Here is a 144,179-nt window from a genome sequence, read left to right as displayed (position 1 = left end):
AAGAAGGAGCATCAATAGTTCATGGTTAGTAAAACCACTAAGTTTCAAGAAAGGCAAGGTCTGGAAGGGATACTTCGTGAAACGGCAAAACAGTTGTTGCGCTAATGAAGAGACCCAAGATTAAACCCAAACCCAAGACTAAGTGCTTCTGTTATGAGGGGAACGGTCACTGAGGCGGAGCTACCCTAGATGCCTGGTAGATAAGAAGGTTGGCAAAGTCAAAAGTAGTATATTTGATATACATGATGTTGATGTGTACTTTACCAGTACTCCTAGTAGCACGAGGGTATTGGATACCGGTTCGGTTGCTAAGTGATTAGTAACACGAAATGAAAGCTACGGAATAAATGGATACTAGCTAAAGGCGAGGTGACAATACGTGTTGGAAGTGTTTCCAAGGTTTATACGATCAAACGTCGCACGCTCCCTCTACCATCAGGATTGGTGTTAAACCTAAATAATTGTTATTTGGTGCTTCCGTTAAGCATGAACATGATTGGATCGTGTTTATTGCAATACGATTATTCATTTAAAGAGAATAATGGTTACTATATTTGCTTGAATAATCACCTTCAATGGTTTATTGAATATCGATCGTAGTGTTACACATGTTCATGATATTGGTGCCAAAAGATACAAGGTAATGATGATAGTACTACTTACTTGTGGCACTGCCGCTTGAGTCATGTTGGTATAAATTGCATGAAGAGACTACATGCTGATGGATCTTTATACTCACTTGATTTTGAATCACTGGTGACATGCAAATCATACCACATGAGCAAGGCCTTGTTTTCATTGAGATGAAACAAGATAGTAACTTGTTGGAAGTAATACATTTTGATGTATGCAGTCCAATGGGTGCTGAGGCACACAGTGGATATCATTATGTTCTTACTTCAATGACGATTTGAGTAGATACAGGAGTATTTACTTAATGAATCACAAGTCTGAAATATTGAGAAGATTCAATTCTGTTTCAGAGTGAAGTTCGTCGTAACAAGAGGATAAATTGTCTACGATATGATCATAGAGATGAATATCTGAGTTGCGAGTTTTGGTACATAGTTAAGACAATGTGGAAGTTGTTTCGCAATTCATGCCACCAAGAACACCTTGGTGTGATGGTGTGTCCGAACGTCATAGACGCGACCTTTTTGATATGGTGCGTACTATGATGTCTCTTATCGAATTACCACTATCATTTATGGCTTATGCATTAGAGACAACCACATTCACTTTAAATAGGTCACCGCGTAAGTCCGTTGAGATGACATAGTACAGAATGAGGTTTAGAGAAATCTAAGATGTCGTTTCTTGAAAGTTTGGGGCAGCGATGCTTATGTGAAAAGGTTTCAGTCTGATAAGCTCGAACCCAAAGCGGATAAGTGTATCTTCATAGGATATCCAAAACAGTTGGATATATCTCCTATCTCAGATCCGAAAGCAAAGTGTTTGTTTCTAGAAACGGATCCTTTCTCGAGGAAAGGTTTCTCTCGAAAGAATTGAGTGGGAGAGTGGTGGAACTTGATGAGGTTATTGAATCGTCACTTCAACCAGTGTGTAGCAGCGCGCAGGAAGTTGTTCCTGTGGCGCCTACACCAATTGAAGTGGAAGCTGATGATAGTGATCATTAGAGCTTCGGATCAAGTTACTACAAACCTCGTAGGTCGACAAAGGTCGCGTACTACTACAGAGTGGTGCGGTAACCCTGTCTTGGAGGTCATGTTGTTGAGCAACAATGAACCTACGAGTTATGGAGAAGCAATGGTGGGCCCGGATTCTAACAAATGGCTGGAGGCCATGAAATCCGAGAGATAATCCATGTGTCAGAACAAAGTATAGACTTTGGAAGAACTGCTTGATGGTCGTAGGACTACTGAGTAAAGATGGATCTTTATAAGCAAGACAGACGATGATCGTGAATCGTCACTATTAAGAAAAGCTCGACTTGTCGCAAAGATGTTTCCGACAAGATCAAACAGTTGACTATGATGAGACTTTGTCACTCGTAGCGATGCTAAAAGTCTGTTGGAATTATGTTAGTAGTTGCTGCATTATTTGTGAAATATTGCACATGGGATGTCAAAACATTGTTTCCTCGACGGTTTCCTTGAGGAAAGGTTGTATGTAATACAAACTAGAAGGTTTTGTCGAACCTAAGGATACTAACAAGTATGCAAGCTCCAGCGATACTTCTATGGACTGGTGCAACATCTCGGAGTTGGAATATGTGCTTTGATGAGTTGATCAAAGCTTTTGGCTTTGTGCAAGGTTTATGAGAAACTTGTATTTCCAAAGAAGTGATTGGGAGCACTATAGAATTTCTGATAAGTATATGTGGTGGACATATTGTTGATCGGAAGTAATGTAGAATTTCTGTAATGCATAATGGTTGTTTGAAAGGGGTTTTCAAGGGAAGACCTGGATAGAGCTACTTAAACATTGAGCATATACATCTATGGAGATAGATAAAAAATGCTAAACAGAACTTTCAAATAAAATGCATGCCTTGACAAGTTTTTGAAGGAGTTCAAAATAGATCAGCAAAGAAGGAGTTCTTGGTTGTGTTGTAAGGTGTGAATTTGAGTAAGACTCAAAACCCGACCCCGACAGAATAAAGAGAATAGACGAAGGTCGTCTTCTATGCCTTGGCCGTAGAATCTGAAGTATGCCATGTTGAGTACCGCACCTGATGTGTGCCTTGCCTCAAAGTCTGTTGAGAGGTACAGAGAGTGATCCATGATTGAGTCACTAGCAGTGGTCAAAGTTATCCTTGGTTATGGAGGTGGTTAAAGAGTTCATCGTAAAGGGTTACGTCGATGCAAGCTTTGACACTAATCTGAATAACTATGAGTAGTGAAACGGATTCGTATAATAGAATAGATATTTGGAGTATTTCTGAATAGCACGTAGTAGCAGCATCTATAAAGATGACATAAAGATTTGTAAAGGACACACGGATCTGAAAGTTTCAGAACAGTTGACTAAAACCTCTCTCACGAGCAAGATGTGATCAAAACCCCAGAACTATATGGGTGTTGGATTCGCTGAAATCACATGGTGATGTGAACTAGATTATTGACTCTAGTGCAAGTGGAATACTGTTGGAAATATGCCCTAGAGGCAATAATAAATTAGTTATTATTATATTTCCTTGTTCATGATAATCGTTTATTATCCATGCTATAATTGTATTGATTGGAAACACAATACTTGTGTGGATACATAGACAAAACACTGTCCCTAGTAAGCCTCTAGTTGACTAGCTCGTTGATCAAAGATGGTCAAGGTTTCCTGACCATAGGCAAGTGTTGTCACTTGATAACGGGATCACATCATTAGGAGAATCATGTGATGGACTAGACCCAAACTAATGAACGTATCATGTTGATCGTGTCATTTTGTTGCTACTGTTTTCTGCGTGTCAAGTATTTATTCCTATGACCATGAGATCATATAACTCACTAACACTGGAGGAATGATTTGTGTGTATCAAACGTCGCAACGTAACTGGGTCACTATAAAGATGCTCTACAGGTATCTCCGAAGGTGTCCGTTGAGTTAGTATGGATGACTGGGATTTGTCACTCCATCTGACGGAGAGGTATCTCGGGGCCCACTTGGTAATACAACATCACACACAAGCCTTGCAAGCAATGTGACTTAGTGAAAGTTACGGGATCTTGTATTACGGAACGAGTAAAGAGACTTGCGGGTAAACGAGATTGAAATAGGTATGCGGATACTGATGATCGAACGATAAGATCTTCGTAGAATATGTAGGATCCAATATGGGCATCCAGGTCCCGCTATTGGATATTGACCGAGGAGTGTCTCGGGTCATGTCTACATAGTTCTCGAACCCGTAGGGTTTGCACACTTAAGGTTTGGTGACGTTTCGGTATAGTTGAGTTATAGGTGTTGGTAACCGAAAGTTGTTCGGAGTCCTAGATGAGATCCAGGACGTCACGAGGAGCTCCGGAATGGTCCGGAGGTAAAGATTGATATATAGGAAGTCCTGTTTTGATCACCAGAAAAGTTTCGGGCTCATCGGTAGTGTATCGGGAGTGCCGGGAGGGGTGCCGGGGACCATCGGGAGGGGTGTCACGCCCCAAGGGGTCTCATGGGCTATGTAAAGATATAAACCAGCCCCTAGTGGGCTGGAATAAGTTCCCACTAAGGCCCATAAGGTTTGAGAAAGAAAAAACACAAGGTGGAAAGAGTTTCCAAGTGGGAAGGTGGAATCCTACTCCAAGTAGGATTGGAGTAGGACTCCTCCACCTCCAATTTCGGCCAAACCTTGGGGTTTTGAGGCTGACTCCTCCCCTCCCTCCCTCCTATATATACTAGAGGTATTGGGGGTTTTTGAGACACAACTTTGCCACGGCAGCCTGACCACATACCTCCACGGTTTTTCCTCTAGATTGCGTTTCTGCGGAGCTCGGGCGGAGCCGTGCTGAGATAGATCACCACCAACCTCCGGAGCGTCGTCACGCTACCGGAGAACTCATCTACCTCTCCGTCTCTCTTGCTGAATCAAGAAGGCCGAGATCATCGTCGAGCTGTACGTGTGCTGAACGCGGAGGTGTCGTCCGTTCGGCACTAGATCGGAGCGGATCGTGGGACGGATCGCGGGACGGTTCGTGCGACGGTTCGTGGGGCGGATCGAGGGACGCGAGGATGTTCCACTACATCAACCGCGTTTCTTAAACGCTTCCTGCTATGCGATCTACAAGGGTACGTAGATCGGAAATCCCCTCTCGTAGATGGACATCACCATGATAGGTCTTCATGCATGTAGGAAATTTTTTGTTTCCCATGCGACGTTTCCCTTCAATATCGTGAGAATAACTCACCTAGCATGGAAGATACTGACAGCCCCTATTCGCTATATTGAGCGATTCGGGCATACAGAACATAATATTATTTGAAGGATTACAGTTTGGCACATGAAAATTTACTTGGAACGGCAGGTAAATACCGCATATAGGTAGGTATGGTGGACTCATATGGAAAAACTTTGGGTTTAAGGGTGTTTGGATGCACAAGTAGTATTTCTACTTGGTGTGGAAGTTTTCGCTAGTATGAGGTGGAAGCAAGCACCACATGTTGGAGGATCCATAACAATATAACTTCTATACAAATATACCAAAGCATAACTCGTTACGTTCTCTTCCTTGTCCAACTTCAACTAATTTGATCAAGTTTTAAAATAATTAATAGGTATTCACAATCATATAAGATTTACAAGATAGTATATTTATATGTGAAACCTCTCTTCCTTCAATAATCTTTCATGAATTGTTCAAGTGACCAATGCGTGCTTGCGAACTTTCAATAAATTTTACCACCTATACGTATTATATGTGAAGTCATTACTCCCCATGGGAAAAGCATATAAAACATATATAATCAGAGATTTATGATATTCAATTCATTCAACCATTTACTCATAGGATATAAGTGAAGCACGAAAGTAAATGACAAAACTACTCCAAAACATATAAGTGAAGATCAATGAGTAGTCAAACAATCAAGTAGCTATGTGAGAACTTTCTATCTCTCTCTAAATAAAGATTTTCAGATCTAAGTATTTTATTTAAACAGCAAGCAAAATAAAAATAGCACTCCAAGAATAGGACGCATCATGTGAACGAATAAAAATTTAGGCTCAACATAGGCTAACTGATAGTTGACGAAGAGAGGTGGGATGCGTAGCATCCCCAAGCTTAGATGCTTGAGAGTTCTTGAAATATTTACCTGTGACGCCTAGGGCATACCCAAGCTTGAGATTTTGTGTCTTGTTCAATCTTCTCGTATCCCGGTTTCACCTATTCTCAAAAACTTCATCCACCCAAAACTTGAAAAGAACTCGTGAGATATGTTAGTGCACCTAATAATAAATCAACTCTTTATGTACTGAGACAAGTTTTATAGTAATTGCAAACATCAAATATTGTTTACTATCATTTCCACAATTTATATCGATCAATATAGGCTCTGGAAACTATAGGATAAGTAGATAACAAAACTATGACAACAATTTGTCCAAACAGAATAGTCTGTAGCAATTTAAGAAAATAGTAGACTTTTGTTACTCAAAAAATTATTAAAATTTAGGACATACTATAAACTTTATATGACAACACTGTGTAAAAATTGCAGAAATTTCTCACGTTCTAGTAAAATATGGAAATTCAAACACTACAACACCAGTTTCTGTTTTTACACAACACCAATCAAAGCATGCAATGCAAGCATCCTAATGCAATTCTTGGAACTTTTTATTGAAAAACAAGATTATAAATAACACCTAACAAAGAAAAACAAAATAAGATGATGCTCCAAGCAAAACTCATATTATGTGACGTATAAAAATATAGATGCAAGTAAGATATACCGATAATGTTGAAGACGAAAGAGGGGATGCCTTCCGGGGCATCCACAAGCTTAGGTGCTTGAGTATTCCTTGGATATTGCCCTGGGTGTGCCTTGGGCATCCCCAAGCTTAGTTTCTTGTCGCTCCTTATTCTCCTCATATCGGTATCTCACCCAAAACTTGAAAAGTTCAATCACGCAAAACTTAACGGAACTTCGTGAGATGGATTAGTATAATAAATAATGATCATTCACTTTGGTACAGTCAATACAAGATTCATAATTGTTACCACATGATACCTACTGTATTATACTATTCCCATAATTTATATCACTGAATATAAGCTATGGGAACACTAAAACAAGCAAACTATGCATGCAAAATAGAATCTGTCAAAAACAGAACAGTCTGTGAAGATCTGTAGTGTAACCATACTTCCCTGTCTCTAAAAATTCTGAAAAATTAGGAGAATCCAGGAAATTTGTATATCAATCATGTGTAAATCATTCAGATCAAACGCAGGTTCCAGTGAATTTACAAAATTCCTGGACTGAGAGCAAATGTTTTTGTTTTTGCACATAATCAAGTCAACTATCATCCACACTATCCCAAAGGTTTTACTTGGCACTTTATTGAAATAAAAGGCATAAAACATGATTACTACAGTAGCTTAATCATGTGAACACCAAAAAATAGAAAGTAAAAGTGTTGGGTTGTCTCCCAACAAGCGCTTTTCTTTAAAGCCTTTTAGCTAGGCATGAAGATTACAATGATGCTCATATAAGAATAATAATTGAAACATGCAAAAGAGCATCATGAATATCATGACAAGCACATTTAAGTCTAACCACTTCCTATGCATAGGGATTTTGTGAGCAAACAATTCAAGAATCAACTAGCATAGGAAGGCAAAATAAGCACAACTTCAAAATTTTGAACACATAGGGAGGAAACTTGATATTATTGCAATTCCTACAAGCGTATGTTCCTCCCTCATAATAATTTTCAGTAGCATCATGAAGGAATTCAACAATATAACTATCACATACAACATTCTTGTCATGATCTACAAGCATAGAAAATTTATCACTCTCCACATAAGCAAACTTCTTATCATTCATAATAGTGGGAGCAAACTCAACGAAATAACTATGATGAGATACTTGATTGACATAACCACTTTGAATATTAAAATCATGATAACAAGTTTCATGGTTACTATTACTATTTGTAGCATACATGTCATCGCAATAATAATCATATGTAGGAGGCATGCTAGCATCATAATAGTTTTTCTCATCCAAACTTGGGGGACTAAAAATATCATATTCATCAAGCGTAGCTTTCCCAAGCTTGTGGCTTTGCATATCATTAGCATCATGAATATTCAGAGAATTCATACTAACAATATTTCTATCATTCTCATCACTCAAATATTAGTGCCAAACATTTTAATAACTTCTTCTTCTAACACTTGAGCACAATTTTCCCTTCCATCATTTTCACGAAAGATATTAAAAAGATGAAGCATATGAGGCAACCTCAATTCCATTTTGTGTAGTTTTATATTACAAAACCAAACTAGTGAAAAACAAGAAACTAAAATATTTGATTGCAATATCTAAAGATATACCTTCAAGCACTCACCTCCCCGGCAACGACGCCAGAAAAGATCTTGATGTCTACTACGCAACCTTTCTCTTGTAGACTCGTGTTGGGCCTCCAAGCGTAGAGTTTTGTAGGACAATAGCAAGTTTCCCTCAATTGGATGACTGAAGGTTTATCAATCCGTGGGAGGCATAGGATTAAGATGGTCTCTCTCAAGCAACCGTGCAATCAAATAACAAAGAGTCTCTTGTGTCCCCAACACACCCAATACAATGGTTAATTGTATAGGTGCACTAGTTTGGCGAAGAGATGGTGATACAAGTGTAATATGGATGGTAGATATAGGTTTTTTTAATATGAAAATATTAAAAGAGCAAGGTAAAAAATAGTAAACAAAAATAAAAATGTTGTATAAATGCTTGGAAACAAGGCCTAGGGTCCATACTTTCACTAGTGCAAGTTCTCCCAATAATACTAACATAGTTGAATCATATATAAATCCCTCAAGTTCGACAAAGAGTTAACTCCAAAGTCACAAATAGCGGAGAACAAACGAATAAATTATTGTAGGGTACGAAACCGCATCAAATGTATCCCTATAAGTGTCACGAAAAACCCTAGAGTTCGTACTAAAATAAAACCTTAATATACACGTCAACCAAAACCCTAATGTCACCTAGATACTCCATTGTCACCACAAGTACCCATGTGCTTTATTATACGATATGCCTCACACAATTTCAGATTCGGCTTGTTCAATCCAACACAAATAACTTCAAAGAGTGCCCCAAAGTTTCTACCGAAGAGTCAAGACGACAATATGTGCCAACCCCTATGCATAGATTCCCAAGGTCACAGAACCCCCAAGTTGACCACCAAAACATACATCAAGTGGATCAAAAGAACACCCCATTGTCACCACGGATATCCCACCGCAAGACATACATCAAGTGTTCTCAAATCCTTAAAGACTCAATTCGATAAGAAAACTTGAAAGGGAAAACTAAATTCATCACAAGATGATAGAGATGGGAAAACTCCATATGATTCATCTATATTAATAAAGCGCGTTACATCAAGATTGTGTCATATCAAGAACATGAGAGAGAGAGAGAGATCAAACACATAGCTAATGTTACATACCGTCAGCCCCGAGTGTGAACTACTCACTCCTCATCATGGAGACCTCCAAGATGATGAAGATGGCCTCCGGTGATGGTTTCTCCCTCCGGCAGAGTGCCGGAACGAGCACACGATTAGTTTTTCGTGGCTCTGGAGGCTTGCAGCGGTGGAACTCCCGATCGAGGTTTATTTTCGGGGGTTTCTGTATTTATAAGAATGTTTGGTGTTGGAATTACGTTGGGGGAGTGCTCGAGGTGCCCACAAGCCACGGGGTGCGCCCTAGGGGCGCCCTAGTGGCTTGTGGCTGCCTCGGGGCTCCTCTCCGGTATCTTTTTGCTCCATTATTTTTCATATTTTCCCAAAATATACTCCATAAATTTTCAGCCCATTTAGAGAACTTTTATTTCTGCAAAAACAACACTACAGTAGCTCTGCTGAAAACAGCGTTAGTTCGGGTTAGTTCTAATAAAATCATACCAAAATCATATAGAAATATTGTAAACATGGCATGAATACTTCATAAATTATAGATGCGTTGGAGACGTATCAGTATCTCATGAATAATTTCTTGATATAAGGTAAAAGGGATAGCACTAACACTAGCACCCATATCACATAAACCATGATATCAATGATCTCCTATTTTTACTGAAATGACACGCATGCCGAAAACACGTCTATTCTCGTCTTTAGTATCAGGTTTGGAAATTCTGGCAGCTACATTACAGAAATAAATAGCATGCCAAGTAATATTGTCTACCAAGAGATCTTTAACCATAGCAATACTAGGTTCTACCTTGATGTGCTCAGAGGGTTTGGTTGTTCTAACATAACTTTCATTAACAATAGTTGAAGCTTTAGCATGTTCCTTTATCCTAACAGGGAAATGTGGTTTCTCAATATAAGCAGTAGGCACAACTGGGTCAACAACAACAAAGTCTTTGGTCCCAAAAAAGTTGGGGTAGGCTAGAGGAGAAACCCATAAGATCTCGCGACCAACTCATGGTTATGGCACATGGATAGCAAGCTTCCACGCACCCCCCTGTCCATGGCTAGTTCTTTGGTGATGCTTCAATCCTTTAGATCTCTCTTTACGGACTCTTCCCATGTCAAGTTTGGTCTACCCCGACCTCTCTTGACATTATCAGCATGCTTTAGGCGCCCGCTAAGCATTGGGGCTTCTGGAGGCCTGCGTTGAATACGCCCAAACTATCTCACACGATGTTGGACAAGCTTCTCTTCAATTGGCACTAGCCCAACTCTATCTCGTATATCATCATTCCGGATTCGGTCCTTCCTTGTGTGGCATACATTCATCTCAACATGCGCATCTCCGCCACAATTACGTGTTGCACATGTCGCCTTTTAGTCGGCCAACTGTAAGTGCCATACAATATTGCGGGTCAAACCATCGTCCGATAGAACTTGCCTTTTAGCTTTTGTGGCACCCACTTGTCACAGAAAATGCCAGAAGCTTGGCGCCACTTCATTCATCCAGCTTTAATTCGGTGGTTCACATCTTCATCGATATCCCCATCCTTCTACAATATTGACCCCAAATAACGAAAGGTGTCCTTCTAAGGTACCACCTGCCCATCAAGGCTAATATCCCCCTCCTTCTCGTGCTTACTAGTACTGAAAGCGCACCTCATGTACTTGGTCTTAGTCCTACTAAATGTAAAACCTGTCGATTCCAAGGTTTGCCTCCATAACTCCAACTTCCCATTGACCCCCGTCCGACTAGCATCGACTAGCACCACATCATCCGTAAAGAGCATACACCATGGGATATCTTCTTGTATATCCCTTGTGATCTCATCCATCACCAAGGAAAAAAGATAAGGGCTCAAAGCTAATGCTTGATGTAGTCCTATCTTAATCGGGAAGTCATCAGTGTCTCCATCTCTTGTTCGAACACTTGCCACAACATTATCGTACATGTCCTTGAGGGTAATGTACTTTGCTGGGACTTTGTGTTTCTCCAAGGACCACCACATAACATTCCACGATATCTTATCATAGGCCTTCTCTAAGTCAATGAACACCATATGTAAGTCCTTCTTTTGCTCCCTATATCTCTCCATAAGTTGTCATACCAAGAAAATGGCTTGCATGGTCGACCGCCCAGGCATGAAACCAAACTGATTTTTGGTCACGCTTGTCATTCTTCTTAAGCGGTGCTTGCTGCCTCTTGAGCTTGCATTGGTTTTTCCCTTGAAGAGGAAAGGGTGATGTAGCATAGGAGCAATAAGTATTTCCCTCAGTTTGAGAACCAAGGTATCAATCCAGTAAAAGAATTGCGTCAAGTCCAGAGTACCTGCGCAAACACAAAAGAACTTTCACCCAACGCTATAAAGGGGTTGTCAATCCCTTCAAGATTGATTGCAAAGTGAGATCTGAAGGCAGAAAGTGCAACGAAGTAAAAGAGTAAGGCTGAAAATATGGTTTGAAGTAGACCCGGGGGCCATAGTGTTCACTAGAGGCTTCTCTCAAAATATCAAATATTACGGTGGGTGAACAAATAACTGTCGAGCAATTGATAGAACGGCGCAACATCATGACGATATCTAAGGCAATGATCATACATATAGGCATCACGTCCAAGACAAGTAGACCGATACTTTCTGCATCTACTACTATTACTCCACACATCGACCGCTATCCAGCATGCATCTAGTGTATTAAGTTCATGACAAATAGAGTAACGCTTTAAGGAAGATGACATGATGTAGAGGGATAAACTCAAACCAATGATGAGAACCCCATCTTTTTACCCTTGATGGCAACAACATGATGCGTGCCTCGCTACCCCTTCTGCCACTCGGTGAGGTCACCGCATGGTATGAACCCAAAACCAAGTACTTCTCCCATTGCAAGAATCATAGATCAAGCTGGCCAAACAAAACCCACAACTCGATGGGAATTACAAGTATATGAAATCATGCATAAGAGAGATCAGAAGAAACTCAAATAAAATTCATAGATAATCTGATAATAAATCCACAATTCATCGGATCTCGACAAACACACTGCACAGAAGATTACATCAGATAGATCGCCATGAAGATCATGGAGAACTTTGTATTGAAGATCCAAGAGAGAGAAGAAGCCATCTAGCTACTAGCTATGGACCCGAAGGTCTATGGTGAACTACTCACGCATCATCGGAGAGGTCATGGTGTTTATGAAGAAGCCCTCCGTTTCCGAATCCCCCCTCCGACAGGGCACCAAAACGTTCCCCTGATGGGATCTTGCGGAGACAGAAGCTTGCGGCGGCAGAAAACTATTTTCGTGGATCTCTCTCACAGTTTTGGAATTTTTCTGGATTTATAGGCAGAAGAGGTAGGGCAGACGTGCCATAGGGGGCCCACAAGCCTGCTAGGCGCCGGCCCACCTGGCCGCGCCTAGGGGGCTTGTGGGGTCCGCTGCTGACCCGTGCCTTGGTTCTCAAGTCTGGTGCGTATCTTCTGTTCCGGAAAAAATCTTTTCTCGGAAGTTTTATTTCGTTTGGACACCATTTAAAATCCTCCTATGAACAGGGTCAAAAACACGGAAAAAATAGGAACTGGCACTTGGCACTGAGTTAATAAGTTAGTCCCAAAAAAGATATAAAAGGCATACAAAACATCCAAAGTTTGACAAGATAATAGCATGGAACCATAAAAAATTATAGATACGTTGGAGACGTATTAAGCATCCCCAAGCTTAACTCCTGCTCGTCCTCGAGTAGGGAAGTGATAAAGACTGAATTTTTGATGTGGAATGCTACCTAGCATAGTTGTCCTTTGTAACTTCTTTCATGTGACATGAATGTTCAGATCCGTAAGATTCAAAACAATAGTTTGCTATTGACATGAAAACAATAATACTTCAAGCAAACTAGCAAGGTAATCATGAAATTTCGAAATAACAAGGCCAAAGAAAATTATCCCGACAAAATCATATTGTCTGGCTATGCTCCATCATCCCCACACAACTAATTTAAATCATGCACAACCCCGGTATTGGCCAAGTAATTGTTTTTGCACTCTTACTTTCTCAAACCTTTTACAACTATCACGGAATACATGAGCGTGAGCCATGGATATAGCACTATAGGTGGAATAGAGTGTGGTGATGGTTGTGAGACAAAAAAGGAGGAGATGGTCACATTGACTCGGCGTATCAAAGGGCTATGGAGATGCCCATTAATAGATATCAATGTGAATGAGTAGGGATTTCCATACAAAGGATGCACTAGAGCTATAAGTATGTGAAAGCTCAAAAGGAGAACTAGTGGGTGTGCATCCAACTTGCTTGCTCACGAAGACCTAGGGCAATTTGAGGAAGCCCATCATTGGAATATACTAGCCAAGTTATATAATAAATATTACCACTAGTATATGGTGGTGACAAAGCAAGAGGCTCTCAATCATGAAGAACATGGTGCTATTATGAAGCACAAGTGTGGAAAAAGATAGTAGCATTGTCCCTTCTCTTGGGCCTCTTTTTTTCTCTCTTTTATTTCTTGTGTGGGCAACTTTGGCCTCTTTTTTTTCTTTCCTCACATGGGACAATGCTCTAATAATGATTATCATCACACTTTTATTTACTCACAGCTCAAAGCTTAGAACGATGGTGACTCTATAGGAAATGCCTCCGGCAATGTACCGAGATGTGCAACGATCTAGCTTGGCGTATGACGTTGAAACATCTCGCTAGCTATCTTAGGATCATGCAATGGCAATATGAGAGTGACGACACAAGTCATGAGACGGAACGATGGAGTTGCATGGCAATATATCTCTGAATGGCTATGAAAATGCCATAGTATCTAGGTATGGTGGCTGTTTTGAGAAAGGCATATGGTGGGTTTGTGCACCGACAAAAATTGCGCGGTACTAGAGAGGCTAGCAAAGGTGGAAGGTGAAAGTGCATCTATACCATGGACTCACGTTAGTCATGAAGAACTCACATACTTGTTGCGAAAGTTTTTATTAGTAATCGAAACAAAGTGCTAAACGCATACTCCTAGGGGAAGGGTTGGTAGGTGTTAACCATCGCGCGATCCCGACCGCAACACAAAGGATGACAATCAATAGATCAATTATGCTCCGACTTTCTAACATAGCGGTTCACCATACGTGCATGTTATGGGAATCACTAACTTCAACACAAGTATTTCTAGATTCACAACACCCTACTAACATAACTCTTAATATTACCAAATCCACGTCTCAAAACTAATTGAGAGGAATCAAACTTCTCTTTCTACTCAACGCAAATGAAGATGGAAGTTTTTGTATCCTCTTTGCCTACCTATCACCTTTGGGACTACTTTCATAACACAAACCAACTACCAAGTCATGCACCGCCGTGCTCTAAAAGATCTAAGTGAAGCACATAGAGCAAAATTATCTAGCTCAAAAGATATAAGTGAAGCACGATGAGTATTCTAGAAAATTCACGATGAGTGCATGTCTCTCTCAAAAGGTGTGCAGCAAGGATGATTGTGACACAACAAAAAGAAAAGACTCCTACGATACAAGACGCTCCAAGCAAACCACATATCATGTGGTGAATAAGAATATAGCTCAAAGTAATGTTACCGATGGATTGAAGATGAAAGAGGGGATGCCTTCCCGGGGCATCCCCAAGCTTAGGCTTTTTGGTGTCCTAGCATTTGGCTTGGGTTGTCTTGGGCATCCCCAAGCTTGAGCTCTTTCCACTCTTTATTCCTTTGTCCATGAGAACATCACCCAAAACTTGAAAACTTCACAACACAAAACTTAAACAGAAACTCATGATATCATTAGCACAAGAAAACAAACTACCACCTCTTTAGGTACTGTAGCAATCTTGATTTCTATTTATATTGGTGTTAGATTACTGTATTCTCACTTCTCCATGGCTAGCACCCCCCGATACTATCCATAGTTTCATAAAAACAAGCAACCAACTCAACAAAAACAAAATCTGTCAAAAACAGACTAGTCTGTAGAAATCTGTATACTTCGTATACTTCTGGTACTTCAATAATTTTGAAAACTTCCGACAGCCTGGGAAAAAGGCATATCAACCAGCATCAAAAAGAATCAACGCAAAACCTCTTTCTGAATAAAAATGAAAAATAATTTCGTGAGCAAAAAGTTTCTGTCTTTTCCAGCAGGATCAAACAACCATCACCGAACTAGTCATAAAGGTTTTGCTTGGCTCAAACACAAAAATAAACACACAAAAAACACAATCATAACAGAATTATGATGGTGTGGACACAACAAAACAGAAAGAAAAAGCTAAATTCATTGGGTTGCCTCCCAACAAGCGCTATTGTTTAACGCCCTTAGCTAGGCATTGATAATTCAATGATGCTCACACAAAAGACAAGAATTGAGGCACAACGAGAGCATCATAAAGCATGTTAAAATCACATCTAAGTCTAACATACTTCCTATGCATAGGCATTTTATAGGAATTTTTTTGGCAAGACAACCAATAGTTACCAAGTACAAGGAAGAAGAAAGAGACAATAGCAATCTCAACATAACGAGAGGTAATTCGGTAACATGAAAGTTTCTACCATAGTAATTTCCTCTCTCATAGCAATTACATGTGGGATCATAATCAAATTCAACAATATAGCTATCACATAGGATATTCTTTTCATGATCCACATGCATGCAAAGTTGACGCGCTTCAAAAATAGTGGGATTATCATCAACTAAAGTCATGGCTTCTCCAAACCCACTTTCAATAATATTGCAAATATCATATTCGTCATGAGGCTTAAATTTTTTTTCAAGATCATAAGAAAAATCATTACCCCAATCTTGATCATTGCAACAAGTAGTGGACATAGCAAAACTAGCATCCCCAAGCTTAGGGTTTTGCATATTTTTAGCATGATTGACACTAATAGGATTTATAGTCAAACCATTACAATCATGCTTTTCATTCAGGGAGCCCTCGTGAATCACTTCATAAATTTCTTCATCACGATTTTCAGATTCACGCATCTCAAGAAAAACTCCATAAAGATAGTCAAGTGCACTCAACTCACTAGCAATTGGATCAACATAATTGGATCTGTTAAAGAGATTAGCAAGTGGATGAGGATCCATATCACTAGATTTTCAGCAATCGAAGATGCAAGCATATTGAAGGCACATAGCACACAAGCAAAGGAAAGGAAAACGAAAAAGGCAAATATTTTTGTAAATTTTTGTTTTTCAGAAGTGGGGGAGAGGAAAACGAGAGGCAAAAAACTAAATGCAAGATATGAGTTCGCCACACATACTTGGATGAGTTCTTGACTTGATCCTCCCCGGCAACGGCGCTAGAAATCCTGCTGCTGCCTCTTGAGCTTGCGTTGGTTTTTCCCTTGAAGAGGAAAGGGTGATGCAGCACAGGAGCAGTAAGTATTTCCCTCAGTTTGAGAACCAAGGTATCAATCCAGTAGGAGAATCGCGTCAAGTCGAGAGTACCTGCTCAAACACAAAAGAGCTTGCACCCAACGCTATAAAGGGGTTGTCAATCCCTTCAAGATTGATTGCAAAGTGAGATCTGAAGGCGGAAAGTGCAACGAAGTAAAAGAGTAAGGCTGGAAATATGGTGTGAAGTAGACCCGGGGGCCATAGTGTTCACTAGAGGCTTCTCTCAAAATAGCAAATATTACTGTGGGTGAACAAATTACCGTCGAGCAATTGATAGAACCGCGCAAAGTCATGACGATATCTAAGCCAATGATCATACATATAGGCATCACGTCCGAGACAAGTAGACCGATATTTTCTGCATCTACTACTATTACTCCACACATCGACCGCTATCCACCATGCATCTAGTGTATTGAGTTCATGACAAACAGAGTAACACTTTAAGCAAGATGACATGATGTAGAGGGATAAACTCAAACCAATGATGAAAACCCCATCTTTTTACCCTTGATGGCAACAACACGATGCGTGCCTCGCTACCCCTTCTGTCACTGGGTGAGGTCACCGCACGGATGAACCCCCCTTCTTCTTCCCCAGGTGAGCCTAGCTCCTCCTCCCTTCCCCCCCGGTAGACGTGCAGTAGAGATCGAGGCCGGCCTCTCTGATCGGAGATGAGCAGGGCAGTTCCTGTGTTGTGTGTGTGTTCGTGTTGTGGTGTGCACGGGCATGTGCAGAGTAGCAGCACAGTAGTGGTATGGCAGTTGATCCCGCGGCGCAGCAGCAGTAGGAGGAGACGCTCCGGTGAACGTCTCTGCCGTCGACGCTGTGCAGTAGCAGAGCAGGTCGTCCTCGTGTGTTGACCTAGTTGGATGCCTCTGTTCTGTCAAGTCTCCGTAGAGTAGCATAGTGCTGCAGACTGTTGTTGAGGCTCAGCTGATCGTGGGTTTGAGTCCCAGTGTTGCCACCCCCCTTTTTAATTTCCTTTGTTTCGCATAGTAGCTGCAGGTAGAAACCTTACCTTGCAAGATCCTCTCTGTTCTGTCGAACTAATGGTAGTAGTAGAGTGGTATGAGTTGCGGGTGGTGTTCAGGGGCTTTGGGGTTCGATCCCTCCCCTGTCCTTTTTTGTGCATTTCTTCCGTGTTTTGTTTTGTTTGCTTGCTATATTGTGCTGCAACATTCTTGTGGAGCAAGTTTTGGTTGTTGGATTTATTCTAGCAGGTTCCTAGTATTTTTCTAGATAGGTAACTATGCATGTGTAGTGATATGTATGTATGTATGTGTGTGTGAGCTAGCCTATGTATGTGTGTGAGTTAGTATGTGTGTGTATAGCTTGTGGTTTTGCACTAGGCTAGAGTGGCGATGTGTGTGGTGTGTATCCATGTGCATGATGATGAACTCATGCACCATGTTGTGATAGTGTGGTGTATGTGTGTGGGTTTTCCCCCACATACCTTGTGGGTCTGTATATGTAGTTGCTCTTGTGTTGTTGTGTGTGATGGTGTGTGTGTGTCCCACACATGCTCAAGGCATGGAGAGCCTTGATGAGCACATGAGCATGTTTATATGTGTAGGTGTTTATATTTTGTTGTGCTTGATGCTTATGTGAGTGAGTGGTGGTGTGCTAAGACACATGAGCATGAGGTCTACCCCTCATGTGCACCATGTATATGTGAGAGTGTGCAAGTGCATGTGAAGTGATGAGCTAGTGGAAGCACATGTGATGATGCACTATTCATTTCTATGTGATTCCATGTAATTCTTCTTCTTAGTTTTGTGCCCAATTATTCTATGCAAGTGCCTATGTATTATATATGTTTTGGGGTAGAAACATCCCAGGAATCCATTGGTTGGTTCAGATTCCTCTTTGGAACACTTTCTGGGAATGTCATATTTCAGTTTTGTTCCAGGTTTAGAGCTTGGTTCCATGTGATGTGATGAACCCAAGAGGTTGATTCTCGGTTGTGGCAGTAGAGGGTGAACCCCTCTACCACATGTTGGTTTCATTTTATGGTTAGGAGTTCATATGTGCAAGTTGTGCCTAGTCAAAGTAGGCATGTGGCTGAAATTCCAGTTTAGTGAAAATCTGTGATTTTCACTAAGTCTGAGAATCTGCTTATATTTTCTTCTCCTCTTGTTGTGCTTGTAGAGGTCCATGTGTTTGGAATCAGCCTTTGCTATCAACTGGAAAGTTGTAGCTTTTGTATTTGTCTAGCTCTCTGTCAATTTTCATTCCATTTGGTTCCCTCAAGATATTGTTTTGGGTGCTGTCAAAATGCTTCACAGCATAAACTGCTAATGAGAATCTGGAATTTTCATTAAGTCCCTGAAAACTGATATTTTTGGCCAAGTTAGCAGCTGTGTAACTTTCTGTGTGTAACTCCTTTGTATTATATTTTTGCTTGTGCTTGTAGTGATTTTGAATAGCTTCTGCCACACATCTTATTTGGCCTATTTGGGTGGGTGTAGGTGCTTTGCATGTAGCTCTCAAACTGCTATGATGTTGTTTACGGCAGATTGTGTAGTTTTGATGTTTTGATGCTTGTGAGTGCATAGATGATGTTGTGGTGATATTTCTTTGCACCACCCCATCCATTCTTGTTTGTTTTGTGATATGGAAACCTGGGAATACAAGAAGTATGCCATTGGAGTTTGTGGTGATGATTTTGATACGTAGGACTTCATTTCTTGTTTCGTTGTTTCTCGTTGATCCATAGCTCCGATCGTTATGGTCTTTATATGTTTTTGCATCGTTTTCACGTGACGCATCTGTTCATGACATCCTCGTGCATGTCAAGATAGATTAGAGTGCAGTTCTGTCCAGTAGCTTGTATTTTCTTCTCATGTTTGTGCTAGTGCCTAGAATAAAGATGCATGTTCATTTTCATCTCATGGATCATGTGCTTGTTGCATCTTGTTGTGATGTTGTTCATTGGATGCTATTCTTATGTTGGTCACGCCGGGATCGAAGAACGAGTACGTGGATCCGAGAGAGTACGTGCAGGACGAACAACAACAGTTCCAAGCTGAGGACATCACAGGCAAGATGATATGACCTTGATTTGTTATGCTAGATTCACGTTTCCTTCGTCATATGCTCGCTGCCTACTGATACGTCCATTTTGCATCATGCTTTCATGTTGATATTTATCGCTTTATGGGCTGTTATATTACTTTGTGGTACCATATTTATGCCTTTTCTCTCTTATTTTGCAAGGTTTATTTGAAGAGGGAGAATTCAGGCAGCTGGAATTCTGGACTAAAAAAAGAGCAAATCTGAGTCCTCTATTCTGCACAACTCCAAATGCCCTGAAAATTTACGGGGAATTTTTTGGGAATATATAAAAAATACTGGGGGAAAGAAGTACCAGAGGGGAGCTACCAGGGCCCCACAAGCCTGGTAGCCGCCACCCCCCGGGTGGCGGCTACAGGGCTTGTGGGCTCCCTGACGGCCCACTGCCCCCCTCTTTTGCTATATGAAGGGTTTCGTTCCAGAAAAAATCAAGAGGGAGCTTTTTCCTGGTTTCGCCGCCGCCACGAGGCGGAACTTGAGCAGATCCAGTCTAGAGCTCCGGTAGGACGATCCTGCTCGGGAAACTTCCCTCCCGGAGGGGGAAATTGTCGCCATCGTCATCACCAACACTCCTCTCGTCGGAGGGGAGGCATCTTCATCAACATATTCATCAGCACCATCTCCTCTCCAATCCCTAGTTCATCTCTTGTAACCAATCTCCGTCTCACGACTCCGATTGGTACTTGTAAGGTTGCTAGTAGTGTTGATTACTCTTTGTAGTTGATGCTAGTTGGATTACTTGGTGGAAGAGTTTATGTTCGGATCCTTGATGCTATTCATTACACCTCTGACCATGATTATTATTATGCTTTGTGAGTAGTTACTTTTGTTCCTGAGGACATGGGATAAGTCATATTAATAATAGTCATGTGAATTTGGTATTCGTTCGGTATTTTGATATGTTGTATGTTGTCTTTTCCTCTACTGGTGTTATGTGAACGTTGACTACATAACACTTCACCATACTCGGGCCTAGAGGAAGGCATTGGGGAGTAGTAAGTAGATGATGGGTTGCTGGAGTGACAGAAGCTTAAACCCCAGTCTATGCGATGCTTCGTAAGGGGCTGATTTGGATCCACTAGTTTAATGCTATGGTTAGACGTTGTCCTAATTATTCTTTCGTAGTTGCGGATGCTTGCGAGGGGGGTTAATCATAAGTGGGATGCTTGTCCAATTAAGGGCAGTACCCAAGCGCCAGTCCACCCACATATCAAACTATCAAAGTAACGAACGCGAATCACATGAACATGATGAAACTAGCATGACAGAAATTCCCGTGTGTCCTCGGGAGCGTTTTTCCTCCTATAAGACTTTGTTCAGGCTTGTCCCTTTCTACAAAAGGGATTGGGCCACTTGCTGCACCATTTCTACTACTTGTTACTTGTTACTTTTCACTTGCTATGTTTCACCTCGCTACATCATCACTTGTTATCGCTACTTTCAGTGCTTGCAGTTATTACCTTGCTGAAAACCGTTTATCACAGCCTTCCGCTCCTCGTTGGGTTCGACACTCTTACTTATTGAAAGGACTACGATTGATCCCCTATACTTTTGGGTCATCAAGCCTATTTTCTGGTGCCGTTGCCGGGGAATGAAGCGCCTTTGGTAAGTGGAATTTGGTAAGGAAACAGTTATATACTGTGCTGAAATTTATTGTCACTTGTTACTATGGAAACTGTTCCTTTGAGGAGTTTGTTCGGGGTATGTTCACCACGAACGGAAGCACGAGGGGTTGTTCCTCAACCTGAGGTACCTACTGAAAATATCTTTTATGAAATTCCTTCGGGTATGCTTGAGAAACTGCTGGCTAATCCTTTTACAGGAGATGGATCTTCACATCCAGACTTGCATCTGATCTATGTAGATGAAGTTTGTAGTTTATTTAAGCTTGCAGGTTTGCCCGAGGATGAGGTAAAGAAGAAAGTCTTTCCTTTATCTTTGAAGGAATAGGCGTTGACATGGTATAGGCTATGTGATGATACTGGATCATGGGACTACAATCGGTTGAAATTGGAATTTCATCAAAAGTTCTATCCTATGCATTTAGTACATCGTGATCGGAACTTTATTTATAACTTTTTCCCTCGTGACAGGGAAAGCATAGCTCAAGCTTGGGGGAGGCTTAAATCAATGCTATATTCATGCCCCAATCATGAGCTCGCGAGAGAAATCATCACTCAAAACTTTTATGCTCGGCTTTCTCATGAAGATCGTACCATGCTTTACACTTCTTGCACCGGTTTTTTATGAAGAAGGATATTGACCACAAGTGGAATTTATTGGAAAGAATCAAACGTAACTCCGAAGATTGGGAGCTGGAGGGAGGTAAGGACTCAGGTATGAATTTCCAGTTTGATTGCGTAAAATCTTTTGTTGAGACAAACACTTCTAGAGATTTGAGCGCTAAGTATGGACTTGACTCTGAGATAGTAGCTTCTCTATGTGAATCTTTTGCTGCTCATGTTGATCTTCCCAAAGAGAAATGGTTTAAATATCATCCTCCTGTAGAAAGCAACATAGCCAAAACCAATCTAGTTGAGGAGAAAATCATAGCTTTTAGTGATCCTGTTGTTCCTTGTGCCTACGCTGGGAAACCACCATACCCTGCTAGGAAAAAGGATTATTCTAAAGCTCCAAATGTGATACGTTGGGGTTACATTAGACCACTTGCACCCCCTGAGGAGATTTGAGTTGAACCTAGTGTTGCTATTATCAAAGATCTCTTAGCCGAAGACATAGATGGGCATGTTATCAAATTCTATGAGGAATCAACTAGAATTCCTAAACCTCACGCGAAAGAAAAATACGGACCTGTAGTTGGCCTGCTCATTGTTTCTGTAAGGATAGGAGATCACTGTTACCACAGTTTATGTGATATGGGAGCTAGTGTTAGTGCAATACCCCGTTTCCTATATGATGAAACCACAGATGAGATTGCACCTGCTGAGCTAGAACCCATTGATGTCACTATTACGCTAGCTAATAGAGACATTATCTACCCTTTGGGAATTGTGAGAGACGTAGAAGTCCTGTGTGGTAAGACGAAGTGTCCTACTGATTTCCTCGTCCTTGGTACTTCACAAGATAGCTTTTGTCCCATCATATTCGGTAGATCCTTTCTCAACACTGTCAATGCTCACAGTGATTGCATTAAGCAGACTGTCACTGTTAGTTCGAGGGTGTGTCTCATGAATTTAACTTCTCCAAGTTTGGAAGACAACCCCATGAAAAAGAGTCGTCTGGTAGGGATGAAATCATTGCTCTTGCCTCTATTTCCGTACCTCCTACGGATCCTTTAGAGCAATATCTGCTTGAGCATGAAAATGATATGCATATGGATGAAAGAGATGAGATAGATAAAATTGTTTTAGAACAATATCCTATTCTCAAGAATAATCTTCCTGTTGAACTGCTTGGGGATCCTCCCCCACCAAAGGGTGATCCTGTGTTCGAGCTTAAACAATTGCTTGATACTCTTATGTATGCCTATCTTGATGAGAAGGAGATATATCCTGTTATTATTAGTGCTCTCCTCTCAGAGCATGAAGAGAAGAAGTTACTAAAAACTCTGAGGAAGCACCGTGCTTCTATTGAATATACACTTGATGATCTTAAGGGTATTAGTACCACTCTATGTCAGCACAAGATTAAAATCGATCCTGATTCTAAACCAGTTGTTGATCATCAAAGGAGATTAAATCCTAAGATGAAAGAGGTCGTGACAAAAGAAATATTAAAGCTTCTGGAAGCAAGAATCATTTATCCTGTTGCTCATAGTGATTGGGTAAGTCCAGTACATTGCGTACCTAAGAAGGGAGGTATCACCATCGTTCCTAATGATAAGAATGAATTAATCCCACAAAGGATTATTACTGGCTATAGGATGGTGATAGACTTCCGTAAACTGAACAAGGTAACCAGGAAAGACCATTATCCTTTGCCGTTTATCGACCAAATCCTAGAAAGGCTATCAAAACACACACACTTCTGCTTTCTAGACGGTTATTCAGGTTTCTCGCAAATACCTGTTGCACAATCTGATCAGAAGAAAACCACTTTCACCTGCCCCTTCGGTACCTTTGCTTATAGACGTATGCCTTTTGGCTTATGCAATGCACCTGCCACCTTTCAAAGATGTATGATGGCTATATTCTCTGACTTTTGTGAAAAGATTGTCGAGGTTTTCATGGATGACTTCTCCGTTTACGGGTCTTCCTTTGATGATTGCCTCAGCAACCTTGATCTAGTCTTACAGAGATGCAAAGATACCAACCTCGTCTTGAATTGGGAGAAGTGCCACTTTATGGTTAATGAAGGCATCGTATTAGGACACAAAATCTCTGAAAGAGGCATTGAAGTTGATAAAGCTTAAGTTGATGCAATTGAGAAAATGCCTTGCCCCACAGATATTCGAGGTATACGAAGTTTCCTAGGTCATGCTGGTTTCTATAGAAGGTTCATTAAAGACTTCTCTAAGATTTCTAGGCCTCTTACCAACCTCTTGCAGAAGGATGTTCCTTTTGTTTTTGATGAGGATTGTGAGGAAGCTTTCGAAATACTTAAGAAGGCTTTGATAACTGCACCTATTGTTCAACCACCTGACTGGAACTTGCCCTTTGAAATCATGTGTGACGCTAGTGATTATGCTGTTGGTGTTGTTCTAGGACAAAGAGTTGAGAAGAAGTTTAATGTAATTCACTACGCTAGTAAAACTCTAGACAGTGCCCAAAGAAACTATGCCACTACGGAAAAGGAGTTTTTAGCAGTCGTGTTTGCATGTGAAAAGTTCAGATCTTGTATAGTTGACTCCACAGTCACTATTCACTCTGATCATGCTGCTATTAAGTACCTTATGGAGAAGAAGGACGCTAAGCCTAGGCTAATCAGATGGGTTCTCCTGCTACAGGAATTTGATTTGCACGTTGTTGACCGAAAGGGTGTTGATAACCTTGTAGCAGATAACTTTTCCAGGCTAGAGAATGTCCTTGATGACCCGCGACCTATTGATGACAGCTTTCCTGATGAGCAATTAATGTCATCCGCACTTCACATAGTGCACTGTGGTATGCTGATTACGCAAACTATATCGTAGCAAAATACATACCACCCAGTTTCACCTACCAGCGAAAGAAGAAATTCTTCTTTGATTTGAGACACTACTTGTGGGATGATCCTCACCTTGATAAGGAAGGAGTAGATGATGTTATTAGACGTTGTGTGCCTAAACATGAACAGGGGCAGATCTTGCAGAAGTGTCATTCCGAAGCCTACGGAGGATACCATGCTGGAGATAGAACTACTCATAAGGTATTGCAATCAGGTTTCTATTGGCCCACTCTCTTCAAGGATGCCCGTAAGTTTGTCTTGTCTTGTGGAGAATGCCAAAGAATAGGGAATATTAGTAAGCATCAGAAAATGCCTATGAACTATTCACTTGTCATTGAACCATTTGATGCCTGGGGCTTTGATTATATGGGACCCTTCCCGAGTTCCAATGGGTACACTCACATCTTAGTTGCTATGGATTATGTCACCAAGTGGGTAGAGGCTATCCCCACTAAAATGATGATCACCACACCTCCATTAAGATGCTTAAAGAAGTCATTTTCCCAAGATTTGGAGTCCCTAGATATCTGATGACTGAAGGCAGTTCACACTTCATTCATGGTGTTTTCCACAAGATGCTCGCTAAGTATGATGTCAACCATAGAGTTGCATCTCCTTATCATCCTCAGTCTAGTGGTCAAGTGGAGGTGAGTAATAGGGAGATCAAATTGATCCTACAAAAGACTGTCAATAGATCTCGAAAGAATTGGTCTAGCAAACTTGACGATACACTATGGGCTTATAGGACTGCTTATAAGAATCCCATGGGCATGCATGTCGCCGTATAAAATGGTTTACGGTATGGCCTGTCATTTACCTCTTCAGCTGGAACACAAAGCTTATTGGGCAATCAAAGAGCTCAACTTCGATTTCAAACTTGCCGGTGAGAAGCGGTTGTCTGATATCAGCTCATTAGATGAATGGAGGGCCCAGGCATATGAGAATGCCAAGTTGTTCAAGGAAAAGGTTAAGAGATGGCACGATAAACGAATACACAAATGAGAGTTCAATGTAGGTGATTATGTCCTGCTATACAATTCTTGCTTGAGATTCTTCGCAGGCAAGCTTCTCTCTAAATGGGAAGGTCCTTATGTTATCGAGGAAGTATATCGCCCAGGTGCCATCAAAATCAATAACACGGAAGGAAATTTTCCTAGAGTGGTAAATGGGCAAAGAATCAAGCATTATATCTCTAGTACTCCCATAAATGTTGAGACCAATATCATCAATATCATAACTCCAGAGGAGTACATAGGGGATGTTTATCAGCCTGTTTCAGACTCACAAAACGAAGAGGTATCTGTTTTAGTAAGTAATTGGACTCCGAAGCTTTTCCAATAGGAAATTTCCTCCATTTTGGAATTTTTGGAAAATTAGAAAAATAAAAAGCAGTCCGGAGAGCGCACGAGGCGGCCACAAGCTTGGTAGCCGCCACCTACCCCCCTGGCGGCGGCTAGAGGGCTTGTGGGCAGCTCGTGTGCCTCCTGGACTCCGTTTTCTTGCAGAGCACTCCTTCTGGTCCAGAAAAAATCAATATATATACGCCCGAATGTTTTGATCCCCGTATCACGCACTTTCCCTCTTTTTTTGTTTCGAGCCTGTTTCTGTGGCAGATCTAGATCATCATGACTTCCCCAAACGCTCCTAAGGACAAGATCTTCGAGAAGGTCATCAATCCCTAGCTCACGGAAGTGCTGAAACACCCTCAATCTATCAAGATGAGCGAGGGGATGTTGCACATCCGTGATGTTGAGGGGCCTAAGAAGACTGGAAGCATGGAGACGAGGCTCAAAGCAATGGAGCAACAAGTCTTCAAGTGTCAAGGGATGGTGGAGCGTGGACTCAACGCCAACCACATGATGATCACGAAGTTCACCAGGAATCACAAGATGGATGCCATTGACATTGGGAAACACCTCTCCAGGCTCTACGACAGGGTTGATCAACTTCAGGGCCAGATCTATGACCTGCAGAACCAAAACTGTGAGTATGAGTATAGATTTAAATCAATAAGGTTGGCTGCAGATTTGAGGATTCCGGCGACTCGTTCATCTTGCCATGATGGAGCACCTATGCCTTGGAAGACGGAGGATCAGACTGCTTCAACAACTCCACCACCATCACCACCAAAGGAAGACAAGTAAGCATTGGTATGGGCAATCCCCTTGGCTTCTGTCAAGCTTGGGGGAGTTGCCCTGGTATCGTATCACCTTTATATCTTTTGCTTTTACCTTTGTTTTAGTTATTTCCTTTTCAGTTTTTTCTTCTCTTAGAGGAATAAGTCTTTAGTATTTATTTTGAGTCTTTTGCCTTGTGTCTCCCCCAATGTATTCGAGCTTGCGAGCTATATAATAAAGAGTATCTTAGTGAAGGGCTTTGCTTTGTGTCGTGATCAAAAGTATGAAAAGAACGATAGCATGAAAGATCATGAGACGATCTTATGGAAAGTGATAACTTCACTTGGGACACATATGATGATTGAAACTTGTTGAGAATAAATCAACATAGACATTAGTCATTGTTGCAATTAATAAGAAGTGATGAGGAAAGAGAGGTTCACATGTAAATATATCATCTTAGACACTTTTTACAATGGTGAGCACTCACCAAACTATTACATGCCTAGGACTAGATGTTGGACAAGGAAGACAACATAATAAATTGTGTTTGCTTGGTTCCAAACAATGTTATATGATTAGAGATCCCTTAGCATGTGACGATTGCTTCCACCTCATTTTAGCCAAAAGTCCCGCACCAAGTAGAGATACTACTTGTGCATCCATAAACCTCCAACCCAGTTTTGCCATGAGAGTCCACCATACCTACCTATGGATTGAATAAGATCCTTCAAGTAAGTTGTCATCGGTGCAAGCAATAAAAATTGCTCTATAATATGTATGATCTATTAGTGTGTGGAAAATAAGCTTTGTACGAACCTGTGGTGAGGAAGACATAAAAGCGACAGACTGCATAATAAAGTTCTTTGTCACAGGAGGCAATATAAAGTGACGTTCCTCCGCACTAATAGGACACGCATTCAAACCTCAAAAGCGTATGACAACCTCTGCTTCCCTCTGCGAAGGGCCTATCTTGTACCTTTACTTTTTGCCCTTGTAAGAGTCATGGTGATCTTCACCAATTCCCTGTTTTTGCCTTTGTCTTGGCTACCGTCACATGCTTGGGAAATATCTATATTCATATATCAACTTGGAGTTGAGTACTTATGCTTTATTATTGTTGACTTTACCCTCGAGGTAAATAGTTAGGAGGCAAAGCTATAAGACCCTATCTTCCTCTGTGTCCAGCTGAAACTTTGATACCATGAGTACCACGTGAGTTGGAACAATTGTGGAAAATAAAAGAGATGATTGAGTATGTCGGTTTGCCTTACAAGCTCTTATTTGACTCTTTCTGATGTTATGATAGATTGCAATTGCTTCAATGACTTTGGATTGTTGTAGGTTACTTCTCGGTAAGGTTTTTGCTTCATACTTTGCTTTGTGAAGGAATTGTTACTTCCCCATAAGAATTTTTATGATGTATTGATGTTCTATGTGTGATCATGATGCCCTCATGTCTGTATTATGTTTTATCGACACCTTCGTCCCTAAACATGTGGACATGTTTATGGAACTTGGTTTTCGCTTGAGGACAAGCGAGGTCTAAGCTTGGGGGAGTTGATACGCCCATTTTGCACCATGCCTTCTTGTTGATATTTATCGCTTTATGGGCTGTTATATTACTTTGTGGTACCATATTTATGCCTTTTCTCTCTTATTTTGCAAGGTTTATTTGAAGAGGGAGAATGCAGGCAGCTGGAATTCTGGACTAAAAAAGGAGCAAATCTGAGTCCTCTATTCTGCACAACTCCAAATGCCGTGAAAATTTACGTGGAACTTTTTGGGAATATATAAAAAATACTGGGCGAAAGAAGTACCAGAGGGGAGCTACCAGGGCCCCACAAGCCTGGTAGCCGCCACCCCCCTGGGCAGGGCAAGCTTGTGGGATGCCTGACGGCCCACTAGCTACCCCCTTTTGCTATATGAAGGGTTTCGTTCCAGAAAAAATCAAGAGGGTGCTTTTTCATGGTTTCGCCGCCGCCACGAGGCGGAACTTGAGCAGATCCAATCTAGAGCTCCGGAAGGACGATCCTGCTGGGGAAACTTCCCTCCTGGAGGGGGAAATCGTCGCTATCGTCATCACCAACACTCCTCTCGTCGGAGGGGAGGCATCTTCATCAACATCTTCATCAGCACCATCTCCTCTCCAATCCCTAGTTCATCTCTTGTAACCAATCTCCGTCTCGCGACTCCGATTGGTACTTGCAAGGTTGCTAGTAGTGTTGATTACTCTTTGTAGTTGATGCTAGTTGGATTACTTGGTGGAAGAGTTTATGTTTAGATTCTTGATGCTATTCATTACACCTCTGATCATGATTATGATTATGCTTTGTGAGTAGTTACTTTTGTTCCTGAGGACATGGGATAAGTCATGCTAATAACAGTCATGTGAATTTGGTATTCGTTCGGTATTTTGATATGTTGTATGTTGTATTTTCCTCTAGTGGTGTTATGTGAACGTCGACTACATAACACTTCACCATGCTTGGGCCTAGAGGAAGGCATTGGGGAGTAGTACGTAGATGATGGGTTGTTGGAGTGACAGAAGCTTAAAACCCAGTCTATGTGTTGCTTCGTTAGGGGCTGATTTGGATCCACTAGTTTAATGCTATGGTTAGACGTTGTCTTAATTCTTCTTTCATAGTTGTAGATGCTTGCGAGAGGGGTTCATCATAAGTGGGATGCTTGTCCAAGTAAGGGCAGTACCCAAGCGCCAGTCCACCCACATATCAAACTATCAAAGTAACGAACGTGAATCACATGAACATGATAAAACTAGCATGACAGAAATTCCCGTGTGTCCTCGGGTGTGTTTTTCCTCCTATAAGACTTCGTTCACGCTTGTCCCTTGCTACGAAAGGGATTGGGACACTTGCTGCACCATTGCTACCACTTGTTACTTGTTACTTTTCACTTGCCACGTTTCACCTCGCTACATCATCACTTGTTACCGCTACTTTCAGTGCTTGCAGTTATTACCTTGCTGAAAACCGTTTATCAGAGACTTCCGCTCCTCGTTGGGTTCGATAGTCTTACTTATCGAAAGGACTACGATTGATCCCCTATACTTGTGGGTCATCACCTACCACTGAAATAATCGCCTCCTGATATTGCCATGAAACCCAAACACCTGTCCCTTCCTAGCAAATCTTGAATGGCTAAGTAGGCTTTGCTATGCTTCTAATGTTAGTGTTGCTAGTTGCAGGTGCTTTGTCTCATGTGATAACATGAGTTTGATATCATTATGTTAAATCTGTTATTTAATTAATGCACCTATATACTTGGTAAATTACGGAAGGCCTAGCCTTTTGCCATGTGTTTTGTTCCCTTATTGCCGCCATAGTTACCGGCTACCAGTGTTTGATTCCATAACTGATCGCTCCTAACACGTTCGGGGTTGTTATGGGGACCCCCTTGATAAATCGCGTAGTGTTAAGACTTGACCAGCAGGACCCACCATTGGTGTTAATTTGCTAATCACTTAACAATAAACTGCATAGGGAATAGCTACCCCGTGGAATTTAATCAACAACCCGGGCCAGTGCTCCTCATGAGTGTTGGTCCAACCCAGAGCAGCTTATTACGCTCCCCGGGGCAACTCAGTGTTTTGGCATGGTAACCATCGCTCATCCGTCGTGTCCTGAGACTGAGATACGCGGCTCTTATCGGGGTCGTCGACACGACGGGAGGTCCTGCTAGTCTTGTCTTACCTTAGCGATATATCTTGCATATAGGAGTCCCGGTGAAGCTTTGGTTCCTCAGAGTTGAGGTTTTCCTCTAAGGAATCCGACGAGATCACGAGATTCATGATTGAGGATTACTTAGCGGCCCGTGACCGTTTGTGATGGACTAGTTGGAGCACCCCTGTAGGGTTTAATCTTTTGGAAAGCCATGCCGCGATTATGTGGAGACTTGGAATATTTTTTAACATCCGGTAATAGATAACTTGAACCTAATCTAATAAAATTGCCAACTGTGTGCGTAACCGTGACTGTCCCCTTCGAAGATCTCTCTTCGATCGGGAACATGGTGGGGTTATGATTGACATAAGTAGGTGTTCAGGATCACTTATTGATCAGCTAGTCATCGATCGCTATTATAGACCACCTTCAATACATGTTCTACGTAAGTTAGCCACCATATATGCTTAGGATGCTGCAACCTAAATACTCCGCCTTCCTTACCTAATAACTTGACTAGTTCTGGAACTGAGGTCATAGATTGTTGAGTCCCCGTGGCTCACAGATTCCTTCAAAACACCAACAGGTACAGGTACGCCCGACACAGGTGATCCCGATGGCACGCAGCTGGCGTGGCAGTACGATGAGAAGACCGATTGCTTGTACGTGAACTATCTAGAAGACTGAGGCGTGATCGTGATCGTGGGCAAGCATTGAGGGTAGCATAGCCATTTCTCATGTTTTGTAGTCCGTAGCGGAACTACCTTGTTTGAATGCGTGATGTAAACTCTGATATTATGTATAAGATGGCAGTTGATTCCCTAATTGTCATTCTGTTATTATGTATGTGCTATGTTACCGTGCTTGCGAAACGCTTAGATGCGCTTCTTTCCAATTCGGGGCCACGTCCCCTAAATCGGAAAGGGCCGCATCTTAGTCGTTACAAGTTGGTAATCAGAGCCTTACGACCATAGGAGCCTTTGTGCGATCGTACTTGGCCGAGTCGAGTCTAGTAAAATGTTTTGAGTCTTAGTTATATCGGAGAGTAGGATTCTTTTTTCTCCTCTTCCATGCTCTGATGAGGTTCCCGACTTAGGAAATCTTAATTCTACTCCTCTTCTCACTCAAAAAAATTTTAGGATCACGCGGGTATTTGTGAAATCTATATGATATTGATGTGACGGAGTTCTGTCTTGGTGCCTCCTGTCTGTCTTGATTTCTTCCGGGGAGTTCAGCTCTAGGGGATTCTTGCGCACATCGCCATCATTCAGATTTCTGAGTATCTAAGAACGAAGGATGTTCGTAATTGCTTGAATACTAGTAGTGGCGAGATAACCCCGATGTCCCCAGTACTGGTGCAGATTGTTCGGGAGTACTACCATACTTTGTATCGTTGTGATCACGAGGGTCTGTTGTAGATGAAGGTCCGAGATTCTGGTTATGTGTTGACGGATGTGATACAGTGGACGGTTTAGTATAGGAGTTGTGTGATTATTACTCCTTGTATCCGTGTACCAGATTGCATGACCAGATATTTCGGGAATTCATAGGTGGGATATCAAGTAGTGACTTATAGGACAATCTTCCTACAGATGCATGATGTGAGGTTGGGATTCGATATTCAGTGGGTATGTTTGTTCACGGTCGTCTTACAGCGGTTCTCGTTGTGTCTTAAAGAGTCCTTGTAGCTCGCTATGACTCGAGGATACTTCATAAGTCATGTGCACTACCTTGCACATGATGGTTACTGTAAATTCGAGCCCGTGCGATCTTATCCACGAAGATATCGGATGGAATCTCGATCATATGTTTGTTCCGAGCAGTTCTAGCTCATACTTGTTTGCAAGTGGTCTTAATCAGAATTTTGTCGACCGTCACTTTGAGGAAGCATTCTTACAATTTTGTTCACATGCAATTGCTAATATTCCTGTTCACATATTCCTGTCGTTTTTGATTCAGCTATACCTTCAATTTATCGAGTGGGCTAATGTCTTGTCCGTCTTCGGGATGGCTCCACCAACTCGTCAGAATCCAGGGCGAGAGGATGTGCCGCCACCACGTCCTCCTCCGGAGAATCCTCCTCCGCCGCCACCTCCTCCTGCAGAGGCTTGGCAAGCAGTGATGGCTGCTACAAATGCAAACACTCAGATGCTGCTACAGTTGTTGCAAGAGAGGGCTAATCAGGAGCAAGGCAATTTCCAGCATGGTGGCAATCAGTTTGCTAATCTGAGTCAGTTCCTGTCAAATCAGCCGAAGACTTTCACTTCGTGTGACGCCGTTTGATGCTGAGGATTGGATCCCTGACATGAACAAGCACTTTGAATGCAACAATGTTCGTCTTGAGGATTTCGTCAAGTTTGCTACATTCCAGCTGAAGGGGCAAGCATCTATCTGGTGGCAACAGTTGAAGGATTCCACGGGTGATAGAGTGATCACTTGGGATGAGTTCCGCGGTGACTTCAGATCCCACTACATTTCGTCCAGCTTCGTGGAGGAAATGCATGAGAAGGCAGGCGCTTGAAGCAGGGTGGTAACTCCGTGTACAAGTACAACGTCGAGTTCCACGAGCTAGCCCGATACGCCTTGCAGGATATCCTTGATCAGAAGAGCAAGATTTATCAGTTCAGAGGTGGCTTGAAAGAAGATTTGCAGTTAGCTCTTGCTTTGCACGATCCTGAGGAGTTCGATAAGTTCTACAACTTAGCTCTCAGGGCTAAGGCGACTTTGCTCAGCGTGGAGAGTTCTAAGAAGCGCTTCAGAGATTCCAACTCTTCCTCAACTCAGGTGGTTCTTCCCACCCACCAACCCAGTCTTTCAGAAGAGATTCCAGCAACAGAAGCAAGGGCCTCCTCAGACACAGTACCGTCAGCCAGCAGATGTTACTTGTCACAAGTGTGGGCAGGAGGGTCATTATGCCAACAAGTGCACTTCTCAGCCCCGTCTTCTGCCTCCTCCTCCAGGCAAACCTCCAAGCAATGCTCTCGTGAAGTTCAACCCGAGCTCAGTGATACGTCTCCAACATATATATATTTTTTGATGGTTTCATGCTATTATCTTGTCAAACTTTGGATGTTTTGCATGCCTTTTATATATTTTTTGGGACTAACTAATTGACTCAATGCCAAGTGCCAGTTCTTGTTTTTTCCATGGTTTTGACCCCTTTCAGAGGAGATTTTGAAACGGAGTCCAAACGGAAGAAAACCCCCAAAAAGATTTTTTTTGTAACGGAAGAAGATCGGGAAGCTTGGGAGCCAAGGCAGCGGAGCCTCAGGGGCCCCACAAGCCCCCACCCCACGGCCAGGGGGTAGGCCGCGGCCCACAGGCTTCTGGGCCCCCTGGGCGCCCTCTTCCCTAGGGGTTGCGCCTATATATTCCCTAGAAATCCCAAAAAAATCAGGAGATCATCGAAATCACTTTTTCACCGCCACAAGCTTCTGTCTCCGCAAGATCCCATCTGGGGCACGCTCTGGTGCCCTCTCGGAGGGGGGATTCGGACACGGAGGGCTTCTTCATCAACACCATGACCTCTTCGATGATGCGTGAGTAGTTCACCATAGACCTATGGGTCCATAGTTAATATCTAGATGGCTTCTTCTCTCTCTTGGATCTTCAATACAAAGTTCTCCATGATCTTCATGGAGACCTATCCGATGTAATCTTCTTTTGCGGTGTGTTTGTCAAGATCCTATGAATTGTGGATTTATGATCAGATTATGTATGAATCTTATTTGAGTTTCTTCCGATCTCTCTTATGCATGATTTCATATCCTTGTAATTCTCTTCGAGTCGTGGGTTTTGTTTGGCCAACTAGATCTATGATTCTTGCAATGGGAGAAGAGCTTGGTTTTGGGTTCATACTATGCGGTGACCTCACCCAGTGACAGAAGGGGTAGCGAGGCACACATCGTGTTGTTGCCATCAAGGGTAAAAAGATGGGGTTTTCATCATTGGTTTGAGATTATCCCTTTACATCATGTCATCTTGCTTAAGGCGTTACTCTGTTCATCATGAACTCAATACACTAGATGAATGGTGGATAGCGGTCGATGTGTGGAGTAATAGTAGTAGATGCAGAAAGTATCGGTCTACTTGTCTCGGACGTGATGCCTATATGTATGATCATTGCCTTAGATATCGTCATGACTTTGCGCGGTTCTATCAATTGCTCGAAAGTAATTCGTTTACCCACCATGATATTTGCTATTTTGAGAGAAGCCTCTAGTGAACACTATAGCCCCCGGGTCTACTCCACACCATATTTTCAGCCTTACACTTTTTACTTCGTTGCACTTTCCTCCTTCACATCTCACTTTGCAAAGAATCTTGAATTGATTGACAATCCCTTTGAAGCTTGGGGTGCAAGCTCTTTTGTGTTTGTGCGGGTACTCTAGACTTGACGAGACCCTCCTTCTGGATCGATACCTTGGTTCTCAAACTGAGGGAAATACTTCCTGCTCCTGTGCTGCATCACCCTTTCCTCTTCAAGGGAAAAACCAACGCAAGCCCATTCTCAGTCAATGTGTCAATTTTTGGTGATGTTGTTTGAGAAGTAGCAGAAGGAATTCTGGCGCTGTTGCCGGGAAGGAAGATCAAGTCAAGAACTCATCCAAGTAAGTTGGCAAACTCATCTCTTGCATTTACTTTGTTTGCCAGTTGCCTCTCGTTTTCCTCTCCCCCACTTCACCAATTTGCCTTTTTCGGTTGCCTTTTTCGTTCGCCTTTTCGTTTGACCCTTTCTATCGTTTGGTTTTTGTTCGGTTGTGTGCCATGTGCCTTCAATATGCTTGCATCTTCGCTTGCTGAAAATCTATTGATATGGATCCTCATCCACTTGCTAATCTCTTTAAGAGATCCAATTATGTTGATCGAATTGCTAGTGAGTTGAGTGCACTTGACTATCTTTATGGAGTTTTGCTTGAGATGCGTGAATCTGAAAATTGTGAGGAAGAAATTTATGAAGTGATTTACGAGGGCTCCTTGGATGCAAAGCATGATTGCAATGGTTTCACTATAAATTCTATTAGTGACAATCATGCTAAGAATATGCAAAACCCTAAGCTTGGGGATGCTAGTTTTGCTATGTCCACTACATGTTGCAATGATCATGAGTGGGGCAATGATTTTTCTTATGATCTTGAAAATTTGTTTAAGCCTCATGATGAATATGATATTTGTAATATTATTGAAAGTGGGTTTGGAGAAGTCATGACTTTAGTTGATGATAATCCCACTATTTTTGAAGAGCGTCAACTTTGCATGCATGTGGATCATGAAAAGAATATCCTATGTGCTAGTTACATTGTTGAATTCGAATAAGATCCCACATGTAATTATTATGAGAGAGGAAAATATGGTGGTAGAAACTTTCATATCACTAAATCACCTCCCGTTATGTTGAGATTGTTATTGTCTCTTTCTTCTTCCTTGCATATGGTAACTATTGGTTGTCTTGACAATCTGTTTTCCTATAAAATGCCTATGCATAGGAAGTATGTTAGACTTAGATGTGATTTTCACATGCTTTATGATGCTCTCGTTGTGCTTCAATTCTTGTCTTTTGTGTGAGCATCATTGAATTATCAATGCCTAGCTAAGGGCGTTAAACAATAGCGCTTGTTGGGAGGCAACCCAATGAATTTATCTTTTTTTATTTTTGTTTTGTTGCGTCCACACTATCACAATTCTGTTGTGATTGTGTTTCTTGTGTTTACCTTTGTGTTTGAGCCAAGCAAAACCTTTATGACTAGTCTTGGTAATGGTTGTTTGATCCTGCTGGAAAAAGACAGAAACTTTGCGCTCACGAGATGATTTTTCATTTTTATTCAGAAAGAGATTTTGAGTTGATTCTTTTTGCTCATGGTTTATATGGTTTTTGTCTAGGCCTTTGATAAGTTTTCAGATTGTTTGAGGTACCAGAAGTATACGAAGTATACAGATTGCTATAGACTGGTCTGTTTTTTACAGATTCTGTTTTTGTTGAGTTGGTTGCTTGTATTGATGAAATTATGGTTAGTATCGGGGGGGGGGGGTACTAGCCATGGAAAAGTGGGAATACAGTAGACCAACACCAATATAGATGGAATTCAAGTTCTCTACAGTACCAAAAGAAGTAGTAGTTTGTTTTCTTGTACTAATGTTATCATGAGTTTCTGCTTAAGTTTTGTGTTGTGAAGTTTTCAAGTTTTGGGTGATGTTCTCATAGACAAAGAGATAAGGAGTGGAAAGAGCTCAAGCTTGGGGATACCCAAGGCATCCCAAGCCAAATTCAAGGACACCAAAAAGCCTAAGCTTGGGGATGCCCCGGGAAGGCATCCCCTCTTTCGTCTTCAATCCATCGGTAACATTACTTGGAGCTATATTTTTATTCACCACATGATATGTGTTTTTCTTGGAGCTTCTTATATCATAGGAGTCTTTTCTTTTCTTGTTGTGTCACAATCATCCTTGCTGCACACCTTTTTGAGAGAGAGAGTCATGCACTCATCGTGATTTTTGCTAGAATGCTCATAGTGCTTCACTTATATCTTTTGAGCTAGATACTTTTGCTCTAGTGTTGCACTTATATCTTTTAGAGCACGGCGGTGCATTACTTGGTAGTTGGCTTATGCCACAAAAGTAGTCCCAAAGGTGATAGGTACCCAAAGAGGATGCAAAAACCTCCATCTTCATGTGTATTGAGTAGAAAGAGAAGTTTTGATGCCTCTCAATTAGTTTTGAGACGTGGATTTGGTAATATTAAGAGTTATGTTAGTAAGGTGTTGTGAATCTAGGAATACTTGTGTTGAAGTTAGTGATTCCCGTAGCATGCACGTATGGTGAACCACTATGTTAGGAAGTCGGAGCATAATTGATCTATTGATTGTCATCCTTTGTGTTGAGGTCGGGATCGCGCGATGGTTAACACCTACCAAGCCTTCCCCTAGGAGTATGCGTTTAGCACTTTGTTTCCATTACTAATAAAAACTTTTGCAATCAGTATCTGAGTTCTTCATGACTAATGTGAGTCCATGGTATAGATGCACTTTCACCTTCCACCATTGCTAGCCTCTTTAGTGCCACGCAATTCTCGCCGGTACACAAACCCACCATATGCCTTCCTCAAAACAGACACCATACCTACCTATTATGGCATTTTCATAGCCATTCCAAGATATATTGCCATGCAACTCCCACCGTTCCGTCTCATGACTTGTGTCGTCACTCTCATATTGCCATTGCATGATCATAAGATAGCTAGCGAGTTGTTTCAACGTCACACGCCATGCTAGATAGTTGCACATCCCTGTACACTATTGGAGGCATTTCCTATAGAGCCATCATCATTTTGAGGTTTGAAGCTGTGAGTAAATAGAAGTGTGATGATCATCATTATTAGAGCATTGTCCCATGTGAGGAAAAAAAAGAGGCCAAAGAGCCCCAAAACAAAAAAAGAGAGAAAAGAAAAGAAAAGAAAAAGAGAGGCCTAAGAGCCCAAATGAAAAAAGAGAGAAAAAGAGAGAAGGGGCAATGCTACTATGTTTTTCCACACTTGTGCTACATAATAGCAACACGTTCTTCGTGATTGAGAGCTTCTTGCTTTGTCGCTACCATAAGCTAGTGGGAATCTTCATTATGTAACTTGGCTTATATATTCCAATGATGGGCTTCCTCAAAATTGCCCTAGGTCTTCGTGAGCAAGCAAGTTGGATGCACACCCACTAGTTTTCCTTTTGAGCTTTCACATACTTATAGCTCGAGTGCATCTCTTGTATGGCAATCCCTACTCATTAACATTGATATCTATTAATGGGCATCTCCATAGCCCTATGATATGCCGAGTCAATGTGACCATCTCCTCCTTTTTGTCTCACAACCACCACCACACTCTATTCCACTTATAGTGCTATATACATGGCTCGCGCTCATGTATTGCGTGATAGTTATAAAAAGTTTGAGAAAGTAAGAGTGTGACAATAATTACTTGGTCAATACCGGGGTTGTGCATGATTTACATTAGTTGTGTGAGGATGATGGAGCATAGCCAGAGTATATGATTTTGTAGGGATAACTTTCCTTGGCCTTGTTATTTTGAAAGTTCATGATTACCTTGCTAGTTTGCTTGAAGTATTATTGTTTTCATGTCAATAGCAAACTATTGTTTTGAATCTTACGGATCTAAACATTCATGTCATGTGAAAGAAGTTGCAAAGGACAACTATGCTAGGTAGCATTCCACATCAAAAATTCATTCAGTGAGCTAATGTGTTTTCCGCCTTCAGGATGGCTCCACCAACTCGTCAGAATCCAGGGCATGAGGATGTGTCGCCACCACCTCCTCCTCCGGAGAATCCTCCTCCGCCGCCGCCTCCTCCTTCAAAGGCTTGGCAAGCGGTGATGGCTGCTACAAATGCAAACACTTAGATATTGCTACAGTTGTTGCAAGAGAGCGCTAATCAGCACCAAGGCAATTTCTAGCATGGTGGTAATCAGTTTGCTAATCTAAGTCAGTTCCTGTCAAATCAGCCGAAGACTTCCACTTCCTGTGACCAGTCGTTTGATGCTGAGGATTGGATCCGTGACATGAACAAGCACTTTGAATGCAGCAATGTTCGTCCTGAGGATTTCGTCAAGTTTGCTACATTCCAGCTGAAGGGGCAAGCATCTATCTGGTGGCAACAGTTGAAGGATTCCACGACTGCTAGAGTGATCACTTGGGATGAGTGCTCCCGTGACTTCAGATCCCACTACATTCCATCCAGCTTCGTGTAGGAAATGTGTGAGAAGTTCAGGTGCTTGAACCAGGGTGGTAACTCTGAGTACAAGTACAACGTCGAGTTCCACGAGCTATCCCGATATGCCTTGCAGGATATCCCTGATCAGAAGAGGAAGATTTCTCAGTTCAGAGGTGGCTTGAAATAAGATTTGCAGTTAGCTCTTGCTTTGCACGATCCTGAGGAGTTCGATAAGTTCTACAACTTAGCTCTCAGGGCTAAGGCGGCTTTGCTCAGCGTGGAGAATTCTAAGAAGCGCTTCAGAGATTCCAGCTCTTCCTCAACTCAGGTGGTTCAGAAGCAACAGAAGTTTTGGGTGTCTCCTCCTCCTCGGCACACACAGCAGTTCAAGCATTCTGGTGGCCGTGGTTCTTCCCACCCACCCAACCCAGTCTTTCAGAAGAGATTCCAGCAACACAAGCAAGGGCCTCCTCAGCCACAGTACCGTCAGCCAAAAGATGTTACTTGTCACAAGTGTGGGTAGAAGGGTCATTATGCCAACAAGTGCACTTCTCAGCCCCGTCTTCCGCCTCCTCCTCCAGGCAAACCTCCAAGCAATGCTCTCGTGAAGTGCAACTCCAGGTCAGTGATATGTCTCCAATGTATCTATAATTTTTGATGGTTTCATGCTATTATCTTGTCAAACTTTGGATGTTTTGCATGCCTTTTATATATTTTTTGGGACTAACTTATTGACTCAGTGCCAAGTGCCAGTTCCTGTTTTTTCCATGTTTTTGACCCTTTCAGAGGAGATTTTGAAACGGAGTCCAAACGGAAGAAAATCCCCGAAAAGATTTTTTTCGTAACGGAAGAAGATCGGGAAGCTTGGGAGCCAAGTTATGGGAGCCTCAGGGGCCCCACAAGCCCCCACCCCATGGCTAGGGGGGTAGGCCGTGGCCCACAGGCTTGTGGCCCCCCTGGGCGCCCTCTGCCCTAGGGGTTGCGCCTATATATTCCCTAAAAAACCCTCAAAAATCACGAGATCATCGAAATCACTTTTCCGCCGCCGCAAGCTTCTGTCTCCGCAAGATCCCATCTGGGGCACGTTCTCGTGCCCTACCGGAGGGGGGATTCGGACACGGAGGTGTGCTTCATCAACACCATGACATCTCCGATGATGCGTGAGTAGTTCACCATAGACCTACGGGTCCATAGTTAGTATCTAGGTGGCTTCTTCTCTCTCTTGGATCTTTAATACAAAGTTCTCCATGATGTTCATGGAGATCTATCCGATGGAATCTTCTTGTGCGGTGTGTTTGTCGAGATCCGATGAATTGTGGATTTATGATCAGATTATCTATGAATCTTATTTGAGTTTCTTCTGATCTCTCTTATGCATGATTTCATATCCTTGTAATTCTCTTCGAGTTGTGGGTTTTGTTTGGCCAACTAGATCTATGATTCTTGCCACGGGAGAAGTGCTTGGTTTTGGGTTCATACCGTGCGGTGACCTCACCCTGTGACAGAAGGGGTAGCGAGGCACGCATCGTGTTGTTGCCATCAAGGGTAAAAGATGGGGTTTTCATCATTGGTTTGAAATTATCGCTCTACATCATGTCATCTTGCTTAAGGCGTTACTCTGTTCATCATGAACTCAATACACTAGATGTATGCTGGATAGCGGTCGACGTGTGGAGTAATAGTAGTACATGCAGAAAGTATCGATCTACTTGTCTCGGACGTGATGCCTATATGTATGATCATTGCCTTAGATATCGTCATGACTTTGCGCGGTTCTATCAATTGCTCGACAGTAATTTGTTTACCCACCGTGATATTTGCTATTTTGAGAGAAGCCTCTAGTGAACACTATGTGTTGGAATTATGCCCTAGAGGCAATAATAAATATAGTTACTATTATAATTCCTGTATCAAGATAATAGTTTATTATCCACGCTATAATTGTATTGAATGAAGACTCATTTACATGTGTGGATACATAGACAAAACACCGTCCCTAGCAAGCCTCTAGTTGGCTAGCCAGTTGATCAAAGATAGTCAGTGTCTTCTGATTATGAACAAAGTGTTGTTGCTTGATAACTGGATCAAGTCATTAGGAGAATCACGTGATGGACTAGACCCAAACTAATAGACGTAGCATGTTGATCGTGTCATTTTGTTGCTACTGTTTTCTGCGTGTCAAGTATTTATTCCTATGACCATGAGGTCATATAACTCACTGACACCGGAGGAATGCTTTGTGTGTATCAAACGTCGCAACGTAACTGGGTGACTATAAAGATGCTCTACAGGTATCTCCGAAGGTGTTAGTTGAGTTAGTATGGATCAAGACTGGGATGTGTCACTCCGTGTGACGGAGAGGTATCTCGGGGCCCACTCGGTAATACAACATCACACACAAGCCTTGCAAGCAATGTGACTTAGTGAAAGTTGCGGGATCTTGTATTACGTAACGAGTAAAGAGACTTGCCGGTGAACGAGATTGAAATAGGTATACGGATACTGACGATCAAATCTCGGGCAAGTAACATACCGAAGGACAAAGGGAATGACATACGGGATTATATGAATCCTTGGCACTGAGGTTCAAACGATAAGATCTTCGTAGAATATGTAGGATCCCGGATGAGATCACGGACGTCACGAGGGTTTCTTGGATCCTACATATTCTACGAAGATCTTATCATTTGAACCTCAGTGCCAAGGATTCATATAATCCCGTATGTCATTCCCTTTGTCCTTCGGTATGTTACTTGCCCGAGATTCGATCGTCAGTATCCGCATACCTATTTCAATCTCTTTTACCGGCAAGTCTCTTTACTCGTTCCGTAATACAAGATCCCGCAACTTACACTTAGTCACATTGCTTGCAAGGCTTGTGTGTGATGTTGTATTACCGAGTGGGCCCCGAGATACCTCTCCGTCACACGGAGTGACAAATCCCAGTCTTGATCCATACTAACTCAACTAACACCTTCAGAGATACCTGTAGAGCATCTTTATAGTCACCCATTTACGTTGTGACATTTGATACACACAAAGCATTCCTCCGGTGTCAGTGAGTTATATGATCTCATGGTCATAGGAATAAATACTTGACACGTAGAAAACAGTAGCAACAAAATGACACGATCAACATGCTACGTCTATTAGTTTGGGTCTAGTCCATCACGTGATTTTCCTAATGACGTGATCCATTTATCAAGCAACAACACTTTGTTCATAATCAGAAGACACTGACTATCTTTCATCAACTGGCTAGCCAACTAGAGGCTTGCTAGGGACGTGTTTTGTCTATGTATCCACACATGTAAATGAGTCTTCATTCAATACAATTATAGCATGGATAATAAACGATTATCTTGATACAGGAAATATAATAATAACTATATTTATTATTGCCTCTAGGGCATAATTCCAACAGTCTCCCACTTGCACTAGAGTCAATAATCTAGCCCTCACATCATCATGTGAATTATATTGTAATAAATCTAACACCCATACAGTTCTGGTGTTGATCATGCTTTGGCCGTGGAAGAGGTTTAGTCAATGGGTCTGCTACATTCAGATCCGTGTGCACTTTGCATATATTTACGTCCTCTCCCTCGACGTAGTCGCGGATGAGGTTGAAGCGTCGTTTGATGTGTCTGGTCTTCTTGTGAAACCGTGGTTCCTTTGCTAAGGCAATGGCACCCGTGTTGTCACAGAACAAGGTTATTGGATTCAGTGCGCTTGGCACCACTCCAAGATCCGTCATGAACTGCTTCATCCAGACACCCTCCTTAGCCGCCTCCGAGGCAGCCATGTACTCCGCTTCACATGTAGAATCTGCTACGACGCTTTGCTTGGAACTGCACCAGCTTACCGCACCCCCATTAAGAATAAATATGTATCCGGTTTGCGACTTAGAGTCATCCGGATCTGTGTCAAAGCTTGCATCGACGTAACCTTTTACGGTGAGCTCTTCGTCACCTCCATACACGAGAAACATCTCCTTAGTCCTTTTCAGGTACTTTAGGATATTCTTGACCATTGTCCAGTGATCCACTCCTGGATTACTCTGGAACCTACCTACCATACTTATGGCCAGGCTAACATCCGGTCTAGTGCACAGCATTGCATACATGATAGAACCTATGGCTGAAGCATAGGGGACGGAGCGCATATGCTCTCTATCTTCATCAGTTGCTGGGCACTGAGTCTTACTCAATCTCGTACCTTGTAAAACTGGCAAGAACCCTTTCTTGGACTGTTCCATTTTGAACCTTTTCAAAACTTTATCAAGGTATGTGCTTTGTGAAAGTCCTATCAGGCGTTTTGATCTATCCCTATAGATCTTAATGCCTAGAATATAAGCAGCTTCTCCTAGGTCCTTCATAGAGAAACTCTTATTCAAGTAATCCTTTATGCTCTCTAAAAACTCCACGTTGTTTCCAATTAGCAATATGTCATCCACATATAATATTAGAAACGCCACAGAGCTCCCACTCACTTTCTTGTAAATACAAGATTCTCCAACCACTTGTATAAACCCAAATGCTTTGATCACCTCATCAAAGCGTTTGTTCCAACTCCGAGATGCTTGCACCAGTCCATAAATGGATCGCTGGTGCTTGCACACCTTGTTAGCATTCTTAGGATCGACAAAACCTTCGGGTTGTATCGTATACAACTCTTCCTTAAGGAAACCGTTAAGGGACGCCGTTTTGACATCCATCTGCCAGATTTCATAATCGAAAAATGCAGCTATTGCTAACATGATTCTGACGGACTTAAGCATCGCTACGGGTGAGAATGTCTCATCGTAGTCAACTCCTTGTACTTTTGGAAAACCCTTTGCCACAAGTCGAGCTTTATAAACGGTCACATTGCCGTCAGCGTCCGTCTTCCTCTTAAAGATCCATTTGTTCTGAATAGCCTTGCGGCCCTCAGGTAGTACCTCCAAAGTCCACACTTTGTTCTCATACATGGATCCTATCTCAGACTTCATGGCTTCCAGCCATTTGTTGGAATCTGGGCCCACCATTGCTTCTTCATAATTTGCAGGTTCATTGTTATCTAACAACATGATTGATAAGACGGGATTACCGTACCACTCTGGAGCAGCACGTGGTCTCGTCGACCTGCGTGGTTCGACAGAAACTTGAACCGGAGTTTCATGATCATCATCATTAACTTCCTCCTCAACCGGCGTCGCAATGACAGAGGTTTCCCCTTGCCCTGCGCCACCATCCAGAGGGATGAGAGGTTCGATAACCTCGTCAAGTTCTATCTTCCTCCCACTCAATTCTCTCGAGAGAAACTCCTTCTCGAGAAAAGCTCCGTTTTTAGCAACAAACACTTTGCCCTCGGATTTGAGATAGAAGGTGTACCCAACTGTCTCTTTTGGGTAACCTATGAAGACGCACTTTTCCGCTTTGGGTTCTAGCTTTTCAGGCTGAAGCTTTTTGACATAAGCATCACATCCCCAAACTTTAAGAAACGACAACTTTGGCCTTTTGCCATACCACAGTTCGTATGGTGTCGTCTCAACGGATTTTGATGGTGCCCTATTTAAAGTGAATGCAGCTGTTTCTAATGCATAACCCCAAAATGATAACGGCAAATCGGTAAGAGGCATCATAGATCGCACCATCTCTAATAAAGTACGATTACGACGTTCGGACACACCATTACGCTGTGGTGTTCCAGGCGGTGTTAACTGTGAAACAATTCCACATTGTCTTAAGTGAGCACCAAACTCGAAACTCAGATATTCACCCCCACGATCAGACCGTAGGAACTTGATCTTCTTGTTACGATGATTTTCAACTTCACTCTGAAATTGCTTGAACTTTTCAAATGTTTCAGACTTGTGCTTCATCAAGTAGACATAACCATATCTACTCAAATTGTCAGTGAAGGTGAGAAAATAACGATATCCGCCGCGCGCCTCTACGCTCATCGGACCACACACATCGGTATGTTTGATTTCCAACAAGTCACTTGCACGCTCCATAGTTCCGAAGAATGGAGTCTTAGTCATCTTGCCCATGAGGCATGGTTCGCACGTGTCAAGTGAATCAAAGTCAAGTGACTCCAAAAGTCCATCAGCATGGAGTTTCTTCATGCGTTCTACACCAATATGACCTAAGCGGCAGTGCCACAAAAATATGGCGCTATCATTGTTAACTCTAACTCTTTTGGTCTCAATGTTATGTATATGCGTATCGCTATCAAGATTCAATATGAACAATCCTCTCACATTAGGTGCATGACCATAAAAGATGTTACTCATAGAAATAGAACAACCATTATTCTCTGACCTAAAAGAGTAACGATCTCGCAATAAACAAGATCCAGATATAATGTTCATGCTCAACGCAGGCACTAAATAACAATGATTTAAGTTCATCACTAATCCTGATGGTAACTGAAGTTTAACTATGCCGACGGCGATTGCATCAACCTTGGAACCATTTCCTACGCGCATCATCACTTCATCTTTCGCCAGCCTTCGTCTATTCCGCAGTTCCTATTTCGAGTTGCAAATATGAGCAACAGAACCGGTATCGAATACCCAGGCACTACTACGAGAGCCGGTTAAGTACACATCAATAACATGTATATCAAATATACCTGATTTTTCTTTGGCCGCCTTCTTATCTGACAGATACTTGGGGCAATTGCGCTTCCAGTGACCCATACCCTTGCAATAGTAACACTCCGTTTTAGGCTTAGGTCCAGCTTTGGGTTTCTTCGTCGGATTGGCAACAGGCTTGCCGCTCTTCTTCGAATTACCCTTCTTGCCTTTGCCGTTTCTCTTGAAACTAGTGGTCTTATTCACCATCAACACTTGATGCTCTTTACGGAGTTCAGACTCTGCGACTTTCAGCATCGCAAACAACTCGCCGGGAGACTTGTTCATCCCTTGCATGTTGTAGTTCAACACAAAGCCTTTATAGCTTGGCGGCAGTGATTGAAGGATTTTGTCAGTGATAGCCTCTTGCGGAGTTCAATCCCGAGCTCAGCTAGACGGTTTGAGTACCCAGACATTTTGAGCACATGTTCACTGACAGACGAGTTTTCCTCCATCTTGCAAGCATAGAATTTATCGGAGGTCTCATACCTCTCGATCCGGGCGTTCTTCTGAAAGATAAACTTCAACTCTTGGAACATCTCAAATGCTCCATGACACTCAAAGTGACGTTGAAGTCCCGTTTCTAAGCCATACAAGACTGCACATTGAACTATTGAGTAGTCCTCCTTACGTGCTAACCAAGCGTTCTTAACATCCTGATCAGCTGTAGCGGGTGGTTCATCTCCTAGCGTAGCATTAAGGACATAATCCTTCTTCCCAGCTTGTAAGATTAGCTTAAGATTACGAGCCCAGTCTATAAAGTTGCTTCCATCATTTTTCAACTTAGCTTTCTCTAGGAACGTATTAAAATTCATGGTGACTGTCGCGTGAGCCATGATCTACAACACAAATATATTCAAAGTGGACTTAGACTATGTTCAAGATAATTAGAGTTTAACTTAATCAAATTATTTGCTAAACTCCCACTCAAAAAGTACATCTCTCTAGTCATTTGAGTGGTTCATGATCCACTTACACTAGCTCAAGTCCGATCATCACGTGAGTTGAGTATAGTTTCAGTGGTAAGCATCCCTACGCTAATCATATCATCTATATGATTCAAGATCGACCTTTCGGTCTCATGTGTTCCGAGGCCATGTCTGCACATGCTAGGCTCGTCAAGCTTAACCCGAGTGTTCCGCGTGCGCAACTGTTTTGCACCCGTTGTATGTGAACGTTGAGTCTATCACACCCGATCATCACGTGGTGTCTCGAAACGACGAACTGTAGCAACGGTGCACAGTCGGGGAGAACACAATTTCGTCTTGAAATTTTAGTGAGAGATCACCTCATAATGCTACCGTCGTTCTAAGAAAAATAAGGTGCATAAAAGGATTAATATCACATGCAATTCATAAGTGACATGATATGGCCATCATCACGTGCTTCTTGATCTCCATCACCGAAGCACCGGCTCGATCTTCTTGTCACCGGCGCCACACCATGATCTCCATCAACGTGTTGCCATCGGGGTTGCCGTGCTACTCATGCTATTACTACTAAAGCTACATCCTAGCAAAATAGTAAACGCATCTGCAAGCACAAACGTTAGTATAAAGACAACCCTATGGCTCCTGCCGGTTGCCGTACCATCGACGTGCAAGTCGATATTTTCTATTACAACATGATCATCTCATACATCCAATATATCACATCACATCGTTGGCCATATCACATCACAAGCATACCCTGCAAAAACAAGTTAGACGTCCTCTAATTTTGTTGTTGCATGTTTTACTTGGTGACCATGGGTATCTAGTAGGATCGCATCTTACTTACGCAAACACCACAACGGAGATATATGAGTTGCTATTTAACCTCATCCAAGGACCTCCTCGGTCAATTCCAATTCAACTAAAGTTGGAGAAACCGACACTTGCCAGTCATCTTTGAGCAACGGGGTTACTCGTAGCGATGAAACGAGTCTCTCGTAAGCGTACAAGTAATGTCGGTCCAAGCCGCTTCAATCCAACAATACCACGGAATCAAGAAAAGACTAAGGAGGGCAGCAAAACGCACATCACCGCCCACAAATACTTTTGTGTTCTACTCGAGAAGACATCTACGCATGAACCTGGCTCTCATACCACAGTTCGGGAACGTCGCATGGGAAACAAAAATTTTTGGCACCAATATCATGAACATGTGTAACACTACGATCGAGATTCAATAAACCATTGAAGGTGAATATTCAAGAAAATAGAGTAACCATTATTCTCTTTAAATGAATAATCGTATTGCAATAAACACGATCCAATCATGTTCATGCTTTAACGCAAGCACCAAATAACAATTATTTAGGTTTAACACCAATCCCGATGGTAGAGGGAGCGTGCGGCGTTTGATCATATCAACCTAGGAAACACTTCCAACACGTCTCGTCACCTCGCCTTTAGCTAGTCTCCGTTTATGCCGTAGCTTTCATTTCGTGTTACTAATCACTTAGCAACCGAACCAGTATCTAATACCCTCATGCTACTAGGAGTACTAGTAAAGTACACATCAACATCATGTATATCAAATACACTTCTTTCGACTTTTGCCAGCCTTCTTATCTACCAAGTATCTAGAGTTGCTCCGCCTCAGTGACTGTTCCCCTCATTACAGAAGCACTTAGTCTCGGGTTCGGGTTTAATCTTGGGTCTCTTCATTAGTGCAGCAACTGTTTTGCCGTTTCACGAAGTATCCCTTCTAGCCCTTGCCTTTCTTGAAACTTAGTGGTTTTACAAAGCATCAACTATTGATGCTCCTTCTTGATTTCTACTTTCGTAGTGTCAAACATCGCGAATCGCTCAAGGATCATTGTATGTATCCTTGATACGTTATAGTTCATCACGAAGCTCTCACAGCTTGGTGGCAGTGACTTTGGAGAACTATCACTATCTCATCCGGAAGATTAACTCCCACTTGATTCAAGCGATTGTTGTACTCAGACAATCTGAGCACATGCTCAACGATTGAGCCTTTCTCCTTTACTTTGTGGACAAAGAATCTTGTCGGAGGTCTCGTACCTCTTAACAAGGGCACAAGCATGAAATCACAATTTCATCTCTTTAGAACATCACTTATGTTCCGAGACGTTTTACAACGTTTTCGGCGCCTTGCTTCTAAGCCATTAAGTATTTTTGTACTGAACTATCGTGTAGTCATCAGAAACGTGTATGTCGGATGTTCACATCATCCACAGACGACGCTCGTGGTGCAGCACACCGAGTGGTGCATTAAGGACATAAGCCTTCTGTGCAGCAACGAGGACAATCCTCGGTTTTACAAACTCAGTCTGCAAAGTTTGCTACTATCAACTTTCAACTAAATTTTCTCTAGGAACATATAAAAACAATAGAGCTATTGCGCAAGCTACATCGTAATTCGCAAAGACCATTAGACTATGTTCATGACAATTAGTTCAATTAATCATATTACTTAAGAACTCCCACTCAAAAAGTACATCTCTCTAGTCATTTGAGTGGTACATGATCCAAATCCACTATCTCAAGTCCGATCATCACGTGAGTCGAGAATAGTTTCAGTGGTAAGCATCTCTATGCTAATCATATCAACTATACGATTCATGCTCGACCTTTCGGTCTCATGTGTTCCGAGGCCATGTCTGCACATGCTAGGCTCGTCAAGCTTAACCCGAGTGTTCCGCGTGCGCAACTGTTTTGCACCCGTTGTATGTGAACGTTGAGTCTATCACACCCGATCATCACGTGGTGTCTCGAAACGACGAACTGTAGCAACGGTGCACAGTCGGGGAGAACACAATTTCGTCTTGAAATTTTAGTGAGAGATCACCTCATAATGCTACCGTCGTTCTAAGCAAAATAAGGTGCATAAAAGGATTAACATGACATGCAATTCATAAGTTACATGATATGGCCATCATCATGCGCTTCTTGATCTCCATCACCAAAGCACCGGCACGATCTTCTTGTCACCGGCGTCACACCATGATCTCCATCATCATGATCTCCATCAACGTGTCGCCATCGGGGTTGTCATGCTACTCATGCTATTACTACTAAAGCTACATCCTAGCAAAATAGTAAACGCATCTGCAAGCACAAACGTTAGTATAAAGACAACCCAATGGCTCCTGCCGGTTGCCGTACCATCGACGTGCAAGTCGATATTTCTATTACAACATGATCATATCATACATCCAATATATCACATCACATCGTTGGCCATATCACATCACAAGCATACCCTGCAAAAACAAGTTAGACGTCCTCTAATTTTGTTGTTGCATGTTTTACGTGGTGACCAAGGGTATCTAGTAGGATCGCATCTTACTTACGCAAACACCACAACGGAGATATATGAGTTGCTATTTAACCTCATCCAAGGACCTCCTCGGTCAAATCCGATTCAACTAAAGTTGGAGAAACCGTCACTTGCCAGTCATCTTTGAGCAAAGGGGGTTACTCGTAACGATGAAACCAGTCTCTCGTAAGCGTACGAGTAATGTCGGTCCAAGCCGCTTCAATCCAACAATACCGCGGAATCAAGAAAAGACTAAGGAGGGCAACAAAACACACATCACCGCCCAAAAAACTTTTGTGTTCTACTCGAGAAGACATCTACGCATGAACCTAGCTCATGATGCCACTGTTGGGGAACGTCGCATGGGAAACAAAAAATTTCCTACGCGCACGAAGACCTATCATGGTGATGTCCATCTACGAGAGGGGATGAGTGATCTACGTACCCTTGTAGATCGTACAGTAGAAGCGTTAGAGAACGCGGTTGATGTAGTGGAACGTCCTCACGTCCCTCGATCTGCCCCGCGAACAATCCCGCGATCAGTCCCACGATCTAGTACCGAACGGAGGGCACCTCCGCGTTCAGCACACGTACAGCTCGACGATGATCTCGGCCTTCTTGATCCAGCAAGAGAGATGGAGAGGTAGAAGAGTTCTCCGGCAGCGTGAGGGCGCTCTGGAGGTTGGTGATGATCTCGTCTCAGCAGGGCTCCGCCCGAGCTCCGCAGAAACGCGATCTAGAGGAAAAACTATTGAGGTATGTGATCGGGCAGCCGTGAGAAAGTCGTCTCAAATCAGCCCTAATTGCTCCATATACATAGGAGGAGGGAGGGGGACCTTGCCTTGGGGTCCAAGGGACCATCAAGGGGTCGGCCGAGCCGAGGGGGGGAGGACTCCCCCCCCCAAACCGAGTTGGACTTGGTTTGGTGGGAGGAGTCCCCCTCCCTTCCCACTTCCTCCCTCTTTTTTTTTCTTTTCCTTTGATTTCTTATTCTTGGCGCATAGGCCCCCTTGGGGCTGTCCCACCAGCCCACTAAGGGCTGGTGTGTCTCCCCAAAGCCTATGGGCTTCCCCGGGGTGGGTTGCCCCCCCCCCCCCCGGTGAACTCCCGAAACCCATTCGTCATTCCCGGTACATTCCCGGTAACTCCGAAAACCTTCCGGTAATCAAATGAGGTCACCCTATATATCAATCTTCGTTTCCGGACCATTCCGGAAACCCTCGTGACGTCCGTGATCTCATCTGGGACTCCAAACAACATTCGGTAACCAACCATATAACTCAAATACGCATAAAACAACGTCGAACCTTAAGTGTGCAGACCCTGCGGGTTCGAGAACTATGTAGACATGACCCGAGAGGCTCCTCGGTCAATATCCAACAGCGGGACCTGGATGCCCATATTGGATCCTACATATTCTACGAAGATCTTATCGTGTGAACCTCAGTGCCAAGGATTCGTATTATCCCGTATGTCATTCCCTTTGTCCTTCGGTATGTTACTTGCCCGAGATTCGATCGTCAGTATCCGCATACCTATTTCAATCTCGTTTACCGGCAAGTCTCTTTACTCGTTCCGTAATACAAGATCCCGCAACTTACACTAAGTTACATTTCTTGCAAGGCTTGTGTGTGATGTTGCATTACCGAGTGGGCCCCGAGATACCTCTCCGTCACACGGAGTGACAAATCCCAGTCTTGATCCATACTAACTCAACTAACACCTTTGGAGATACCTGTAGAGCATCTTTATAGTCACCCAATTACGTTGCGACGTTTGATACACACAAAGCATTCCTCCGATGTCAGTGAGTTATATGATCTCATGGTCATAGGAATAAATACTTGAGATGCAGAAAACAGTAGCAACAAAATGACACGATCAACATGCTACGTCTATTAGTTTGGGTCTAGTCCATCACATGATTCTCCTAATGATGTGATCCCGTTATCAAGAGACAACACTTGCCTATGGCTAGGAAACCTTGACCATCTTTGATCAATGAGCTAGTCAACTAGAGGCTTACTAGGGACAGTGTTTTGTCTATGTATCCACACAAGTATTGTGTTTCCAATCAATACAATTATAGCATGGATAATAAACGATTATCATGAACTAAGAAATATAATAATAACTAATTTATTATTGCCTCTAGGGCATATTTCCAACAAGGGGACCTTGCCTTGGGGCTCAAGGAGCCCCAAGGGGGTCGGCCGAGTCCAAGGGGGAAGGCTCCCCCCCCCCCAAACCGAGTTGGACTTGGTTTGGTGGGTGGGAGTCCTTCCTTCCCTTCCCACCTCCTCTTTTTTTTCTTTTCTCTTTGATTTTCTTTCCCAGGCGCATAGGGCCCTTTTGGGCTGTCCCACCAGCCCACTAAGGGCTGGTGTGCCACCCTCAAGGACTATGGGCTTCCCCGGGGTGTGTTGCCCCCCCCGGTGAACTCCCGAAACCCATTCGTCATTCCCGGTACATTCCCGGTAACTCCAAAAACCTTCCGGTAATCAAATGAGGTCATCCTATATATCAATCTTCGTTTCTGACCATTCCGGAAACCCTCGTGACGTCCGTGATCTCATCCGGGACTCCAAACAACATTCGGTAACCAACCATATAACTCAAATACGCATAAAACAACGTCGAACCTTAAGTGTGCAGACCCTGCAGGTTCGAGAACTTTGTAGACATGACCCGAGAGACTCCTCGGTCAATATCCAATAGCGGGACCTGGATGCCCATATTGGATCCTACATATTCTACGAAGATATTATCGTTTGAACCTCAGTGCCAAGGATTCATATAATCCCGTATGTCATTCCCTTTGTCCTTCGGTATGTTACTTGCCCGAGATTCGATCGTCAGTATCCGTGTACCTATTTCAATCTCGTTTACCGGCAAGTCTCTTTACTCGTTCCGTAATACAAGATCCCGCAACTTACACTAAGTCACATTGCTTGCAAGGCTTGTGTGTGATGTTGTATTACCGAGTGGGCCCCGAGATACCTCTCCGTCACACGGAGTGACAAATCCCAGTCTTGATTCATACTAACTCAACTAACACCTTCGGAGATACCTTTAGAGCAATTTTATAGTCACCCAGTTATGTTGCGACGTTTGATACACACAAAGCATTCCTCCGATGTCAGTGAGTTATATGATCTCATGGTCATAGGAATAAATACTTGACACGCATAAAACAGTAGCAACAAAATGACACGATCAACATGCTACGTCTATTAGTTTGGGTCTAGTCCATCATGTGATTCTCCTAATGACGTGATCCAGTTATCAAGCAACAACACTTTGTTCATAATCAGAAGACACTGACTATCTTTGATCAACTGGCTGGCCAACTAGAGGCTTGCTAGGGATGGTGTTTTGTCTATGTATCGACACATGTAAATGAGTCTTCATTCAATACAATTATAGCATGGATAATAAACGATTATCTTGATACAGGAATTATAATAATAACTATATTTATTATTGCCTCTAGGGCATAATTCCAACATATATGAATCCTTGGCACTTAGGTTCAAACGATAAGATCTTCGTAGAATATGTAGGATCCAATATGGGCATCCAGGTCCCGCTATTGGATATTGACCGAGGAGTCTCTCGGGTCATGTCTACATAGTTCTCGAACCCGCAGGGTCTGCACACTTAAGGTTCGACGTTGTTTTATGCGTATTTGAGTTATATGGTTGGTTACCGAATGTTGTTCGGAGTCCCGGATGAGATCACGGACGTCAAGAAGGTTTCTGGAATGGTCCGAAAATGAAGATTGATATATAGGATGACCTCATTTGATTACCGGAAGGTTTTCGGAGTTACCGGGAATGTACCGGGAATGACGAATGGGTTCCGGGAGTTCACCGGGGGGGCAACCCACCCGGGGGAAGCCCATAGGCCTTGAGGGTGGCACACCAGCCCTTAGTGGGCTGGTGGAACAGCCCAAAAGGGCCCTATGCGCCTAGGAAAGAAAATCAAAGAGAAAAGAAAAAAAAAGGAGGTGGGAAGGGAAGGAAGGACTCCCACCCACCAAACCAAGTCCAACTCGGTTTGGGAGGGAGCCTTCCCCCTTGGACTCGGCCGACCCCCTTGGGGCTCCTTGAGCCCCAAGGCAAGGTCCCCTCCCTCCCACCTATATATACGGAGGTTTTAGGGCTGATTTGAGACGACTTTTCACGGCAGCCCGACCACATACCTCCACGGCTTTTCCTCTAGATCGCGTTTCTGCGGAGCTCGGGCGGAGCCCTGCTGAGACAAGGTCATCACCAACCTCCGGAGCGCCGTCACGCTGCCGGAGAACTCTTCTACCTCTCCGCCTCTCTTGCTGGATCAAGAAGGCCGAGATCATCGTCGAGCTGTACGTGTGCTGAACGCGGAGGTGCCGTCCGTTCGGTACTAGATCGTGGGACTGATCGTGGGATTGTTCGCGGGGCGGATCGAGGGACGTGAGGACGTTCCACTACATCAACCGCGTTCACTAACGCTTCTGCTGTACGATCTACAAGGGTACGTAGATCACTCATCCCCTCTCATAGATGGACATCACCATGATAGGTCTTCGTGCGCGTAGGAATTTTTTTGTTTCCCATGCGACGTTCCCCAACAGTGGCATCATGAGCTAGGTTCATGCGTAGATGTCTTCTCGAGTAGAACACAAAAGTTTTTGTGGGTGGTGATGTGCGTTTTGCTGCCCTCCGTAGTCTTTTCTTGATTCCGCGGTATTGTTGGATTGAAGCGGCTTGGACCGACATTACTCGTACACTTACGAGAGACTCGTTTCATCGCTACGAGTAACCCCGTTCCTCAAAGATGACTGGCAAGTGTCAGTTTCTCCAACTTTAGTTGAATTGGATTTGACCGAGGAGGTCCTTGGATGAGGTTAAATAGCAACTCATATATCTCCGTTGTGGTGTTTGCGTAAGTAAGATGCGATCCTACTAGATACCCATGGTCACCACGTAAAACATGCAACAACAAAATTAGAGGATGTCTAACTTGTTTTTGCGGGGTATGCTTGTGATGTGATATGGCCAACGATGTGATGTGATATATTGGATGTATGAGATGATCATGTTGTAATAGTAAATATCGACTTGCACGTCGATGGCACGGCAACCGGCAGGAGCCATAGGGTTGTCTTTATACTAACGTTTGTGCTTGCAGATGCGTTTACTATTTTGCTAGGATGTAGCTTTAGTAGTAATAGCATGAGTAGCACGACAACCCCGATGGCAACACGTTGATGGAGATCATGGTGTGGCGCCGGTGACAAGAAGATCGTGCCGGTGCTTTGGTGATGGAGATCAAGAAGCACGTGATGATGGCCATATCATGTCACTTATGAATTGCATGTGATGTTAATCCTTTTATGCACCTTATTTTGCTTAGAACAACGGTAGCATTATGAGGTGATCTCTCACTAAAATTTCAAGACGAAATTGTGTTCTCCCCGACTGTGCACCGTTGCTACAGTTCGTCGTTTCGAGACACCACGTGATGATCGGGTGTGATAGACTCAACGTTCACATACAACGGGTGCAAAACAGTTGCGCACGCGGAACACTCGGGTTAAGCTTGACGAGCCTAGCATGTGCAGACATGGCCTCGGAACACATGAGACCGAAAGGTCGATCATGAATCATATAGATGATATGATTAGCATAGGGATGCTTACCACTGAAACTATACTCAACTCACGTGATGATCGGACTTGAGCTAGTATAAGTGGATCATGAACCACTCAAATGACTAGAGAGATGTACTTTTTGAGTGGGAGTTTAGCGAATAATTTGATTAAGTTAAACTCTAATTATCTTGAACATAGTCTAAGTCCACTTTGAATATATTTGTGTTGTAGATCATGGCTCACGCTACAGTCATCCTGAATTTTAATACGTTCCTAGAGAAAGCTAAGTTGAAAGATGATGGAAGCAACTTTGTAGACTGGGCTCGTAATCTTAAGCTAATCTTACAAGCTGGGAAGAAGGATTATGTCCTTAATGCTGCGCTAGGAGATGAACCACCCGCTACGGCTGATCGGGATGTTAAGAACGCTTGGTTAGCACGTAAGGAGGACTACTCAATAGTTCAATGTGCAGTCTTGTATGGCTTAGAACCGGGACTTCAACGTCGCTTTGAGCGTCATGGAGCATTTGAGATGTTCCAGGAGTAGAAGTTTATCTTTCATAAGAACGCCCGGATCGAGAGGTATGAGACCTCCGATAAATTCTATGCTTGCAAGATGGAGGAAAACTCGTCTGTCAGTGAACATGTGCTCAAAATGTATGGGTACTCAAACCGTCTAGCTGAGCTGGGGATTGAACTCCCGCAAGAGGCTATCATTGACAGAATCCTTCAATCACAGCCGCCAAGCTATAAAGGCTTTGTGTTGAACTACAACATGCAAGGGATGAACAAGTCTCCCGGCGAGTTGTTTGCGATGCTGAAAGTCGCAGAGTCTGAACTCCGTAAAGAGCATCAAGTGTTGAAGGTGAATAAGACCACTAGTTTCAAGAGAAACGGCAAAGGCAAGAAGGGTAATTCGAAGAAGAGCGGCAAGCCTGTTGCCAATTCGACGAAGAAACCCAAAGCTGGACCTAAGCCTGAAACGGAGTGTTACTATTGCAAGGCTATGGGTCACCGGAAGCGCAATTGCCCCAAGTATCTGGCAGATAAGAAGGCGGCCAAAGAAAAATCAGGTATATTTGATATACATGTTATTGATGTGTACTTAACCGGCTCTCGTAGTAGTGCCTGGGTATTCGATACTGGTTCTGTTGCTCATATTTGCAACTCGAAACAGGAACTGCGGAATAGACGAAGGCTGGCGAAAGATGAAGTGACGATGCGCGTAGGAAATGGTTCCAAGGTTGATGCAATCGCCGTCGGCACAGTTTCACTTCAGTTACCATCAGGATTAGTGATGAACTTAAATCATTGTTATTTAGTGCCTGCGTTGAGCATGAACATTATATATGGATCTTGTTTATTGCTAGACGTTTACTCTTTTAGGTCAGAGAATAATGGTTGTTCTATTTCTATGAGTAACATATTTTATGGTCATGCACCTAATGTGAGAGGATTTTTCATATTGAATCTTCATAGCGATACGCATATACATAACATTGAGACCAAAAGAGTTAGAGTTAACAATGATAGCGCCATATTTTTGTGGCACTGCCGCTTAGGTCATATTGGTGTAAAGCGCATGAAGAAACTCCATGCTGAAGGACTTTTGGAGTCACTTGACTTTGATTCACTTGACACGTGCGAACCATGCCTCATGGGCAAGATGACTAAAACTCCGTTCTCCGGAACAATGGAGCATGCAAGTGACTTGTTGGAAATCATACATACCGATGTGTGTTGTCCGATGAGCGTGGAGGCACGCGGCGGATATCGTTATTTTCTCACCTTCACCGACGATTTGAGTAGATATGGTTATGTCTACTTGATGAAGCACAAGTCTGAAACATTTGAAAAGCTCAAGCAATTTCAGAGTGAAGTGGAAAATCATCGTAACAAGAAGATCAAGTTCCTACGGTCTGATCGTGGTGGTGAATATCTGAGTTTCGAGTTTGGTACTCACTTAAGACAATGTGGAATTGTTTCACACTTAACACCGCCTGGAACACCACAGCGTAATGGTGTGTCCGAACGTCTTAATCATACTCTATTAGAGATGGTGCGATCTATGATGTCTCTTACTGATTTGCTGTTATCGTTTTGGGGTTATGCATTAGAAACATCTGCATTCACTTTAAATAGGGCACCATCAAAATTCGTTGAGACGACAGCATACGAACTGTGGTATGGCAAAAGGCCAAAGTTGTCGTTTCTTAAAGTTTGGGGATGTGATGCTTATGTCAAAAAGCTTCAGCCTGAAAAGCTGGAACCCAAAGCGAAAAAGTGCGTCTTCATAGGTTACCCAAAAGAGACAGTTGGGTACACCTTCTATCTCAAATCCAAGGGCAAAGTGTTTGTTGCTAAAAACGGAGATTTTCTCGAGAAGGAGTTTCTCTCGAGAGAATTGAGTGGGAGGAAGATAGAACTTGACGAGGTTGTCGAACCTCTCATCCCTCTGGATGGTGGCGCAGGGCAAGGGGAAACCTCTGTCGTTGCGACGCCGGTTGAGGAGGAAGTTAATGATGATGATCATGAAACTCCAGTTCAAGTTTCTGTCGAACCACGCAGGTCGACGAGACCACGTGCTGCTCCAGAGTGGTACGGTAATCCCGTCTTATCAATCATGTTGTTAGACAACAATGAACCTGCAAATTATGAAGAAGCAATGGTGGGCCCAGATTCCAACAAATGGCTAGAAGCCATGAAGTCCGAGATAGGATCCATGTATGAGAACAAAGTGTGGACTTTGGAGGTACTACCTGACGGCCGCAAGGCTATTCAGAACAAATGGATCTTTAAGAGGAAGACGGACGCTGACGGCAATGTGACCGTTTATAAAGCTCGACTTGTGGCAAAGGGGTTTTCACAAGTTCAAGGAGTTGACTACGATGAGACATTCTCACCCGTAGCGATGCTTAAGTCCGTCAGAATCATGTTAGCAATAGCTGCATTTTTCGATTATGAAATCTGGCAGATGGATGTCAAAACGGCGTCCCTTAACGGTTTCCTTAAGGAAGAGTTGTATATGATACAACCCGAAGGTTTTGTCGATCCTAAGAATGCTAACAAGGTGTGCAAGCTCCAGCGATCCATTTATGGACTGGTGCAAGCATCTCGGAGTTGGAACAAACGCTTTGGTGAGGTGATCAAAGCATTTGGGTTTATACAAGTGGTTGGAGAATCTTGTATTTACAAGAAAGTGAGTGGGAGCTCTGTGGCGTTTCTAATATTATATGTGGATGACATATTGCTGATTGGAAACAACGTGGAGTTTTTAGAGAGCATAAAGGATTACTTGAATAAGAGTTTCTCTATGAAGGACCTAGGAGAAGTTGCTAACATTCTAGGCATTAAGATCTATAGGGATAGATAAAAACGCCTGATAGGACTTTCACAAAGCACATACCTTGATAAAGCTTTGAAGAGGTTCAAAATGGAACAGTCCAAGAAAGGGTTCTTGCCAGTTTTACAAGGTACGAGATTGAGTAAGACTCAGTGCCCAGCAACTGATGAAGATAGAGAGCATATGCGCTCCATCCCCTATGCTTCAGCCATAGGTTCTATCATGTATGCAATGTTGTGCACTAGACCGGATGTTAGCCTGGCCATAAGTATGGCAGGTAGGTTCCAGAGTAATCCAGGAGTGGATCACTGGACAACGGTCAAGAATATCCTGAAGTACCTGAAAAGGACTAAGAAGATGTTTCTCGTGTATGGAGGTGACGAAGAGCTCGCCGTAAAAGGTTACGTCGATGCAAGCTTTGACACAGATCCAGACGACTCTAAGTCGCAAACCGGATACGTATTTATTCTTAATGGGGGTGCGGTAAGCTGGTGCAGTTCCAAGCAAAGCGTCGTAGCAGATTCTACATGTGAAGCGGAGTACATGGCTGCCTCGGAGGCGGCTAAGGAGGGTGTCTGGATGAAGCAGTTCATGACGGACCTTGGAGTGGTGCCAAGCGCACTGAATCCAATAACCTTGTTCTGTGACAACACGGGTGCCATTGCCTTAGCAAAGGAACCACGGTTTCACAAGAAGACCAGACACATCAAATGACGCTTCAACCTCATCCGCGACTACGTCGAGGGAGAGGACGTAAATATATGCAAAGTGCACACGGATCTGAATGTAGCAGACCCGTTGACTAAACCTCTTCCACGGCCAAAGCATGATCAACACCAGAACTGTATGGGTGTTAGATTTATTACAATGTAATTCACATGATGATGTGAGGACTAGATTATTGACTCTAGTGCACGTGGGAGACTGTTGGAATTATGCCCTAGAGGCAATAATAAATATAGTTATTATTATAATTCCTGTATCAAGATAATCGTTTATTATCCATGCTATAATTGTATTGAATGAAGACTCATTTACATGTGTGGATACATAGACAAAACACCGTCCCTAGCAAGCCTCTAGTTGGCTAGCCAGTTGATCAAAGATAGTCAGTGTCTTTTGATTATGAACAAAGTGTTGTTGCTTGATAACTGGATCACGTCATTAGGAGAATCACGTGATGGACTAGACCCAAACTAATAGACGTAGCATGTTGATTGTGACATTTTGTTGCTACTGTTTTCTGCGTGTCAAGTATTTATTCCTATGACCATGAGGTCATATAACTCACTGACACCGGAGGGATGCTTTGTGTGTATCAAACGTCGCAACGTAACTGGGTGACTATAAAGATGCTCTACAAGTATCTCCGAAGGTGTTAGTTGAGTTAGTATGGATCAAGACTCGGATTGGTCACTCCGTGTGACGGAGAGGTATCTCCGGGCCCACTCGGTAATACAACATCACACACAAGCCTTGCAAGCAATGTGACTTAGTGAAAGTTGCGGGATCTTGTATTACGGAACGAGTAAAGAGACTTGCTGGTGAACGAGATTGAAATAGGTATACGGATACTGACGATCGAATCTCGGGCAAGTAACATACTGAAGGACAAAGGGAATGACATACGGGATTATATGAATCCTTGGCACTGAGGTTCAAACGATAAGATCTTCGTAGAATATGTAGGATCCAATATGGGCATCCAGGTCCCGCTATTGGTTATTGACCGAGGAGTCTCTCGGGTCATGTCTACATAGTTCTCGAATCCGCAGGGTCTGCACACTTAAGGTTCGACATTGTTTTATGCGTATTTGATTTATATGGTTGGTTACCGAATGTTGTTCGGAGTCCCGGATGATATCACGGACATCACGAGGGTTTCCGAAATGGTCCAGAAACGAAGATTGATATATAGGATGACCTCATTTGATTACCGGAAGGTTTTCGGAGTTACCGGGAATGTACCGGGAATGACGAATGGGTTCCGGGAGTTCACCGGGGGGGGGCAACCCACCCCGGGGAAGCCCATAGGCCTTGAGGGTGGCACACCAGCCCTTAGTGGGCTGGTGGGACAGCCCAAAAGGGCCCTATGCGCCTAGGAAAGAAAATCAAAGAGAAAAAAAAAGAGGAGGTGGGAAGGGAAGGAAGGACAACCACCCACCAGACCAAGTCCAACTCGGTTTGGGGGGGGGAGCCTTCCCCCTTGGACTCGGCCGACACCCTTGGGGCTCCTTGAGCCCCAAGGCAAGGTCCCCTCTCTCCCACCTATATATACGGAGGCTTTAGGGCTGATTTGAGACGACTTTTCCACGGCAGCCCGACCACATACCTCCACGGTTTTTCCTGTAGATCGCGTTTCTGCGGAGCTCGGGCGGAGCCCTCCTGATACAAGGTCATCACCAACCTCCGGAGCGCCATCACGCTGCCGGAGAACTCTTCTACCTCTCTGTCTCTCTTGCTGGATCAAGAAGGCCGAGATCATCGTCGAGCTGTACGTGTGCTGAACGCGGAGGTGCCGTCCGTTCGGTACTAGATCGTGGGACTGATCGCGGGATTGTTCGCGGGGCGGATCAAGGGACGTGAGAACGTTCCACTACATCAACCGCGTTCACTAATGCTTCTGCTGTACGAGCTACAAGGGTAGGTAGATCACTCATCCCCTCTCGTAGATGGACATCACCATGATAGGTCTTCGTGTGCGTAGGAAATTTTTTGTTTCCCATGCGACGTTCCCCAACACTATGGCCACCGGGTCTACTCTCCACCATATTTTCAGCCTTACACTTTTTACTTGGTTGCACTTTCCGCCTTCAGATCTCACTTTGCAAACAATCTTGAAGGGATTGACAACCCCTTTGAAGCGTTGGGTGCAAGCTCTTTTGTGTTCGCGCAGGTACTCTGGACTTGACGAGACCCTCCTTCTGGATCGATACCTTGGTTCTCAAACTGAGGGAAATACTTACTGCTCCTGTGCTGCATCACCCTTTCCTCTTCAAGGGAAAAACCAACGCAAGCCCAGTCTCCGTCAACGTGTCAATTTTTGGCGCTGTTGTTTGAGAAGTAGCAGTCAGCTCGAGTCAACATGGTGAATGCTGCTGAGGCAGAAACTCGTCAGATGTGATCATGGGTAACCTCCTCGTTAATGATATTCCTGCTAAAGTGTTATTTGATTCTAGTGCATCGCATTGCTTCATCTCCAAGCCTTTCATTGCTAAGCATGATATTCCTGCAATTCACTTGGATAGTCCCTTCCGTGTGGTTTCTCCGGGCATGCGTACGAGTTCTCACATGTTGGTTCCGGATGCTTCTGTCAAGATAGGCAGTTATTCTTTTCTGGCTTCTCCTATTGTCTTGGGCAATTCCGACATTGATTTGATCCTTGGTATGGACTGGTTGGTCATGAACAAGGCATCAATTGATTGTGAAGCTAAATAAGTGAAGCTTACCCACTCTTCGGAGGACGTGATTATATTCGCGGCACGCGATGATACAATCCGTCTGTTCTCTTTGAATGAAAAGGGCGAGATTAATCCTATTTTGCAAGTCACACTGGTCTGCGAATATGAATATGTGTTTCCAGAAGAGCTACCAGGAATGCCTCCGCACTGACAAGTTGAATTTTTCATTGAGCTTGAGCCAAGTACTAAGCCTTTGTGCAAACAGCCGTACAAATTGGGTCCAGAAGAGTTGAAGGAACTTAAGAGGCAACTCGATGAGCAGGAGCGTTTGGGTCTGATCAGACCGAGCTCGTCTCCGTGTGGCTATGGAGTTCTGTTTGTCAAGAAGAAGGATGGCACGGACGGTTGTGTGTCGATTACTGTCCATTGAACAAGAAGACAATCAGGAACAAGTATCCACTTTCGAACATAACTGTGTTGTTCGAACAGTTTTAAGGGGCTAAGATCTTCTCCAAGCTTAATCTCAGAATGGGCTATCATTAAATTCTCATTCGCGAAGAGGATATTCCGAAGACTGCTTTCAGGACTAGTTTTGGCTCGTATGAGTACACGGTCATGTCTTTTGGTCTCGCAAATTCTCCTCCGACATTTTGTCGATTGATGAACTACATATTCTCTCTGTTCAAGAATGATTTCATCTTGCTGTATCTCGACGATATTCTGGTCTTTTCTGAAACTGAGGAAGAACATGAAGAACATCTCAGATTGGTGCTTGATAACCTGAGGGAGTACAAATTATACGCCAAGTTTTCCAAGTGTGAGCTCTGGCTGAAAGAAGTCTTCTATCTTGGTCACATTATCTCTGCCGAGGGCATCAAAGTTGATCCGTCGAAGGTGCAGGCCATTGTTGAATAGGAGCCTCCGTAGAATGTGAAGCAGCTTCGAAGCTTTCTCGGGCTTGCAAGCTATTGTAGAAGGTTCGTTGAGAACTTCTCCAAGATTGCTAAGCCTCTCTCAAGTCTTCTTCAGAAGGGTGTGAAGTATGCTTGGTCTCCAGAGTGCCAGTTGGCCTTCGACACACTCAAAGAGAAGCTCACCTCTACTCCAGTCTTGGTTCCTCCGGATGATTCCAAGCCTTACCAGGTGTTCTGTGACGCCTCTCTTCAAGGTCTTGGTGCAGTTCTGATGCAAGAGAAGAAAGTGGTTGCTTATACCTCCAGGCAGTTGAAGCCAGCGGAGAAGAATTATCCTGTGCATGATCTTGAGCTAGCAACTGTGGTACATGCTCTGATGACTTGGAGACACCTCTTGTTGGAACGAAAGGTTGAAGTGTTCACCGATCACAAGAGTCTCAAGTACATCTTCACTCAGCCTAACCAGAATCTTCAGCAAACTTGTTGGGTGGAAATGCTCCAAGATTTTAATCCGAGTGTTGAGTACTTGCGAGGCAAAGCTAATGTCGTGGAAGATGCTTTGAGCAGGAAGGCTTACTGCAACAGTCTCATTCTGAAGCCTCTCCAGCCTGACCTTTGTGAGTCTTTTAGAAAGCTCAAGCTTCAGTTAGTACCTCAGGGATTTCTTGCAAATCTTCAGATCTCTCCTACCTTGGAAGATCAGGTCCGAGCAGCACAACTTCTTGATGCAATGGTGAAGAAAGTCAAGATTGGCGTGGCAAAGGGTCTTCCCAAATATAAGTGCTTCAGTGTTGATGCCAGAGACACGTTGTTCTTTGAGGATCGCCTTGTCGTTCCGAAAGGTGATCTCAGAAAGGTAATCATGGAAGAAGCTCATAACTCCTTGCTCTCAATACATCGAGGAAGCTCCAAGATGTATCAGGACTTGAAATAGACCTTCTGGTGGACTTGCATGAAGCGTGAGATTGCTCAGCTCGTAAATGAATGTAATGTATGTCGAAGGGTGAAAGCAGAGCATCAACATCCAACAGGTCTTTTGCATCCTTTGCCCATTCCTGAGTGCAAGTTTGACCATATTGAGATGGATTTCGTCACCGGGTTTCCGAAGTCCAAGAAGGGTAATGATGCCATCTTCGTCGTCATCGACAAGTTGAGTAAAGGGGCTCATTTGCTTCCAGTCAAGGAATCCATTTCGGCAGCTCAGCTTGCAGAGTTGTACACTTCCAGGATAGTGTCTTTGCATGGCGTGCCTATGATGATTTCTTCGGATCATGGAAGTATCTTCACTTCCAAGTTCTGGGACTCTTTTCAGTCTGCGATGGGCACGAAGATACGCTTCATCACAGCTGTTCATCCTCAGAATAGTGGTCAAGTGGAGCGAGTCAATCAGATTCTTGAGGATATGCTGAGAGCCTGTGTTATCTCTTTTGGCATGAAGTAGGAAGATTGCCTGCCTTTCGCTGAGTTCTCGTATAACAACAGTTATCAAGCAAGTTCAGGCAAAGCTCCGTTTGAGATTCTCTATGGCAGGAAGTGTCGTACCCCGCTCAACTAGTCCGAGACCGGCGAGCGTCAGATTCTTGGGAATGACTTGATAGAAGAAGCTGAAGAGATGTGTTGGGTCATTCGAGATAATCTCAGAGCAGCTCAGTCCCGTCAGAAGAGCTATTATGATAGCAGGCATCGTGACATGTCCTATGAGCTTGATGACTTCGTCTATCTCAAGGTGTCCCCTATGAAGGGTACGCAACGCTTTGGCATCAAAGGCAAGCTTGTGCCTCGTTTCGTGGGCCCGTTTAGAATTGTTGGCAAGAGAGGCGACCTTGCATATCAGCTTGAGCTCCCGTCAAACTTTGCAAATGTGCATGACGTGTTCCATGTCTCTCAGCTCCGGAGATGCTTCAAGACTCCCGAGCGCACTATTCATCTTCAAGACATTGACCTTCAACCCGACCTATCCTACCATGAGCATCCAGTTGCGGTTCTCGAGGCGACTGAGCGCAAGACCCGCAACAAGGCTGTCAAATTTCTCAAAGTGTAGTGGTCACACCATTCCGATAAAGAGGCTACTTGGGAATGCGAGGATCACCTCCGTTCTGAATTTCTGGAGTTCTTTCAGTCTTAGATCTCGGGGCGAGATCTTTTTGTAGTGTGGGAGAGTTTGTAATGCCCCAAGAGTGTAACTTGCCATATTTGGAACCTTCTCTATGTGGTTCCACCTTGTCATTGCAATGAGAGCCTATGCATGTGTTATTTCATGTGGTCACCTTGCCATGTCTCCCTTTGCATGCATGCATCTATCATTCATCCATGCCTATTGTGTTTGTTGCCTTGTGATCATATGTGTTGGTGTTATGACATGTGGTGTGATATGTTGATGATTTGTATTGAAGAGAGTGTTGCTTGTAGTACGTAGTTATGTGGATTGCAATAGGTTTTATAAATCTTCTTCCTTTCTTTTATCTCAAGTCAATATTCACTTGCCCCATCCCTATTTCAAAAATACCCATGTTTTAGTATGTTTTGTGGTGGATGTGATGATATGCATTTAGTGATTTGAGGCTGTGTTTTAGTGGTGCAAATAATTACAAAACAGATCAACTTAATGTTGTTTTGTAAATATTTAGTTGCTCCAAAACTCCCTTTTATATTTTATTCAAATAGGTCATAATTTCTTATGACCAGGGGTATTGTTGATTTATTTTTAGCTTTATTTTTTTAGCATGTGCATTTGTTTTCTTTGTCTGGTCTTGGTTTAATTAATAAACCCCAAGGGTTTATTTCCTTCTTCCTGGCGCCAACTAGTGCGCCTCCTCCCACTAGCAGGCCCAGCTTCTCTCTGTTTCCCCGCGGCAGCCCAGGCGCGCGTCCCTTCTTCTTTCTTCAGACGGCGTCCCCCCAGTGCTTGCTTTCCGTCAGTGCATCCGAGAGAGAGAGCGAGAGAGATGACGCCGTCCGTCCCGTCGAGGCCTCATATAAGCCTTCGCGTCCGTGCCCCCTTCCCCTAGGGTTCCGCGCTTCCCCCATCTAGCGCCGCCACCATCTCCCTCCATCTCCTCCTTCCCCCCAAGTAAGATACTGTAGTCAGGTAGAAGAGAGGAGAGGTAGCACACTGCCGACGTCCACCGTGCTTCCGTCGTCTCCAGCGCCGGGCACCATGTCCGCGGGCTCGGGGCAGGATCCCGCGTTCCATTCCCATCGTCGTTGAGGTCGGGGAGCGACCACAGCGACGGGCAGGACCATGTCGCCGGCGTGTTCCCCGTGGCCTTCTTCCTCTACTTCGGCCTGCAGTAGGACTTCTTCAGTTCGTCTTCGTTCATCTCCAGGCGGCACCCTCCTCCGATCGGCCCCCTTCTTCTTCCCTAGGTGAGCCTAGCTCCTCCTCCCTTCCCCCTTGGTAGACGCGCAGTAGATATCGAGGCCAGCCTCTTTGATCGGAGATGAGCAGGGCAGTTCCTGTGTTGTGTGTGTGTTCGTGTTGTGGTGTGCACGGGCTTGTGCAGAGTAGCAGCGCAGTAGTGGTAGGGTAGTTGATCCCGCGGCGCAGAAGCAGTAGGAGGAAATGCTCCGATGAATGTCTTTGCCGTTGACGCTGTGCAGTAGCAGAGCAGGTCGTCCGCGTGTGTTTACCTAGTTGGATGCCTCTGTTCTGTCAAGTCTCCGTAGAGTAGCGTAGTGGTGCAGAGTGTTGTTGTGGCTCAACTGATCGTGGGTTCGAGTCCCAGTGTTGCCACCCCCCTTTTAAATTTCCTTTGTTTCGCACAGTAGCTGCAGGTAGTAACCTTACCTTGAAAGATCCTCTCTGTTCTATCGAACTAATGGCAGTAGAAGAGTGGTATGAGTTGCAGGTGGTGTTCAGGGGCTATGGGATTCGATCCCTCCCATGTCCTTTTTTGTGCATTTTTCCCTGTTTTGTTGTGTTTGCTTGCTATATTGTGCTGCAGCATTCTTGTGGAGCAAGTTTTGGTTGATGGATTTATTCTAGCAGGTTCCTAGTATTTTTCTAGCTAGGTAACTATGCATGTGTAGCGATATGTATGTATGTATGTGTGTGTGAGCTAGCCTAGGTATGTGTGTGTATAACATGTTGTTTTGCACTAGGCTAGAGTGGAGATGTGTGTGGTGTGTATCCATGTGAATGGTGATGAACTCATGCACCATGTTGTGATAGTGTGGTGTATGTGTGTGGGTTTTCCCATACCTTGTGGGTGTGCATATGTAGGTGCTCTTGTGTTGTTGTGTGTGATGGTGTGTGTGTGTCACACACATGCTCAAGGCATCGAGAACCTTGATGAGCACGTGAGCATGTTTATATGTGTAGGTGTTTATATTATGTTGTGCTTGATGATTATGTGAGTGTGTGGTGGTGTGCTAAGGCACATGAGCATGAGGTCTACCCCTCATGTGCACCATGTATATGTGAGAGTGTGCAAGTGCATGTGAAGTGATCAGCTAGTGGAAGCACATGTGATGATGCACTATTCATTTCTATGTGATTCCATGTAATTCTTCTTCTTAGCTTTGTGCCCAATTATTCTATGCAAGTGCCTATGTATTATATATGTTTTGGGGTAGAAACAACCAGTAATCCATTGGTGGGTTCAGATTCCTATTTGGAACACTTTCTGGGAATGTCATATTTCAGTTTTGTTCCAGGTTTAGAGCTTGGTTCCATGTGATGTGCTGAGCCCAAGAGGTTGATTCTTTGTTGGGGCAGTAGAGGGTCAACCCCTCTACCACATGCTGGTTTTGTTTTATGCTTAGGAGTTCATGTGTGCAAGTTGTGCCTAGTGAAAGTAGGCATGTGGCTGAAATTCCAGTTTAGTGAAAATCTGTGATTTTCACTAAGTCTCAGAATCTACTTATATTTTCTTCTCCTGTTGTTGTGCTTGTATAGGTCCATGTGTTGGGAATCAGCCTTTGCTATCAATTGGAAAGTTGTAGCTTTTGTGTTTGTCTAGCTCTCTGTCAATTTTCATTCCATTTGGTTCCCTGTAGATATTGATTTGGGTGCTGTCAAAAATGCTTGAGAGCATAAACAACTAGTGAGAATCTGGAATTTTCACTAAGTCCCTGAAAACTGATATTTTTGGCCAAGTTAGCAGTTGTGTAACTTTCTGTGTGTAGCTCCTTTGTATTGTATTTTTGCTTGTGCTTGTAGTGTTTTTGAGTAGCTTGTGCCACATATCTTATTTGGAATATTTGGGTGGATGTAGGTGCTTTGCATGTAGCTCTAAGACTGTTATGATGTTGTTTATGGCAGATTGTGTAGTTTTGGTGTTTTGATGCTTGTGAGTGCATAGATGATGTTGTGGTGATATTTCTTTGCACCACCCCATCCATTCTTGTTTGTTTTGTGATATGGCAACCTGGGAATACCAGAAGTATGCCATTGGAGTGTGTGGTGATGATTTTGATACGTAGGACTTCATTTCTTGTTTTGTTGTTTCCCGTTGATCAGTAGCTCTGATCATTATGTTCTTTATATGTTTTTGCATCGTTTTGGCATGACGCATCTCTTCATGACATCCTCATGCATGTCAAGATAGATTAGAGTGCAGTTCTGTCCAGTATCTTGTATTTTCCTCTCATGTTTGTGCTAGTGCCTAGAATAGAGATGCACGTTCATTTTCATCTCATGCATCATGTGCTTGTTGCATCTTGTTGTGATGTTGTTCATTGGATGCTATTCTTATGTTGGGTAGCACCCAGATCGGAGAACGAGTACGTGGATCCGGGAGAGTACATGCAGGACGAACAAGAGCAGTTCCAAGCCGAGGACATCACAGGCAAGATGATATGACCTTGATTCCATCTCTAGACTTGTTATGCTAGATTCACGTTTACTTCGTCATATGCTTGATGCCTACCACTGAAATAATTGCCTCCTGATATTTCCATGAAACCCAAACACCTGTCCCTTTCTAGAAAATCTTGAATGGCTAAGTAGGCTTTGCTAAGCTTCTAATGTTAGCGTTGCTAGTTGCAGGTGCTTTGTCTCATGTGATAACATGAGTTTGATATCATTATGTTAAATCTGTTATTTAATTAATGCACCTATATACTTGGTAAATAACGGAAGGCCTGGCCTTTTGCCAGGTGTTTTGTTCCGTTATTGCCGCCATAGTTACCGGCTACCGGTGTTTGATTCCATAACTCATCGCTCCTAACACATTCGGGGTTGTTATGGGGACCCGCTTGATAAACCGCGTAGTGTTAAAACTTGATCGGCATGACCCAACATTGGTGTTAATTTGCTAATCACTTAACAATAAACTGCATAGGGAATAGCTACCCCGAGGAATTTAATCAACAACCCGGGCCAGTGCTCCTCATGAGTGTTGGTCCAACCTAGAGCAGCTTATTACGCTCCCCGGGGCAACTCGGTGTTTTGGCGTGGTAACCATCGCTCATCCATCGTGTCCTGAGACTGAGATACGCGGCTCTTATCGGGGTCGTCGACACGACGGGAGGTCCTGCTAGTCTTGTCTTACCTTAGCGATATATCTTGCCTATAGGAATCCCGGTGAAGCTTTGGTTCTCCCCAGAGTTGAGGTTTTCCTCTAAGGAATCCGACGAGATCACGAGATTCGTGATAGAGGATTACTTTGTGGCCCGACCGTTTGTGATGGACTAGTTGGAGCTCCCCTGCAGGGTTTAATCTTTCAGAAAGCCATGTCCGCAGTTATGTGGCAACTTGGAATATTTGTTACAATGGTAGCTCCTTTGTATTATATTTTTGCTAGTGCTTGTAGTGATTTTGAATAGCTTCTGCCACACATCTTATTTGGCCTATTTGGGTGGGTGTAGGTGCTTTGCATGTAGCTCTCAAACTGCTATGATGTTGTTTACGGCAGATTGTGTAGTTTTGATGTTTTGATGCTTGTGAGTGCATAGATGATGTTGTGGTGATATTTCTTTGCACCACCCCATCCATTCTTGTTTGTTTTGTGATATGGAAACCTGGGAATACAAGAAGTATGCCATTGGAGTTTGTGGTGATGATTTTGATACGTAGGACTTCATTTCTTGTTTCGTTGTTTCCCGTTGATCCGTAGCTCCGATCGTTATGGTCTTTATATGTTTTTGCATCGTTTTCGCGTGACGCATCTGTTCATGACATCCTCATGCATGTCAAGATAGATTAGAGTGCAGTTCTGTCCAGTAGCTTGTATTTTCTTCTCATGTTTGTGCTAGTGCCTAGAATAAAGATGCATGTTCATTTTCATCTCATGGATCATGTGCTTGTTGCATCTTGTTGTGATGTTGTTCATTGGATGCTATTCTTATGTTAGGTCGCACCGGGATCGAAGAACGAGTACGTGGATCCGGGAGAGTACGTGCAGGACGAACAACAATAGTTCCAAGCTGAGGACATCATAGGCAAGATGATATGACCTTGATTTGTTATGCTAGATTCACGTTTCCTTCGTCATATGCTCGCTGCCTACTGATACGTCCATTATGCATCATGCTTTCATGTTGATATTTATCGCTTTATGGGCTGTTATATTACTTTGTGGTACCATATTTATGCCTTTTCTCTCTTATTTTGCAAGGTTTATTTGAAGAGGGAGAATTCAGGCAGCTGGAATTCTGGACTGAAAAAGGAGCAAATATGAGTCCTTTATTCTGCACAACTCCAAATGCCCTGAAAATTTACGTGGAATTTTTTGGGAATATATAAAAAATACTGGGGGAAAGAAGTACCAGTGGGGAGCTACCAGGGCCCCACAAGTCTGGTAGCCGCCACCCCCCGGGTGGCGGCTACAGGGCTTGTGGGCTCCCTGACGGCCCACTGCCCCCCTCTTTTGCTATATGAAGGGTTTCGTTCCAGAAAAAATCAAGAGGGAGCTTTTTCGTGGTTTCGCTGCCGCCACGAGGCGGAACTTGAGCAGATCCAATCTAGAGCTCCGGTAGGACGATCCTGCTGGGGAAACTTCCCTCCCAGAGGGGGAAATTGTCGCCATCGTCATCACCAACACTCCTCTCGTCGGAGGGGAGGCATCTTCATCAACATCTTCATCAGCACCATCTCCTCTCCAATCCCTAGTTCATCTCTTGTAACCAATCTCCGTCTCGCGACTCCGATTGGTACTTGTAAGGTTGCTAGTAGTGTTGATTACTCTTTGTAGTTGATGCTAGTTGGATTACTTGGTGGAAGAGTTTATGTTCGGATCCTTGATGCTATTCATTACACCTCTGATCATGATTATTATTATGCTTTATGAGTAGTTACTTTTGTTCCTGAGGACATGGGATAAGTCATGTTAATAATAGTCATGTGAATTTGGTATTCGTTCGGTATTTTGATATGTTGTATGTTGTCTTTTCCTCTACTGGTGTTATGTGAACGTTGACTATATAACACTTCACCATACTCGGGCCTAGAGGAAGGCATTGGGGAGTAGTAAGTAGATGATGGGTTGCTGGAGTGACAGAAGCTTAAACCCCAGTCTATGCGATGCTTCGTAAGGGGCTGATTTGGATCCACTAGTTTAATGCTATGGTTAGACGTTGTCCTAATTATTCTTTCATAGTTGCGGATGCTTGCGAGGGGGGTTAATGATAAGTGGGATGCTTGTCCAATTAAGGGCAGTACCCAAGCGCCAGTCCACCCACATATCAAACTATCAAAGTAACGAACGCGAATCACATGAACATGATGAAACTAGCATGACAGAAATTCCCGTGTGTCCTCGGGAGCGTTTTTCCTGCTATAAGACTTTGTTCAGGCTTGTCCCTTTATACAAAAGGGATTGGGCCACTTGCTGCACCATTTCTACTACTTGTTACTTGTTACTTTTCACTTGCTATGTTTCACCTCGCTACATCATCACTTGTTATCGCTACTTTCAGTGCTTGCAGTTATTACCTTGCTGAAAACCGTTTATCACAGCCTTCCGCTCCTCGTTGGGTTCGACACTCTTACTTATCGAAAGGACTACGATTGATCCCCTATACTTTTGGGTCATCAAGACTCTTTTCTGGTGCCGTGGCCGGGGAGTGAAGCGCCTTTTGTAAGTGGAATTTGGTAAGGAAACAGTTATATACTGTGCTGAAATTTATTGTCACTTGTTACTATGGAAACTGTTCCTTTGAGGAGTTTGTTCGGGGTATGTTCACCACGAACGGAAGCACGAGGGGTTGTTCCTCAACCTGAGGTACCTACTGAAAATATCTTTATGAAATTCCTTCGGGTATGCTTGAGAAACTGCTGGCTAATCCTTTTACAGGAGATGGATCTTCACATCCAGACTTGCATCTGATCTATGTAGATGAAGTTTGTAGTTTATTTAAGCTTGCAGGTTTGCCCGAGGATGAGGTAAAGAAGAAAGTCTTTCCTTTATCTTTGAAGGATAAGGCGTTGACATGGTATAGGCTATGTGATGATACTGGATCATGGGACTACAATCGGTTGAAATTGGAATTTCATCAAAAGTTCTATCCTATGCATTTAGTACATCGTGATCGGAACTTTATTTATAACTTTTGCCCTCGTGACAGGGAAAGCATAACTCAAGCTTGGGGGAGGATTAAATCAATGCTATATTCATGCCCCAATCATGAGCTCGCGAGAGAAATCATCACTCAAAACTTTTATGCTCGGCTTTCTCATGAAGATCGTACCATGCTTTACACTTCTTGCACCGGTTTTTTATGAAGAAGGATATTGACCACAAGTGGAATTTATTGGAAAGAATCAAACGTAACTCCGAAGATTGGGAGCTGGAGGGAGGTAAGGACTCAGGTATGAATTTCCAGTTTGATTGCGTAAAATCTTTTGTTGAGACAAACACTTCTAGAGATTTGAGCGCGATGTATGGACTTGACTCTGAGATAGTAGCTTCTCTATGTGAATCTTTTGCTGCTCATGTTGATCTTCCCAAAGAGAAATGGTTTAAATATCATCCTCCTATAGAAAGCAACATAGCCAAAACCAATCTAGTTGAGGAGAAAATCATAGCTTTTAGTGATCCTGTTGTTCCTTGTGCCTACGCTGGGAAACCACCATACCCTGCTAGGAAAAAGGATTATTCTTAAGCTCCAGCTGTGATACGTTGGGGTTACATTAGACCACTTGCACCCCCTGAGGATATTAGAGTTGAACCTAGTGTTGCTATTATCAAAGATCTCTTAGCCGAAGACATAGATGGGCATGTTATCAAATTCTATGAGGAATCAACTAGAATTCCTAAACCTCACGCGAAAGACAAATACGGACCTGTAGTTGGCCTGCTCGTTGTTTCTGTCAAGATAGGAGATCACTGTTACCACAGTTTATGTGATATGGGAGCTAGTGTTAGTGCAATACCCCGTTTCCTATATGATGAAATCAAAGATGAGATTGCACCTGCTGAGCTAGAACCCATTGATGTCACTATTACGCTAGCTAATAGAGACATTATCTACCCTTTGGGAATTGTGAGAGACGTAGAAGTCCTGTGTGGTAAGACGAAGTGTCCTACTGATTTCCTCGTCCTTGGTACTTCACAAGATAGCTTTTGTCCCATCATATTCGGTAGATCCTTTCTCAACACTGTCAATGCTCACATTGATTGCATTAAGCACACTGTCACTGTTAGTTTCGAGGGTGTGTCTCATGAATTTTACTTCTCCAAGTTTGGAAGACAACCCTATGAAAAAGAGTCGTCTGGTAGGGATGAAATCATTGCTCTTGCCTCTATTGACATACCTCCTATGGATCCTTTAGAGCAATATCTACTTGAGCATGAAAATGATATGCATATGGATGAAAGAGATGAGATAGATAAAATTGTTTTAGAACAATATCCTATTCTCAAGAATAATCTGCCTGTTGAACTGCTTGGGGATCCTCCCCCACCAAAGGGTAATCCTGTGTTCGAGCTTAAACAATTGCTTGATACTCTTATGTATGCCTATCTTGATGAGAAGGAGATATATCCTGTTATTATTAGTGCTCTCCTCTCAGAGCATGAAGAGAAGAAGTTACTAAAAACTCTGAGGAAGCACCGTGCTTCTATTGAATATACACTTGATGATCTTAAGGGTATTAGTACCACTCTATGTCAGCACAAGATTAAAATCGATCCTGATTCTAAACCAGTTGTTGATCATCAAAGGAGATTAAATCCTAAGATGAAAGAGGTCGTGACAAAAGAAATATTAAAGCTTCTGGAAGCAAGAATCATTTATCCTGTTGCTCATAGTGATTGGGTAAGTCTAGTACATTGCGTACCTAAGAAGGGAGGTATCACCATCGTTCCTAATGATAAGAATGAATTAATCCCACAAAGGATTATTACTGGCTATAGGATGGTGATAGACTTCCGTAAACTGAACAAGGTAACCAGGAAAGACCATTATCCTTTGCCGTTTATCGACCAAATCCTAGAAAGGCTATCAAAACACACACACTTCTGCTTTCTAGACGGTTATTCAGGTTTCTCGCAAATACCTGTTGCACAATCTGATCAGGAGAAAACCACTTTCACCTGCCCCTTCGGTACCTTTGCTTATAGACGTATGCCTTTTGGCTTATGCAATGCACCTGCCACCTTTCAAAGATGTATGATGGCTATATTCTCTGACTTTTGTGAAAAGATTGTCGAGGTTTTCATGGATGACTTCTCCGTTTATGGGTCTTCCTTTGATGATTGCCTCAGCAACCTTGATCTAGTCTTACAGAGATGCAAAGATACCAACCTCGTCTTGAATTGGGAGAAGTGCCACTTTATGGTTAATGAAGGCATCGTATTAGGACACAAAATCTCTGAAAGAGGCATTGAAGTTGATAAAGCTAAAGTTGATGCAATTGAGAAAATGCCTTGCCCCACAGATATTCGAGGTATACGAAGTTTCCTAGGTCATGCTGGTTTCTATAGAAGGTTCATTAAAGACTTCTCTAAGATTTCTAGGCCTCTTACCAACCTCTTGCAGAAGGATGTTCCTTTTGTTTTTGATGAGGATTGTGAGGAAGCTTTCGAAATACTTAAGAAGGCTTTGATAACTGCACCTATTGTTCAACCACCTGACTGGAACTTGCCCTTTGAAATCATGTGTGACGCTAGTGATTATGCTGTTGGTGTTGTTCTAGGACAAAGAGTTGACAAGAAGTTTAATGTAATTCACTACGCCAGTAAAACTCTAGACAGTGCCCAAAGAAACCATGCCACTACGGAAAAGGAGTTTTTAGCAGTCGTGTTTGCATGTGAAAAGTTCAGATCTTATATAGTTGACTCCACAGTCACTATTCACTCTAATCATGCTGCTATTAAGTACCTTATGGAGAAGAAGGACGCTAAGCCTAGGCTAATCAGATGGGTTCTCCTGCTACAGGAATTTGATTTGCACGTTGTTGACCGAAAGGGTGTTGATAACCTTGTAGAAAATAACTTGTCCAGACTAGAGAATGTCCTTGATGACCCGCGACCTATTGATGACAGCTTTCCTGATGAGCAATTAATGTCATCCGCAGTTCACATAGTGCACTGTGGTATGCTGATTACGCAAACTATATCGTATCAAAATACATACCACCCAGTTTCACCTACCAGGAAAAGAAGAAATTCTTCTTTGATTTGAGACACTACTTTTGGGATGATCCTCACCTTGATAAGGAAGGAGTAGATGGTGTTATTAGACGTTGTGTGCCTAAACATGAACAGGGGCAGATCTTGCAGAAGTGTCATTCCGAAGCCTACGGAGGACACCATGCTGGAGATAGAACTACTCATAAGGTATTGCAATCAGGTTTCTATTGGCCCACTCTCTTCAAGGATGCCCGTAAGTTTGTCTTGTCTTGTGGAGAATGCCAAAGAATAGGGAATATTAGTAAGCATCAGAAAATGCCTATGAACTATTCACTTGTCATTGAACCATTTGATGCATGGGGCTTTGATTATATGGGACCCTTCCCGAGTTCCAATGGGTACACTCACATCTTAGTTGATGTGGATTATGTCACCAAGTGGGTAGAGGCTATCCCCACTAAAAATGATGATCACCACACCTCCATTAAGATGCTTAAAGAATTTATTTTCCCAAGATTTGGAGTCCCTAGATATCTGATGACTGGAGGCGGTTCACACTTCATTCATGGTGTTTTCCGCAAGATGCTCGCTAAGTATGATGTCAACCATAGAGTTGCATCTCCTTATCATCCTCAGTCTAGTGGTCAAGTGGAGGTGAGTAATAGGGAGATCAAATTGATCCTACAAAATACTGTCAATAGATCTCGAAAGAATTGGTCTAGCAAACTTGACAATACACTATGGGCTTATAGGACTGCTTATAAGAATCCCATGGGCATGCATGTCGCCGTATAAAATGGTTTACGGTATGGCCTGTCAGTTACCTCTTCAGCTGGAACACAAAGCTTATTGGGCAATCAAAGAGCTCAACTTCGATTTCAAACTTGCCGGTGAGAAGCGGTTGTCTGATATCAGCTCATTAGATGAATGGAGGGCCCAGGCATATGAGAATGCCAAGTTGTTCAAGGAAAAGGTTAAGAGATGGCACGATAAACGAATACAGAAACGAGAGTTCAATGTAGGTGATTATGTCCTGCTATACAATTCTCGCTTGAGATTCTTCGCAGGCAAGCTTCTCTCTAAATGGGAAGGTCCTTACGTTATCAAGGAAGTATATCGCCCCGGTGCCATCAAAATCAATAACACGGAAGGAAATTTTCCTAGAGTGGTAAATGGGCAAAGAATCAAGCATTATATCTCCAGTACTCCCATAAATGTTGAGACCAATATCATAAATATCATAACTCCAGAGGAGTACATAGGGGATGTTTATCAGCCTGTTTCAGACTCACAAAACGAAGAGGTATCTGTTTCGGTAAGTAATTGGACTCCGAAGCTTTTCCAATAGGAAATTTCCTCCATTTTGGAATTTTTGGAAAATTAGAAAAATAAAAAGAAGTCCGGTGAGCGCACGAGGCGGCCACAAGCTTGGTAGCCGCCACCTACCCCCCTGGCGGTGGCTAGAGGACTTTGGGCAGCTCGTGTGCCTCCTGGACTCCGTTTTCTTGCAGAGCACTCCTTCTGGTCCAGAAAAAATCAATATATATACGCCTGAATGTTTTGATCCCCGTATCACACACTTTCCCTCTTTTTTTGTTTCGAGCCTGTTTCTGTGGCAGATCTAGATCATCATGACTTCCCCAAACGCTCCTAAGGACAAGATCTTCGTGAAGGTCATCAATCCCTAGCTCACGGAAGTGCTGAAACACCCTCAATCTATCAAGATGAGCGAGGGGATGTTGCACATCCGTGATGTTGAGGGGCCTAAGAAGACTGGAAGCATGGAGACGAGGCTCGAAGCAATGGAGCAACAAGTCTTCAAGTGTCAAGGGATGGTGGAGCGTGGACTCAACGCCAACCACATGATGATCACGGAGTTCACCAGGAATCACAAGATGGATGCCATTGACATTGGGAAACACCTCTCCAGGCTCTACGACAGGGTTGATCAACTTCAGGGCCAGATCTATGACCTGCAGAACCAAAACTGTGAGTATGAGTATAGATTTAAATCAATAAGGTTGGCTGCAGATTTGAGGATTCCGGCGACTCGTTCATCTTGCCATGATGGAGCACCTATGCCTTGGAAGACGGAGGATCAGACTGCTTCAACAACTTCACCACCATCACCACCAAAGGAAGACAAGTAAGCATTGGTATGGGCAATCCCCTTGGCTTCTGTCAAGCTTGGGGGAGTTGCCCTGGTATCGTATCACCTTTATATCTTTTTCTTTTACCTTTGTTTTAGTTATTTCCTTTTCAGTTTTTTCTTCTCTTAGAGGAATAAGTCTTTAGTATTTAGTTTGAGTCTTTTGCCTTGTGTCTCCCCCAATGTATTCGAGCTTGCGAGCTATATAATAAAGAGTATCTTAGTCAAGGGCTTTGCTTTGTGTCGTGATCAAAAGTATGAAAAGAACGATAGCATGAAAGATCATGAGATGATCTTATGGGAAGTGATAGCTTCACATATGACACGTATGATGATTGAAACTTGTTGAGAATAAATCAGCATAGACCTCAGTCATTGTTGCAATTAATAGGAAGTAATAAGGAAAGAGAGGTTCACATATAAATATATCATCTTAGACACTTTTTACAATTGTGAGCACTCACCAAACTATTACATGCTTAGGAGTAGATGTTGGACAAGGAAGACAACATAATGAATTGTGTTTGCTTGGTTCCAAACAATGTTATATGATTAGAGATCCCTTAGCATGTGACGATTGCTTCCACCTCATATTAGCCAAAACTCCCGCACCAAGTAGAGATACTACTTGTGCATCCATAAACCTTCAACCCAGTTTTTCCATGAGAGTCCACCATACCTACCTATGGATTGAATAAGATCCTTCAAGTAAGTTGTCATCGGTGCAAGCAATAAAAATCGCTCTCTAATATGTATGATCTATTAGTGTGTGGAAAATAAGATTTGTACGAACCTGTGATGAGGAAGACATAAAAGCGACAGACTGCATAATAAAGTTCTTTATCACAGGAGGCAATATAAAGTGGCGTTTCTCCGCACTAAGAGGACACGCATTCAAACCTCAAAAGCGCATGACAACCTCTGCTTCCCTCTGCGAAGGGCCTATCTTGTACCTTTACTTTTTGCCCTTGTAAGAGTCATGGTGATCTTCACCAATTCCCTGTTTTTGCCTTTGTCTTGGCTATCGTTAGATGCTTGGGAAATATCTATATTCATATATAAACTTGAAGTTGAGTACTTATGCTTTATTATTGTTGACTTTACCCTCGAGGTAAATAGTTAGGAGGCAAAACTATAAGACCCTATCTTCCACTGTGTCCAGCTGAAACTTTGATACCATGAGTACCACGTGAGTTGGAACAAATGTGGAAAATAAAAGAGATGATTGAGTATGTGGGTTTGCCTTACAAGCTCTTATTTGACTCTTTCTGATGTTATGATAGATTGCAATTGCTTCAATGACTTTGGGTTGTTGTTGGTTACTTCTCGGTAAGGTTTTTGCTTCATACTTTGCTTTGTGAAGGAATTGTTACTTCCCCATAAGAATTTTTATGATGTATTGATGTTCTATGTGTGATCATGATGCCCTCATGTCCGTATTATGTTTTATGGACACCTTCGTCCCTAAACATGTGGACATGTTTATGGAACTTGGTTTTCGCTTCAGGACAAGCGAGGTCTAAGCTTGGGGGAGTTGATACGCCCATTTTGCATCATGCCTTCATGTTGATATTTATCGCTTTATGGGCTGATATATTACTTTGTGGTACCATATTTATGCCTTTTCTCTCTTATTTTGCAAGGTTTATTTGAAGAGGGAGAATTCAGGCAGCTGGAATTCTGGACTGAAAAAGTAGCAAATCTGAGTCCTCTATTTTGCACAACTCCAAATGCCGTGAAAATTTACGTGGAATTTTTTGGGAATATATAAAAAATACTGGGCGAAAGAAGTACCAGAGGGGAGCTACCAGGGCCCCACAAGCCTGGTAGCCCCCACCCCCCTGGTGGCGGCTACATGGCTTGTGGGCTCCCTCATGGCCCACTGGCCCCCCGTCTTTTGCTATATGAAGGGTTTCGTTCCAGAAAAAATCAAGAGGGTGCTTTTTCGTGGTTTCGTCGCCGCCACGAGGCGGAACTTGAGCAGATCCAATCTAGAGCTCCGGAAGGACGATCCCGCTGGGGAAACTTCCCTCCCGGAGGGGGAAATCGTCGCCATCGTCATCACCAACACTCCTCTCGTCGGAGGGGAGGCATCTTCATCAACATCTTCATCAGCACCATCTCCTCTCCAATCCCTAGTTCATCTCTTGTAACCAATCTCCGTCTCACGACTCCGATTGGTACTTGCAAGGTTGCTAGTAGTGTTGATTACTCTTTGTAGTTGATGCTAGTTGGATTACTTGGTGGAAGAGTTTATGTTCAGATTCTTGATGCTATTCATTACACCTCTGATCGTGATTATGATTATGCTTTGTGAGTAGTTACTTTTGTTCCTGAGGACATGGGATAAGTCATGTTAATAACAGTCATGTGAATTTGGTATTCGTTCGGTATTTTGATATGCTGTATGTTGTATTTTCCTCTAGTGGTGTTATGTGAACGTCGACTACATAACACTTCACCATGCTTGGGCCTAGAGGAAGGCATTGGGGAGTAGTACGTAGATGATGGGTTGTTGGAGTGATAGAAGCTTAAACCCCAGTCTATGTGTTGCTTCGTTAGGGGCTGATTTGGATCCACTAGTTTAATGCTATGGTTAGACGTTGTCTTAATTCTTCTTTCGTAGTTGCAGATGCTTGCGAGAGGGGTTAATCATAAGTGGGATGCTTGTCCAAGTAAGGGAAGAACCCAAGCGCCAGTCCACCCACATATCAAACTATCGAAGTAACGAACGTGAATCACATGAACATGATGAAACTAGCATGACAGAAATTCCCGTGTGTCCTCGGGAGTGTTTTTCCTCCTATAAGACTTCGTTCACGCTTGTCCTTTGCTACAAAAAGGATTGGGCCACTTGCTGCACCATTGCTACCACTTGTTACTTGTTACTTTTCACTTGCCACGTTTCACCTCGCTACATCATCACTTGTTACCGCTACTTTCAGTGCTTGCAGTTATTACCTTGCTGAAAACCGTTTATCAGAGACTTCCGCTCCTCGTTGGGTTCGACAGTCTTACTTATCGAAATGACTACGATTGATCCCCTATACTTGTGGGTCATTACCTACCACTGAAATAATCGCCTCCTAATATTGCCATGAAACCCAAACACCTGTCCCTTCCTAGCAAATCTTGAATGGCTAAGTAGGCTTTGCTATGCTTCTAATGTTAGTGTTGCTAGTTGCAGGTGCTTTGTCTCATGTGATAACATGAGTTTGATATCATTATGTTAAATCTGTTATTTAATTAATGCACCTATATACTTGGTAAATTACGGAAGGCCTAGCCTTTTGCCGTCTGTTTTGTTCCCTTATTGCCGCCATAGTTACCGGCTACCAGTGTTTGATTCCATAACTGATCGCTCCTAACACGTTCGGGGTTGTTATGGGGACCCCCTTGATAAATCGCGTAGTGTTAAGACTTGACCAGCAGGACCCACCATTGGTGTTAATTTGCTAATCACTTAACAATAAACTGCATAGGGAATAGCTACCCCGTGGAATTTAATCAACAACCCGGGCCAGTGCTCCTCATGAGTGTTGGTCCAACCCAGAGCAGCTTATTACGCTCCCCGGGGCAACTCGGTGTTTTGGCGTGGTAACCATCGCTCATCCGTCGTGTCCTGAGACTGAGATACGCGGCTCTTATCGGGGTCGTCGACACGACGGGAGGTCCTGCTAGTCTTGTCTTACCTTAGCGATATATCTTGCACATAGGAATCCCGGTGAAGCTTTGGTTCCCCAGAGTTGAGGTTTTCCTCTAAGGAATCCGACGAGATCACGAGATTCGTGATAGAGGATTAATTAGCGGCCCGTGACCGTTTGTGATGGACTAGTTGGAGCACCCCTGCAGGGTTTAATCTTTTGGAAAGCCGTGCCGCGATTATGTGGAGACTTGGAATATTTGTTAACATCCGGTAATAGATAACCTGAACCTAATCTAATAAAATTGCCAACTGTGTGCGTAACCGTGACTGTCCCCTTCGAAGATCTCTCTTTGATCGGGAACATGGTGGGGTTATGATTGACATAAGTAGGTGTTCAGGATCACTTATTGATCAGCTAGTCATTGATCGCTATTATAGACCACCTTCAATACATGTTCTACGTAAGTTAGACACCATATATGCTTAGGATGCTGCAACTTAAATACTCGGCCTTCCTTAACTAATAACTTGACTAGTTCTGGAACCGAGGTCATAGATTGTTGAGTCCCCGTGGCTCACAGATTCCTTCAAAACACCAACAGGTACAGGTACGCCCGACACAGGTAATCCCGATGGCACGCAGCTGGCGTGGCAATACGATGAGAAGACCGATCGCTTGTACGTGAACTATCCAGAAGACTGAGGCGTGGTCGTGATCGTGGGCAAGCATGCAGGGTAGCATTGCCATTTCTCATGTTTTGTAGTCCGTAGCGGAACTACCTTGTTTGAATGCGTGATGTAAACTCTGATATTATGTATAAGATGGCAGTTGATTCCCTAATTGTCATTCTGTTATTATGTATGTGCTATGTTACCGTGCTTGCGAAACGCTTAGATGCGCTTCTTTCCAATTCGGGGCCACGTCCCCAAAATCGGAAAGGGCCGCATCTTAGTCGTTACAAGTTGGTAATCAGAGCCTTACGACCATAGGAGCCTTCGTGTGATCGTACTTGGCCGAGTCGAGTCTAGTAAAATGTTTTGAGTCTTAGTTATATCGGAGAGTAGGATTCTTTTTTCTCCTCTTCCATGCTCTGATGAGGTTCCCGACTTAGGAAATCTTAATTCTACTCCTCTTCTCACTCAAAAAAGTTTTAGGATCACGCGGGTATTTGTGAAATCTATATGATATTGATGTGACGGAGTTCTGTCTTGGTGCCTCCTGTCTGCCTTGATTTCTTCCGGGGAGTTCAGCTCTAGGGGATTCTTGCGCACATCGCCATCATTCAGATTTCTGAGTATCTAAGAACGAAGGATGTTCGTAATTGCTTGAATACTAGTAGTGGCGAGATAACCCCGATGTCCCCAGTACTGGTGCAGATTGTTCGGGAGTACTGCCATACTTTGTATCGTTGTGATCACGAGGGTCTGTTGTAGATGAAGGTCCGAGATTCTGGTTATGTGTTGACGGATGTGATACAATGGACGGTTTAGTATAGGAGTTGTGTGATTATTACTCCTTGTATCCGTGTACCAGATTGCATGACCAGATATTTCGGGAATTCATAGGTGGGATATCAAGTAGTGACTTATAGGACAATCTTCCTATAGATGCATGATGTGAGGTTGGGATTCGATATTCAGTGGGTATGTTTGTTCACGGTCGCCTTACAGCGGTTCTCGTTGTGTCTTAAAGAGTCCTTGTAGCTCGCTATGACTCGGGGATACTTCATAAGTCATGTGCACTACCTTGCACAGGATGGTTACTGTAAATTCGAGCCCGTGCGATCTTATCCACGAAGATATCGGATGGAATCTCGATCATATGTTTGTTCCGAGCAGTTCTAGCTCATACTTGTTTGCAAGTGGTCTTAATTAGAATTTTGTCGACCGTCACTTTGAGGAAGCATTCTTACAATTTTGTTCAGATGCAATTGCTAATATTACTGTTCACATATTCCTGTCGTTTTTGATTCAGCTATACCTTCAAATTATCGAGTGGGCTAATGTCTTGTCCGTCTTCAGGATGGCTCCACCAACTCGTCAGAATCCAGGGCGAGAGGATGTGCCGCCACCACCTCCTCCTTCGGAGAATCCTCCTCTGCCGCCGCCTCCTCCTGCAGAGGCTTGGCAAGCGGTGATGGCTGCTACAAATGAAAACACTCAGATGCTGCTACAGTTGTTGCAAGAGAGGGCTAATCAGCAGCAAGGCAATTTCCAGCATGGTGGCAATCAGTTTGCTAATCTGAGTCAGTTCCTGTCAAATCAGCCGAAGACTTTCACTTCGTGTGACCAGCCGTTTGATGCTGAGGATTGGATCCGTGACATGAACAAGCACTTTGAATGCAACAATGTTCGTCTTCAGGATTTTGTCAAGTTTGCTACATTCCAGCTGAAGGGGCAGGCATCTATCTGGTGGCAACAGTTGAAGGATTCCACGGGTGATAGAGTGATCACTTGGGATGAGTTCAGCCGTGACTTCAGATGCCACTACATTTCGTCCAGCTTCGTGGAGGAAATGCATGAGAAGGCAGGCGCTTGAAGCAAGGTGGTAACTCCGTGTACAAGTACAACGTCGAGTTCCACGAGCTAGCCCGATATTCCTTGCAGGATATCCTTGATCAGAAGAGCAAGATTTATCAGTTCAGAGGTGGCTTGAAAGAAGATTTGCAGTTAGCTCTTGCTTTGCACGATCCTGAGGAGTTCGATAAGTTCTACAACTTAGCTCTCAGGGCTGAGGCGCCTTTGCTCAGCATGGAGAATTCTAAGAAGCGCATCAGAGATTCCAGCTCTTCCTCAACTCAGGTGGTTCGGAAGCAACAAAAGTTTTGGGTGTCTCCTCCTCCTTGGCACACGCAACAGTTCAAGCATTCTGGTGGCCGTGGTTCTTCCCACCCACCAACCCAGTCTTTCAGAAGAGATTCCAGCAACAGAAGCAAGGGCCTCCTCAGACACAGTACCGTCAGCCAGCAGATGTTACTTGTCACAAGTGTGGGCAGAAGGGTCATTATGCCAACAAGTGCACTTCTCAGCCCCGTCTTCTGCCTCCTCCTCCAGGCAAACCTCCAAGAAATGCTCTCGTGAAGTTCAACCCGAGCTCAATGATACATCTCCAACATATATATATTTTTTGATGGTTTCATGCTATTATCTTGTCAAACTTTGGATGTTTTGCATGCCTTTTATATATTTTTTGGAACTAACTTATTGACTCAATGCCAAGTGCCAGTTCCTGTTTTTTCCATGGTTTTGACCCCTTTCAGAGGAGATTTTGAAATGGAGTCCAAACGGAAGAAAACACCCAAAACGATTTTTTTTGTAACGGAAGAAGATCGGGAAGCTTGGGAGCCAAGGCAGGGGAGCCTCAGGGGCCCCACAAGCCCCCATCCCAAGGCCACGGGGTAGGCCGCGGCCCACAGGCTTGTGGGCCCCCTGGGCGCCCTCTTCCCTAGGGGTTGCGCCTATATATTCCCTAGAAATCCCAAAAAAATCAGGAGATCATCGAAATCACTTTTTCGCCGCCACAAGCTTCTGTCTCCGCAAGATCCCATCTGGGGCACGTTCTGGTGCCCTGTCGGAGGGGGGGATTCGGACACGGAGGGCTTCTTCATCAACACCATGACCTCTTCGATGATGTGTGAGTAGTTCACCATAGACCTATGGGTCCATAGTTAGTATCTAGATGGCTTCTTCTCTCTCTTGGATCTTCAATACAAAGTTCTCCATGATCTTCATGGAGACCTATCCGATGTAATCTTCTTTTGCGGTGTGTTTGTCAAGATCCTATGAATTGTGGATTTATGATCAGATTATGTATGAATCTTATTTGAGTTTCTTCCGATCTCTCTTATGCATGATTTCATATCCTTGTAATTCTCTTCGAGTCGTGGGTTTTGTTTGGCCAACTAGATCTATGATTCTTGCAATGGGAGAAGAGCTTGGTTTTGGGTTCATACTGTGCGGTGACCTCACCCAGTGACAGAAGGGGTACCGAGGCACACATCCTGTTGTTGCCATCAAGGGTAAAAAGATGGGGTTTTCATCATTGGTTTGAGATTATCCCTTTACATCATGTCATCTTGCTTAAGGCGTTACTCTGTTCATCATGAACTCAATACACTAGATGAATGCTGGATAGCGGTCGATGTGTGGAGTAATAGTAGTAGATGCAGAAAGTATCGGTCTACTTGTCTCGGACGTGATGCCTATATGTATGATCATTGCCTTAGATATCGTCATGACTTTGCGCGGTTCTATCAATTGCTCGAAAGTAATTCGTTTACCCACCATGATATTTGCTATTTTGAGAGAAGCCTCTAGTGAACACTATAGCCCCGGGGTCTACTCCACACCATATTTTCAGCCTTACACTTTTTACTTCGTTGCACTTTCCTCCTTCACATCTCACTTTGCAAAGAATCTTGAAGGGATTGACAACCCCTTTGAAGCTTGGGGTGCAAGCTCTTTTGTGTTTGTGCGGGTACTCTAGACTTGACGAGACCCTCCTTCTGGATCGATACCTTGGTTCTCAAACTGAGGGAAATACTTCCTGCTCCTGTGCTTCATCACCCTTTCCTCTTCAAGGGAAAAACCAACGCAAGCCCATTCTCAGTCAATGTGTCAATTTTTGGTGATGTTGTTTGAGAAGTAGCAGAAGGAATTTTGGCGCTGTTGCCGGGAAGGAAGATCAAGTCAAGAACTCATCCAAGTAAGTTGGCAAACTCATCTCTTGCATTTACTTTGTTTGCCAGTTGCCTCTCGTTTTCCTCTCCCCCACTTCACCAATTTGCCTTTTTCGGTTGCCTTTTTCGTTCGCCTTTTCGTTCGACCCTTTCTATCGTTTGGTTTTTGTTCGGTTGTGTGCCATGTGCCTTCAATATGCTTGCATCTTCGCTTGCTGAAAATCTATTGATATGGATCCTCATCCACTTGCTAATCTCTTTAAGAGATCCAATTATGTTGATCGAATTGTTAGTGAGTTGAGTGCACTTGACTATCTTTATGGAGTTTTGCTTGAGATGCGTGAATCTGAAAATTGTGAGGAAGAAATTTATGAAGTGATTTACGAGGGCTCCTTGGATGAAAAGAATGATTGCAATGGTTTCACTATAAATTCTATTAGTGACAATCATGCTAAGAATATGCAAAACCCTAAGCTTGGGGATGCTAGTTTTGCTATGTCCACTACATGTTGCAATGATCATGAGTGGGGCAATGATTTTTCTTATGATCTTGAAAAAAAATTTAAGCCTCATGATGAATATGATATTTGTAATATTATTGAAAGTGGGTTTGGAGAAGTCATGACTTTAGTTGATGATAATCGCACTATTTTTGAAGAGCGTCAACTTTGCATGCATGTGGATCATGAAAAGAAAATCCTATGTGCTAGTTACATTGTTGAATTCGAATATGATCCCACATGTAATTATTATGAGAGAGGAAAATATGGTGGTAGAAACTTTCATATCACTAAATCACCTCCCGTTATGTTGAGATTGCTATTGTCTCTTTCTTCTTCCTTGCATATGGTAACTATTGGTTGTCTTGACAATCTGTTTTCCTATAAAATGCCTATGCATAGGAAGTATGTTATTCTTAGATGTGATTTTCACATGCTTTATGATGCCCTCGTTGTGCTTCAATTCTTGTCTTTTGTGTGAGCATCATTGAATTATCAATGCCTAGCTAAGGGCGTTAAACAATAGCGCTTGTTGGGAGGCAACCCAATGAATTTATCTTTTTTCTTTTTGTTTTGTTGCGTCCACACTATCACAATTCTATTGTGATTGTGTTTCTTGTGTTTCCCTTTGTGTTTGAGCCAAGCAAAACCTTTATGACTAGTCTTGGTAATGGTTGTTTGATCCTGCTGGAAAAAGACAGAAACTTTGCGCTCACGAGATGATTTTTCATTTTTATTCAGAAAGAGCTTTTGAGTTGATTCTTTTTGCTCATGGTTTATATGGTTTTTGCCCAGGCCTTTGGTAAGTTTTTAGATTGTTTGAGGTACCAGAAGTATACGAAGTATACAGATTGCTATAGACTGGTCTGTTTTTTACAGATTCTGTTTTTGTTGAGTTGGTTGCTTGTATTGATGAAATTATGGTTAGTATCGGGGGGGGGGGGGGGTACTAGCCATGGAAAAGTGGGAATACAGTAGACCAACACCAATATAGATGGAATTCAAGTTCTCTACAGTACCAAAAGAAGTAGTAGTTTGTTTTCTTGTACTAATGTTATCATGAGTTTCTGTTTAAGTTTTGTGTTGTGAAGTTTTCAAGTTTTGGGTGATGTTCTCATGGACAAAGAGATAAGGAGTGGAAATAGCTCAAGCTTGGGGATACCCAAGGCATCCCAAGCCAAATTCAAGGACACCAAAAAGCCTAAGCTTGGGGATGCCCCGGGAAGGAATCCCCTCTTTCGTCTTCAATCCATCGGTAACATTACTTGGAGCTATATTTTTATTCACCACATGATATGTGTTTTGCTTGGAGCTTCTTGTATCGTAGGAGTCTTTTATTTTTTTGTTGTGTCACAATCACCCTTGCTGCACACCTTTTTGAGAGAGAGAGAGTCATGCACTCATCGTGATTTTTGCTAGAATGCTCATAGTGCTTCACTTATATCTTTTGAGCTAGATACTTTTGCTCTAGTGCTGCACTTATATCTTTTAGAGCACGGCGGTGCATTACTTGGTAGTTGGCTTATGCCACAAAAGTAGTCCCAAAGGTGATAGGTACCCAAAGAGGATGCAAAAACCTCCATCTTCATGTGTATTGAGTAGAAAGAGAAGTTTTGATTCCTCTCAATTAGTTTTGAGACGTGGATTTGGTAATATTAAGAGTTATGTTAGTAAGGTGTTGTGAATCTAGGAATACTTGTGTTGAAGTTAGTGATTCCCGTAGCATGCACGTATGGTAACCACTATGTTAGGAAGTCGGAGCATAATTGATCTATTGATTGTCATCCTTTGTGTTGAGGTCCGGATCGCGCGATGGTTAACACCTACCAAGCCTTCCCCTAGGAGTATGCGTTTAGCACTTTGTTTCCATTACTAATAAAAACTTTTGCAATAAGTATCTGAGTTCTTCATGACTAATGTGAGTCCATGGTATAGATGCACTTTCACCTTCCACCATTGCTAGCCTCTTTAGTGCCACGCAATTCTTGCCGGTACACAAACCCACCATATGCCTTCCTCAAAACAGACACCATACCTACCTATTATGGCATTTTCATAGCCATTCCAAGATATATTACCATGCAACTCCCACCGTTCCGTCTCATGACTTGTGTCGTCACTCTCATATTGCCATTGCATGATCATAAGATAGCTAGCGAGATGTTTCAACGTCACACGCCATGCTAGATAGTTGCACATCCCGGTACACTACCGAAGGCATTTCCTATAGAGCCATCATCATTTTGTGCTTTGAAGCTGTGAGTAAATAGAAGTGTGATGATCATCATTATTAGAGCATTGTCCCATGTGAGGAAAAAAAAGAGGCCAAAGAGCCCCAAAACAAAAAAAGAGAGAAAAGAAAAGAAAAGAAAAAAGAGAGGCCTAAGAGCCCAAAAGAGAGAAAAAGAGAGAAGGGGCAATGCTACTATGTTTTTCCACACTTGTGCTACATAATAGCACCATGTTCTTCATCATTGAGAGCTTCTTGCTTTGTCGCTACCATAAGCTAGTGGGAATCTTCATTATGTAACTTGGCTTGTATATTCCAATGATGGGCTTCCTAAAAATTGCCCTAGGTCTTCGTGAGCAAGCAAGTTGGATGCACACCCACTAGTTTTCCTTTTGAGCTTTCACATACTTATAGCTCGAGTGCATCTCTTGTATGGCAATCCCAACTCATTAACATTGATATCTATTAATGGGCATCTCCATAGCCCTTTGATATGTCGAGTCAATGTGACCATCTCCTCCTTTTTGTCTCACAACCACCACCACACTCTATTCCACTTATAGTGCTATATACATGGCTCGCGCTCATGTATTGCGTGATAGTTATAAAAAGTTTGAGAAAGTAAGAGAGTGAAAATAATTACTTGGCCAATACCGGGGTTGTGCATGATTTACATTAGTTGTGTGAGGATGATGGAGCATAGCCAGACTATATGATTTTGTAGGGATAACTTTCCTTGGCCTTGTTATTTTGAAAGTTCATGATTACCTTGCTAGTTTGCTTGAAGTATTATTGTTTTCATGTCAATAGCAAACTATTGTTTTGAATCTTACGAATCTAAACATTCATGTCATGTGAAAGAAGTTGCAAAGGACAACTATGCAAGGTAGCATTCCACATCAAAAATTCATTCAGTGAGCTAATGTGTTGTCCGCCTTCAGGATGGCTCCACCAACTCGTCAGAATCCAGGGCATGAGGATGTGTCGCCACCACCTCCTCCTCCGGAGAATCCTCCTCCGCCGCCGCCTCCTCCTTCAGAGGCTTGGCAAGCGGTGATGGCTTCTACAAATGCAAACACTTAGATATTGCTACAGTTGTTGCAAGAGAGGGCTAATCAGCAGCAAGGAAATTTCTAGCATGGTGGCAATCAGTTTGCTAATCTAAGTCAGTTCCTGTCAAATCAGCCGAAGACTTCCACTTCCTGTGACCAGCCATTTGATGCTGAGGATTGGATCCGTGACATGAACAAGCACTTTGAATGCAGCAATGTTCGTCCTGAGGATTTCTTCAAGTTTGCTACATTCCAGCTGAAGGGGCAAGCATCTATCTGGTGGCAACAGTTGAAGGATTCCACGACTGCTAGAGTGATCACTTGGGATGAGTTCTCCCGTGACTTCAGATCCCACTACATTCCATCCAGCTTCGTGGAGGAAATGTGTGAGAAGTTCAGGTGCTTGAACCAGGGTGGTAACTCCGAGTACAAGTACAACGTCGAGTTCCGCGAGCTATCCCGATATGCCTTGCAGGATATCCCTGATCAGAAGAGGAAGATTTCTCACTTCAGAGGTGGCTTGAAAGAAGATTTGCAGTTAGCTCTTGCTTGGCACGATACTGAGGAGTTCGATAAGTTCTACAACTTAGCTCTCAGGGCTGAGGCAGCTTTGCTCAGGGTGGAGAATTCTAAGAAGCGCTTCAGAGATTCCAGCTCTTCCTCAACTCAGGTGGTTCAGAAGCAACAGAAGTTTTGGGTGTCTCCTCCTCCTCGGCACACAGAGCAGTTCAAGCATTCTGGTGGCCGTGGTTCTTCCCACCCACCCAACCCAGTCTTTCAGAAGAGATTCCAGCAACACAAGCAAGGGCCTCCTCAGCCACAGTACCGTCAGCCAAAAGATGTTACTTGTCACAAGTGTGGGTAGAAGAGTCATTATGCCAACAAGTGCACTTCTCAGCCCCGTCTTCCGCCTCCTCCTCCAGGCAAACCTCCAAGCAATGCTCTCGTGAAGTTCAACCCCAGGTCAGTGATATGTCTCCAACGTATCTATAATTTTTGATGGTTTCATGCTATTATCTTGTCAAACTTTGGATGTTTTGCATACCTTTTATATATTTTTTGGGACTAACTTATTGACTCAGTGCCAAGTGCCAGTTCCTGTTTTTTCCATGTTTTTGACCCTTTCAGAGGAGATTTTTGAAACGGAGTCCAAACGGAAGAAAATCCCCGAAAAGATTTTTTCGTAACGGAAGAAGATCGGGAAGCTTGGGAGCCAAGTTAGGGGAGCCTCAGGGGCCCCACAAGCCCCCACCCCATGGCTAGGGGGGTAGGCCGTGGCCCACAGGCTTGTGGCCCCCCTGGGCGCCCTCTACCCTAGGGGTTGCGCCTATATATTCCCTAAAAAACCTTAAAAAATCAGGAGATCATCGAAATCACTTTTCCGCCGCCGCAAGCTTCTGTCTCCGCAAGATCCCATCTGGGGCACGTTCTCGTGCCCTACCGGAGGGGGGATTCGGACACGGAGGTCTGCTTCATCAACACCATGACATCTCCGATGATGCGTGAGTAGTTCACCATAGACCTACGGGTCCATAGTTAGTATCTAGATGACTTCTTCTCTCTCTTGGATCTTTAATACAAAGTTCTCCATGATCTTCATGGAGATCTATCCGATGTAATCTTCTTGTGCGGTGTGTATGTCGAGATCCGATGAATTGTGGATTTATGATCAGATTATCTATGAATCTTATTTGAGTTTCTTCTAATCTCTCTTATGCATGATTTCATATCCTTGTAATACTCTTCGAGTTGTGGGTTTTGTTTGGCCAACTAGATCTATGATTCTTGCAATGGGAGAAGTGCTTGGTTTTGGGTTCATACCGTGCGGTGACCTCACCCAGTGACAGAAGGGATAGCGAGGCACGCATCATGTTGTTTCCATCAAGGGTAAAAGATGGGGTTTTCATCATTGGTTTGAGATTATCGCTCTACATCATGTCATCTTGCTTAAGGCGTTAATCTGTTCGTCATGAACTCAATACACTAGATGTATGCTGGATAGCGGTCGATGTGTGGAGTAATAGTAGTGCATGCAGAAAGTATCGATCTACTTGTCTCGGACGTGATGCCTATATGTATGATCATTGCCTTAGATATCGTCATGACTTTGCGCGGTTCTATCAATTGCTCGATACTTATTTGTTTACCCACCGTGATATTTGCTATTTTGAGAGAAGCCTCTAGTGAACACTGTGTGTTGGAATTATGCCCTAGAGGCAATAATAAATATAGTTATTATTATAATTCCTGTATCAAGATAATCGTTTATTATCCATGCTATAATTGTATTGAATGAAGACTCATTTACATGTGTGGATAGATAGACAAAACACCATCCCTAGCAAGCCTCTAGTTGGCTAGCCAGTTGATCAAAGATAGTCAGTGTCTTCTGATTATGAACAAAGTGTTGTTGCTTGATAACTGGATCACGTCATTAGGAGAATCACGTAATGGACTAGACCCAAACTAATAGACGAAGCATGTTGATCGTGTCATTTTGTTGCTACTGTTTTCTGCGTGTCAAGTATTTATTCCTATGACCATGAGGTCATATAACTCACTGACACCGGAGGAATGTTTTATGTGTATCAAACGTCGCAACGTAACTGGGTGACTATAAAGATGCTCTACAGGTATCTCCGAAGGTGTTAGTTGAGTTAGTATGGATCAAGACTGGGATTTGTCACTCCGTGTGACGGAGAGGTATCTCGGGGCCCACTCGGTAATACAACATCACACACAAGCCTTGCAAGCAATGTGACTTAGTGAAAGTTGCGGGATCTTGTATTACGGAACGAGTAAAGAGACTTGCCGGTGAACGAGATTGAAATAGGTATACGGATACTGACGATCGAATCTCGGGCAAGTAACATACCAAAGGACAAAGGGAATGACATACGGGATTATATTGTTGGGGAACGTCGCATGGGAAACAAAAACTTTCCTACGCGCACGAAGACCTATCATGGTGATGTCCATCTACGAGAGGGGATGAGTGATCTACGTACCCTTGTAGACCGTACAGCAGAAGCGTTAGTGAACGCGGTTGATGTAGTGGAACGTCCTCACGTCCCTCGAGCCGCCCCGCGAACAATCCTGCGATCAGTCCCACGATCTAGTACCGAACGGACGGCACCTCCGCGTTCAGCACACGTACAGCTCGACGACGATCTCGGCCTTCTTGATCCAGCAAGAGAGGCGGAGAGGTAGAGGAGTTCTCTGGCAGCATGACGGCGCTCCGGAGGTTGGTGATGACCTTGTCTCAGCAGGGCTCCGCCCGAGCTCCGCAGAAACGCGATCTAGAGGAAAAACCGTGGAGGTATGTGGTCGGGCTGCCGTGGAAAAGTTGTCTCAAATCAGCCCTAAAACCTCCGTATATATAGGTGGGAGGGAGGGGACCTTGCCTTGGGGCTCAAGGAGCCCCAAGGGGGTCGGCCGAGTCCAAGGGGGAAGGCTCCCCCCCCAAACCGAGTTGGACTTGGTTTGGTGGGTGGGAGTCCTTCCTTCCCTTCCCACCTCCACTTTTTTTCTCTTTGATTTTATTTCCTAGGCGCATAGGGGCCTTTTGGGCTGTCCCACCAGCCCACTAAGGGCTGGTGTGCCACCCTCAAGGCCTATGGGCTTCCCCGGGGTGGGTTGCCCCCCCCCCCCCCCCGGTGAACTCCCGGAACCCATTCGTCATTCCTGGTACATTCCCGGTAACTCGAAAATCTTCCGGTAATCAAATGAGGTCATCCTATATATCAATCTTCATTTACGGACCATTCCAGAAACCCTCGTGACGTCCGTGATCTCATCCGGGACTCCGAACAACATTCGGTAACCAACCATATAACTCAAATACGCATAAAACAATGTCGAACCTTAAGTGTGCAGACCCTGCGGGTTCGAGAACTATGTAGACATGACCCGAGAGACTCCTCGGTCAATATCCAATAGCGGGACCTGGATGCCCATATTGGATCCTACATATTCTACGAAGATCTTATCGTTTGAACCTCAGTGCCAAGGATTCATATAATCCCGCATGTCATTCCCGTTGTCCTTCGGTATGTTACTTGCCCGAGATTCGATCGTCAGTATCCGGATACCTATTTCAATCTCGTTTACCGGCAAGTCTCTTTACTCGTTCCGTAATAAAATATCCCGCAACTTACACTAAGTCACATTGCTTGCAAGGCTTGTGTGTGATGTTGTATTACCGAGTGGGCCCCGAGATACCTCTCCGTCACACGGAGTGACAAATCCCAGTCTTGATCCATACTAACTCAACTAACACCTTCGGAGATACCTGTAGAGCATCTTTATAGTCACCCAGTTACGTTGCGACGTTTGATACACATAAAGCATTCCTCCGGTGTCAGTGAGTTATATGATCTCATGGTCATAGGAATAAATACTTGACACGCAGAAAACAGTAGCAACAAAATGACACGATCAACATGCTACGTCTATTAGTTTGGGTCTAGTCCATCACGTGATTCTCCTAATGACGTGATCCAGTTATCAAGCAACAACACTTTGTTCATAATCAGAAGACACTGACTATCTTTGATCCACTGGCTAGCCAACTAGAGGCTTGCTAGGGACGGTGTTTTGTCTATGTATCCACACATGTAAATGAGTCTTCATTCAATACAATTATAGCATGGATAATAAACGATTATCTTGATACAGGAATTATAATAATAACTATATTTATTATTGCCTCTAGGGCATAATTCCAACAGTCTCCCACTTGCACTAGAGTCAATAATCTAGCCCTCACATCATCATGTGAATTATATTGTAATAAATCTAACACCCATACAGTTCTGGTGTTGATCATGCTTTGGTCGTGGAAGAGGTTTAGTCAGCGGGTCTGCTACTTTCAGATCCGTGTGCACTTTGCATATATTTACGTCCTCTCCCTCGATGTAGTCGCGGATGAGGTTGAAGCGTCGTTTGATGTGTCTGGTCTTCTTGTGAAATCGTGGTTTCTTTGCTAAGGCAATGGCACCCGTGTTGTCACAGAACAAGGTTATTGGATTCAGTGCGCTTGGCACCACTCCAAGATCCGTCATGAACTGCTTCATCTAGACACCCTCCTTAGCCGCCTCCGAGGCAGCCATGTACTCCGCTTCACATGTAGAATCTGCTACGACGCTTTGCTTGGAACTGCACCAGCTTACCGCACCCCCATTAAGAATAAATACGTATCCGGTTTGCGACTTAGAGTCATCCGGATCTGTGTCAAAGCTTGCATCGACGTAACCTTTTACGGCGAGCTCTTCGTCACTTCCATACACGAGAAACATCTCCTTAGTCCTTTTCAGGTACTTTAGGATATTCTTGACCGCTGTCCAGTGATCCACTCCTGGATTACTCTAGAACCTACCTGCCATACTTATGGCCAGGCTAACATCCGGTCTAGTGCACAACATTGCATACATGATAGAACCTATGGCTGAAGCATAGGGGACGGAGCGCATATGCTCTCTATCTTCATCAGTTGCTGGGCACTGAGTCTTACTCAATCTCGTACCTTGTAAAACTGGCAAGAACCCTTTCTTGGACTGTTCCATTTTGAACCTCTTCAAAACTTTATCAAGGTATGTGCTTTGTGAAAGTCCTATCAGGCGTTTTGATCTATCCCTATAGATCTTAATGCCTAGAATGTAAGCAGCTTCTCCTAGGTCCTTCATAGAGAAACTCTTATTCAAGTAATCCTTTATGCTCTCTAAAAACTCCACGTTGATTCCAATCAGCAATATGTCATCCACATATAATATTAGAAACGCCACAGAGCTCCCACTCACTTTCTTGTAAATACAAGATTCTCCAACCACTTGTATAAACCCAAATGCTTTGATCACCTCATCAAAGCGTTTGTTCCAACTCCGAGATGCTTGCACCAGTCCATAAATGGATCGCTGGAGCTTGCACACCTTGTTAGCATTCTTAGGATCGACAAAACCTTCGGGTTGTATCATATACAACTCTTCCTTAAGGAAATCGTTAAGGAACGCCGTTTTGACATCCATTTGCCAGATTTCATAATCGAAAAATGCAGCTATTGCTAACATGATTCTGACGGACTTAAGCATCGCTACGGGTGAGAATGTCTCATCGTAGTCAACTCCTTGAACTTGTGAAAAACCCTTTGCCACAAGTCGAGCTTTATAAACGGTCACATTGCCGTCAGCGTCTGTCTTCCTCTTAAAGATCCATTTGTTCTAAATAGCCTACGTGGTTCGACAGAAACTTGAACCGGAGTTTCATGATCATCATCATTAACTTCCTCCTCAACCGGCGTCGCAATGACAGAGGCTTCCCCTGGCCCTACGCCACCATCTAGAGGGATGAGAGGTTCGACAACCTCGTCAAGTTCTATCTTCCTCCCACTCAATTCTCTCGAGAGAAACTCCTCGAGAAAAGCTCCGTTTTTAGCAACAAACACTTTGCCCTCGGATTTGAGATAGAAGGTGTACCCAACTGTCTCTTTTGGGTAACCTATGAAGACGCACTTTTCCGCTTTGGGTTCCAGCTTTTCAGGCTGAAGCTTTTTTACATAAGCATCACATCCCCAAACTTTAAGAAACGACAACTTTGGCCTTTTGCCATACCACAGTTCGTATGGTGTCGTCTCAACGGATTTTGATGGTGCCCTATTTAAAGTGAATGCAGCTGTTTCTAATGCATAACCCCAAAATGATAACGACAAATTGGTACGAGACATCATAGATCGCACCATCTCTAATAAAGTACGATTACGACGTTCGGACACACCATTACGCTGTGGTGTTCCAGGCGGTGTCAACTGTGAAACAATTCCACATTGTCTTAAGTGAGCACCAAACTCGAAACTCAGATATTCACCCCCACGATCAGACCATAGGAACTTGATCTTCTTTTTACGATGATTTTCCACTTCACTCTGAAATTGCTTGAACTTTTCAAATGTTTCAGACTTGTGCTTCATCAAGTAGACATAACCATATCTACTCAAATCGTCAGTGAAGGTGAGAAAATAACGATATCCGTCGCGCGCCTCTACGCTCATCGGACCACACACATCGGTATGTATGATTTCCAACAAGTCATTTGCACGCTCCATAGTTCCGGAGAATGGAGTCTTAGTCATCTTGCCCATGAGGCATGGTTCGCACGTGTCAAGTGAATCAAAGTCAAGTGACTCCAAAAGTCCATCAGCATGGAGTTTCTTCATGCGTTTTACACCAATATGACCTAAGCGGCAGTGCCACAAAAATATGGCGCTATCATTGTTAACTCTAACTCTTTTGGTCTTAATGTTATGTATATGCGTATCGCTATCAAGATTCAATATGAACAATCCTCTCACATTAGGTGCATGACCATAAAAGATGTTACTCATAGAAATAGAACAACCATTATTCTCTGACCTAAAAGAGTAACCGTCTCGCAATAAACAAGATCCAGATATAAAGTTCATGCTCAACGCAGCCACTAAATAACAATGATTTAAGTTCATCACTAATCCCGATGGTAACTGAAGTGAAACTGTGCCGACGGCGATTGCATCAACCTTGGAACCATTTCCTACGCGCATCGTCACTTCATCTTTCGCCAGCCTTCGTCTATTCCGCAGTTCCTGTTTCGAGTTGCAAATATGAGCAACAGAACCGGTATCAAATAACCAGGCACTACTACGAGAGCCGGTTAAGTACACATCAATAACATGTATATCAAATATACCTGATTTTTCTTTGGCCGCCTTCTTATCTGCCAGATACTTGGGGCAATTGCGCTTCCAGTGACCCATACCCTTGCAATAGTAACACTCTGTTTCAGGCTTAGGTCCAGCTTTGGGTTTCTTCGTCGGATTGGCAACAGGCTTGCCGCTCTTCTTCGAATTACCCTTCTTGCCTTTGCCGTTTCTCTTGAAACTAGTGGTCTTATTCACCATCAACACTTGATGCTCTTTACGGAGTTCAGACTCTGCGACTTTCAGCATCGCAAACAACTCGCCGGGAGACTTGTTCATCCCTTGCATGTTGTAGTTCAACACAAAGCCTTTATAGCTTGGCGGCAGTGATTGAAGGATTCTGTCAGTGATAGCCTCTTGCAGGAGTTCAATCCCCAGCTCAGCTAGACGGTTTGAGTACCCAAACATTTTGAGCACATGTTCACTGACAGACGAGTTTTCCTCCATCTTGCAAGCATAGAATTTATCGGAGGTCTCATACCTCTCGATCCGGGCGTTCTTCTGAAAGATAAACTTCAACTCTTGGAACATCTCAAATGCTCCATGACGCTCAAAGCGACGTTGAAGTCCCGGTTCTAAGCCATACAAGACTGCACATTGAACTATTGAGTAGTCCTCCTTACGTGCTAACCAAGCGTTCTTAACATCCTGATCAGCCGTAGCGGGTGGTTCATCTCCTAGCGCAGCATTAAGGACATAAGCCTTCTTCCCAGCTTGTAAGATTAGCATAAGATTACGAGCCCAGTCTACAAAGTTGCTTCCATCATCTTTCAACTTAGCTTTCTCTAGGAACGTATTAAAATTCAGGGTGACTGTCGCGTGAGCCATGATCTACAACACAAATATATTCAAAGTGGACTTAGACTATGTTCAAGATAATTAGAGTTTAACTTAATCAAATTATTTGCTAAACTCCCACTCAAAAAGTACATCTCTCTAGTCATTTGAGTGGTTCATGATCCACTTACACTAGCTCAAGTCCGATCATCACGTGAGTTGAGTATAGTTTCAGTGGTAAGCATCCCTATGCTAATCATATCATCTATATGATTCATGATCGACCTTTCGGTCTCATGTGTTCCGAGGCCATGTCTGCACATGCTAGGCTTGTCAAGATTAACCCGAGTGTTCCGCGTGCGCAACTGTTTTGCACCCGTTGTATGTGAACGTTGAGTCTATCACACCCGATCATCACGTGGTGTCTCGAAACGACGAACTGTAGCAACGGTGCACAGTCGGGGAGAACACAATTTCGTCTTGAAATTTTAGTGAGAGATCACCTCATAATGCTACCGTCGTTCTAAGAAAAATAAGGTGCATAAAAGGATTAACATCACATGCAATTCATAAGTGACATGATATGGCCATCATCACGTGCTTCTTGATCTCCATCACCGAAGCACCGGCACGATCTTCTTGTCACCGGCGCCACACCATGATCTCCATCAACATGTTGCCATCGGGGTTGCTGTGCTACTCATGCTATTAGTACTAAAGCTACATCCTAGCAAAATAGTAAACGCATCTGCAAGCACAAACGTTAGTATAAAGACAACCCTATGGCTCCTGCCGGTTGCCGTACCATCGATGTGCAAGTCGATATTTTCTATTACAACATGATCATCTCATACATCCAATATATCACATCACATCGTTGGCCATATCACATCACAAGCATACCCTGCAAAAACAAGTTAGACGTCCTCTAATTTTGTTGTTGCATGTTTTACGTGGTGACCATGGGTATCTAGTAGGATCGCATCTTACTTACGCAAACACCACAACGGAGATATATGAGTTTCTATTTAACCTCATCCAAGGACCTCCTCGGTCAAATCCGATTCAACTAAAGTTGGAGAAACCGACACTTGCCAGTCATCTTTGAGCAACGGGGTTACTCGTAGCGATGAAACCAGTCTCTCGTAAGCGTACGAGTAATGTCGGTCCAAGCCGCTTCAATCCAACAATACCGCGGAATCAAGAAAAGACTAAGGAGGGCAGCAAAACGCACATCACCGCCCACAAATACTTTTGTGTTCTACTCGAGAAGACATCTACGCATGAACCTGGCTCTGATACCATTGTTGGGGAACGTCGCATGGGAAACAAAAAATTTCGTACGCGCACGAAGACCTATCATGGTGATGTCCATCTACGAGAGGGGATGAGTGATCTACGTACCCTTGTAGAACGTACAGCAGAAGCGTTAGTGAACGCGGTTGATGTAGTGGAACGTCCTCACGTCCCTCGATCCGCCCCGCGAACAATCCCGTGATCAGTCCCACGATCTAGTACCGAACGGACGGCACCTCCGCGTTCAGCACACGTACAGCTCGACGATGATCTCGGCCTTCTTGATCCAGCAAGAGAGACGGAGAGGTAGAAGAGTTCTCCGGCAGCGTGATGGCGCTCCGGAGGTTGGTGATGACCTTGTCTCAGCAGGGCTCCGCCCGAGCTCCGCAGAAACGCGATCTAGAGGAAAAACCGTGGAGGTATGTGGTCGGGCTGCCGTGGAAAAGTCGTCTCAAATCAGCCCTAAATCCTCCATATATATAGGTGGGAGGGAGGGGACCTTGCCTTGGGGCTCAAGGAGCCCCAAGGGGGTCGGCCGAGTCCAAGGGGGAAGGCGTCCCCCCCCCCAAACCGAGTTGGACTTGGTTTGGTGGGTGGGAGTCCTTCTTTCCCTTCCCACCTCCTCTTTTTTTTTCTTTTCTCTTTGATTTTATTTCCTAGGCGCATAGGGCCCTTTTGGGCTGTCCCACCAGCCCACTAAGGGCTGGTGTGCCACCCTCAAGGCCTATGGGCTTCCCCGGGGTGGGTTGCCCCCCCCCCCCCCGGTGAACTCCCGGAACCCATTCGTCATTCCCGGTACATTCCCGGTAACTTCGAAAACCTTCCGGTAATCAAATGAGGTCATCCTATACATCAATCTTCGTTTCCGGACCATTCCGGAAACCCTCGTGACGTCCGTGATCTCATCCGGGACTCCGAACAACATTCAGTAACCAACCATATAACTCAAATACGCATAAAACAACGTCGAACCTTAAGTGTGCAGACCTTGCAGGTTCGAGAACTTTGTAGACATGACCCGAGAGACTCCTCGGTCAATATGCAATAGCGGGACCTGGATGCCCATATTGGATCCTACATATTCTACGAAGATCTTATCGTTTGAACCTCAGTGCCAAGGATTCATATAATCTCCTATGTCATTCCCTTTGTCCTTTGGTATGTTACTTGCCCGAGATTCAATCGTCAGTATCCGCGTACCTATTTCAATCTCGTTTACCGGGAAGTCTCTTTACTCGTTCCGTAATACAAGATCCCGCAACTTACACTAAGTCACATTGCTTGCAAGGCTTGTGTGTGATGTTGTATTACCGAGTGGGCCCCGAGATACCTCTCCGTCACACGGAGTGACAAATCCCAGTCTTGATCCATACTAACTCAACTAACACCTTCGGAGATACCTGTAGAGCATCTTTAAAGTCACCCAGTTACGTTGCGACGTTTGATACACACAAAGCATTCCTCCGGTGTCAGTGAGTTATATGATCTCATGGTCATAGGAATAAATATTTGACACGCAGAAAACAGTAGCAACAAAATGACACGATCAACATGCTACGTCTATTAGTTTGGGTCTAGTCCATCACGTGATTCTCCTAATGACGTGATCCAGTTATGAAGCAACAACACTTTGTGCATAATCAGAAGACACTAACTATCTTTGATCAACTGGCTAGCTAACTAGAGGCTTGCTAGGGACGGTGTTTTGTCTATGTATCCACACATGTAAATGAGTCTCCATTCAATACAATTATAGCATGGGTAATAAATGATTATCTTTGATACAGGAATTATAATAATAACTATATTTATTATTGCCTCTAGGGCATAATTCCAACATATATGAATCCTTGGCACTGAGGTTCAAACGATAAGATCTTCGTAGAATATGTAGGATCCAATATGGGCATCCAGGTCCCGCTATTGGATATTGACCGAGGAATCTCTCGGGTCATGTCTACATAGTTCTCGAACCCGCAGGGTCTCCACACTTAAGGTTCGACGTTGTTTTATGCGTATTTGAGTTATATGGTTGGTTACCGAATGTTGTTCGGAGTCCCGGATGAGATCACGGACGTCACGAGGGTTTCCGGAATGGTCCGGAAACGAAGATTGATATATAGGATGACCTCATTTGATTACCGGAAGGTTTTCGGAGTTACCGGGAATGTACCGGGAATGACGAATGGGTTCCGGGAGTTCACCGGGGGGGGGGGGGGGCAACCCACCCCGGGGAAGCCCATAGGCCTTGAGGGTGGCACACCAGCCCTTAGTGGGCTGGTGGGACAGCCCAAAAGGGCCCTATGCGCCTAGGAAAGAAAATCAAAGAGAAAAGAAAAAAAAGAGGAGGTGGGAAGGGAAGGAAGGACTCCCACCCACCAAACCAAGTCCAACTCGGTTTGGGGGGGAGACTTCCCCCTTGGACCCGGCCGACCCCCTTGGGGCTCCTTGAGCCCCAAGGCAAGGTCCCCTCCCTCCCACCTATATATACGAAGGTTTTAGGGCTGATTTGAGACGACTTTTCAACGGCAGCCCGACCACATACCTCCACGGTTTTTCCTCTAGATCGCGTTTCTGCGGAGCTCGGGCGGAGCCCTGCTGAGACAAGGTCATCACCAACCTCCGAAGCGCCGTCCCGCTGCCGGAGAACTCTTCTACCTCTCCGTCTCTCTTGCTGGATCAAGAAGGCCGAGATCATCGTCGAGCTGTACGTGTGCTGAACGCGGAGGTGCCATCCGTTTGGTACTAGATCGTGGGACTGATCGCGGGATTGTTCGCGGGACGGATCGAGGGACGTGAGGATGTTCCACTACATCAACCGCGTTCACTAACGCTTCTGCTGTACGATCTACAAGGGTACGTAGATCACTCATCCCCTCTCGTAGATGCACATCACCATGATAGGTCTTCGTGCGCGTAGGAAATTTTTTGTTTCCCATGCGACGTTCCCCAACAGTGGCATCATGAGCTAGGTTCATGCGTGGATGTCTTCTCGAGTAGAACACAAAAGTTCTTGTGGGCGGTGATGTGCGTTTTGCTGCCCTCCTTAGTCTCTTCTTGATTCCGCGGTATTGTTGGATTGAAGCGGCTTGGACCGACATTACTCGTACACTTACGAGAGACTGGTTTCATCGCTACGAGTAACCCTGTTGCTCAAAGATGACTGGCAAGTGTCAGTTTCTCCAACTTTAGTTGAATCGGATTTGACCGAGGAGGTCCTTGGATGAGGTTAAATAGCAACTCATATATCTCCGTTGTGGTGTTTGCGTAAGTAAGATGCGATCCTACTAGATACCCATGGTCACCACGTAAAACATGCAACAACAAAATTAGAGGACGTCTAACTTGTTTTTGCAGGGTATGCTTGTGATGTGATATGGCCAATGATGTGATGTGATATATTGGATGTATGAGATGATCATGTTGTAATAGTAAATATCGACTTGCACGTCGATGGTACGGCAACCGGCAGGAGCCATAGGGTTGTCTTTATACTAACGTTTGTGCTTGCAGATGCGTTTACTATTTTGCTGGGATGTAGCTTTAGTAGTAATAGAATGAGTAGCACGACAACCCCGATGGCAACACGTTGATGGAGATCATGGTGTGGCGCCGGTGACAAGAAGATCGTGCCGGTGCTTTGGTGATGGAGATCAAGAAGCACGTGATGATGGCCATATCATGTCACTTATGAATTGCATGTGATGTTAATCCTTTTATGCACCTTATTTTGCTTAGAACGACGGTAGCATTATGAGGTGATCTCTCACTAAAATTTCAAGACGAAATTGTGTTCTCCCCGACTGTGCACCGTTGCTACAGTTCGTCATTTCGAGACACCACGTGATGATCGGGTGTGATAGACTCAACGTTCACATACAACGGGTGCAAAACAGTTGCGCACGCGGAACACTCGGGTTAAGCTTGACGAGCCTAGCATGTGCAGACATGGCCTCGGGACACATGAGACCGAAAGGTCGATCATGAATCATATAGATGATATGATTAGCATAGGGATGCTTACCACTGAAACTATACTCAACTCACGTGATGATCGGACTTGAGCTAGTATAAGTGGATCATGACCCACTCAAATGACTAGAGAGATGTACTTTTTGAGTGGGAGTTTAGCGAATAATTTGATTAAGTTAAACTCTAATTATCTTGAACATAGTCTAAGTCCACTTTGAATATATTTGTGTTGTAGATCATGGCTCACGCTACAGTCATCCTGAATTTTAATACGTTCCTAGAGAAAGCTAAGTTGAAAGATGATGGAAGCAACTTTGTAGACTGGGCTCGTAATCTTAAGCTAATCTTACAAGCTGGGAAGAAGGATTATGTCCTTAATGCTGCGCTAGGAGATGAACCACCCGCTACGGCTGATCAGGATGTTAAGAACGCTTGGTTAGCACGTAAGGAGGACTACTCAATAGTTCAATGTGCAGTCTTGTATGGATTAGAACCGGGACTTCAACGTCGCTTTGAGCGTCATGGAGCATTTGAGATGTTCCAGGAGTTGAAGTTTATCTTTCAGAAGAACGCCCGGATCGAGAGGTATGAGACCTCCGATAAATTCTATGCTTGCAAGATGGAGGAAAACTAGTCTGTCAGTGAACATGTGCTCAAAATGTCTGGGTACTCAAACCGTCTAGCTGAGCTGGGGATTGAACTCCCGCAAGAGGCTATCACTGACAGAATCCTTCAGTCACTGCCGCCAAGCTATAAAGGCTTTGTGTTGAACTACAACATGCAAGGGATGAACAAGTCTCCCGGCGAGTTGTTTGCGATGCTGAAAGTCGCAGAGTCTGAACTCCGTAAAGAGCATCAAGTGTTGATGGTGAATAAGACCACTAGTTTCAAGAGAAACGGCAAAGGCAAGAAGCGTAATTCGAGGAAGAGCGGCAAGCCTGTTGCTAATCCGACGAAGAAACCCAAAGCTGGACCTAAGCCTGAAACGGAGTGTTACTATTGCAAGGGTATGGGTCACTTGAAGCGCAATTGCCCCAAGTATCTGGCAGATAAGAAGGCGGCCAAAGAAAAATCAGGTATATTTGAGATACATGTTATTGATGTGTACTTAACCGGCTCTCATAGTAGTGCCTGGGTATTCGATACCGGTTCTGTTGCTCATATTTGCAACTCGAAACAGGAACTGCGGAATAGACGAAGGCTGGCGAAAGATGAAGTGACGATGCGCGTAGGAAATGGTTCCAAGGTTGATGCAATCTCCGTCAGCACAGTTTCACTTCAGTTACCATCAGGATTAGTGATGAACTTAAATCATTGTTATTTAGTGCCTGCGTTGAGCATGAACATTATATCTGGATCTTGTTTATTGCGAGACGGTTACTCTTTTAAGTCAGAGAATAATGGTTGTTCTATTTCTATGAGTAACATATTTTATGGTCATGCACCTAATGTGAGAGGATTGTTCATATTGAATCTTGATAGCGATACGCATATACATAACATTGAGACCAAAAGAGTTAGAGTTAACAATGATAGCGCCATATTTTTGTGGCACTGCCGCTTAGGTCATATTGGTGTAAAGCGCATGAAGAAACTCCATGCTGATGGACTTTTGGAGTCACTTGACTTTGGTTCACTTGACACGTGCGAACCATGCCTCATGGGCAAGATGACTAAAACTCCGTTCTCCGGAGCAATGGAGCGTGCAAGTGACTTGTTGGAAATCATACATACCGATGTGTGTGGTCCGATGAGCGTGGAGGCACGCGGCGGATATCTTTATTTTCTCACCTTCACTGACGATTTGAGTAGATATGGTTATGTCTACTTGATGAAGCACAAGTCTGAAACATTTGAAAAGTTCAAGCAATTTCAGAGTGAAGTGGAAAATCATCATAACAAGAAGATCAAGTTCCTACGGTCTAATCGTGGGGGTGAATATCTGAGTTTCGAGTTTGGTACTCACTTAAGACAATGTGGAATTGTTTCACAGTTAACACCGCCTGGAACACCACAGCGTAATGGTGTGTATGAACGTCGTAATCATACTCTATTAGAGATGGTGCGATCTATGATGTCTCTTACTGATTTGTCGTTATCGTTTTGGGGTTATGCATTAGAAACAACTGCATTCACTTTAAATAGGGCACCATCAAAATCCGTTGAGACGACACCATACGAACTGTGGTATGGCAAAAGGCCAAAGTTGTCGTTTCTTAAAGTTTGGGGATGTGATGCTTATGTCAAAAAGCTTCAGCCTGAAAAGCTGGAACCCAAAGCGGAAAAGTGCGCCTTCATAGGTTACCCAAAAGGGACAGTTGGGTACACCTTCTATCTCAAATCCGAGGGCAAAGTATTTGTTGCTAAAAACGGAGATTTTCTCGAGAAGGAGTTTCTCTCGAGAGAATTGAGTGGGAGGAAGATAGAACTTGACGAGGTTGTCGAACCTCTCATCCCTTTTGATGGTGGCGCAGGGCAAGGGGAAACCTGTGTCGTTGCGACGCCGGTTGAGGAGGAAGTTAATGATGATGATCATGAAACTCCAGTTCAAGTTTCTGTCGAACCACGCAGGTCGACGAGACCACGTGCTGCTCCAGAGTGGTACGGTAATCCCGTCTTATCAATCATGTTGTTAGACAACCATGAACCTGCAAATTATGAAGAAGCAATGGTGGGCCCAGATTCCAACAAATGGCTAGAAGCCATGAATTCCGAGATAGGATCCATGTATGAGAACAAAGTGTGGACTTTGGAGGTACTACCTGAGGGCCGCAAGGCTATTCAGAACAAATGGATCTTTAAGAGGAAGACGGACGCTGACGGCAATGTGACCGTTTATAAAGCTCGACTTGTGGCAAAGGGTTTTTCACAAGTTCAAGGAGTTGACTACGATGAGACATTCTCACCCGTAGCGATGCTTAAGTCCGTCAGAATCATGTTAGCAATAGCTGCATTTTTCGATTATGAAATCTGGCAAATGGATGTCAAAACGGCGTTCCTTAACGATTTCCTTAAGGAAGAGTTGTATATGATACAACCCGAAGGTTTTGTCGATCCTAAGAATGCTAACAAGGTGTGCAAGCTCCAGCGATCCATTTATGGACTGGTGCAAGCATCTCGGAGTTGGAACAAACGCTTTGATGAGGTGATCAAAGCATTTGGGTTTATACAAGTGGTTGGAGAATCTTGTATTTACAAGAAAGTGAGTGGGAGCTCTGTGGCGTTTCTAATATTATATGTGGATGACATATTGCTGATTGGAATCAACGTGGAGTTTTTAGAGAGCATAAAGGATTACTTGAATAAGAGTTTCTCTATGAAGGACCTAGGAGAAGCTGCTTACATTCTAGGCATTAAGATCTATAGGGATAGATCAAAACGCCTGATAGGACTTTCACAAAGCACATACCTTGATAAAGTTTTGAAGAGGTTCAAAATGGAACAGTCCAAGAAAGGGTTCTTGCCAGTTTTACAAGGTACGAGATTGAGTAAGACTCAGTGCCCAGCAACTGATGAAGATAGAGAGCATATGCGCTCCGTCCCCTATGCTTCAGCCATAGGTTCTATCATGTATGCAATGTTGTATACTAGACCGGATGTTAGCCTGGCCATAAGTATGGCAGGTAGGTTCCAGAGTAATCCAGGAGTGGATCACTGGACAACGGTCAAGAATATCCTGAAGTACCTGAAAAGGACTAAGGAGATGTTTCTCGTGTATGGAGGTGACGAAGAGCTCGCCGTAAAAGGTTACGTCGATGCAAGCTTTGACACAGATCTGGACGACTCTAAGTCGCAAACCGGATACGTATTTATTCTTAATGGGGGTGCGGTAAGCTGGTGCGGTTCCAAGCAAAGCGTCGTAGCAGATTCTACATGTGAAGCGGAGTACATGGCTGCCTCGGAGGCGGCTATGGAGGGTGTCTGGATGAAGTAGTTCATGACAGATCTTGGAGTGGTGCCAAGCGCACTGAATCTAATAACCTTGTTGTGTGACAACACGGGTGCCATTGCCTTAGCAAAGGAACCACGGTTTCACAAGAAGACCAGACACATCAAACGACGCTTCAACCTCATCCGCGACTACGTCGAGGGAGAGGACGTAAATATATGCAAAGTGCACACGGATCTGAAAGTAGCAGACCCGCTGACTAAACCTCTTCCACGACCAAAGCATGATCAACACCAGAACTGTATGGGTGTTAGATTTATTACAATGTAATTCACATGATGATGTGAAGACTAGATTATTGACTCTAGTGCAAGTGGGAGACTGTTGGAATTATGCCCTAGAGGCAATAATAAATATAGTTATTATTATAATTCCTGTATCAAGATAATCGTTTATTATCCATGCTATAATTGTATTGAATGAAGACTCATTTACATGTGTGGATACATAGACAAAACACCGTCCCTAGCAAGCCTCTAGTTGGCTAGCCAGTTGATCAAAGATAGTCAGTGTCTTCTAATTGTGAACAAAGTGTTGTTGCTTGATAACTGGATCACGTCATTAGGAGAATCACGTGATGGACTAGACCCAAACTAATAGACGCAGCATGTTGATCGTGTCATTTTGTTGCTACTGTTTTCTGTGTGTCAAGTATTTATTCCTATGACCATGAGGTCATATAACTCACTGACACCGGAGGAATGCTTTGTGTGTATCAAACGTCCCAACGTAACTGGGTGGCTATAAAGATGCTCTACAGGTATCTCCGAAGGTGTTAGTTGAGTTAGTATGGATCAAGACTGGGATTTGTCACTCCGTGTGACGGAGAGGTATCTCGGGGCCCACTCGGTAATACAACATCACACACAAGCCTTGCAATCAATGTGACTTAGTGAAATTTGCGGGATCTTGTATTACGGAACGAGTAAAGAGACTTGCTGGTGAACGAGATTGAAATAGGTATACGGATACTGACGATCGAATCTCGAGCAAGTAACATACCGAAGGACAAAGGGAATGACATACGGGATTATATGAATCCTTGGCACTGAGGTTCAAACGATAAGATCTTCGTAGAATATGTAGGATCCAATATAGGCATCCAGGTCCCGCTATTCGATATTGACCGAGGAGTCTCTCGGGTCATGTCTACATAGTTCTCGAACCCCCAGGGTCTGCACACTTAAGGTTCGACGTTGTTTTATGCGTATTTGAGTTATATGGTTGGTTACCGAATGTTGTTCGGAGTCCCGGATGAGATCACGGACGTCACGAGGGTTTCTGAAATGGTCCGGAAACGAAGATTGATATATAGGATGACCTCATTTGATTACCGGAAGGTTTTCGGAGTTACCGGGAATGTACCGGGAATGACGAATGGGTTCCAGGAGTTCACCGGGGGGGGGGGGGGGCAACCCACCCCGGGGAAGCCCATAGGTCTTGAGGGTGACACACCAGCCCTTAGTGGGCTGGTGGGACAGCTCAAAAGGGCCCTATGCGCCTAGGAAAGAAAATCAAAGAGAAAAAAAAAGAGGAGGTGGGAAGGGAAGGAAGGACAACCACCCACCAAACCAAGTCCAACTCGGTTTGGGGGGGAGCCTTCCCCCTTGGACTCGGCCGACCCCCTTGGGGCTCCTTGAGCCCCAAGTCAAGGTCCCCTCTCTCCCACCTATATATACGGAGCCCTGCTGAGACAAGGTCATCACCAACCTCCGGAGCGCCGTCACGCTGCCGGAGAACTCTTCTACCTCTCCGTCTCTCTTGCTGGATCAAGAAGGCCGAGATCATCGTCGAGCTGTACGTGTGCTGAATGCGGAGGTGCCGTCCGTTCGGTACTAGATCGTGGGACTGATCGCGGGATTGTTCGCGGGGCGGATCGAGGGACGTGAGGACGTTCCACTACATCAACCGCGTTCACTAACGCTTCTGCTGTACGATCTACAAGGGTACGTAGATCACTCATCTCCTCTCGTAGATGCACATCACCATGATAGGTCTTCGTGCGCGTAGGAAATTTTTTGTTTCCCATGCGACGTTCCGCAACAGTGGCATCATGAGCTAGGTTCATGCGTAGATGTCTTCTCGAGTAGAACACAAAAGTTTTTGTGGGCGGTGATGTGCGTTTTGGTGCCCTCCTTAGTCTTTTCTTGATTCCGCGGTATTGTTGGATTGAAGCGGCTTGGACCGACATTACTCGTACACTAACGCTTCTGCTGTACGATCTACAAGGGTATGTAGATCACTCATCCCCTCTCGTAGATGGACATCACCATGATAGGTCTTCGTGCGCATAGGAAATTTTTTGTTTCCCATGCGACGTTCCCCAACACTATGGCCACCGGGTCTACTCTCCACCATATTTTCAGCCTTACACTTTTTACTTGGTTGCACTTTCTGCCTTCAGATCTCACTTTGCAAACAATCTTGAAGGGATTGACAACCCCTTTGAAGTGTTGGGTGCAAGCTCTTTTGTGTTCGCGCAGGTACTCTGGACTTGACGAGACCCTCCTTTTGGATCGATACCTTGGTTCTCAAACTGAGGGAAATACTTACTACTCCTGTGCTGCATCACCCTTTCCTCTTCAAGGGAAAAACCAACGCAAGCCCAGTCTCCGTCAACGTGTCAATTTTTGGCGCTATTGTTTGAGAAGTAGCAGTCAGCTCGAGTCAACATGGTGAATGCTGCTGAGGCAGAAAACTCGTCAGATGTGATCATGGGTAACCTCCTCGTTAATGATATTCCTGCTAAAGTGTTATTTGATTCTGGTGCATCGCATTGCTTCATCTCCAAGCCTTTCATTGCTAAGCATGATATTCCTGCAATTCACTTGGATAGTCCCTTCCGTGTGGTTTCTCCGGGCATGCGTACGAGTTCTCACATGTTGGTTACGGATGCTTCTGTCAAGATAGCCAGTTATTCTTTTCTGGCTTCTCCTATTGTCTTGGGCAATTCCGACATTGATTTGATCCTTGGTATGGACTGGTTGGCCATGAACAAGGCATCAATTGAGTGTGAAGCTAAATAAGTGAAGCTTACCCACTCTTCGGAGGACGTGATTATATTCGCGGCACGCGATGATACAATCCGTCTGTTCTCTTTGAATGAAAAGGGCGAGGTTAATCCTATTTCGCAAGTCCCACTGGTCTGCGAATATGAATATGTGTTTCCAGAAGAGCTACCAGGAATGTCTCCGCACCGACAAGTTGAATTTTTCATTGAGCTTGAGCCAAGTATTAAGCCTGTGTGCAAACAGCCGTACAAATTGGGTCCAGAAGAGTTGAAGGAACTTAAGAGGCAACTCGATGAGCAGGAGCGTTTGGGTCTGATCAGACCGAGCTCGTCTCCGTGTGGCTATGGAGTTATGTTTGTCAAGAAGAAGGATGGCACGGACCGGTTGTGTGTCGATTACTGTCCATTGAACATGAAGACAATCAGGAACAAGTATCCACTTTCGAACATAACTGTGTTGTTCGAACAGTTGAAAGGGGCTAAGATCTTCTCCAAGCTCAATCTCAGAATGGGCTATCATTAAATTCGCATTCGCGAAGAGGATATTCCGAAGACTGCTTTCAGGACTAGTTTTGGCTCGTATGAGTACACGGTCATGTCTTTTGGTCTCGCAAATTCTCCTCCGACATTTTGTCGATTGATGAACTACATATTCTCTCTGTTCAAGAATGATTTCGTCTTGCTGTATCTCGACGATATTCTGGTCTTTTCTGAAACTGAGGAAGAACATGAAGAACATCTCAGATTGGTGCTTGATAACCTAAGGGAGTACAAATTATACGCCAAGTTTTCCAAGTGTGAGCTCTGGCTGAAAGAAGTCGTCTATCTTGGTCACATTATCTCTGGCGAGGGCATCAAAGTTGATCCGTCGAAGGTGCAGGCCATTGTTGAATGGGAGCCTCCGTAGAATGTGAAGCAGCTTCGAAGCTTTCTCGGGCTTGCAAGCTATTGTAGAAGGTTCGTTGAGAACTTCTCCAAGATTGCTAAGCCTCTCTCAAGTCTTCTTCAGAAGGGTGTGAAGTATGCTTGGTCTCCAGAGTGCCAGTTGGCCTTCGACACACTCAAAGAGAAGCTCACCTCTACTCCAGTCTTGGTTCCTCCGGATGATTCCAAGCCTTACCAGGTGTTCTGTGACGCCTCTCTTCAAGGTCTTGGTGCAGTTCTGATGCAAGAGAAGAAAGTGGTTGCTTATACCTCCAGGCAGTTGAAGCCAGCGGAGAAGAATTATCCTGTGCATGACCTTGAGCTAGCAACTGTGGTACATGCTCTGATGACTTGGAGACACCTCTTGTTGGAACGAAAGGCTGAAGTGTTCACCGATCACAAGAGTCTCAAGTACATCTTCACTCAGCCTAACGTGAATCTTTAGCAAACTTGTTGGGTGGAAATGCTCCAAGATTTTAATCCGAGTGTTGAGTACTTGCGAGGCAAAGCTAATGTCGTGGAAGATGCTTTGAGCAGGAAGGCTTACTGCAACAGTCTCATTCTGAAGCCTCTCCAGCCTGACCTTTGTGAGTCTTTTAGAAAGCTCAACCTTCAGTTAGTACCTCAGGGATTTCTTGCAAATCTTCAGATCTCTCCTACCTTGGAAGATCAGGTCCGAGCAGCACAACTTCTTGATGCAATGGTGAAGAAAGTCAAGATTGGCGTGGCAAAGGGTCTTCCCAAATATAAGTGCTTCAGTGTTGATGCCAGAGACACGTTGTTCTTTGAGGATCGCCTTGTCGTTCCGAAAGGTGATCTCAGAAAGGTAATCATGGAAGAAGCTCATAACTCCTTGCTCTCAATACATCCAGGAAGCTCCAAGATGTATCAGGACTTGAAATAGACCTTCTGGTGGACTTGCATGAAGCGTGAGATTGCTCAGCTTGTAAATGAATGTAATGTATGTCGAATGGTGAAAGCAGAGCATCAACATCCAACAGGTCTTTTGCATCCTTTGCCCATTCTTGAGTGCAACTTTGACCATATTGAGATGGATTTCGTCACCGGGTTTCCGAAGTCCAAGAAGGGTAATGATGCCATCTTCATCGTCATCGACAAGTTGAGTAAAGGGGCTCATTTTCTTCCAGTCAAGGAATCCATTTCGGCAGCTCAGCTTGCAGAGTTGTACACTTCCAGGATAGTGTCTTTGCATGGCGTGCCTATGATGATTTCTTCGGATCATGGAAGTATCGTCACTTCCAAGTTCTGGGACTCTTTTCAGTCTGTGATGGGCACGAAGATACGCTTCATCACAGCTATTCATCCTCAGAATAGTGGTCAAGTGGAGCGAGTCAATCAGATTCTTGAGGATATGCTGAGAGCCTGTATTATCTCTTTTGGCATGAAGTGCGAAGATTGCCTGCCTTTCGCTGAGTTCTCGTATAACAACAGTTATCAAGCTAGTTCAGGCAAAGCTCCGTTTGAGATTCTCTATGGCAGGAAGTGCCGTACCCCGCTCAACTAGTCCGAGACCGGCGAGCGTCAGATTCTTGGGAATGACTTGATAGAATAAGATGAAGAGATGTGTTGGGTCATTCGAGATAATCTCAGAGCAGCTCAGTCCCGTCAGAAGAGCTATTATGATAGCAGGCATCGTGACATGTCCTATGAGCTTGATGACTTCGTCTATCTCAAGGTGTCCCCTATGAAGGGTACGCAGCGCTTTGGCATCAAAGGCAAGCTTGTGCCTCATTTCGTGGGCCCGTTTAGAATTGTTGGCAAGAGAGGCGACCTTGCATATCAGCTTGAGCTCCCGTCAAACTTTGCAAATGTGCATGACGTGTTCCATGTCTCTCAGCTCCGGAGATGCTTCAAGACTCCCGAGCGCACTGTTCATCTTCAAGACATTGACCTTCAACCCGACCTATCCTACCGTGAGCATCCAGTTGCGGTTCTCGAGGCGACTGAGCGCAAGACCCGCAACAAGGCTATCAAATTTCTCAAAGTGTAGTGGTCACACCATTCCGATAAAGAGGCTACTTGGGAATGTGAGGATCACCTCCGTTCTGAATTTCTGGAGTTCTTTCAGTCTTAGATCTCGGGGCGAGATCTTTTTGTAGTGTGGGAGAGTTTGTAATGCCCCAAGAGTGTAACTTGCCATATTTGGAACCTTCTCTATGTGGTTCCACCTTGTCATTGCAATGAGAGCCTATGCATGTGTTATTTCATGTGGTCACCTTGCCATGTCTCCCTTTGCGTGCATGCATCTATCATTCATCCATGCCTATTGTGTTTTTTGCCTTGTGATCATATGTGTTGGTGTTATGACATGTGGTGTGATGTGTTGATGATTTGTATTGAAGAGAGTGTTGCTTGTAGTACGTAGTTATGTGGATTGCAATAGGTTTTATAAATCTTCTTCCTTTCTTTTATCTCAAGTCAATATTCACTTGCCCCATCCCTATTTCAAAAATACCCATGTTTTAGTATGTTTTTTGGTGGATGTGATGATATGCATTTAGTGATTTGAGGCTGTGTTTTAGTGGTGCAAATAATTACAAAACAGATCAACTTAATGTTGTTTTGTAAATATTTAGTTGCTCCAAAACTCCCTTTTATATTTTATTCAAATAGGTCATAATTTCTTATGACCAGGTGTATTGTTTGATTTATTTTTAGCTTTATTTTTTTAGCATGTGCATTTGTTTTCTTTGTCTAGTCTTGGTTTAATTAATAAACCCCAAGGGTTTATTTCCTTCTTCCTGGCGCCAACTAGTGCGCCTCCTCCCACTAGCAGGCCCAGCTTCTCTCTGTTTCCCCGCGGCAGCCCAGGCGCGCGTCCCTTCTTCTTTCTTCACACGGCGTCCCCCCAGTGCTTGCTTTCCGTCAGTGCATCCCAGAGAGATAGCGAGAGAGATGACACCATCCGTCCCGTCGAGGCCTCATATAAGCGTTGGCGTCCGTGCCCCCTTCCCCTAGGGTTCCGCGCTTCCCCCATCTAGCGCCGCCATCATCTCCCTCCATCTCCTCCTTCCCCCCAGGTAGGATCTCTGTAGTCAGGTAGAAGAGAGGAGAGGTAGCACACTGCCGACGTCCACCGTGCTTCCGTCGTCTCCAGCGTCGGGCACCATGTCCGCGGGCTCGGGGCAGGATCCCGCGTTCCATTCCCATCGTCGTTGAGGTCGGGGAGCGACCACAGCGACGGGCAGGACCATGTCGCCGGCGTGTTCCCGGTGGCCTTCTTCCTCTACTTCGGCCTGCAGTAGGACTTCTTCAGTTCGTCTTCGTTCATCTCCAGGCGGCACCCTCCTCCGATCGGCCCCCTTCTTCTTCCCTAGGTGAGCCTAGCTCCTCGTCCCTTCCCCCTCGGTAGACGCGCAGTAGATATCGAGGCCGGCCTCATTGATCGGAGATGAGCAGGCAGTTCCTGTGTTGTGTGTGTGTTCGTGTTGTGGTGTGCACGGGCTTGTGCAGAGTAGCAGCGCAGTAGTGGTAGGGTAGTTGATCCCGCGGCGCAGAAGCAGTAGGAGGAAATGCTCCGATGAATGTCTCTGCTGTTGACGCTGTGCAGTAGCAGAGCAGGTCGTCCGCGTGTGTTTACCTAGTTGGATGCCTCTGTTCTGTGAAGTCTCCGTAGAGTAGCGTAGTGGTGCAGAGTGTTGTTTTGGCTCAACTGATCGTGGGTTCGAGTCCCAGTGTTGCCACCCCCCTTTTAAATTTCCTTTGTTTCGCACAGTAGCTGCAGGTAGTAACCTTACCTTGCAAGATCTTCTCTGTTCTATCGAACTAATGGCAGTAGCAGAGTGGTATGAGTGGCAGGTGGTGTTCAGGGGCTCTGGGATTCGATCCCTCCCATGTCCTTTTTTGTGCATTTTTCCCTGTTTTGTTGTGTTTGCTTGCTATATTGTGCTGCAGCATTCTTGTGGAGCAAGTTTTGGTTGTTGGATTTATTCTAGCAGGTTCCTAGTATTTTTCTAGCTAGGTAACTATGCATGTGTAGCGATATGTATGTATGTACGTGTGTGTGAGCTAGCCTATGTATGTGTGTGTATAACATGTTGTTTTGCACTAGGCTAGAGTGGAGATGTGTGTGGTGTGTATCCATGTGCATGGTGATGAACTCATGCACCATGTTGTGATAGTGTGGTGTATGTGTGTGGGTTTTCCCATACCTTGTGGGTGTGCATATGTAGGTGCTCTTGTGTTGTTGTGTGTGATGGTGTGTGTGTGTCACACACATGCTCAAGGCATCGAGAACCTTGATGAGCACGTGAGCATGTTTATATGTGTAGGTGTTTATATTATGTTGTGCTTGATGCTTATGTGAGTGTGTGGTGGTGTGCTAAGGCACATGAGCATGAGGTCTACCCCTCATGTGCACCATGTATATGTGAGAGTGTGCAAGTGCATGTGAAGTGATCAGCTAGTGGAAGCACATGTGATGATGCACTATTCATTTCTATGTGATTCCATGTAATTCTTCTTCTTAGCTTTGTGCCCAATTATTCTATGCAAGTGCCTATGTATTATATATGTTTTGGGGTAGAAACATCCCAGTAATCCATTGGTGGGTTCAGATTCCTCTTTAGAACACTTTCTGGGAATGTCATATTTCAGTTTTGTTCCAGGTTTAGAGCTTGGTTCCATGTGATGTGATGAGCCCAAGAGGTTGATTCTTTGTTGGGGCGGTAGAGGGTCAACCCCTCTACCACATGCTGGTTTTGTTTTATGCTTAGGAGTTCATGTGTGCAAGTTGTGCCTAATCAAAGTAGGCATGTGGCTGAAATTCCAGTTTAGTGAAAATCTATGATTTTCACTAAGTCTGAGAATCTACTTATATTTTCTTCTCCTGTTGTTGTGCTTGTATAGGTCCAAGTGTTGGGAATCAGCCTTTGCTATCAGTTGGAAAGTTGTAGCTTTTGTGTTTGTCTAGCTCTCTGTCAATTTTCATTCCATTTGGTTCCCTGTAGATATTGATTTGGGTGCTGTCAAAAATGCTTGAGAGCATAAACAACTAGTGAGAATCTGGAATTTTCACCAAGTCCCTGAAAATTGATATTTTTGGCCAAGTTAGCAGCTGTGTAACTTTCTGTGTGTAGCTCCTTTGTATTGTATTTTTTCTTGTGCTTGTAGTGCTTTTGAATAGCTTGTGCCACATATCTTATTTGGAATATTTGGGTGGATGTAGGTGCTTTGCATGTAGCTCTAAGACTGTTATGATGTTGTTTATGGCAGATTGTGTAGTTTTGATGTTTTGATGGTTGTGAGTGCATAGATGATGTTGTGGTGATATTTCTTTGCACCACCCCATCCATTCTTGTTTGTTTTGTGATATGGCAACCTGGGAATACCAGAAGTATGCCATTGGAGTGTGTGGTGATGACTTTGATACGTAGGACTTCATTTCTTGTTTCATTGTTTCCCGTTGATCAGTAGCTCCGATCGTTACGTTCTTTATATGTTTTTGCATCGTTTTGGCATGACGCATCTCATCATGACATCCTCATGCATGTCAAGATAGATTAGAGTGCAGTTCTGTCCAGTATCTTGTATTTTATTCTCATGTTTGTGCTAGTGCCTAGAATAGAGATGCATGTTCATTTTCATCTCATGCATCATGTGCTTGTTGCATCTTGTTGTGCTGTTGTTCATTGGATTCTATTCTTATGTTGGGTAGCACCCAGATCGGAGAACGAGTACGTGGATCCGGGAGAGTACATGCAGGACGAACAAGAGCAGTTCCAAGCCGAGGACATCACAAGCAAGATGATATGACCTTGATTCCATCTCTAGACTTGTTATGCTAGATTCACGTTTACTTCGTCATATGCTTGATGCCTACCACTGAAATAATTGCCTCCTGATATTTCCATGAAACCCAAACACCTGTCCCTTCCTAGAAAATCTTGAATGGCTAAGTAGGCTTTGCTAAGCTTCTAATGTTAGCGTTGCTAGTTGCAGGTGCTTTGTCTCATGTGATAACATGAGTTTGATATCATTATGTTAAATCTGTTATTTAATTAATGCACCTATATACTTGGTAAATAACGGAAGGCCTGGCCTTTTGCCAGGTGTTTTGTTCCGTTATTGCCGCCATAGTTACCGGCTACCGGTGTTTGATTCCATAACTCATCGCTCCTAACACATTCGGGGTTGTTATGGGGACCCCCTTGATAAACCGCGTAGTGTTAAAACTTGATCGGCATGACCCAACATTGGTGTTAATTTGCTAATCACTTAACAATAAACTGCATAGGGAATAGCTACCCCGAGGAATTTAATCAACAACCCGGGCCAGTGCTCCTCATGAGTGTTGGTCCAACCTAGAGCAGCTTATTACGCTCCCCGGGGCAACTCGGTGTTTTCGCGTGGTAACCATCGCTCATCCATCGTGTCCTGAGACTGAGATACGCGGCTCTTATCGGGGTCGTGGACACGACGGGAGGTCCTGCTAGTCTTGTCTTACCTTAGCGATATATCTTGCCTATAGGAATCCCGGTGAAGCTTTGGTTCTCCCCAGAGTTGAGGTTTTCCTCTAAGGAATCCGACGAGATCACGAGATTTGTGATAGACGATTACTTTGTGGCCCGTGACTGTTTGTGATGGACTAGTTGGAGCTCCCCTGCAGGGTTTAATCTTTCAGAAAGCCATGCCCGCGGTTATGTGGCAACTTGGAATATTTGTTAACATCCGGTAATGGATAACCCGAACCTAATCTAATAAAATTGCCAATTGTATGCGTAACCGTGAGTGTCCCCTTCGAAGATCTCTCTTCGATCGGGAACATGGTGGGGTTATGATTGACGTAAGTAAGTGTTCAGGATCACTTATTGATCAGCTAGTCATTGATCGCTAGTATAGACCACCTTCAATACATGTTCTACGTAAGTTAGCCACCATATATGCTTAGGATGCTGCAACCTAAATACTCCACCTTCCTTACCTAATAACTTGACTAGTTCTGGCACCGAGGTCATAGATTGCTGAGTCCCCGTGGCTCACAGATTCCTTCAAAACACCAACAGGTACAGGTACGCCCGACACAGGTGATCCCGACGGCACGCAGCTGGCGTGGCAGTACGATGAGGAGACCGATCGCTTGTACGTGAACTATCCAGAAGACTGAGGCGTGCTTGTGATCGTGGGCAAGCATGCAGGGTAGCATAGCCATTTCTCATGTTTTGTAGTTCGTAGCGGAACTACCTTGTTTGAATGCATGATGTAAACTCTGATATTATGTATAAGATGGTAGTTGATTCCCCAATTGTCATTCTGTTATTATGTATGTGCTATGTTACCGTGCTTGCGAAACGCTTAGATGCGCTTCTTTCCAATTCGGGGCCACGTTCCCTAAATCGGAAAGGACCACATCTTAATCGATACATGAGGTCACCGCACGGTATGAACCCAAAACCAAGCACTTCTCCCATTGCAAGAATCATAGATCAAGTTGGCCAAACAAAACCCACAACTCGAAGAGAATTACAAGGATATGAAATCATGCATAAGAGAGATCAGAAGAAACTCAAATAAGATTCATAGATAATCTGATCATAAATCCACAATTCATCGGATCTCGACAAACACACCGCAAAGAAGATTACATCGGATAGATCTCCATGAAGATCATGGAGAACTTTGTATTGAATATCCAAGAGAGAGAAGAAGCCATCTAGCTACTAGCTATGGACCCGAAGGTCTATGGTGAACTACTCACGCATCATCGGAGAGGTCATGGTGTTGATGAAGAAGCCCTCTGTATCTGAATCCCCCTTCGGTAGGGCACCAGAACGTGCCCCAGATGGGATCTTGCGGAGACAGAATCTTGCGGCGGCGAAAAAGTATTTTCGTGGATCTCTCTCGCAGTTTTGGAATTTTTCTGGATTTATAGGTGGCCGACAAGCCTGCTAGGCGCGGCCCCCCTGGCCGCGCCTAGGTGACTTGTGGGGTCCCGTGCTGGCCCTTGCCTTGGTTCTCATGTCTGGCGTGTATCTTCTGTTCCGGAAAAAATCTTTTCGGAAGTTTTATTCCGTTTGGACACCGTTTAAAATCCTCCTCGGAAAAGGGTCAAAAACACGGAAAAAACAGGAACTGGCATTTGGCACTGAGTTAATAAGTTAGTCCCAAAAAAGATATAAAAGGCATACAAAACATCCAAAGTTTGACAAGATAATAGCATGGAACCATCAAAAATTATAGATACGTTGGAGATGTATTAGTGCTCAATGACTCTCTCCCATAGCTTCATTGTATGTCTCATCAATTTAATTCCAGGGTAATAAGTACAACTCTGAACATCCCCCTTGTTCTTGAAGATTGGTACTAATATACTCCGTCTCCATTCTTCTCACATCTTGTTTGCTCAAAAAATGAGGTTGAAAAGTTTGGTTAGCCATACTATCGCTATGTCCCCGAGGCCTCTCCACACCTCAATGGGGATACAATCATAACCGATCGCCTTGCCTCCACTTATCCTATTTAAAGCCTCCTTGACCTCCAAATCCTGGATTCGCCGCACAAAACGCCTGCTAGTATCATAAAAGGATTCGTGCAGATCAATGGTAGAGCTCTCACTCTCCCATTGAAAAGCTTGTCAAATTACTCCTATCATCTATGCTTAATCTCCTCATTCTTCACGAGGAGTTGCTCTGCTCCTTCCTTGATGCACTTGATTTGGTCAAAATCCCTCGTCTTCCTTTCTCGGATCTTGGCCATCTTATAAATGTCCCTTTCGCCTTCCTTCGTATGTAACCATTGGTCGTGGTCCTCATACGCCCGACCCCTTGCGTCACTCACAACTCGCTTTGTGGCCCTTTTTGTAGTCTTGTACTTCTCTATGTTGTCTACACTCCTATCCAGATATAGGTGTCTGGAACAATCTTTCTTCTCCTTAATTTCCTTCTGTACATCATCGTTCCACCACCAGGTATCTTTAGCTTCTCTTCTACTTCCCGTGGACACTCCAAACTCCTTTTGAGGCCACCTTACGAATGCAAGTCGCCATCTTCATCCACATGTTGTCTGCATCACCTCCTTCCTCCCAAGATCCCTCCTTAATGACCCTCTCCTTAAACACCTGAGCTACCTCCCGCTTGAGATTCCACCACTTTGTTCTGGTGACTTTGGCATGCTTGTCCCGCTAGACACGAATCCTAAAGCCAAAGTCAACAACCACAAGCTTATGCTGAGGGACAACACTCTCTCCACGTATCACTTTACAGTCTAGGCATGCACGCTTGTCTTCTCTTCTCGAGAGGATGAAATCAATCTGGCTAGAGTGTTGCCCACTACTGTAAGTCACTAGATGTGATTCTCTCTTCTTAAAGAGGGTGTTATCTATGGTCATGTTGTAGGCCAGCACAAAGCTTAAGACGTCTTCTCCTTCTTGATTCCTGATTCCACACCCAAATCCCCAAATGCACCCCTTCAAAACTTGTGTTAGATGTGCCCACATGGCCATTGAGGTCTCCTCTGATGAAGAGCCTCTCGCCAATTAGTACACTCCCCACCATGTCCTTCAAGCCTTCCCATAACTCCCTCTTGGTGTTCTCATTGTGGCCTAATTGCGGGGCATACACACTGATAACATTGAGAACTAAGTCCCCAACTACCAGCTTGACCAGAATAATCTGGTCCCCGTGTCTCTTGACGTCTACCACTCCATACTTGAGGCTCTTGCTGATCAAGATGCCTACTCCATTTCTAGTTGCAACAGTCCCCATGTACCACAGCTTGAAGCCGGTACCCTCCACCTCCTTCGCCTTCTGTCCCCTCCATTTGGTATCTTGGATGCAAAGGATATCAACACCTCTTCTCACCGCTGTATTAACTACCTCCTAAAGCTTACCTACCAGAGACCCTACGTTCCAGCTACCTAAGCGAATCTCTTAGGCTCTGCTAGCTTCCTTACCATTCACACTCGTCAAGTCAAATGCGCAGATCCTTGATCATTTTCCACTACACCCGGGCGCCGATGTAGCACACTACTAAGGATGCGACGACCCGATCCTTGCTCACTTGCGACTGTATCTAGATCACGATACGGCGCGCCACCTAGGGGGTGACAGCCCGGCCCTTGCCCATTTTCCACCACACCCGGGTTCCAATGTGGCACATCACTGAGAGGGTTACGCCCAAACGAAAATCTTTTGGGTTTCCAAGCATATCACATCCCTCCTCCTTTACCCGGTCTTGGGACCGACTATGTTGACACAACATAGGCGGAGTTAGGCACAACTGGGTCAACATTGTAAATAATACTTTCAGCTTCAACTTTGATTGGTTCTTCAATTTTTTCTTTAATAGGTGGATGATATTTAAATCATTTCTCTTTAGCGAGATCTACATGAGCAGCAAATATTTCACAAAATGGGGCTACTATCTCATAGTCAAGTCCATACTTAGTGCTAAAATCATTCAAAGCATCGGTATTCATTAAATATTCAACACAATCAAACTGAGGTTTTATACCTGACTCTTTACCTTCTTCGAGCTCCCAATCTTCAGAGTTGCATTTAATTCTTTCTAAAAGATCCCACCTGAATTCAATAGTCTTCTTCATAAAAGAATAAGCGCAAGAAGTATCGAGCATGGTTTGATCATTACGAGAAAGCCGAGCATACAAATTCTGAACAATAATTTCTCCCGAGAGCTCATGAGTGGGGCATGTTTATAACATTGACTTCAACCTCCCCAAGCTAGAGCGATAATTTCTCCTTCATGAGGCCAAAAATTATAGATGAAATTCTATGCATAGGTTAATTTTTTGGTGAAACTCCAATTGAATCAATTCTAGTTCCAAGACCCTGTATCATCACATAGCCTATACCATGTCAATGCTTTCCCCCAAAGATAAAGGAAAAACCTTCTTCTTGACGTCATCTCCGGATAAACCTGCAATCTTATATAATCCACAAAGTTCATCCACATAGATTAGATGCATATCAGGATGTTTTGTTCCATCTCCTACATAAGGATGAGCTAGTAGTTTCTCTATCATACCCGAAGGAATTTCATAGTAAACATTTTCAATAGGGTTAGAAGGTTGAGGTATTACTCTTGGTGTTTCTAGTCGAGGTGAAGATACCCTGAACAAGCCCCTCAAAGGATTACTTTTCATAGTGACAAGTAACGGTAAATTTCAGCACATAATATAAATTTTCCCTTACCAAATTTCGCTTACAAAAGGCGCTTCACACCCCGATAATGGCACCAGAAAAGAGTCTTGATGACCCACAAGTATAGGGGGGTTCAATCGTAGTCCTTTCGATAAGAAGAGTGTCGAACCCAACGAGTAGCGGAAGGAAATGACAAGCGGTTTTCAGCTAGGTAAGTTCTGCAAGCACTGAAATAGTGGTAACAAGTTGTTTGATAGCAAGATAATTGTAACAAGTGACAAGTAGAAATAGTAACAATATGTCCAACAAGGTAGCCCAATCCTTTTGTCACAAAGAATAGGCTAGAACAATTTCTCATAATAGGCAAAGTGTTCTTGAGGGCACACGGGAATTTCATCTAGTCACTTTCGTCATGTTGGGTTAATTCGTGTTCGGTATTTTGTTATTTTGATATGTGGGTGGACCGGTACTTGGGTGCTATTCTTACTTGAACAAACCTCCCATTGATGATTAACCCTCCCACAAGAATTTGCAACTATGAGAAAAGTATTAAGAATAAATTCTAACCATAGCATTAAACTTAGGGATCCAATTCAGCCCCTTACGAAGTAGTGCCGAGACTAGGGTTTAAGTTTCTGTCATTCTTGCAACTCACCCTCTAATTACTAAACCACGATGCATTCCCTTAGGCCCAAAATATGTTGAAGTGTTATGTAGTCGATGTTCACATAACACCACTAAGGGAATCACAACAATCATATTATCAAAATACTGAACAAATATCAACTTCACATGACTACTTGCAACATGATTTCTCCCGTGGCCTGAAGAACAATAGTAACTACTCACAAGTGATAACAAATTTCATGATCAGAGAAGTACTATATAGAATAATGAATCTGAACATATGATCTTCCACGAAATAAACCATAAAGCATCAACTACATAATGTAATCAACACTACTAGTGACACCCGAGGTACTAATCCAAGGTTCCGGTACAAGATTGAGTACAAGAGATGAACTAGAGTTTTGAGAGGACATGGTGCTGAAGATTGGCCACCCAAGGTGAGAGGGTTGTTGGTGATGACGATGGCCTTGATTTCCCCCTTCGGGAGGGAAGTTCCTCCGGCGAAATTGCTCCACCGGAGAGCAAAAGTGCTCCTGCCCAGGTTCTGCCTCGAGACATTGGTGGTTTGTCCCGAAAGTCCTCACCTTAATTTTTAGGTAGAAATAGAATTTATACCAGAAGTTGGGCGCGAGAGGTGGGCCATGTGACCCACTAAACATCACGTCGCGCCAGGGGTGCCTGGCGTGCCCTAGTGTCTAGTGGCCGCCTGGTGGCCCCCTCTGACACTTGTTCATTCGAGTATTTATTTTATTTATGCTAAAATAAATCTCTGTATATTGTCGGATCAATTGGAGATGTGCAGAATAGGCATCTTTGATGTAGCTTTTTTAAGTCCAGAATTCCATTTGCCGGCATTCTCCCACTTGATGTAAACCTTGCATATTATGATAGAAAAGTCATTAGAATTACTCCACCAAGCGGCAAAATGCATAAAAACGCTATAAATAAGAGTAACAAAACATGATGCAAAATTGACGTATAAGTGTCACATAGGAAAGAAAATTATGGGGCGAAACAATTAAAAAGAAGAGAGAGCATTATTGTGACCTGAGGAAGAAATGGTGCTGAGCGTGTGAACATATGTAAAATGAATACGAGTGGATGCATGAAGAAGTTACTTATTAAACAATTGCATGAGAAAAGCTTAGCAACAAAATCTAAGCATCTATGCATTGGGTAGAGTAGTTGCTAAGGTTTTTAATACACTTCACACCTCATCTAAGCATCGATGTATTGGAAGAGGCCTAATGTTTCCCATGCTAGACAGATGTAGGATCGATAGAAGATGTGTCTAGAGGGGGGGGTTATAGACTACTTGTCAAGAAAAAAATCCTAGCCTAACCCAATTTCAAGGAAGGCAGAAATTCAGCAATTCTAAGAAGTCTAGTACACCCTACACATGCTAGTCAACATATATGGCAGCGAAAAACTAAAGACTTTGCACATGTCAAGGAGTAGAGTTTAGGAGATCAAACACAAAGAGGTTGACACAACGATTTTTGGCATGGTTTCGATAGGTGGCGCTATCATACGTCCATGTTAGTGGAGACTTCAACCCACGGAGGGTAACGACTGCGAGAGTCCATGGAGGGCTACACCCACAAGAGGTCCATGAAGAAGAAGCCTTGTCTATTCCACCACGGCTTCCGCCCACGAGTGACTAGCCTCACTCACGGTAGATCTTCACGAAGTAGGCGATCTCCTTGCCCTTACAAACATCTTGGTTCAACTCTACAACATGAAGTAGGAGGCTCCCAAGCGAGAGCTAACTAGTCTAGGAAGCACCACCCTCCAAAAGGTAATAGATGTGGTAGAACGATGAAATCCTTGCTCTTGTGCTTCTAAAGATAGTCTCCTCGACGCACAATCACTCTCTCACAGAATAGAGATGGGTAGGAGAGATTGATTTGGTGGAAAGCTGTTTGGGGAGGCTAGAGATCAAGTTTCAAATGATTGCATTGGAATATCTTGGTCTCAACACAAGAGTAGGTGGCTCTCTCTCGAAAAATGGATCTCGTAATGAAGTGTGTGTTGTGATTGCTTATCCCACAAATGAGAGGTGGGTGAAGGGGTATTTATAGGAAGCACATAAATCCAACTGTTACACCTAAAGTGGCCAACTCGGTGACATCGAAGTCATAAACTCAGTGGTACCCACTCGCACAAAAGGCAGCAACTTTTGAATCTTGGTGGGACCGATATACACAACTCGGTGGCACCAAAAAGGTGGCTAACGGTCAGATGACCAAACTCGGTGCAACACATACGCAAACTCGAAAATTTCGATTTTGTGTACTGAGGCAACAGAAATTTGGTCACCTTGAACTCGGTAGCACCGATATGGTTTCGGTTGCACCGATTTGGTGGGAATGGCTAGGGTTTCTGTTTGAGGTCAAACTCGGTGGGAGCGAAATAGGAGAGTTGATGGCACCGAATTCGAGTATGTGGAATTGGACAGAGTGGATATGTGGGGAAAATGACTGAGTATTTTGGTGGCTAACTTTGAGCACTTAAGCAACCAGTTCATTTTAATACCTCACCCCTTTTAATAGTATTGGCTTTCCTATGGACTCAAAAGTGATTTCTCACAAAAATGAAGAGTCTTCTACCTTGAAGCTTGAGCCAATCTATTCCTTTCTTGCATCAAGGGGCATCTCCACATATAGCCTTTAGCCAATGCTCTCCATGGATTATTCCTGAAATATCTTGGTAAAAGTATTAGTTCAAGAGACAATGTATGTTGTCATGAATTATCAAAGCCACCTAGGGAGCATATTGTGCTTTAAATCTCCCCCTTTTTGGTAATTGATGACAACATAGAACCAAAGCTTCAAATAAGGATAGATGTTAGAATATAACAGCTTTGACAGAAACATGACTAGTACAAGCTCCCCCTAAGTGTGTGCAATATCTTTAAAGGATATTTGCTTTGGAATGCAAGGGCACACACAAGATAGAAGGACAAGAAAAGTCATATACATCCTGGCTATATGCATCAAACATGATTGAATGAAGAGCTTCCATGTTCAAGACTCACTCTTGCAAACAATATGTGCAAGAAAAAAGAGATCATCATGAACAAGGATATGATGCATATACTTACCTTGAGGATCTTGAGTGTCTTAACATAGGAGTACACTTGGGAAAACAAATGTTAGGTAACACAAGAGTACTCTATTGTAAAGATGCTAAGAGCTTCAAAAGTACTAAGATATTGAAGACATATTCAAGATAGGATTTGATGAAAGGATATGCATCCAAGAGAAATAAGAACTTTCTCCCCTAAGGCTGAATATGTAATAATTTCCTCCCCCTGAATCATAGCATTGTAGATATTGAGAGTAGGTAGGGTAAGATAAGTTCAAACCAATAACAATTTTATCTCTCTCCCCCTTAATACGTAAGGTTTGATACATCTCCCCTTAGATAAGGTAAACCTTCCTTTAGGAACAAACATCTCCCCCTAGCTAGTGATATTTCTCCCCCTTTTTTGTAAGGTTCTTCGTGATACTTCTCCCCTATAAATAGGTTCAATGGATGGAATCTTTGATATTTCTCCCCCTTTGGCATTAATTTCCAAAAAAGACAGAGGGTAAGGGCTCATTGAGAGAAAGGGATCCTGGATACTTCTCTCTTTTATAAGGGTTCGTTGAATTTTTCTCCCCCTTAGTTAGTAGGTAAGGGTTCATTGAATGTTCTCCCCCTTTGATATGGATATGATTTCCTTGAACTATCTCCCCCTATGTTAGGGATCCTAGATGATTCTCCCTCTTATATTGTATGAGATCACGGAGGTTTTCTCCTCCAAGAGAAGTTTTCTCCCCCTAGAAAAATAATGCCAAAATGGATTTTGTTTCATATAATTTTCAATAATATCTTAGGAGGCAATGAAACATGGGATAACTGATAATTTTTCTCCCCTAATGCAAACATCCAAAAGAAAATATCAGAAAACCTAAGGCAGTGATAATATCGGAGTCACCGAGGCAAATTGGTTCGGTAGAACGAGAATGAGAATCAGGCCTATGGGAGAAATCGGTTGGACCGAGTTTTCCAGATCGGTGAGACTGAGTTGCAATGAAAATCAACTCCTTAACTGAAAATGGGTAGATAACAATCGAAGGATTGTTTCAAGATACCAATTGTGAAAGGCAAACAATTGTAAAAGAAAAACATATGGTAGGAGCAATTGTTTTGTGTTTTTTGAAATATATACATACATTTTGATGAGAGTTTAATGGTTCCAAAAGAATATGAAATGTCAAATGTGAACCATAGAATAATCTCCATCTAGATATGGGGTGGTGACTAGGTCACCTATATTAGAGTATTTGACTTGAGGAGTCAATCAAGGTTGCTTGATCATAGGTCATACTCATCGTTAAGCACAAAAATGAGTTTACCATTTTTTTATTAAGCATTTCAATGTCTACATATCACTTGAGTTGCTTTGCCTCATGAATTGGTGTAAAGCTTTATCACGGATATGAGTACATACCTTCGAATGATGTTGATGATATGGCATGTAGGTGAACTTGTTGTGGATGCTCAAAGTTGATGAAGATCATCTTGAGTTGGGAGCTATCCATGTTGTTTTGGTTTACTTATCACCTACAATAGTTAGTCATGCAAGGAAGAACATAATATATCCAAATGACATCAGTGAACTCAATATCATATAATTGTCAAGGATATGATTTTGTTGTCTTCTTCCTCCATCTCCGAAGAAAGGGTTCTTGATACTTGGCTATGTCAAGATTGCTTTTGATGTGAGTTGATTGCAATCTTGTGGAATGTATTTCTTATAAGTACCTACGAAAGGTTAGATGCAATGCAAGGCAGCATAGCTTCCAAGATACAAGGTAGTCATATCAATGGCATCATGGAATGGGCAATCAAGCTCATGCCCCTGCATGCATCCGAGTGAGTCGAGCTCAGGTTTGAAGCATCAATGATGTTCAACTCACTCCTCAGATGACATAACACTTCCTCATCATGTCGTTTGGTAAAGATATCAGATAATTGTTTGTCAGTACGAACATGCTTGAGATTTGTATCTCCTTTACCAACATGATCTCGAATGAAATGATGTCGTACTTGGATATGTTTTGTTCCAGAATGTTCCACATGATTATAGATAATCTTAATAGAACTTTCATTATCGCATAACGATGGAACTTTTCCAACATGAATGCCATAATCTTTAAGTGCTTGAGTCATCCAAAGTAATTGTGCACAACATGATCCAGCGACAATGTATTCAACTTCAACAGTAGATAAGCATACCAAGTTTTGTTTCTTGGATGACCAAGACACAATAGATCTCCCAAGATATTGACATGTACCCGAGGTGGATTTCCTATCAAACTTTTCTCCGGCATAGTCCGAGAAGGAATAGCCAACAAGATTAAAAGAAGATCCCTTGGGATACCTGATATGTCCCAAACGTATCTATAATTTCTGTTTGTTCCATGCTCTTTTGGGTGACATTGTTATGTGTTTTTCTACACTTTCATACCTTTTTACACATATTTGGACTAACCTACTAACTCAGTGCACCCAGTGTCAGTTTATGTCTGCTGGTGTCTTTTAATTGCAGGGAATTTACCCCAATTTTCAGAGCCCGAAAATCCCAAGAAAAATATATATAAATCAGCGTGACGGAAGCTTCAGGAAGCACCAAGGTGGGCCAGAGGGGAGCCAGGCCTCACCCAGGTGACCACCTGGCACGGGCGCCCTCCTGGCCACGCGCCCAGGTCGCCTGGGTGGCGGGTTCACCCCCTTGCGCCCTCCTTTCGCCTATATTTACATCCCGAAGCAAAAACCCTAAAGATATATCCCGCATCGCGAATTTCACCACCGTTCTGCCGCCGTAGCGCTTCCGAGATCGGGAGCGCCAGGAGACCTCTTCCCGGCACCCTGACGGAGGGAGGATTCACCTCTGGGAGCTTCTCCACCACCATGGACGCTTCGTGGATGTGCCGTGAGTAGTCCTCCTTGGAGCATGGGTCCATGACCAGTAGCCATGTGATGTATTCTCTCCAATATCGTGATTCAATGGTTAGCCCTTGTGAGATTCCCTACATGATCAAGGCATCTATGTAATTTACCTGTTGTTGCTATACTGAGTTTGCTGGGATGCGATGGATTATGAGATTATGTTCAGACTGTGATGAGTTATATATTTGGTTCTCCTTTTATATTTTGTTCTTGAGGTATTCATGCATGTTCTCCATTGCTTTTTATTTCTTTGGCGAAGTAGTAGATTTTAACTCCAAGAGGGAACGTTATGTATGATTGTGGGTTCATGCCCCCTGATGTCTAGCTTGAGGTGACAGAAACATGAGACTAGGGGATGTGTTGTTGCCACCAGGGAGAAACACAACGGTGCTTGTGACCATGGTTGCAAGTATTGTTTACCTTACGCAAAGTTTGTTAATGCAGTTGTCCGTTGCTTTGAGTTTACACTTTGGGTGGGGCTCGCAACTTAATACCAGCGAGATGTTCTGGATAGATATCTCAAGGTGGATGATTGGTGAGTAGATGCTGGTGGATAAACGGTCTACTTGTCTTGGCGTACTGCCCATACTTATGAGCCTCTAACTTTCTTGTTGCATGACTAGCATTGCGGTGCATTTATAATTCTGTCAATTGACCAGGTGTAATTTGTTTACCCAGCATAGTTGTTTATCGTCTTTTGGGAGAGAGACATCACTAGTGAACATCATGGGACTCTGGTCATATTTCCACCATTGTTTACACCTCCACCATGTACTTCTTTTATTTCATTTTCCGTTGCAATCACCATCGCTATTCCCGCTTGTGTTTGATCCTTTGCAAATGACAAGGACGGAGAGATTGACAACTTCTCTGAACTCGTTGGGAGCAAAGTTATTTGTTGTGTGTGAAGGTCCACGTCTTCTGCTAGCGCTAGAGCAGCATACACCTACTTGTTGATCCTTGTAGTCCTCCTGGTTCGATAAACCTTACAATCCCCGTGTAAGGGAAATATGTTGTTGACTACATCTCAACCTTCCACTTGGGGTAACCAGCAAGGGGTGAGGAGTATAGTTCCATCAACTCATCATCAATACCATATGCCAAAGTTTGGTATATGTATGAGGTATCTCTCTATCCTTATTACAGCCAATAAATGACACTCTTTTGGTGCAGCTTGATATTGGGCACACATGCAAACACTCAACATGATGTCACGATGGGAGGCACATAAATATAGTAATGAACCAATCATTGATCGATAAACCTTTTGATCAACTGGTTTGTCCTCCTTAGTGAGGTCAAGATGTCCACTAGTAGGCATGGTGGTTCTCATACCTTTGCATTCTTGCATGTTGAAATCTTTCATTAAGTCCTTGGTGTATTTGGTCTCAGAGATAAACGTACCTTCTCTCGATTGTTTCATCTGGGATCCAAGGGAGAACTTTAGTTCACACATCATGGACATCTCATACTTCTCTGACATCAACTTTCCAAACTTCTCACTAAAATTTGGCTTAGTAGAACCAAAGATAATATCATCCACATATATTTGGCAAACAAATAGTTCTCCATCAACTCTTGTAGTGAATAAGGTTGCATCAATGTTACCAATATCAAAACCCTTTTCAATGAGAAACTTTGTTAGGCATTTGTAACAAGCTCTAAGGGCTTGTTTTAGACCACATAAAGTTTTACGAGGTTAGTAAACGTGATTGGGTTTCTTAGGGTTCATGAATCTGGGAGGTTGTTTAACATAAACTTCCTCCTCAATTTCTCCATTGAGAAAAGCATGATTGATATCCATTTGATAAAGAGTCATATCATGGTGATTGGCATAAGCTAGAAAAATGCAAATGGCTTCAAGTCTAGCAACAGGAGCATAAGTCTCATCGTAGTCCATACCTTTGACTTGCGTGTATCCTTGGGCTACGAGACATGCCTTGTTGCGTACAAATTGCCCATCTTCATCTTTCTTTTTCCGAAACACCCATCTTGTGCGAGTGATGTTTTGCTCGTGTTCGGGACTTTTTAACAAGTGTCCATACTTCGTTCCTCTCAAAGTTGTGTAGCTCTTCGTGCATGGCATTAACCCAATCCGGATCTTGAAGGGCTTCTTCAACCTTCAAAGGTTCAATGCTAGAGATGAAAGAATAATGCTCACAAAACTTAGCTAAACAAGATTTAGAGTGAGTGGTTCTCCTGGTTTTTATGCCATCATAGATTTTATTCAACGGATGGTCTCTATCTATTGGGGAACGTTGCATGGGAAACAAAAAATTTCCTACGCACACGAAGACCTATCATGGTGATGTCCATAAACGAGAGGAGATTTGGATCTACGTACCCTTGTAGATCGCACATCAGGAAGCATTAAGAAACGCGGTTGATGTAGTGGAACATCTTCATGTCCCTCGAACCGTCCAACGAACCGTCCCATGAACCGTCCCGCGATCCGTCCCACGATCCGTTCTGATCTAGTGCCAAACGGACGGCACCTCCGTGTTCAGCACACGTACAGTTTGAAGATGATCTCGGCATTCTTGATCCAGCAAGCAAGACAGAGAAGTAGATGAGTTCTCCGGCAGCGTGACGGCGCTCCTGTGGTGGTGACGATCTACTCATGTAGGGCTCCGCCCGAGCTCCGCAGAAATACGATCTAGAGGAAGAACTATGGTGTCTAGATCTGAGTTGCACGTGGCAAAAGTTGGCTCAAATCAGCCCTAAATCACCACTATATATAGGAGGGAGGGGCAGGAGGCTGGCCTTGAGGGCCAAGCCCTCAAGGGTGCGCCGGCCAGGGAGGAGAGGACGAATCCTACTCCAATTAGGATTGGAAAGTGGAGTCCTTCTCTTCCTTCCCACCTCCCTTTTTTTTCTTTGGTTTTCTTCTTATGGCGCCAAGGACCTCTTGGGCTGTCCCACTAGCCCACTAAGAGCTGGTGCGCCACCCCTAAGGCCATTGGGATTCCCCCGGGTGGGTTGCCCCCCTCCCGGTGAACTTCCGGAACCCATTCGTCACTCCAGTTACAATGCCGGTAATGCCCGAAAACCTTTCGGTAACCAAATGAAGTCATCCTATATATCAATCTTCATTTCTGGACCATTCTAGAACCCTCGTGACGTCCATGATCTCATACGGGACTCCGAAGAACATTCGGTAACCACACATATAACTCAATTATACTAAAACATCATCGAACCTTAAGTGTGCAGACCCTGCGGGTTCGAGAACTATGTAGACATGCCCCGAGGTACTCCTCGATCAATATCCAATAGCGGGACCTGGATGCCCATATAATCCGTAGATCTTATCGGTTGAACCTTAGTGTCAAGGATTCATATAATCCCGTATGTCATTCCCTTTGTCCTTCGGTATGTTACTTGCCCGAGATTTCATCGTCGGTATCTGTATACCTATTTCAATCTCGTTACCGGCAAGTCTCTTTACAAATTACGTAATACAAGATCCCGTGACTTACACTTAGTCACATTGCTTGCGAGGCTTGTGTGTGATGTTGTATTACCGAGTGGGCCCCGAGATACCTCTCCGTCACACGGAGTGACAAATCCCAGTCTTGATCCATACTAACTCAACGGACACCTTCGGAGATACCTGTAGAGCACCTTTATAGTCACCCAGTTACGTTGCGACGTTTGATGCACACAAGGTATTCCTCCGGTGCCAGTGAGTTATATGTTCTCATGGTCATAGGAACAAATACTTGACACGCAGAAAACAATAGCAATAAAACGACACGATCAATATGCTACGTTCATAGTTTGGGTTTTGTCCGTCACATGATTCTCCTAATGATGTGATCCCGTTATCAAGTGACAACACTTGTGTATGGTTAGGAAACCTTGACCATCTTTGATCAACGAGCTAGTCAACTAGAGGATTACTAGGGACAATGTTTTGTCTATGTATCCACACATGTATTTGTGTTTCCAGTCAATACAATTATAGCATGGATAATAAACGATTATCACGAACAAAGAAATATAATAGTAACTAATTTATTATTGCCTCTAGGGCATATTTCCAATAGTCTCCCACTTGCACTATAGTCAATAATCTAGTTTACATCACCATGTGATTTTAACGAATCCAACACCCATATAGTTCTGGGGTTTGATCACGTCTTGGTCGTGAGAGAGTTTTAGTCAACAGTTCTGAATCTTTCAGACATGTATGTGTTTTACAAATCTTTATGTCATCTTATAGATGTTGCGACTATGTGCTATTCGGAAATACTCCAAATATCTACTCTACTATACGAATCCGTTTTACTACTCATAGTTATTCGGATCAGTGTCAAAGCTTGCATCGACGTAACCCTTTACGACGAACTCTTTAACCACCTCCATAATCGAGAAAAATTCCTTAGTCCATTAGTTACTAGGGATAACTTTGACAGTTGGTTTAGTGATTCAATCCTGGATCACTCTCTGTACCTCTCAACAGACTTGTGGCAAGGCACATGCGGTACACAGCATGGCATACTTAAGAGTCTATGGCTATGGCATAGGGGACGACCCTCGTACTTTATCTTTCTTCTATCGTGGTCGGGTCTTGAGTCTTACTCAAATTCACACCTTACAACACAGCCAAGAACTCTTTCTTTGTTGATCTATTTTGAACTCCTTATCTCCTACATCATTTGGCAATTGTTTTATTTGTGAACCATTAGTCTCATCAAACTTCACATCTACCGTCTCTTCAACTTTTCGAGTGAAGTTGTTGTAGACATGGTAAGTTTGACAGTTCAATCCGTAACTGAGTAGGAAACCTTCATAAGATTTAGGAGCAAATTTAGAGCAACGACGATTATCAAGAATATAGCACTTAGAGTCAAATACCCGAAAGTATCCAACTTGAGGTTTGTTACCGATGAGTAGCTCTTATGCCGTTTTACCGAGAAGCTTGTGTGGGTGTAACATCCCAAAATTATAAATTTTGGAATGTTAATATAATTATTAGATTGATTGTTTGTTTGTTTGCTGAGTGACTGAAACTTGTGTGAAATTTGAAACTTTTCAAAACTTTTGAATGAGAGGGAATAAAATGACTTTCCCCCTTCTCCGGTGAATTCAAATTCAAGCTTTTCAAAGCCAAGAGAGAAGATGACATGACTTCTTCAACTATAAATAATTTGAACGGAGATATTTGCATTTGAATTCTCTTGCATTTTTATTTGTTTTCTTCGTGCAAGAAATGCCGGGAAATACATTCTAAAGAGCGGAGGAACATGGCCCTCAAATACCCGGGCATTTTGAAAGTCATTTGAACCCTAAAACTTAGAGGGTCATTTGAAAATTGTTTGCAAAAGAAAATAAACCCTTTTAGGCAATTTTGTGAAAATAATTTTTTCTGAAGTTTTTATTTTTGTCATGGAAAAAATGCCCATCATCTATATTCTATTTTTCTGATCATTTTAGTATATAAAAACTCATTATTCCAAATTGATTTGCTTTCCTTTTTAACGTTTTAGTTTCCTAGTTTTGAAAATAGGAATAGAATCACTTTTATTAGGAAATAGGAGGTGGCCCATTAAGAGCTTTCCAAATTTGGCCCAACAGAGGATCATATCCTACCTCCATCTCTTCTTCACGTGAGAGGAAACCTTCCATCCATGGAGAGGGAGATCCCCACCTCCTGGATTCGCGAAATCCTTTCCTTCCCGTCGCCTCTATAAGAAGCCCCACGTCCACCTCGTTCCATTCCCGTTGAAACCGCCGCCTCTCCTCGCCTCTAGCTCGCGCACCCCTCGCCGGAATCGTCACCGGAAAACTCACCAGAGAGCTGCCAGGAACTCCACCTCGCCACCCCTGCACCCCTCCACCCTTCGGCCACCTCCCCCACCACTTCGGCCTCACCACCCCACCCCCTCCCCCTCGCTGCATCCCCCCCGTCACCACGACCAGCGAACTGGAGCACCACCAGTAGCTTTTCCTCCATCGCCCCCTACAGCCACCCCTCCACCTCGCCTCCCTTCCCCTCCCAGGAGCCCCCACCTTCGGCCCCCCTTCCCCACTCCCGCCGGCCACCACCCCATCCCCACCGGAGCTCCACCACCGGCACCCCACCCCACCTCGACCAGGAGGCCAGCAACTCCCAGCCGAGGTAATCTCCCTCCCCTCTCTGTTTTCTCTTTTCTTATTTTGTAGCCGTTGGATCTAAGAGGTATGGTTAGATTAGATCTTAAAGTACCTCTTCGGTTTATATTAGTAAACCAGTGGTTTTATTCCACTTACTCAATTAGCCAGCAAGTTTTGCTTAGCCTCGGACGTTTGCTCCAAACATTGCAACAAACAGCACCCGCAGCCTATAGCAACATGCCACGTGTACCCCCTATTTGTAGATAGTTAGCAACAGTTTTTCTGTCTAAATTGCCAAAAACAGAAAGTTTCTGTTTTGTTTTGGCCACAACTTTTTATCCCAAAGTCCAATGACATTGATTCTTTTTCCAGTAGCTCACAAGTTCTCTTTAGTTTTTAAAAACATATAATTTCTCTATGTTTGAAATTCTCAAATATAAGTTATATCAGATTTAGTTTAAACCTTGTTTTGCCTATTCCAGGAGTTTAAAAAATGATTTTGAGTTGATTCTTTTTGCTACTGCTTCCTAGTGATAAAATCTTACTGTGGTAGAAGTTTCAAAAATTTTAAAGTATTTTTACTGGTGTTTTCAAGATAAACAAGTTTCTGCCATACCGGCGCGTGTTGAACTCCTTTACTTAGGCATTTGCAAATCCTTACTTGTGATGTTATTTTTAGTTGTGGCTTGATTGAAGTGCTTATGGTGTGCTTTGTGTTTGTATCGGTAGATCATCCGGAGTGCGAAGCGTGTTACTTAGAAGCACTCGAGCAAGACAACTATCATCAAGGCAAGTCACTTTGATCATACTATCACCTATGTTTTATGCATCGTAGTTCTACCATCCTATGCCCAAATTGAATGCTGCTTAGGTACTTGGAAATTTTAGTATAGATTGTAGTATCATGTGGTAGGCACACAACAACCCCGATACTTGGCCCTGGGCAGACAAATTTCATATTGCTATGCTTGAGTAGACGGGATTTCGGTTGAGTGCATAACACGAGTGATGCGAGGTTGATTAAATAATCAAGACCGGTTAAGACAAGATTTTCAAGACCTCGGACGCAATGCAACTCTGGGTGAAGGACGGTTGATCGGCTCCCTGGAGAACCCAGTGGATGACCCGGGATGCTGCAGAGGCCATGACATCCTGCGGAAAGCTTCACCCAGGCTCAAAGAGACGAACGGATATTTTCAAGACCCAAGGCTTACCTGCACAGCCACAAGTCATTATGGGCTCTGGCTTGGTTGGACAACGCGGCGACTCTGGACAGGCGGTGCTAGCAGATGTAGAAGAACGGTAGGAATGGATGGGCACCAACAGGGATTCAGAGGGACCCGTTGAAAGACCATGTTTTGATCATCCGGTCTTCAAACACCCTGAAGTGCGAGGACATACATGGAGGCGATCAAATCTTGTGGGGAACGTGTGCAAAACTCTGCAGAGTACTCAAACCTAATCGATTAGCCGTGTCCACGGTCATGGACAACTTGAGCCAAAGGAACTGAAGTTATCTGGATTTCTCAACACCATTAAATATATTTGATGAGGGTAATTATTGACAACTCGGGTACGAGAATTGGTTGGCGGAACCATCTCGTTAACAACCAACAATGTAGTAACATCTTGCTTTTAGCCCTCTCTTGATGTAGGAGAAAACTTGCTTTTAGCTAAACAGTTATAGCCCCACCTGCCATATATGCATATAGTATAGATGATTACTTTTCACCCTTCTCTTATGTGACTTGCCGGCATATTCAATATGCTGACCTACACGGCTGCAACGTCTTATGTTGCAGATATTTTTCTTCGACGAGTAAGAGTACGATTCAGGGTTACGGTCTACACTCAACTTGCCGTTGGTGTTTATTGGGACTCCACTCCCTTGACTGCTTCTCTGAGATATTTAAGGTATATATCAGTTTTACGCTATTTACATGTGATTGCACTTTGATATATACATTGATGTACTGTGTGTGCCAGCATACTGATCCAGGGATGGCACAGAAACACAGAGGCTTGACTCGTCTTGAGTCGGGTCGCTACAGAAATGGTATCAGAGCACATGTTGACTGTAGGACGTGACCCTAGAAACTGGAAATTTCTTAGGAAAGGATCTCTCAAAATTTCTATTTTTCAAGAACACCTTTTACTTCTCATCTTTTCTGATTTCATCAAACGTTCTCTCTCACCTCAAATAGTTAGACAACGCCCTTTCCCCTTTGACCACGTGAAGGATCAACCGACTCCCACTTCATAGTAAAGAGGAGTTCATCATGTAGTTGAAGCTACACCAAGTGAAGACTCTCAAGACCCGAAGAACTCGAAGACCCCGAAACGTTCCAATGTTTATTAGAAGTCCAAACCCCAATTATATACCCACGTTAGTTACGATGATTTGTGAGCCGTCATTGGTGTGTGTTTTCCGACGGCCACAACTAAAACCCATTCTCCAAAAATATTGTTTGTATTGTGTGTATCTCCCTCCCTCTCTTACCCGTCTCATCCCCGAAACCTCAACCCTACCAGATGGAGTATGAAGCTGGACTTGTAGTCTCTGGACCAATGACCCAGCTGGAAGCTGAGATATGGATTCAAAACATGGAGAACCACTTCGGGAGAAACTTGATCTCAAGGAAGTATGAAGTGGAACACGCTCTCCGGTACTTTACCCAAAGTGCTGCTATCTGGTGGAAAATGCACCATGCCATACAAGGATTTAGTGGAGAAGAAACCTGGGACGAATTCAAGAGGACTCTGTTAAGATCTCATCTTATTCAGAAGTGCTTTGATAATCCGAAGGAGAAGACTTGTGCATGCAAGATCTGTGGAGAAATAGGACACACCCAGGAAGAACACACGGATGGATGCACTCATTGTGAAGAAAATCACCCAGCTGAGGAGTGCCCAACTAGTCAGGTGACTTGTTTCTTGTGTGAAGGAACCACCCACTACCCAGCTCAGTGTCACATTTACCCCAAGGTGCAACAAGTTGTCAAGCAGCAGAAAGAAGCAGTGACGGAAACCCTCAAGAAGAAGATTCTAGAAGGACCGGTGATGAACAAAAATATTGAAAGCCCTGATGAACAAGGTCTGACCAGATTTTTATCCAATGCATGCTACTCATGTGGAGAAGAAGGACATTATTCACAGGATTGCACGAAGGGAAGCCAAGAGTATCTGGGAAACTTCCCGACGGAAAAAGTGGAGTTTGATCCACTTGAAATAGAAGAACTGGCCAAAATAAAGGAGTCCGGAAAGAAGAAAAAGTACCCTCGAAAGAGCCAAATCTCTGCAGATATAGACCTGAGTCATGTCAGATGTTACAAGTGTATGGAATTTGGCCACCACAAATACATGTGCTCAGGAAGGAAGCTGGAAATCCAAGGAGCAAAAGCAAAAGCTAAGAAGTCTCGAGACTTGTCAGAACTCATTTGCTTTCGTTGCAAGGAAGCAGGACATTTTGCTAGCGATTGTCCGCAAAGGAAGAAAGCTAGAATGGAGTAGTTAAGTTTTGACCAGGGCAATAAGTGTGATCCGAAGCACTCTTGTTTTTCATGAGATCATGGAGTGAAATTTTGTAACAGAAGTCCCTGAGATTGTAATAACATCATGAATAAATGGAATTTATTGTCTCATGATTGCCTATGTTGAAAATGTATGCGTTGTTTCTCTACGAGCAAAGCTCTCTGAACAATTATGAGGATATGAGAAAATATGGTCTATACAGGCATGAGTATAATTCATTTAAGTGTGGTAGTAATCGGTAAACCCACAGGATCCACTGAGAAGGAATGTACCATGATTACCAAGGAGACACATACATTCCTCTGAGTACCTATTTACTGACACCTGCAGATGACAACTCTCTACGAGTCATTCCTCAAGGGCCCAGAAACGATCATGACCCTGACCAGTGATCATGATTACCCGAAAATCCTGAAGGACATGATGAAGCACATTCATCTTGAAGGAGATGCAGCCTACAAAGGCTACCCATTCATGGAAATGGAGTGGAACTTTGGTACGTGGAAGTATGTCACATCCCTAACCCTTAAGCAAGATAGCATTGTGCTCATGTCTTCTTTGCATTTGCATCTAAGAAGTTTCAACAAAAACAACAAAGTGGCAAAGGAAAAACTCAAAACCCTAGCCACCATTTCAATTAAAGGAAATCTCAAACTAGTTCAATATCAATGAACCCAAAATGGCCCCAAGAAATGTTCAAACTTTCTGATAAATCATGAAAGTAAATGAGCATTGGAGAAAACTATTTTCTTGACACTTTAAGCTTTTTGATTAAATGAAAAAGGCTACTGGTTTCAAGTTTTAAATTTGAAATCAGAAACTATAAATTTCCAAAGATGTTGAAAACCTTGGAAATGGTTGGGGATATTATAACAAATATTTCAGGAGGTCTAAAATAGTTTATACTTTTTGTTTTGGAGCTGAATTAATTAGCAAAACAATAATTAGCAAAACAGAAAAAATGGAAAAACCTTACCTGTCGCCTAAGCCTGGCCCGGCCCATCCCTGGCTCGTCCCCTCCCTCGCGCCAGTAGGCAGCAGGAGGTGGCCGCCGCCCCCTCCGGCGCGGCCACGCACCTGCATGCCTGCCTGGCCGCCGCCTCGCGCTGGCGACGACGGGGATAAGCTCCCCAGAGCCTCCCCTATCCATTCCCCGCCTCGATCTCTTCCTCCCCCCGGATCTCCTCCTCCTCCTTGCTGCCGCCATTAGAGCCGAGATCGAGCTCGAGCTTCCCGTGCCCCTGGCCATAGGATTCCCTCCCAGAGCACGCCATTAGCTCCGCCTCGTTGCCCTGGTCATCTCTGCAGAAGCCGACGCTTCCTCGAGCCCTGCAACGCCCGCAATGCCGTCGTCTTCCCCCTCCGGCCGCCGGACCTCTCCCGTCGATTCGTCGCCCCCACGCCTTCCCTGAGCCGTCTAAGCTCTGCTCTGCACTCCCTGTGAGCATGCGGTCGTTTCCCCTAAGTTTTCCCCGTCGATCCCCTCCTCTAGCTCTAGTTTCACCGGAGCCCGACGAGGACCGCCGCTGTCGCTCGTCGCCGGTAGCCCTCCGATGATCAGCTCGTCCTTCCGAGGGCACCAGCAGCTCCAGGTCGACGCGTAGATGCTGTAGCAGCTAAGAACCGAGCGTAGATCCCTCTGATTCAAAGACCCCGATGACGCCCGAGCCTTGGCCGCCGCCAAGCTCGTCGCCGGCGTCATCTCCGGCCAGATCAGCCCCGGCTAGGTGCAGAAATGAAGCTGCGGGAGACGTGTCGTTCCTCTGGTGCTCTCCGCGCAGCATTTGGCCCTCTGTGCGCCGTTTCCGAGCCCCTCCACCGTGCTGGTGGTCGCCGGAGGCTCCCCGCCGGCGGGGACGACCTCGTCACCGGTGGATGCCGACGTGGCAAAGCTAATCCAGCAGATTAGGAGCTTAATCTCTCGCTGACAAGTGGGCCCAAGGCCAAGTCAAACCTCAGTTAGGGTTGGTCAGCGCGGGATTAGTCCCAGAGAGGCTGACCAGTGGGGCCCCCCTGTCAGGTTTGACATGAACAGGTCGGCTGACCTGCTGACGTCAGTCTGATGCAATAATTAGAATTTCCAGTATAAAACTAATTCAGGAAATTTCTAAAAATTGTAAAAATCATAGAAATTAATCTGTAACTCCAATGAAAATAATTTATATATGAAAAAGTATCAGAAAAATTCAAGGATTCTGATTATGCTATTTTCAACTATGTTTGAAAAAGTTACAGAACCCTAAATTGTGGAATAAGGAATAATTCAATTCTTATAATCACTTTATAAATGGAATTTGCAAAAATATTCGAATTCCATTATATATACAATGTTCACCACTGTCCTAATTACAAATCAGTACCATAACATGACATTTCATGCATGTTAACATCAAGTTGATCTGAGCATCAGGTCGAATCAATTAAACCGGTATCCGAGAATACCCCGTTTGAATTGCTATTCGAATGTGATTCAAATCAACTCTAAACCTAATACATGTTGAAAATAATAACTTATCACCTTGCATTCTCATGCCATGCTCATGCATCATTTTGAGTGCATATGATTGTTATTGAATGTTGCCATTCATTTCGGTAGGCTCCGCACCCCCGGATTCCACCGAATATCCGTCTGACGGATATCGTTCCTCCTCTGAGCAACAAGGCAAGCAACCCCTTTGATCATTCCGATAACTCCCATGTTCTTGCTCCTGCACCTATTTATTGCATTTAAGATCAAATGCTTCAACTGCTTTTGCCACGATAGTTGAACCCACTTCCTTTGCATGACTTAACCTTGTCACAGTAAATAGCCAAACCTTGCAACCTAGCATACCTGGTAGTTGCTTGAGCTGTGATGTGCCTTATCCTGCTATGCATGCTATGCTTAGAGTTGTGTATGGTCTGTCATCTGGGAGATGAACAGAATTGTGGAACGTGTTTGGTGAGCAAAGGTTGTGTGTTGAACTTGAGTTGGTAAAGGTACCGGTGAAAGGCCGTGTAGGAGTACATGGCTGGTTGTTTCATTGGAACCGTCCTTAGGAACTGAGTTCCGTGTATGTATTCCAAGACTAGATACTACCACATGCTGGGCCCTGAAATATGACCCTGCTCGGCCTATTAATCACTTAGTACTCGGTCCAGGAGTTGCAAGTAGTTTCTGGTGTTTATAGAAATGCTGGAGGCCGTGCATGGTGCTGACCTGAGAGGTGGGCCCTGATGCGGTAGGCAGTGGCACGGTGTACCAAGTGGCACCCGGATGGTGGGCTTGGGAACCCTGCGCACATCGTTTGAGGCCGTAGCGGAAACCTCGGCCGGACTTCCGTACGGGTTACTCTCAGATAGGCGATAAACCTGGACTAGGTACTAGTGTGGTTAACGGTCGTGGCCGACTCCCTCGCTGGGCTTCCGCTTGAAGATTGCCGAGGTGCATGACGTGCACATAGCGATAAGTGGCGAGAGCGTGTGTGACGAAGTACACCCCTGCAGGGTTATGATCTATTCGAATAGCCGCGTCCGCGGATATGGACTATTTGGAGACATATGTTGTTCATAGATAACTTCAATGGCTACTCATAAAATTGTCAAGATAAGTGTGAGTGTCGTGGATGGCATTTCCGTATGGAGACGGAATGATTCCACGATAGTGTATTGTTGTGGTGTTAGTGGACTCGTGTGCGAGAAATCAAGTTGTCAAAACTAATTTCAAAATGCAAGTTGTCTAGCCACGAGTCAAATGCTGGCTTCCCGCATGAAACCCCATAGAGGGTTGTTCGTAGACATCGACGACGACGAGTAGCTGGTGTCCCAGCTATGATCTGGCCCTACGTCGGCTCTGTAGTATAGTCAGGCCATGTGCCTTCTAGTTGCCCTGTCTGTTCCCAGACAGTTTATAACTCTTCCGCTGGCTTGTATTTGTATGACGGCTATTATGGGTCGGGAGACCTTAATGTGTAATATTATGTGTGTGGCTCTTCCGAGCCTCTTAAATAAAGGTTGTATGTTTATGGTTATGTTGTGATGCCATCGATGTATCTATACATATCGGTATGCCATGCGTACGTGTGCTGTACTTGATATGTATGGAGTTCGATTACCTAGTCGTGAACTTTGGTAGCACTCCTTACAAGGAAATGCCCCTTTGTGATCCAATGAGCCTTGGTAGTCCGCTACTGCTCCGGACACATTGGTTGACCGGCATGTGTCCTTCTTAGCTGCTGTGTCTGTCCTCTTTGGGGAAATGTCACGCGACGTAATGGAGTCCTTGTAGCTTGCTACGACTCGTCTACGTTCGCTGATGACCGACACCTGCTTTGTTGGGTCATGTATGCCTGTCCTTGTGCGGTACTACCACTTTGGTTTATGACTAGACATGTCGATCCGGGTTCTTCGACATTGGATTGCTAGCGACACTATCGCATACGTGAGTCAAAAGACGCAAACGGTCCCGGCTAAGGTAAGGCTGCAGCCGTGGAGTTAACCGTGCGTGAGACCACAAAGGGATGCGATGTGTTACAGGCTGGATTCCTATGGCTTAGGATTGGGGTCCCGACAGCGTTGGTATCAGAGCTTGACTGAGTGTAGGATTACTAAGCCAAACTGGTCGAAGTTGAGTCTAGAATTTCTTAGTTATATATAAGGGAATTGTTTGTGGAAGGGAACGTAACACTCTTGTTCTCTTCTCAAGATATTCTATTCTGGTCATCCTCGTCTTTTCTGTGGGAATTAAGGACTAGGTTACTCATCTTCTCCTAGGCTCGTGTTTCTGATCGGTAGATTATAGGACTACGGGTCGAGAGATATTGGGTTTCTTTTATTCCTCGGAAGCAGGAAGTAAGTTTGATGATCAGAGAGTTGAACTTCATAGTTGAGTGGTTACGCTATTCCATTTTTTTGGGTTGTCTCAAAATTTGTTTTTGAGCATTTACAGCCGTTATGCTGCCCAATTTTGCATTCAGAACTCTAATGCTTTTGCATTACTCTC

Source organism: Hordeum vulgare, chromosome 5H, assembly GCF_904849725.1.
Source record: "Hordeum vulgare subsp. vulgare chromosome 5H, MorexV3_pseudomolecules_assembly, whole genome shotgun sequence".
Lineage (NCBI taxonomy): Eukaryota > Viridiplantae > Streptophyta > Magnoliopsida > Poales > Poaceae > Hordeum > Hordeum vulgare.
This window is presented reverse-complemented; position numbering follows the sequence as displayed.